At 41.5% G+C, this 121,896-nt stretch overlaps 1 protein-coding gene across 2 annotated transcripts; it reads left to right on the top strand.

The window, feature by feature from the left end:
* Positions 1-14,772: 14,772 nt before the first annotated feature.
* On the top strand, positions 14,773-91,310 carry SLC38A4 (solute carrier family 38 member 4). Of its 2 annotated transcripts, none has more exons than XM_080392311.1 (16): positions 14,773-49,591; positions 53,518-53,748; positions 54,633-54,723; positions 55,984-56,099; positions 59,145-59,218; positions 59,400-59,492; positions 61,114-61,195; positions 61,288-61,370; positions 61,472-61,530; positions 61,919-62,197; positions 62,316-62,395; positions 63,521-63,621; positions 64,592-64,716; positions 67,367-67,511; positions 68,515-68,612; positions 70,025-91,310. In XM_080392311.1, exons 2-16 carry the CDS (start codon positions 53,630-53,632, stop codon positions 70,124-70,126), a joined length of 1,647 nt encoding a protein of 548 aa, XP_080248437.1. In that variant the 5' UTR covers positions 14,773-49,591; positions 53,518-53,629; the 3' UTR covers positions 70,127-91,310. The 2 variants fall into 2 exon arrangements, with proteins under 2 accessions (XP_080248437.1, XP_080248438.1); XM_080392312.1 differs by lacking the exon at positions 14,773-49,591 and adding an exon at positions 50,489-52,022.
* The last annotated feature ends 30,586 nt before the right edge of the window (positions 91,311-121,896 follow it).

The raw sequence follows: 121,896 nt of genomic DNA, 5'->3' as shown, positions 1-121,896 counted from the left end.
ATGTGAGGCTTTGTCAGTAAAAACAGGATACAGAGAGAAGAGCTAACCAGCTGTCCAAATCAGGGTAATGGGAATCTCCCCCTGACAATTTACACAGCAGTCAGCATACTGAGACACGTGGAAACAGAGCTAAGATTAATCCTTGTTCCCATGAGAATGTTGCAACTCATGAGGTTTCCCACAAGGAAACAGTCTTTGAGCACTTCTCAGCATTGGGAGCATGGTTACAGGAGACCTTTCTGAGGCTCAGCTTTTGGGAAGGCATTTATGCAGGCCAGATACCTTACAAGCACTGGCAAGTGAACACTTTTAGGAAGATCTTTTTCAGTCAAATCCTGTTAAACTAATAGGAGGTCAAGCCAAACTAATATTTAAAATAGGTAATGAAAATTATTTTATTTATTGGTTCACAGTTTAGTACTGCAGCCACCTCAGATTACAATACAGTTGCATCAGATAATCATTGAAGCCTCTGCTCTATTTTCCTTATCCCTGGCTGCTTCTGAATAATGCAGAGGCATCAGAGCAGGTTAATGTCATTGACTGTCTCTGTTCTTATAGCACACTTCTCTAGGTTGTTCTTGTAGCACACCAAATTCTCTAATTGACCACAAATGTCAAGTCCCATTTCAAGGATCAAAGTCACACCAAAGGTACGTTTAGAGAGCACCGTGCCCCACAGCCACGTCAAAATAGTGTAGTCACATCCAAGCACCTTGTGGAGAACTAGTAATTCAGCCAAAGGTGAATTTGACCTAAAAAATGTTTAATTGGCAGAAGAGGTAAATTTTTTTAGTACTAAATGTTTGAGGATATGACAGGAGATGTTTAACCAAGATTATTTTGAAAAAAAAAAATCACAGTTTTTAATATAGCAAAGACTCTCTAGCACTGAAGACCCAAAATACCCCTGACCCCCCAGGTATGATTTGTAATCTACCCTCATGCTCTCAGTAGCTTTCTCAGTTCTCATGAAGTGAATTACACGATGTCATTAAAACTAAAACCACTCGTGCAACTTGCTGAAACTGCATGTAATTAAAGTGGAGTGGAAATGTCTTCATGCAGGAACTTACTTAATGTCATCCCTGCTTCAGGAGGGAACAGTATGTTCACGTACTGCTAGAGAGGAGTAATCACCCTCTCCACAGAGTGCTGCTGGTGGATCTGCTTCTTCCCATTGCTCACACCACCCCTGGGATCCACCGGGAAGGAACCTGAGTGCGCTGTGGTAGTGCGCGCCCAGAGAAACCTCCGTTGCATAAGCAAAACCGGTAACTCCATGCCCTGCAGCACACCAGGTACATACAAACCTCTCAAGGGGGGGCTCATGGGCATCTGGAAATCTGTCCAGTCCCCTGTGGTCCCAGGGGTGTAGAGAGCTTGGGCCTGGTCCCAGCATGGGCCTGGGAAGGAAGCATGGTGCCAGCCACAGCTCTGGGCTAATGAAAACCTCAGTGATTTCCAAGAGATTATTTGTACTCACTGGGATTGTAATTTAAAGGCCCAGATCTCTTCCAGTCCAAAGCAATTAGCATAATCTGTCACCTACTTATTTCTAATTCACAGTAGTAAAGTCACCTTAAGAAAGTTTTCTAAATTTTGCTACTACTACTTTTACATAATAATAATTCTGAGACTGACTGTACTTGTTAACCTAATTCATAGGCAAAAATGTTAAATATTTTCAGTGTCAGGCATATTATTCTCTTTTTATCACACTAAGTTAACTGATAATTTGAATACAATTCCTACTCCTACAGTGCAAAGCATGTTGGAATTTGCAGGCTTTTTGGGATTAATGTTTTGGCTTTACCTTCCATTTTTGACCTAAACTTTTTTCAATGTTTTACCCTGTTGATATCCTTTCTCCTGAGGGAACCCTACCAACTTTAGCCAGCGCCACTGGAAGTCATTATAGAATCATAGAATCGTGGAATTATTTGGCTTAGAAGGGACCTTTGAATATCATCTAGTCCACCCTCCCTGCACCAGTCAGAGACATCTTCTGCTACACCAGGTTTCTCAAAGCCCCATCCAACCTGGCCCTGAACACTTCAAGTTATGGGGCATCCACGACTTCTCTGGGCAACTTGTTCCATTCATGGGACAGGGAATGAAGCACTTTACAAGGAAAAAAAAAAAGTAATGACAAGAATAATAGTTGTGGAGAAAAGTTTGGAAAATGGAAACTATAGTGGACTGAAATACCACAGCACAGATCAAAATTATTCAAATGTTATTTTAAAGCCTCCCTAATTTTAAAACCAACCTAAAATTTTTGCATCACTCTGACTCACGATACTTAACATAGAGAACAAATCCTAAAACTGGGAATATTTGTGTGCTTAATTCCAATGCCTTGAAAAGAGCATGCAGTTGAGAGCTGCCATAGCTGTATTTGAATCAGTACACGTGACCACTTCATTTACGTGAAGGATTTACCTTTCTTTTGGGAGTGGAAACATAAAGTGTTGTCATGTGCTGTGCTAATGGGATAAATCAGGGATTTCTACAGAACCTCCCATGTTTATCTTCTCCCTGATGTCTGTTATACTGATGACCTTAACACAAAGACAATCTTGTTATCTAAAACTGCTTTCTGCCATACGCTTGTTTGGGCTGAGTTAGAAGGGAGGATGACTGGCACGAGCAGGAAGAGTCAAAGTACCCTGACAATACAAAGCACGTTACTGTTGATCCAGCCCAGCTCAGCAATGACTCCATGGCCATGACAGCTGTTTAATAACCTATATGAAAGCACCTGGTGTCTCCCAGCAGGTCTTTCTTGCAGGAACCCAGTGACACTGAGCGGTGACACCTGCCCAGGTGACACAGAGTGATACCCATGCTCAAAGCCAGGCTGGCAGCTGACACTTCTTGGACTGGCGCTGCTGGGTCCGTGACTTGCAGCAGGCAAGGAGGATGAAGACACACTGCCCTCGTACTGTTGTCATAACCCCTTCATCCTGTGGTAGCAGCCGGCTATGCCAGCTGTGGATTAGGACACCAGCATTTTAGGGGCTCCTGTAGAAATAGTAACAGAAAAGTGATCTCTGCCCTAAAGAGCTTTCAGGCTAAATACTCACCCTGTACGCAGACAGCTTCACCCCTTAGGCCAGCTATCTCAAGCCCTTTCCCCACTTAAAAGCATTGACAGTCATTTGAAAGGATAAAAATTCAGTTCGATCTTTGTTGTCAGCTGCCTATTTCATGTCTTAAACTCCCACAGGAGAACAGCTTTTGACCTATGGAGGTTTTACTGTATCTTGTGATTTCTATTAATGCTACTTTGTGTCAAATAAAACATAGAATCGAGAGAGCAAAAAGCACAGAGGCAGCAATTCCCTGCCCTGTGTTTCATGTAGGTGTTAAGAACAAACAGCAGATGTCAGCACTAATCCAGAACTTGAATGTTCACATGGACTTTAATCAGACCTCGCTTTACTGTCCTCAAAACTCATACGCTCAGACTGTGAAGAAACTCATCAAAAGCTCTGCTTGGAAACACAGATGTATTTCTATTTAAAAAACCTTAGCAAATTTGAAGTATCACTTCCACATGAGTACTCCTAGCTAGCAAGGGACCACACCTGTATGGATAGGTTTTTGCTGCATGCTGGACTACCTGACGATATGGGAATAGAACAGCATCCTCCCTGCCTGGTCAGCACCACTCTGAGGTCAATGGATGCTAGATTCCTTCCGGAGGACATGCAGCATACATTGACATGCTGCTTTCCAAGCCCTGGAAAAAAATTCAGCTCCTGAAAAAGACCAAAAAGAAAATTAAGAATATGCCACGACTGCTTGGACATTTCCTGCCAGCACAAAGCACAATGAAATTCCTTAGGGTTTTGACCGCTGTCACAGCTATTAGACATCCAAGAACACACTACTCGTGATAGAGCCCAAGATCCCTCTTTCCAGTATCTGTGGTGGGATCTTTTAAATCCTGCAGCATTCTGATGTCTGCAGCAAATCATCCTCAGTAAAACTGCTCCACACAGGAATATTTCAGCCAGGATTTCTCCCAAAATAGAAACAATTTTTATACCAATACATAGGAATATGTGGTTTTATTCTGAAGCATATCCCATCAAAACCAAAAAATGGCAAGCTTAATGGCTTTATTATCTCCAACTATAGCTTGGTCTCCAAGGTACTTTACCAACAGTTCCTTTACTGACATTGAATGGAAGAGGACAAGTATACTCAGGGTCAATTATGGAAGTAAAAATAGCTTGGCTATTTAAAATCTTATTAGTTCTGGTTACAAAACCAAACTGACATCTGTTTACATTATGAACTTAGAAGACTCAGATAGTTCCTCCTGAGCTGAGAGCCAAGTCTTAGCCTGAACAAACTGGCAAGATGCCCAGAGCCAACTTCAGTTTTTAGCAAACACCACCACCAGATTACACCCAACTGCCACCTCTGTCATTCCACGATCTTTGCTCCCTGAACTCCTTTGCTCTATGCTATTTTTGAAAAAAAAAAAAAAAAAAAAAAAAAAAAGCTGTTTTTATTAACTAGTAAAACAATTTACTTTGATTCATCTTCTCTGACCAGAAGAACATAAAAGGTCATCAGTCTTAACTTCTCTGTCAGCACAGAGATGTCAAACCAGAATTAAGTGGTGGAAAAATTGTTGAGGGAGAAAGCAGTTAAAAATCAAGACAAACAAAGGTAACAAATCCCTTTCTCAAAAGAGGGGAAAAGAAATACTGCTGAGCTGCCTTGCTGCTACTGGCTGATCCTCTGTCAGTTAGAAACTTCAATTTCTCATGCAGAATTAGAGACATTATGATACCTGAGAAGAGCTACATGCTTTTCATGAATGCAGAGAAACATTAGGAAAGAAAACAAATTCTCACGTGAATTAACAGTGCTTTGATCTCCACCTTTTATAATAACAAAGAAAATCACCCTTTACACCATACAGCTGAAATCAGTTGCATCACCTTTTCATTGCAGGATACTCCAGTGCAGGATTACAGTTCTCTCCTGCCTTTACCTGTGCACTGCTCTCCCAAGGTGTTTTCTCTCATCCTAAATAGTGGCTGGCTCTTTTCCAAGCAGAAGAAAAGAAGAAGACTGAATTTCCTACCCATTTCAACACTTTTTTCATGCATGCCAGATGCTCTTATGCATAACCCCAAGGGATACGATGAGCTCTGTATCACATTCTGAAGATGAGGAAATTCCGGTGGCTCCACAAGTAAAGTGAAATCACACGATCTGTCTACCATAAATATCCCATATCTAGACTTCAGATATAAAAAGTATTAACAAAAACACTTCAGCTGTTCTGTGTTACCACTCCAGCAATGACAGAATGAGAGCTGGATTGAAGTATATTGGCTCTGTAACTGGTGCAATTCTTTACTCTTTGAAATCCCTGCCAGCCAGAAGAAACTTTCAACAGCAGATAGGTGACCCTTTGCTTAGCTCAGAGACAGGTGGGATTAGCTCCCAACTGAGCACAGCATAACAGCCTGACAGCACATACACAGAGGTGAGCTTCATGTCAGATTGAATTTTTTGTAAAAACTAACAGGTGAGTAAAAAAAAAAAGGCTTTAAGCCACTGAAGATGTCTAGGAATCTGAAAGCCACTGAGGACAACAAAACAAATGCATAGTATGTAGAGGGTACTGTCTTGCAGCATATCCTGATATCCAAAGACATTTCTTTTCCCTATCCATCAGTACCTTTTCTACCCTATCTGGACAAGACTTCAGTCAGCCCTTTCTCATCAGACATTTACCTCATTCAGACACTGGGGAAACAAATACACTGCATCATATGTCAGCTGGAGTGGGGCGGGAGGAGCGGGGGGCAGCATTAAAATAGGGGCAGAGGTGCTTATTTTCCAAGTAGTGATGGATTGTATCCCAAGCCATTTTGACCTCTCCAGTCATTTCACATGAAGGCAAGCAGCAGCCAGAAGCTAAACCCTGCGGAGCACTTCCACCTGATGCCCCTTCCTCTGGGACCTCCCAGGGAAAAGAGGACAGATGTTCTTGGGCAACCAGTGGCCACTGGGTCCTTCAAACGAAGAGATCTCAAAGTCTACCAGGTGTTGCTGATAGTTCTTAATGAATATAAATGAATATAGATATGCCAATGAAAACATAATCCCGCTGGAATATAACAGGGGAATCACCTAATTTATTGAATGCAAACTTTGATTAAATCTCAGTTTACTGTCTGCTTCCTGAAGTTGTTTCGGGCTACTAAAAAGTACTTATCGGTATACAGATATACACAAGCGTTCTGGGTAACGTCTAAAGGGACCTTTCAAAAAACAGAGAGTTTATGAATGTAAAGCTGTATTTTGTGTGCAAACAAGTGAGACTGGTCAAAATTTTTTGAGTACTTCTATAAATAAGGCCATTCATGAAATGCTGAGCAAATTGGAAGTAGGTGGTTCTCTCAGCAATGTTGTCCTACTCTTTCTTAAAAGGAGCTTCTGACCATTCAGTAGCTCCTTTGTGTGCCTTTTATTCTTATCTGTCATCCCATCTGTCACAAGACCCTCTACATCTTTAAATATTACCTCTCATCTGACCACTCTAGTCTAAAAGTAGATAAAATAATTATGTCACATAAATATATGCCACACAGCAGTGAGGGTGCATGAGAATGCAGGCACGTGCAGTCACATGACTTCATACTGAAAAAGATGCACCCTCCATCTGCTTGCAGGGATACTGTAATTTCTTGCCTGTCACTTTACAGGAGCAGTTTATCAGAAAAACACATTGACAAGATTGTGCAAACCAACCTTCTTTGATATGAACACATATTTTGGGATTTTCAGGATTTGTCTGGTTTTAAATATCAACAGTGGAGCATTTAACAGAGGAATCCTTAAGCAGTCCTTTCAGAAAATCAGAATTTAGCTCATTCATCTGTTTGGAGGCATGAACTGCTAAAGACAATAGTGCATTCTATCTAGTAAAGACTTTCATCATATCACACTCTGTCACAGTATTATCACTTAGACTGCTTTTTAATAACAGATTGCTGCAAAGCTATGAGCAGTTCTTTAATGTTTTGTTTTATCCTTACCAGCTGCCCACTTATTCAATGCTTATCTAAAGACAGATTGATCCATTTCCTCCCAACTATCACTATGGAAAAATTCAGAATAGTACCTGCGAGCTTCAAACACATTCAAGAATTTATTTTCATGTCCTCCCTACAAAAAGACAGCTATTATTGTCCCTATCCTTGTACTTGGAGAATTAATTCATTGAAGGACTGAAATCAGATTTACTCTAAATGCCTATTTAGGTGCCTATTTTAAGAAAATGAGGGTGTGAATGTTACGGCTCTAAGCACTGCTTTTGTAATAATCCCAAGTCAAGCTCTTTGGATTTCTCTCCTCTTGGGCCTGTGAAGAGCCATCCTTTGCTGCAAGTTGTCACTGCTTCAACAGATTTTGTTCAGATCTTCTATGCCCTTCGACTCCTTTTACAATGATTTATACCCAGCCATCAGAATAAGCCTTTGGGGCAGTAAGGGATTGGGGTTTGAACTGATCACAGCTCAGTAGAGAGCCAGATAAGTAGACATCTGAACTCAAACTCCTCATTCCTTTTCAAGTTATTACAACAACAAAAAAAAAAAAACCAACCGTCACCTCCATCAATACTCGGACTTACTTAATTTTGAAGGAAGCTTGGTTTTGACAGGCAGAGTAAGTTTGAGAGTTACTTACAGGGAAGCTCACTCCATTTCTGGACCCCAAGTGCTCTCAGAAAAGGGGTAGGTGCTGAATTAGTCTGCATAGAAAATTATGGGTGCACCCAGGAAGAGGGCTATTGACATCCAAACATCCAAACCATACAGGAGGCTCCTACTGAAATTGAAAGTCCCTAAGACTGGGTGAAGAATCTGAACCATGTTCTGCATGTAGACAGTCCCACTTCCGTCTCTTACATCCTGAATTGGACTTAATCATGCATCTTGAAGCACATTCACAGTGCTTTTTATTAAAGGATTGTCTATAATTATGTTCCCTTTAAATGTGGAAAGTTTTTTTTGTTTATTTAAGATATCAGAAAACATTGAAAGGTATCTTCCTTGTCATTCCTTCATTAAGCAATACCTTGAACTTTAATAGTATCTTCAGTGCAAGTGTTATGCGAATGGAAACTGTAGAATCTGTCTTATGGGGAATTCCAAAATTTTTTTTTCCAAACAACAGGAGTTGTTGAAGTATTAAAAATGAGCATTGATTCAGTTCAGAAACAAAAAAAATGTTGTTGGATTGACTCAGAAACTAATCATAAACCACAAAACCCAGCAACTTTGGAAATTACAGTTTGAAAACCTGATGCTCCCCTTTCCGGGCCAGCCCATATGTTTTGCAGTTCTCCTTCAGCCATGTGACTCACGCAATGCCCTGTGCAGCTTGGTCAGAGTAGAACACCTCCTGCTTCTTTTGAAAAGGGCCTGAGCTTCAGATCAGGAGCTTGAGCTGCAGCTGCCATACACCATTGAAACCATCAAAGAAAACTAGCACTAGTATAACAAATAGAATTAGTCTGCCTCAGGTTTATCAGTGGAAACTCTTTCAGTAACTTTTATCTTGAGTTAGAAAAAAATCAGTGGGAAAAGAACAGGTTTTGCTAATACCCATTTTGAAAAAAAATTTGCAGATACTTCTAATTATGAGCATCAGTGAACTCCACACAAGTCAAAAGTTTTGTCATCAGAAGAGAGTATTATGCTCATCGTTTTGACCTCTGATACATGAGCAAATCATCCAGTGATTCCTGCCCTGAGATCAGAAATTTGTCGGTAGCTGGAGTGAGTGGTTTAGGAAGCCCACAGCACTGTTCTGAACACGTGATGTCCTCTATCCAACCCAGCTTGCATTAGCCACCTACCTCAAGCTCTTGCCTTTTGAGCAAAGGTGTTCTCTCTAAGGAAAGCAAACTTAGACCTGAAACACTCTGTGGAAATATCCACATATTTGACCACAGAAGAAGCCCTTGGACACCAAATTTCACACCTCAGCTGAGTAATCAGAGTTAGGAGTATCAAAACTGAGTGTAAGTGATAGTGGATTTATCCCATGCTTAGCAACCTGCTAACAATTCCTTATGGTCTTGGTAACAACTTTACAAACACCAATAAAATCTTTCATGTTTTCCATGCAAGGGAGGAGTGGGACTCTTGGTAAGAGTCACATAATAAGGCAGGGTTAGAGCAGAGTACTTTGCTCCCAAGAGTAACTGTCTTCCCTTTGTGCATTTCTAATGTACTTCCTGCCCTGTGCATTTTAATGTGCTTATTATTTACCCCATCTCCTGCTGATTTCTCTGTTCTTTAATCCCTCTGCTTCAGTCTTGCTCTGATCCTCTCAGGTGCATCTCTGCCCTACTGCTGCATATTTTATGGTGTACCTTTTTTTTTTTTTTAATAATTCTCTCCCTGTGTGCCCCGTTCTCGGTACCTCACAGAGCTTTCTTCCTCCTAGCACCTTGTTTTCCCCTCCATCCTGCTATGCCCTGTTTTGGTCCATATATTCATATGTATTCTATGACAACTTTGTGCAGACTATCTTCCAGACCATCATCTGGATCTTTCTGGCACAGCAAGGTTAGCTGACACGGTCTCAGCAGAGACAGTTGTAATGCCGGGACAAGCCCTCCATGTCTCGCAAACTGCTTGTTTTGCTCACTCAGAAACAGCAGGAGCTGGTTTATTCCCAGGAGCTGCCAGAGGATCCCTCTCGCACACAGGAGTGATGTGTCCCCTGTAAAATTCAGTCTGAAGCCACAGGTGGTGCTCTGACAGCAGTTCTTAGGCAGTCAGCAGCAACAGCTGCCAATCTTGGATGCTTGACCACTCCTGAAATATGCCAACTCCCTTTTCACCAAGCTCTCTGCAGGGAGCCTGGTTATGTCATCCCCCTCCCCTAGGTCTGATGGAACCACTGCACCTGGACTGTTATGCATCAACAGCAAAACCAGAAAATCTTGGTACACTACTTAGCTTATCAGATGGACCAACCTCATCCCAGTCATTAACATGTCCAAGTTTTCCTTTCTACTTACAAGTGCATACTTCTGATTCTTACGAAAAAATACAAAACTTTGCAGAAGATCACTAATCCATACCATGCACGGGTCTGATGCAGTGCACTTAAATTCTGCTGAAGTTAAGACACAGGACCAACACTGCTTTAGATTAGAGGGATTTAGATAAAAAAAACCAGCCTGGCTTGGCCAGAAACTGTGCTCAGCTCTGCCATCTCCTACTTCTGCACCAAAACATGCAGCAAGAGACCAACAACCTGCAAACCATTCCCCATGAACCTGAAGTCCCCATCACAACCATCCCTGTCTTTTTCACACTAGGTAGCCAGTGCCACCATTTGTCCAAAAAATGTGAAACAAACCATGAAGACCTATGAGAGCAGTATTATCTCCAGGTCTCCTCTACCTACTGACCAAGCTGGGGAGTAGCCTGTGGCTGAGAGCACTCCCCACTCCTGCCCTGCAGCCAGCTGAGGCCGTAGGGCTGATGCAGATGTTCAGTGTCACAATGTCCCTGTGTGTGTGCTGAGGCTGTCCCTCACAAGGGAAGAGATGGGTTCACAGCTCTCAACTCACTGCCACTTCCCTGCCTTGGGACCTGGGAGACAGTCTCAACACCACAACCACGCTTTTGTAATGAATAATACATTGACTTGCTGTTTTTTACTTTTTGTGCATGATGGCCACAGAATCGGTCCATAGCCTCAGAAATACTGGAAGATGTTATAACTTGGCTATCATGTTACTTCTGATATTAATTCTGATTCTTCTGTCACATTCTGCTGAAACAGGCAAAACTACCCCTCAGTTACTGATGCAGTATATCCCATACCAGTAATGTAGGTACTACTTTAGTGCTTAGTTATAGAGGAAATTAAACATAATGAAAAAAACCCAACTATTGTAAGTACTCAGACAGAGAAAACAAGAATATTTAATGTATATGCTTCCCCAGAAATAACAGCAACACATGTATTTCAAATATAGTCAGAATATAAGCAAGAACTCAAGGGGACACTGCTTCCAGCTGTGCTTATGCTTTGCATGAATGATTATTTAAATATTTTAATGCTTCTAATTTTTTGCATACCTTTCTGTTTGTTTCATGACATTCAGGAGAGAGGATTTGTACCCATTTAAAGACACTTTGAAAAGCAAGAATACTGGCCTACAAATTCTTGGAAAGAACTCCGCTGTGCCATGTAGAAAGGAACAGCTTTGATGTATTCGAGGAAGTGCTCCTGCTGAACAGGCATTTTACAGTTTGTTTCTGTCCAAACTGAGCTGCTCATGCTGATTCATTAGCAAAGGATCTGTTCTTTGCCAGATCACACTTGCCTATGCCAAGCTACTTTAGCCAGGCACTACCAGTTCCTGTACATGGCATGTGCATAACCTCTCCCACATGGTCATGTACTAAATCCAGTGGCAAAGAAATACTGGGAATAGTTTTGCCTTTAAAAAAGATAACTTGAATGTATGGAAACATTTGCTAGAGTTGTACCAAATTCCAAAGGTTTTTAGAAACCAAAACTGCAGTTGCATGGTAAACATACGCCATAAATTATGTTTGATTAAGCAACATTAAAATGTCTGTTTCTGCACCAAAAATGCAATGTGTTTTGGTCAGATGCAAAGCTCTCTTTGTGCTAAATGAAGAATATACCTAATGTGAAACTGCTGGCTCCTTTTCCATTGTTTTGTGACACCTCTGACTGCCATCCTCAATCTTCACTAGGCCCACCAGCAGCACCTGCCCACTGTTTCCAAAAGCTTCTATTCCACTTAAGAGTTTTCACCTCTCCCCCCACTTTTGGGTGAAGGAGGTGATGCCTGTGGGGCCATCTTTAACACACGTGAGATTTTCCTATTTTGTAGAAGGTTATCCTTCTACTGTAGCTGGACCCTGAAACAGAGAAACTGAATCTCCACTTAACTTCTGTGTTTCTGAACTTTAAAATATACCATCACGGTTCAGATTTCCTGCTAGCTGCCCTGCTGGCTACATATGAGATTTACTTTATCGAAAACAATAGCTTATTTTCTAATTGTCTTCCCAATTCAATGTTTTAAGTATTTCTTAAAAAATGAGATGTAAGCACATCTACAAAAGGAAGGGAACCTATTCTCTCTGAGAGTATCACTGGTGTTACAGAAGAATTATAAAATACCTTGGCCTTTAAAAGATTTATCTTGCAGGAATTGCAAGTGAGAGTTGGATCACTGATCAGAGCGATGGGGAACCTCCAGAGAGAGATGGCATCACTCCCAGCGAGCCAGAGCCCCGGAGCTGCACTGAGCAGCGTTCCCAGGGCTCTGCTGCCTGCAGCAAGGGGCTGCCTTCCAGCTGCAGCAACTGTTCCTGAATATGAATCTGTCCCCTTTCTTGCTGCCTTTGGGCTGTTTAAACTAGCATCTTTTTCCTCAGCGTCAGAGTGGGATAACAACATTTTGGAGGAAAAATATTGAGTGCTGAGTATTTCCTGATAGTTTGAACTAGGAAGTGTTAAAACCTCTTTGGTATAAAAAGATGGTAGGAACACAGGACATTCATGTTGATCTATACTATTTACACCAAACTGGCTTTTGCTTTTTTATCTGGTTTAACCAGGAGGCTCTCATTAAATCATCTCAGTTCACTACATGCCTTTTTTGCACCTCTGTAATTAACTATTCCTGCGCAGGCAAGCTGGATGAGACCACATATGAGAGGGCACAGAAGTCCATGTTCAGTTTCTTCCAAGCCAATGGAATAAACCAGACACATCTGAAATTAATTTTCTGTCTGTCTCCCAAGACTAAGAGCTTTTCTTGGTCTAGTGTTTGTTTTCAAAATTGTGTTAAATTATCCTCTTAAATGTGTGCATAAGATAGATGCATGCTTCAGTATCTTGGTGATACAGGACTGCTTGACGTAGGGGCAAGGTGATATTTAGCCAAGCATTAGAGACATGTGAGGAGCTGATGTCTGCCTCTAACCCTGTGATTTACCATGGCAAACGAGCTGAAAAGGACACATGACTCTGTAGTTTGGCACTTAGTCTGAAAGGAACAGATTTTGAATTCCTGTTCTGACTCCCAGCACCATTTCTGCATTCTGCTTTAAACTATCATTAGCTAAAATAAAGAAACAAGTTATGGGAAGGGAAATTTAAGTCAGGGTAGGTCCTCTGTCCCCCAGGACAGGGAAGGTCTCCCATGCATCCTTGCTTCTGGGAAGCCTATGAGCCTAACCGGCAATAAGGCTCAATGCAAGGAGACAAGTGAGACCATAAAAAGGAGTAGCTGTCAATGCTCAGCCCGTGGTATCTAAAGGCCAAATATGATGACACGGAGAGCCTCTACACTTGATTTCTTTTGCAAAGTTAATGATAGCTGAGTTTTCCAAAACCTGTCGTTTGCTTTAAATGTTTCTAAGTAGACTCAAGGCAAAAGCAGACACTTTTCAGGACAATCCAGGCTTGACTCCCTCCCTCTCAGCATCTACATAGAGAAACTATAGTATTTCAAGTCTATTTGTATGTGGCAACACAATACTGTACTATTTGTTCAATTAATTACTTAATGCAGATAGGCTCAAGATAATATCCTCAGCAATATTTACAAGGTCTTCTGGAGGTGGACCTCAGTTTGCTGTTCACATGTTGTGAACAAAATGAAAGCTGTGTGGGTGCATTTAATGGACATTGATCAAGCTTGATAGTTAATTATCTTGGGCCACACAGCTGCTGCTGGACTCATGGCATGAGCAAAGCAAGGGAATATCTGCCTGCAGAAGACCACTTAGACATATGCTCATATTTATTGCTTTCTGTTAAAAAATCATTGGCTTCATAACTTACATTAATAGAAATTTGAAAAAATGTATCCTTTATATGAACAAAGGAAGCTCTGTAAGCTCATCTGGCCGCAGGGCTAAACATACTTACTGAATTATTATCTTCTCCATCAGGTTATACGGATTTTCTAAAAATAGCTCCATTGCAAATTCTAAAAGTTTAAGAATTTATCTGAGCCACAAAAGAGAGTGGATTTAGCAAGCTAAAGAAAGAAGGAGCATAATGAAAGACAGCTTGACTAAAGGGCAAGTCACTTTTTGAGGAATACAAACAGAAAATTTGAAATAGCTGATATAATTTAAAAACAGATGGGGCACAAAACTTTAAAACCATATTGCACCCTTTCTACCTCATGACTCGATGTTAAGAAGTAAGCGTACCTCTCAAATGCTAACTGATTACAAAACAGGATCTAGATAAGATGTTAAGTAATTTCAAGTAGTTACAATGCAAGCAACATGCATAACCCATCAGTGGCAGTATGTATCCTATTTGCTAAAGCTCCTTCTTCCTCTTCTTGTGGGCACCCTGATGCCCACACCCGTTACAGCAAGGCACAGGAGTCCAAAAGATAAAACTAATGCTGATCCATATATATGCTAGTGAGCATGGGGGGAGAATTGAAAAGAACAACACATTTAACATTTCCTCAGCAGAACCTGTTTGGCACCTGGCACTTTGAACCTGAAAGTATGAAGCCATTGTACAGGTACTGAAAGAAGTAAATTCCTTTGTTATATCATTTTGAAATCAGTGGCTTTATAACACACCAATGTTTTGCAGCAGTTAAGTCACAGCCATGAGGTCCCTAAGGAACTAAGTTACCAGGTCTCCATATTTGCATTTTTCTGGCACTTTACAGCCTTGAAATGCTGTCTATGCTGTGAAGTTGGTAGCTTGCATTTGCTCACTCACATTTCTTTCCTTTTGGAAACGTGGCTGAAGTTTAAGGTCCTTTAAAGGTCCCTTCCAACCCAAGCCAGTCTATGATTCTATGATTTCTTCATAGCAACAGCCACATGCAGAATATTTTGGACACATTTTATGGTAAGGAATAAAGAATGAATTTTTTTTCCGATGAAACAAAATGTTTTATGTGGAAACACTTCATAAGTTTCAACTTTAATCAGCATTAGTATTCTGCTTATATCTCGTTGAAGTCTCTTTTAAGTGACAGCAATTGATATTTTCTCTGCAATTTCAGATGTCAACAACATACAGTTTTTAAAATAATCACTGATAAAATGGGATCTTAAAAAGTGATGAGAATAATTTTTAAACAAACTAGTAAATTATAAAAAAATCGCAAACTGCAAATAAACTAATTTCACTAATTACACTGCAAGCAATAAAGACTTTACATAGATCTATAAAGAAATAAATCTACTTTGGTAAAATTTTGCATGTGTTGAGTCAGGTTTCAGGTAACTTTTCTTTTTCTTATGCAACTTATAATGTAACACTTTAGTATAATGAGAAATTGGAACTTTCTTGAAATATCCTCAATTCCTTCGATGTCAGCTTCTAATTTCCTTTTCCTATAGGGTATATCCTTAATGCTATTTTACATATTTTATATTAATAATAAAATATATATTATTATGTATTATATATTAAAATAATAAAAGTATATTTTAAAAGTTGGCATTATTTGTACTATACCATGCCCCTGATGCAAGAAAGTGCTAATCAAGTATATCTTTACATACTTTCCCAAACACAGATATTTTTGAACTGCAAGCTAAAATCTGAACTCCACATATAAATTGAATGTTTAATTTCTTTTCAGACTCAATGCCTGAATCAGCTTTCTCAGCTCCAAAATCCTGAAGGTTTCTTTAACTGCAATAAGTAGGAATAATTACAAGTTAACTGTTTTAAGTATTTTAATTTCTTCCCACTCTGAACATCATTATTTCAACATTGTCAGGCAAAAGAGGTGATCTCATATTTCACAATAAAATAAAGCCTGAATAACCATGGTCAAGGTAACTGTTGCTTAGTAATTTAACAGATGTGTCTCTGGATTTTAATATTCAGTATCAGTCATAAATTGTAACAGAACTTTTATTATCCCTTTGGTCAACGGCTATGAGTTAATAACAGCCACAACGCAGGGCAGGTATTAAGTCCATGAGGTCATGTCCTTTGCTTCTGAACCTGTTTGCATTTTGTTCTTTAGCAAGCCAAGGCAGATTGATTGCAATGAAGCTTGTACCAGGCTCAACTCAGAGAAAGCAAAAGTAGAAATAGTTTTAAAATCTCACTAAATAGATTCCTTTTTTCCCTACCTGGTAGATGGAGACTCTGGCCTTCTAGTGCTTTCTGCATAGCATAGTCTGTGGCAATTCAGCTGGACTAGATATTGGCATTGTGTGGTACCATTTCATTCTCAAGTTATTTAACCCTTCCTTGACATTGCTGTAACAATGGTCAATTTTTTAAATTACTTGTTTCAAAGTAAAAAGTTGCAGTAATTTGCTTTGCCATTTTCTAATACTGCTTTTTGCTGGGTATTTTTAGGCTCAAAGTGTTTGCCAAACCGGACCTCAGCTTAAGATTAGTTTCACCTCACCTCATAAGGCATCTTCTAATTGTGCTGGATTAAATACTGATTTGTCTGTGGACTCAGAGGAGGACTACAATCTCCCTTAAGGGCTGTAGGCTGCTTCCCAGAAGTGAAAACAGCTAGAAAGCCACACCAGGGGTTACATCTAACCTTTCCTTCTCCTGTGCTTCATCCCCTGTGTTGTATTTCCAGAGCTGTCCATGACAGGGGAGAACATGGACATGCCATGCTGTTGAAAACTGAAAAAGAAACAAATGAAAAGCCTACTAAACCAATAATGAATTTGGGCTCTCTTTTTACTTACATTCCTTATGGACTGCACTTCAGGCAGAACTAGCCAGTCCCAGCCCCCACTAACATCAGGCTGTCCAATACTTCCCACTATTGATCTGTGATGTAAGTGCCTTATAACCTTGCCCGGTTTTATTTGGGCTGGATTTTTCCATGATGGATAACAAGATAAGGCAAACACTTTATATGCCTACACATAACTTCCATGTTTCAACTGCTAATTAATGTTCAATATTGAGAAAAAACACAACCTGAGCTTTGGCAGTGGCTTCTTGAGGCAGAGGAGCTACCTTCCAGAGCTGGCCAAACAAAAACTTCTGAAAAAATCTTAGTGAGCATAGCAACAGAGAAGGCAGAAAGATCATTAAAGATTACGCATACTCGTAAAAGGGACAGAACCTGAGAATTCACTGGTAATCTTGATTCTTGCATTTCTATATCCTTCGAGTACTTGAACTCACAGCCTTAAAATTCTGTTAAGGGAGGCCTCTGTGTGTAGCTTGGTATGTGTATTTCAGTATTAATTAGAATCTTTAAAGAGAGATCAAGAATATAAGGCTGCAGAACTTAAGAAATATCAGCAGTAAGTGGATTATATAAAAGTTGTATGAGCAAAACAAGCAAAATGATTCTGCTCATTTAATTGCCTTAGTTTCAGAAAGGCTTAATTGTGAAATAGGTTGTGCAAAATAAGATTCTTGCTTAATCTCACAGCCTTTTCACTAGAAATAAGTATTAAACATATACAAAATAATATTGCTTAGTTAAAATATGGTACAACAAATCTTTCCCTAGAAAAAATAGACTTGTGCTGAGTCCAGCCACTAATTAGCCCAATTATAAGCAAATAATTTCACTTTTAATCACGAAGTCCTGCAAAGACTCCATTTTACTTTGTGAAGAAATGCTTTTAACTTGAAGTGTTTACTACTGCATTTCCCCTAAATATAACTCAACTCAAATTTAGTTCTTGCTTAGACTTTGTAATACTCCATTTGTATTAGAGCTAGTTTAACAATGGTTAAAATATGAAATACAGCATTATTACTATTGGCATTTGAAATTTTAGAATAACATTTGTATATTCATATATATGTGTGTGTATTTGAAGAAAGATAATGCTCTGATAATGTTCTGAACTTTCTGGGGTTCGTTCTGATTCTTTCTATACTCACCTCCAGTTCCTGCCAGTGCCAGTACACTGGTGACACAGCGAATCTTTGTTCAACCTGGAACAGGAATGTTACATTCTTGTTTTCACTTCATGATTTTTATCTGAGCTTCTACCTGTTTTTAAATTCTAATTTATAAAACAAAAAATGTAATAAAGCATAGTAGGTGGCAAGATAAGTAGCTGAGACAGATGAGAAAAGTAGACATAACCTGTTTAGACCCTGTTTATGCTTTTGGTACTCAATTCTTGCCAGAGAATTTCCAATTTATTTGCAAAATCTACGTAACTTTTAGAGGTGTGGGGTGGGGGCTAGGTGGTTGAGTTTGGGGGTTTGTCCATTATAAAATGCTGGTCACCCAAATCTGAGAATTGTTTTTAGATAACGTTGCCTAATTTTCCTCTGATTTATTTCCCATGCTGATACAGAAGCTAGAAATACTTCATTCTCTTTAGATTGCTGTTTTCTGGAAGGTCACTATAATTGCCTTCCCTTGATTTGTAACACCAATAACGTTGTCATTTATCTTATGGCTTTCCACCTACTCACTGAAGGAAGCATTAATAATTATGGTAGAGATTTTAACAGAGGTTCAGCAGACCTGCCTCCCTACACCAGGGTCGCCCCAGCCGCATCTCACTGGCTAGCACAGCTCCCCAGAACACACCAGCGCATTGCAAAAACCACAAAAGCAGTAAAGCCCCTTCTCAGGTCTCCAGTTCAGACCAGTTTAGGTGCTTGACACAGTCTTCTGGTAATATATGAAGGGGAATGAAGGGGAGTTTGCTGGCTAGGGACCTTTGGCAAGGGTGCCTGAGACATTCAGGAGTCTGAGTATTGACACAAGTGGGGTTTTTTGCTGTCCTATTAGCATGTCTGTCCTTTAATAACATTTTATATTACTTCTCAAATGAGTCTCAAGTTTGCAACAGGTCATATCTTCAACACACTAGAATAACTAGAAACTAGAATAAATTAACAGATACTTCTTACTCTATTCTAGACTAAGATTAAAATCTCCTGGTTTTAAACCACAGTCATCAGTCTTTTGATATGACATTGTTCCAGACCATTTAATGTGTATAGTTCCTTCAGAAAGCAATATTTCTGAATGCTTAACAAAACATTCCTGGAACAAGGAGTCATTCCGCATTTCACCCTTCCAGCCTCAGAAATCAACTGTGCTTGCTGCATGTGTGTTTTATTTTATTTGGCTCATTGTTTCCCTTAGTTTAGAGATCAAAAAGTGAATCTTTACTGTAAAAATAAGGCCTGTGTAGGTCAGGAGGAAAAAAAGGGGAGAGAATAGGGAACATTTCATTGTATATGGGTTGTATCTAACAGCTTTTTTAACAGTGTTCTTCAGATGTTTTGCATTAAAACTTAATATAAAGAATGCTGAATGAGTGCCAAAATCAACGGCATTGTTGGATACATGTTATCACTGCACCCAAGTTCTGATTTATTCTGACATAGAATTGCTTGCCTGCAATTAAAGGTTCATTATTCTACCCTAAGACATAAGTAAACAATGATAATAAGGATTTAAATTATCATAATGGTTTGTATAAATTCTATGATCAATTTTTATTCTCCTAGTTTTATGCTTCTAACAGCTATTATACAGTCATATTAATATTGGTAATTGCCACAGGCATACATTAAATACTCTATTTTTGTCTCATCCCAGTAGCAGCTTGAACTACATACAGGCTGTCTTCCACGCTCTGCTCCACCATTCTCTTCCTGCAATTTTTCTCTGGTTCTGTCTACCCATGTCTTTTCCTTTGCCCACTAAGTCATGCCACCTTCTCACTTGTCCTCTAGGTAACATATTTTTGCAGAGAAAAACACAAGTGTGCTGAAAGGAAGGACTGAAGACAGAAGGAAGAAAGGGAGCCAAGAGACTCCTGAAGAAAAAATGCACTCTGATTTTCCAAGTGCAAGGGTGATGACATAGCCACTGGAACACATTTTTCCATTTGGGCTCTGACCGAGGATGAAATGCCCGGGAAGGTTTGAGCAAAAAAAAAGTGGTAGCTTTTTATGTGGAATGGGTGTAATGAAACCATGCTTTCCTGAAAATAAAGTGCCAAAAGACTTAAACTCTTCCTATTGACTTGGTTTTATGCAATTTTGTATTTTAAAGAGATAAACACAAAAGTAAACCTGGAAATACTACTTAAATTAGCAAAGTGTAATAGCTATTTACCCAATTAAGAAATCATGAGGCAGAAAATGCCAAAGGTTGCAAGCATAGCCTTTATTCAATGAATCTTTTTTTTAGCCATAGCTATTGGTTATTTGGTCAAAATAAATGATGCAGTTCCCTACCTCATGTTTACTGAGCTAGCTGCACAGCTCAAGCAGAAGCCACATGTCACACCTGTTCAGAAACGGTCCCCTCCCACTGCACTGCCTGGAGCAGTAGCCCAGCTTTGTCCACGGGACAGGTCAACATTTTCTGTACTGACATGCCAGTCTCTTACTGAAACAACAGAATATAGGACTTTATGGAGTTTAATATATATGTATAAAATTGAGAATTCAATATAGAATATAGGACTTTACCTACTCTTTGTTAGCTGTTAAACATCACAATGTGATTGTGAGTAGGGATTATCACAATGGTCACACTTACAGGTGTCATCCTTGCAAAAAATGTTCTTCAGTGTCGAGAGATCACTCCACAAATCTCAGCATTTCTTAGATGCAGTTTGCTGTTTGCAATATGTATTCATACTGATTAAAAACACTTACCCCATCTAGATTATATAACCATGGAATATGGAGCAGTAATTCAGTATGTATTGCCTGTCTCCCCAAAGTGCACTGCACCTGTGTGACAGACATAGTGTTTTAATTGCCAAATCAAGATCTGAGAAGTCAAGAAGTGCCATAAATGGTTTGTCCATGTGTCCTTTAATCTGTCATTCTGCACGTTCTCAGGTACATAATAGTATGCGTTATTTAATGAAATGAGAACACACTTATTTGTCCTTGGGAAAAGTGTACATTTACAAGTAATGAAAGCAAAATATGTAATTCTTATAAAGAATCCCATTGATTTCTGAATGCAATTTGTATTTATAGCTGTTTTCTTTTTAAAGTTGACCTAATTAATTATGGTAATCCAGTAGTATTGCTCTGTCTTCACTCTGACATTAAAAAAAAAAGCTCCTCATGTTAAAAGAAACTTCTTAATTTTATTTTTCTCCTTGGGAATACATATGGTTTGGACTAGATCATAATTGGATATTTGTGAGTCTCTGTTAATTTGCCTTGTTGGTGGCCTTGAGGGGAAAAGAGGGATTTAATCAAATGATTTAACATTATCTAAGCAAGAATTAAGTAGCCATGTTTATAGTAATTTTATAAGCACTTCGGTTAACCCCAGTGAGACCACTCATCTGAATGAAATGAATAGGGTTAAGCTTTCTGATTGCTAACTAGTTTGTGTGATGTCAAAATGGATGTCCATGCAGTCTGAATATTAAAAATTGAGCTAAAGACAGAATTTTGATTCTGAGGATCATTCTTCTCATTTAAACAACCAACAACTCATAAAATGCAAAGGTTGCTTCTGATAATGTAATCTAGCAGTCCATCCAATTTAAAAAGACATTTGTCTGCTAACTAGTATGTGCATTCTAGCACTTTGACCCAAAGGATGTCTTTTCATTACAATTATACGGTACCTAACACACAGCGTGGTGAGCTCAAGGCACTCAGCGGCAGTAGCTTTGTCATTAATCATGGAAAGAGATAAATGGCAATTGAACCAATTGGAGCAGCAAGACCTGGGACAGGGTACAGCAGAATTCACTAAACCCTGAAAATTCCAAACTAAACTCAGACTTTGTCCTTTATTCATCGGATATCACAAGTTCTTGCAACAGATTTTACATAACCTGGAGCAGATGCTGTAATACATAAACAAATTGTGTGGAGCCAGGAGGAAAAAAGAGTTGATGTCTTAACTGTGAATGTCTTTACTTCCGTGCATTTGGGTTTACTCCTAAAATAGAATTACCTTTTTGGTGGTGGCTGGTGAGAAATCAGAGCTTTACAGAAATTCACTGTCACAGATATGTTTTCTACTATGTGCAGGCAGATGTTTATCCCTTAGGCAGAAAGTGCGTACTCAAATTGCCGTGATTATTAAAATGAAGTCTCAATCACATACTTGCAGAAGTAGCCTACAAAACTGCATTTTAAAATAAAAAATAAAAAATGAAGTGCATCATACCAGCCAAAGCAAGCACAAGACTTTTTTCTGCTAGAACAAATTCTGCATGAATCTCTGGTTTGTTTGGAACCTGTTTTAATCTGCTTTTGTAATTGTCTTCCTTTTCTCTTAGTCTACATGTCAGTTCATATCCAGTGGGCTGAATTACAGATAAGATCAAAAATCAGCTTCCACTGAATTTGTTTCCTTAAACCCAAGGAGTGCAGAGAATCACATTTCACAGGGGACATGCCAGCAGAAGGAACTGTAAATGCCAGCACACATTGCCCACAGATCAGTGTTTCTTCTCCTGTTAAATCTGCCTTGTTAGAAAGTGCATATAGCTGTTCAGCTTTGCTTCTCAAGGCTTGTCAGGCTCTCCAGAAGGATTGCACAGCACTGGACAACCAGCTCAGTGCTCTCAGAGGGACTGGTAGCACATGGGCTCACAGGGGACAGCCAGCAGGAGAAGAGGGCAGTGCTGGGCAGCTGACAATCCAGGCATCAGCAGCTCGCCATGAACTTCGCACAGTCATTTTCCTGCCTTCTGCGTAACTCCTTAAGAACCAACAGAACCTTAGCCGGCCAAATACTTCCCAAAGATTGAATTTGTGATTCTGTGATCCACAGCCTGAAAGAGCTCCAGGGACAGCAGTCTGTTAGGCACCATTACCTTTTCTCTACCCTGTTTAATAAATGAGAAATAAACCACAGTAAATTACAGAATTAAGCAGCTGAACATGGGTTCTGCCAAGAGTACCGAGACTCGCTGCAGCCAGGGAAGGGGGTGTCACATGCACCATTGGATACAATTCTGCCTTTGCCTGGCCTCACATGCTACCATCTTCCTGAGAGTATCACTCACCTGTCAAGTGCCCCAGTCCTCCTGGTTGGCAATGGGAATAATTGCAGCCTCTGAAAACCACTACAGCAGTCCCTGTTTGCATCTTTTTGGAGTGTTGTCAGGCACTGCCTTCCCTGTGCTCTGCCCACGTCTCTGCCCTGTGTAAATGCCTTTCTCCTACGATGAGCTCCACAGCAGGAGCTCTAGATCCCTGTGTTTGAGTGCATGCAGGTGCCTGAGCCCCGCAGAGGCACCCGGTTCCCAAAGGAGGCTGGGCACCCCAGCGTTACGTCTTCATGCTTTGTCCCAAAGGATTGTTTATCCATCAAACTTTCACTGCAAAGATATGTTTTCCAACTATGAAAAGGAAGACTGACTTCCAAAACCATATTTTTGGAATGTTTTACAGCTAAGCGCAAATAACTGGCTAAATGTTCACCTTTGACCAGTTTAGGAAAAAAGAGTTAGTAAACTCCCTTGCCTGGATTTCATCTGATGCCCCACAAACACAGAAGCAGGAGGGTGAGCAGATATTCCTGGCAGCACAACTGTTAGCAGAGCTGTGGTAGGATCTGGGTCCAAAGAGATGAGCCTGGGGGCTCCACAAAAATCTACTCCACCCAACACACAGAGCAGCCCCAGTACCAACACAAGCGTAGGGGTGCAAACAATCAGAAGAGGGCAGAAACACCTGAGTCCAGCACTGCTGACAGGGAAAGAGGTTGTTCAACCGCAGCCACAAGCACCTCAGCTTGATTGTTCTACACACTGAGCTAGAAAGACTGAAAGGGAGAAGTGAAGGAAGGTTGCAGAGGAACATCAAGCAATGAGACATCCCACCCCAGCTCTGCTATGAGCATCTCTTTCAAATAACAGCTGTTTTCTATAAAGATGACTTGAAAATTGGTATCTTCCTACTTCTGAGAGAATTTGTTCATCTTTTTACTGGCAAAAGTACTGTTATTGCTTTTCATTCCTGCCAGCCCTGCAGAGCCACCTCAGCACTGAGGAGGTGAACCGGAGTCTATTTTGGCATAAAGTAGAAAGAACACAGCTTGATCTCAGATCCCAGGGTGAATTTTCAGTGCTGGTGGTCAAGAAAGTCATGGTTTTATTTGTAAATTAAAAGAGAGGTCAACAGGAAAATCATTGGGGAAAAAAAAGAAAAAAGCAAACGTGGAACCCTACTATGCCATTTATACTCTCTTTATAGATGAGAGTATAGTTTATATAATGTAATTTGAGTTATAAATAATATTATTGTTTGTTTCAGCCCAAAAGCTGTAGCTCATTTAATTAAGAGAATGGATGTGTTTGTGTTGTGTTACTCACTACTTTATCGTAAAATATATCTGTAATGATAATCTATGGAAAAGTTACTGCAGTGGCAGGGAAAAGAATAGTGAAAGAACTTACGCAAAGAATTTCCAGTAAGAAAAAAAAATTGAGGATTCTCTTTGTTCCCTTAAATCAAAAAGCTGAAAAAATAAATTTTAAACAAAAATAAATAAGGGAAGAAATGTAAATTGATGGAATTGACTTTGGAGTGCAATGCTAAAAAGGGGCCATTTGTACCAATAAGTCTGGGAGAGAGGCTCAGTCATCTTCTAAATCTGTTCAACACCCAGGGTGTCCCATTCCCTTGGCTGGTGTGCAGTGCATGTTCAGCAATAAGCCATATAATATTATACCAATCTTTAATATTCACTTATTTCAAACACCATTGATGAGGAATTACTATGTGATGTCAAACAGAAATGTTCACTGCAAAATAGAAAAAAACATTCTTTTTCAAATATTGTAAATGAAGGTACCGTGTAAAGACACAAATACAGAAAAATATATATCACTCTGTCCAGAAGTCTGAGTTGGCAACAATGGAAGAATTGTGGTACTTCTCTGAGCCACGTAAATGCTGACATTTAATTTTTACAAAGCTGAAGTGAACTTTTTTTTTTTCCAGAAAGAAAATAAGAAATTAGGTTTAAAGAAAAATAAAACATTAAGCACTATAAAACATTTATAATGCCGGGTTGCAATACATGGAACAGATCATTTCCTTCAGGAGTAAGGCAGGTGGAGGAAAAGTAAAGAAGAAATACATTGTGATTACAAGATCAATGAGGCAAGGGGATGTGATTTGGTTTTTAATGAATGGATCCATCCAACGAATATCTACAGCAACATGTATAGCAGGTTGCCATGAGCTATTTCCATGGCTCCCTGATGTGGCTGACGTTCTGTGTGGGGAAGAGACGTGGTGGGAGACTGACAGGGCTCTGCCCCTTGGATCCAGAGACTAGCGTCCAAGCTCTGGTCTGTACTCATGCCAAAGGCCATTTTCAATAAATCTAGTTACAAATAGAAACTTGCCTGATGAAGCCAGCGACTCAAAGGCAGCTGAATGTGATGCTGGCCACATCACACCACTGGCTGCTACTACTTACAGTTTGGAGGGACACATAGGTAGATCTTTGACTGATTTTGATGCAGATTGTGGAGGGTTTAGTGACCTGGATTTACATTAGCAAGGACAAGTGATGTTGCAGATACATCCCTGTGATAGTTAATTACAAGGGTCTCAAGCTAATATAAGAAAATTAAAGCCAAGGTGGCTAGACTACTTCCATCACTTAAAGTAAATGTATAAACCTAGGCCTCGAAAAGTAACCTAGATTTTTATTGTTTCATAGTAAGTTTTGGCCATATTATGAAGTTAGTCATCTGAAGACCACAATCAGCAATTCCTAGTTTTGGAAGCTGACAAACTGGTGGTGGATATACATTGGATCAATCAGTCAGGCAAAAACCAAGTCCAACTCGTACCAAAACGGAAAAGAAAAAAAAAAAAAAAGAAGAAAGAAAAGAACAACAACAACCACACGAACAGAACTATAGAGACATCAGTGTTTGGGAAGGAGGGCTGGAGATGTCAGGGAGCCACAGAACAGCTCATATACCCTATGGCAAACTGTGCCACCATAGGGTCACAGTTCACATTATCCCTATGCTGAGTGAAGGGGCAGCCAGAACTGAACATACCGACCAGCCAAAAGAAACTTTCAAATGATAATGAAAGTGTAAATTGTCCCACAACTTTTGAGGCAGGCAATCTTTGGTGGTGTTTCACCAGCGCTGGCTGAATCATCCCTTCTCACTGAAGCAGCAGCACATTTTGCACCAATGGCAGGCTGGCAAAAGAATTAAAAACAGATTAAATGCATCCTGGTGCAACATGCCTGGTTTGAATGCCCCCGAAGCCCCCACCAGGAAGAGGGCACCCATCCTGGGGGCCACAAAGCCAGGGTGGGGGCTTCACCCAGCAGTATGCAGACCCCAAGGCAGGGAAAAGACGTGCCCATGAGCCCCACCACAGCCAGGGGTACCTGGGACAGGGCATCTTACCAATGCACAGCAACGGTGTGGACTATCCCATCTGTCACTGTGCATCATCCCTTATCCCAAATATAAATAACCCTCCACGAAAGCAAGGAAATAGAAAACCAGTGGGGAAATGGTGCTGTAACAAAAATAGATTACATCTAATGTGGATGCACTTCGTCAGTAGGTTTCTACATCAGATTTTTAAAAATCTTCAGTGAAAAAACATGTTAGCTTGTAGGAAAAAACCCACTTCCTTCTGATGAAATGGAGACATGCTGATTGATGATGAGGTTTTTGAGCTTTCTGAAATACCTCAAGGCTTTAACTGAATCTCTGCTACTAAAATTATTCACAATATATCTAAGGTTTTTTGCACTTCTGTACCAAAGACAGACCTTCTTGAACCATCTAATTTTGGAATAGCATAAATTCTTGGGACCAATGAAGGAACATGCCAATTTAATAAATCATTCACTGCTTAGCAAAGAGGAAGAATTTGAGGAGTACAGCATGGCAGCAGAGATTTTATACAATACAGCAAGAGTTTTAACCTTTTAACTTTACTGGAGTTTGTAATTTCTGAAAGCCCATGAGAGATACCTAATAAAAACAAGGCTTTTGTCAGTAGGATCAAAATTACAAATCGACTAAGCAGAGAATCCTTATTCATTCAAAATTCATTGGAAGTCTGTAAATTTAAAATAGCTGAAAGCTGTTGGTATGATAAAGCAGTAATAAAAGTGACCAAATCAAGTAAAGCAGAAGAAATAAAACTCATTCATGTAACTTCCAGAACAAATAGTGCAGTTTAAAACAAGTAAAATCAAAATATAACATAAAGATTTAAACCATAGCAGGGTCAACACATATTTATTTTTATTCTAAAAGTTGTTGATTATTTCTGCTGAAAAAAAAAAACCCACAAAACAACTCACTTGTTCTGAATGATGACTCCAAAAATGGTACGTGTGATATTACTCAGGTCTGCACTCATTGATCTTTTGTACTCAGCATCCCATTAGCCTGGATTTCCACAGCCACTCTAAACATAAACTTCTGTATTTCTGAGAAATCTTTAGGATCTACGTACACATTTTTAAACCAGTTGGGTCAACAAAACTGCTATGAAAACCATAAGAACAACAGGACACACACCCAGATTGACCAGTTTAAGGCTGAAGACCTATAAGGTACATTATTAATTAAGCAAGTTTAGATTTTTAGTAAATTAATGTGCTTAACAAACCTGAATACATTCATGTGATCATGGAATCATGGAATCATGGAATCCTAGAATCATAGAACGGTTTGCATTGGAAAGGACTTTAGAGATCACCTAGTTCCAAACCCCCTGCCATGGGCAGGGACACCTTCCACTAGACCAGGCTGCTCAAAGCCCCATCCAGCCTGGCCTTGAACACTTCCAGGGATGGGGCATCCACAGCTTCTCTGGGCAACCTGCTCCAGTGCCTCACCACTCTCATAGTGAAGAATTTCTTCCTAATACCAAATCTAATTCTAGCCTCTTTTAGTTTAAAGCCATTCCGCTTGTCCTATCATTACATGCCCTTGTAAAAAGTCCCTGTCCAGCTTTCCTGTAGGCCCCCTTTAGGTACTGGAAGGCTGCTATAAAGTCTCCTGGAGCCTTCTCTACTGCAGGCTGAACAACCTCAACTCTCTCAGCCTGTCTTCAGAGGAGAGGTGCTCCAGCCCTCTGATCATCTTTGTGGTCCTCCTCCGGATTCATTCCAACTTGTCTTTTTTACATAGGGGGCTCCAGAGCTGAATGTAGTACTCGGGTGGTGTCTCACAGGAGCTCAGTAAAGGGGGTGAATAACCTCCCTCAACCTGTTGGCCACTCTTCTTTTGACGCAGCCCAGGGTATGGTTGACTTTCTGGCTGCAAACGCAGATTGCTGGGTCACATTGAGCTTCTTATCAACCAACACTCTCCAGTCTTTCTCCTCAGGTCCTCAGCAGATTGATCTGCTCTCAATCCATTCTCCATGCAGCCTGTATTTATGCTGGCAATTGCCCCAACCCATATGCAGGGCCTTGCACCTGGCTTTCTTGACCTTCATGTGGCTCACATGGGCCCACCTCTAAAGCCTGTCAAGGTCCCTCTCGGTGGCATTCCGTCCCTCCAGCATGTCACCAGCACCACACAGCTTGGCATCATCATCAGACTTATGGTCATGTGTTTAGGGAGGTGTATTGTGTTTATAGTGTAAGAATACCCTTTGAAAGATTTATGCCCCAAATCCTGTTGGTTGACTGGAGCCACTCCAACATCCAAAGGCAGGGAAGGCAGTAGATGAGTCATCTGTGGCGTGAAACAATGCAGCAGAATGAACATCACTTTTTGCAGGTCAAAAACCAACAAAGAACAAACTTACTACAACAGGGGAGTTTGAGCACCTGAAGAACAGCTTTTCACTAAACTGCACCTATTTTATAATGCTTTGGCATATTTCCCTCTGTCTTTTGGTATTAACTACATAACATGTACTTATCAAAAGATGATTGATAACAGTTTGGGTTCTGTTAAAGCCACAAAGTGAACGAGGTTGGTTTTGCAACAGCAGGTGGGACAGGTTTGGGGAGAGAGGAAAAGGGAAAGGAAGAGTTAGAAACTGCTTAGGGCTTTGTACATTGGCATCCCCCATTAGCAAGGTGAAAATAAATTTTAGCCATGCAGAACTTACTGAAGCTATACTTCTTGACATTATGATTTCTGTTCTCCAAATTCAGCCGTGTAGGTCTGAAAATCCACACAATTCTGTGAGTTTTCACAGTTGAAAGAACACCACTTTTTGTGTATCAAAGGATAAATTGCATTATTTGAGCATGAAAGACAACATACATTTGAAGACAGAAATTTCAGCAATTTGGTGACAATACCATTTTAATCCTGATCTTTGTCTGTTGGCATGTATTTCTCAGTAATAGTAAGGACAGTGTAGCCGGGGACATACTGCTAGTCCTGTTAATTCACTCCACCTCACCTCTGACAAATGAGAAGCCCTAGACAATAATTTGTCTAAGCCTGTTCCAAACAAATCTCTTCATGTCTTCTCTATTTAGGAAGATCCTGATTTCTTTAAAGCACATCCATATATTTTGAAGATACTACAAAAATAGGTTATACAGTTTACTAGGACTCATTCTAATAATTATTATGGAATATAGAATTTTTAATTTTAATAACTGCATTAATTTTTCTGATATTTCTTTATTTACATGTATGCCATTGGAACTGTTTCTGAGCACTACAATAGTTCTTGGCTTTCACATTCTTTTTCTGACAAAAACACAGGCATTTTCATAATTCTTAGTTGACATTTTTACATACTAATTTGTTTTCATATAGCTCAGGATTTTTCCTTCTTCATACCTGAAGAATGTAATATTTCTAACACATAAATCAGAATATTGAATGGAAGGATATCAATCTGGAATACATCTGAAACAACTGATGGATATTATAATTTCTCCTGCTTGCCTGTATCTCAGCATTTCAGAGAAATGTCACATATTGAAGACACATGAATATTTTGCAGTGACATCTTATTTTCTCTTCTTATTAATTCCATGGATTTGATTCATTTACTGTTTTGTTTTTTCTTTTCAGGTGGCTGCACTCCTTGTGCAATTTATTCTGCTGAAATTTAGAAGGCTTGAAATATGATGACAATGCAAATTAGAGTGGTAAGTAAAGCCCTACAGTTTCCCTAAGATTAAAAACAATGTTTGCCATTATTTTAGAAAAATAACAGTATTAAATTGTTTTTTTAACATAGTTGTGGACATAGGTCTATTGGGCTAGCCCAAGATGCAGTGTCTAGTCTCTCATAAAAACAGGTGTTAGAGAGCAGCAAAGTCATCTGAAGGGAAGCACCTCTCTGTTGGCTGACATTGATGTTTCAGGAGAGGCGCTGCTGAAATATAAAAGAACTAGCAAGTGTTGCTCATATTTTCTACAAAGTGCTGAGCTTTCTGCTGTGAAGTGTAGCAAGTAATTGCTATTGATGATTAAACTGGATAACACTTCAGAGGTTTTGCAGACAGCTGATTCTGTGGTGATCACATAATGATATTAAGTTTTGCTGGTTTTGTGATATCCTGTACAAGAAATCTGCAGGCATAAAGTCCCACTGTTTCCATAGACAGTGGGCATCCAGGTGCATCACAGTTCATCTTAGCAAACTGGTTCTAGACAGCCACAAAGGTATATATCAGTTTGCATCCAGGTGAGCTGCTGTTTTGAAGAACACCCAGAGTAAACTCCTCTTTTCTTCAGAAAATAGCGAACATCTTAGAATATCCAGTTCACTGGCAAATCAGGTAGTTGCTCAGTCCAAATAGGCTAAAGTAGACTTGGAGGAAAGAGCAAGAAAAGATAACCGTACTGCATACTCATAATTTAGTAGAACTAGCAGCCTTGTCTCCATCTCTTCCTCCTCCAGGTGGTCACAATGGACTAGATATGGAGAGGAGGGAAGCTTGTAGACCTGGAGCTCTGCATAGTTCCCAAGTTGCTCACATGATGCTCCTGTGCTAAAGCTACAGCACATAACCACCAGATCAAAAACTTTGGCATGTGACTCCCAAGAAAGCTGGTTAACAGTGAGGAAAGAACTTATGGAGACAACTTTATGTGGCAAAACAGAATGCTGGTTGACTTCTTTATCAGTCTTCTCAGGTAACGTGAGAAAATGGGTGTTCCCCCTCTACAAGTGAGACCTGGGAAGAGGCAATACGGTTGCTGAATATCAAGAAAAGGCCAAAGCAGATGTGATCATTTACTTCTCCTTACAGGAGTAAATTCTGCCATGAATTGTTGGGTCAAGTATAAGAAAGAGCCAGCAGCAAAAGCTTGATTGCAGGAAGCATAGCAACCCACTGGATATCATCAGAAACTTGCTTTAGGCACTGAATAAGTGATTTAAAGTTGATGCATATGAACAGGCATCCTGCCAAGGATTTTGGTCAAGTCAGAGTCAATGGTACATCAACCCAAAAGCTTTTTAGTAAGATATAAGTAATACTGGGTATATTAAGGATCAGGCCTACAAAGAAAAAATGCTAAAATTAAATTCAACACAGAAAATGCTTACATGAATCAGAGGAGGACTGAAAAGATGAAAACGCTTCAGCTAAAAGACCAAGCAGTAACTTTGTAAATACAATGTCATTTTGTCCATGCAAAAGAAGGAAAGACAACCTGAATAAAGATAATTTGAAGGAACATGTATTAAGAGCAGAAGAATAATGAAGAGGAAACAGTCATACACCTGAAAGTGGGCTACAAGACTGTTCAGAAGCAAACCAACTGCCAACCTTAGTGGTATTCTGGTGAATACCTTATGGTGAACTGTAGTATTTTTGGAAAATCTCAGGCCATCAGCAGAAGGCAGTCCAAAAAGGACAGGTGAGTCTCTTGATTAGAAGGGAGTGTAAGGATTCACAACATCATTGTGGAGGAGCTCAATGTGTTTGTCAGTATTTTTGCCATAGTGAGTTGGGGAGTTATCTAAACTTACATTTTGAGGCAATCCTCATGAAACAATGAAAATAAAGTCCAGTAATAAATTAATAATTTACAGAGCATCAAGTTGTGCTGCTTTTTGTTATATTGCAAGGCAAAGTATTTTTGAAACACAGTTTAGAACTGATAGATGTTTACCTAATATTCATGTGTATTTCTTCAGAAACGTTTGCCGTATCTTAGAAGCAGCATATCTGCAATGTGATGTAGGGGTTACTATGGTGAGTTCACATGTTTTATTTAATCCTGTACCTGAGTAAATACACATTGTAACAATCTCTGTTAGAGGTGCTATTAGTAAAGTTATGTCAGCATTTCTATCAAAACTACTTGTTTCCTGTTGCAACTTGGCCAAATGACAAAGAAAACTATTCCTAGACCAAATCCACAGAAGTCTTTACACTCTTCTAGTGTATTTTTTTTTTCAGAGTTTCAATCACTTTCTGAAGTCCTCTGTTATAAAAATGAAATAAAAATTCAGTGGATTTGTTTCTATTCTTCAGTAGCTAGTGATTTGGATGACAGTTATGGGACTTCTCATTTAGAAAAGTCTTCAGAAAAATTTGGGACTTAGCCTGCATTTCCCTGTTCCAGGCAGTGCTAGTGGGCATTCAGTGAGGCATTAATTGCATTATTTGTTTTACAGCCCTTCTGTGCTGCCAAGTGGGATAAAGACACTTTTGTGTAGAGGAGAACCAGGACCTTAGTTCCTGTATTTAATGACTCAATTTAACTAAAATGGCATCAGAAATTTAACTTGTAGACTCCGCTGCATCCTTTTTGAGCAATTATTTGAGTCACTCTCCAGGATTACACATAAGAAAGGAAATAAACACATACTTTTATCTTTTGGGCACCTATTTATTCTTCTAATAATTTATTTTGAAAAAGAGTGAGTAATTGTCTAAGAATATTTTTCTCTATGAGCCCTCTTGTGTATGCCAGGATAACTCTTGCATTATGCACTTGTATATATTTGTAGGCTGAACAGATAAAATGCTTTCCTTTTGTTATTTTTTTAAACTAAGATAACTTCTGTAGGAATTGTCTATGTTTGGCAAAATCCTTTATACAGATAATAATATTTTTGAAACACAACTGCTACAAAAGTATTTCTAAATACATATATTTTTACTCAAAATTTTGAGTTTTAAGAACCCTAGTGGAAAAGTCAAAATTTACAGTAAAAAAGCAAACAGGCTTTTCCAGTCTGCCCGTAAGGCCTGATTATTCTACTGGGACTTGCATATGTGCTTGCCTGTTGATCTTGTGAAGACTATACTTTTAAGTGGAACAGTTTCTTCTGTGCTTCATGTCAGCCACCAAGAGTGGATACTCATTACTGAATTGGCTGAACAGTGCGGCTGAACAAACACATCTTTCCTGTAAGTCAGGAAGAACACGGTTGGATGGAGAAGCTCAAACAGACCATAAATGTACATCATTAGCTAGTAATAAGAAGGGAAGGCTATTTTTTGAGAATTTACTCCCATAGTCAAAAAGAGAGAGATGCAATGTGTTTCAGATGCTGCCCTGACATAAACTATAGAAGCTGGGTTTTTTACACAGCGTGAATTAAGGCCCTTCATGTTAAATGGAGTCATAGAGATCCTTGAAATAATTTTGATGGTGTTTTGGGAGGTTACTCCAATTTTTAAGTGCTACAGAATTTGAAAGCTACTGCCTAACCTGTTGTTTGGTTTCTGCAGCACCACATGATAGGACAGATCTCAAGCTCCACAAAATCATTACAGTACTAGAAGATGAGAAATAGGTCATGCAACTTCCACCTTCTGCTGTAAGGCCTTGTCTCCAAATACAAGCCAGTATCTGACATTGCAGTATTAGGGTCAAAAGCTGCAACACTAAAAATTTTAGAACATACTGTGCAGTAATATAAACAAAGGAATAATAGAACATTATGAATTCTAAACATCTTGTGGCACCCACCTACGAGTAGAATATGACTAAAGCACCAGCCTATCCACTTTTCAAAAGAACTATCACCATGAAGTACTAGCAAATCATCTCTTTTTTTCCACTAAGGTCCTATATTCATCTTTTCCAGTTATCTTTAGTTGTATTCATCAATGTGCAAAGAAATCCTTCTAAGACAACAAGTCAGTGTATTCTTTCTTTCGATCTCTTTCCTTTACCTGCGCACAAAAAAATTGGAGCAAGGACTGGAAGGAGAAGACCAAGTTCTACATTTAAGGGGCTTCACTGGAAAAGTTTTCAGACCCCAGGGTGAATACTCATGTAATATACTCCTGTAATCAGCAGGGTAAAGCATGACAGCTCTGCCAATCTCGTCCATGATAAAACACAAATGAGTTTTTCAAGTAAGTGGATCCCAGCAAGTAGCATCTGACCTATCTTGAAAAAGCAGCAGATAACTGTGATATACCAGGGCAATGTGCTAAGAGCAACCTCCAACCATCCCTTAAGAAGTCAGTGTCTACCTGTTGAAGCAGTTGACACTCCTCTGGTTTCCTTATGGACAATACCAATCAGAATGCATTCAATAACCTTGAGATGACAAATGTACAGATTAAAAGACCTACAAAAAATCTTGGTCTATGTTTAAAAACTAGTACCAGTGTGACACCAGTGTGATTTATTGTATGTACCACTTCTTTGAGGCACAATGGATTGTTTTGAAGTTAACTATACTTTTTCATTGCTTTTGTTTTGATAAATCTAGCACTTCTTACTCTAGCACTGAAACTTACTGGTGGCTAAGACTTCTTGTTATTACCTTCTTTATTCTTACGATAGAAAATTTATCAGGTAAATCGGGAAATATGATCTTGTGTGTCACATCTTTACCAAAAGTCTTATGGACCACCATGAGCCATAGATTCCTGATCTTGAAAGTCTGCAACAGACACCCTTGATGCATACTTTGACATGGTTTTATTCTGTTGCTGTAAACTATTCACCAAAAAGCAAAGATTCAGAACCATAGTATGATAATTTTCATCACTAAAAAATCCATAGTATTATCCAAGTGTGTCAAGTTCAGAGAAGGGGAAGATTCATCATCTTGTCAATATTTTGAATTTCACTTTCAAATCATGGCACAGCCTTGTGTAAAATAGTAGATTCTAGACCATATCGTAGCTAACAAGTTCAGTGTTTGAAGGAAGTAATTAAAAAATTTAAGAATTATGTTATTGAGAAATATATTAAGAACATTTAAGAATATCATATTAAGGTCTGGTGTCCAATTAAAAGACGAGCCCTCATGCAGCATTTTAGCCGATCAAAACATTCTGCAAGCACTAACTGATTTTTGTAAAATAGGAAGGAAATAATTATCACACTTTTCCTCTCATCAGAACTGAATATTAGGACTTTGCAAACATGTCATATGTCTCTACCACTGATGAGTTTTGCAAGTAGTAGTAGTAGTAAAGATTGCCATCTAGTCTTGATGATTCATTTGATGATTTGGATTTCATAACCACTACGGACAGAATGGTAGAGTTAACCTATTTGGCTTCAAGGTAAAGTTTGCTTCAAAGTAAAAAGAAAATTTCATAACATTGCAACAAAAAGTATGACATCCTCCCATTTTTCTAGCAACTCATGACCCTAATTTACAGAACACTTGATACCTAATATAGCATATTTTTCTCATTTTTTTTCTTTAATTTATCCATCAATTAGATCTGAAAATTTAAAAGTCGTATTTTAGAAATTAATGTTAAAGAAATTGCAGAGGTGAAGAAAATACAAGTTAAGTTAACAAGAATCAGAAAATTCCACTATGAAATCAAAGGCTGAAAATAAAGGAACAAAACTTTGCTCCTCGAGACCTCCACCAGTCTTATTAGGAAGCATGGTTTTGCCCTTCTGCTTTTGATCCAGCTTAGTGAGCAATGTTTTGATTATTGAAACTGAGAGGAGCAAAACTGCTGGCTGTTTCAGGAATATGATTTTTTAGTATTTTTCCTTTTTACAGTGAAAAACATTAGGAGATGATAAGATTACTCGGATCTTCCTTGGCCAGTAATAAGAGTTTAGCCTGAATAAGTATCTCAGGATTCAATCCATGTTTCTACTTTACGGATTCCTGCCTACAGAACACCAATGCAAGTGAAGACGCAAAGCGAATGAAAGAGCCTGATGGACATTTTTAGTTTTGTTTGAAATAGATATCACAAAACTCTCACACATCTGAAAAGCATCAGTCTACTTGTTGTTTCTATTTTACTATGGAAAACATCATTCCTGCTCTGAAAATGTTTGGTTTTGTGACACTTACCATACCATTACATTAGGTCAAATCTTCCTCCATGCAAGAGTGAAGTTGATCACATGCATAAATGCTGCCCACAGGAGTAGAAGGGACATTTGATCAAGTCCTTTCTGACAATTTACATCATTGGCCAATGGTGAAGGAGAAGGAGTGATGCCACCTCAGCCATGGTCCATTGATGATGACCTGTCTTGTGTCACTCCTGAATCCTTTCTTTTTTTTTTTTTTTTTTTTTTTTTTTTTGAGCTAGAATGCTTACAGAAACAGCTCCAAGTGAGAAAGAGCACTCTGAGAAATCTCTTCAGCTAATTAAAGTTAGGCGTTGACAGTCTGAAGGGATTTCCTTCCAGACATTGGCAGAAGAAAGGCTAAAACAGAGCCCAGAAAGGAAGTGTGAAGTGTGGCTGGCTCAGGAGACACAAACTTTCCCCTCTAGGTCAAAGCATCCAACTTAGCCTGGAATGGGGGTGACTGAAAAATCTCTGTTATCACTGTTGCCATTCAGCATGCTGTGTGAAACTTAGTGATAGCTAGTCCAGCTGCACACATCGTAAAACCCTTATCATCCTCAGTTGTTTAAGTTTAACATAGATCAGAACCAGATCTGAAACAAGTTGTATATCTAGAATTGGACTGATATTCTCTATACAGTAATTCCTGTTTCCCTCTTGCCAGAGTGGTGAAGCTAGAGTAGCCAGATTTTTAATATCCAGCCAAATATGGACAAGAAGGAGCTCTATACACAAACAGTTCTAGAAATAGAAGTATATTCATTTTCAGATAGAAATGTCACTGAGCAGTACACACAGACATTGCATTTGTACAGGAATATGGAAGCTTCCCACCTTCATATTTAATAAACTATAGAAAGTAAATTTCTCACTTGCCACATAGCACTACTTGCAATAACAAAACAAATTTTATCTTCTGAGTCTCCTTGTTTTGCTGGAATGGAGGTGGGGAGAAATCCAGCTCAGTTCATCAACATGTTTAAATAGTGCCTTTGAGAAAGGATTCAGAAGCAAATATGTACCGTTGCACTGGGCAGCTGCTCTTGCGGATTTCCAGTTAAACAAACATCTATTGCAAGGTATGTCTCATAATGAGGTTGTTTTCTCTAGACTTTTTCTAGGGTCATGGCCATCACCTGGGAATTGTGGTTTTCAGACTTACGAAATTACTGATCAGTATTTGTGCAAAATTACACAATACTATAATAAACAATAGTAGTATATGAATGTGCAGCACGTAAAAGTAAAATGTTACATTCTTGTGAGATTTGTTGATTTCCAGTTTTTACTTCAAACTGTACTTAACAGAGTCAAGTAGAGTAAGTGACAAAACTTACACTGTTAAATAATTTTTAACATTTGAGGGGGGAAAAAAGGCATGGAAACTAATAGTGGCAAAATATAAACACAGCTCTGTTTTAGCAACACTTGTATATGCAATTTCTGATTACTTTCAACAGGCAAGAGCAAAGTAAGGAAGCATGAGTCTTTGCAGGAATGGTGACTGATCATTGCAGTGCGCTCACAATCTTCTCTGGCATGTTCATTCAGCCTGCTGAGCCAGGAAAAAGCTTTTACTAATAGGATTTGATTAAAAGAAATACTAATTGCCTATGGAAAGTTAAGAACCACTTTTTCTTTAATACTTAAAATAATTTTGAAAAAACTGATATACTAGCAAATTTTTCTCATTAAATATCATTTTAAGCAGCGCGATAAATGCATTTGTTTTCAGCCTCAGAAAAAACAAAACTCTCCAATTTGGACTTCTTTTCTGAGTGCTTTTACAACTGTATGGATTTACAACAGAGTCTCAGCTACTACCAAGACTCTGTACTCACTTCTGAGTTAGGTGCTCAAATTGCAGTGAAGTGTCTGGCTTCATTTGTCTGTGATTTCTAGCAGCTGTGTTTGAACTGAGTGCTTGATTGACAATTATCTTAACTTGTCAGAAACTTGATTACTTGGGCTATGAAAATATCCTTTACGCTATATTACGATAAAGTTACTTTTTTATCCCACTTTTTGACATTAACTCTTACTTGTCCCTGAACAGAAACAGATACATTTTTTTAAATTAAGCCAAAATTATTAGGTGGTTGTGGCTGGCATGATGCTTCAGTGTCTAGTAATGTTACTTCTTGGATTTTCCTATGTCAATGAAGTTTTAGCATGGATAAAATTCAAAATCAATTTTTCTCCAGGAGTTTTAGTGAACAAGGATTGTGATAAATTCTGTTAATTTAGGATTAAAGAGAGAATGAGAAGCCATCAATAAAGGCCTTTTGATAGCAGTGGGGGATGAGTAATGGAAAATGTTCTTGCTGCGGACTAATCAGAGTGTAATTGCTAAAGGAACCAATCTTTCATTAATTGGAAAGGCAGTAAACTCAATCAGTCACAGTGCCAAAATATTGCAGTTCAGCTGAAGAATTTTATTGAACTAATTGATTTAATTGTTTTAAGTAATGCTATTATAAAAGTCATTATTAAGAAACATTATTCTCAATACAATTTTCTGAAACATAAAAACTTTTTATGAGGCAAGTGATTTTCATTTCAAAAAAGATGAGACAACGGTTTTGATTTAAAGGAGCAACTTGACTAGGGTATGTTTCAATAGAAATTATCAGTACTTGATGTTGGATGTCACCATGGATAATGCGAAGCACTTTGTAGATGAAGGGTACTTTAGCTACATTTAGACAAGCTTAAACATTTCTGATGGCATTTTTTCAGAGTCAGAAAATGGATTTTATCTCATCCTAATCCAGATATAATGGACCAGGGAAGCGTGCTTCTCACTTCTTCACACCCACCCTCCACTCCTCCTTAGCCCTGAAAGAAGGAACATTGTACAAGTGCTGCAGGTTACTCGCCAGCTCCACAATCAATTTGAACTGGAATAAGCAGTCCTGGCTCACCTTCTAGTCCTCTGCTTGATTATTGCCGTTTGCATATCTCTATATCTCTCTCCCTTCTGCCAGATGTTCATGCAGCCACATGGTGAGCGGGAACAGAGCGACGGTCTGGGTGAAAACTAGCCTTTTTTTTTTTTTTTGTCCCATATGTATTTATATATTTATAACTATTTGCAGTCACTAGGGAAGCAAGGAGAGTGAAAACAGTGATTGGGTCAGTGGGAAGTTGGCACTGCCTCTTTTAGCATCAGCATTTGCTTATGTTGACTTAAGGGAGTTGTGGGACTATGGTGTTAGCATCACTCCTCCAGGGTTCAAATCCAGCCGGGGTCTGTGGAGCAAGAAGCAGGAGCCCAGATATGTTAATCACTGGTTCCCTTCCTTTCCCAACAGTGTTTGGACTGATTGAAAAATCCATCTCATTGGCACCAGTTCTGATGTAATGTCTCTTAAATTCAAAAGCAGAGGGACAGTGCTGTATGTAACCCTATATGAACTGCAAGTGCAGCATCCTGGCCATGTCTGTGTAATCTTTCTGGGTCTGTGACAGTGACAATAAATATTGACATCGCTGCAAAGCTAAGCAAACTGTTTGGGAGGTTTTCATGCCACAATGAAACTTTAGTGTGTTTCTAGCAACATGTCATTGGTTATTGGATCACAGACAATCCTGATGGAACAAGATTTGTAGGAGAAGGTAATTCATTAGATCCAGTGGCAGAATTCAGGAGGGAACATTCGCACATCAGATCCAAGAGGTAGAGCTTGTTAGTCTTTCAGATACGGCCCACAATCATGAAGATATCAATGGTGACTGCGTTCCCATAAGGTGACTTTCTTTGATTGCAATTTGTGTTCAGAAAGTCACTTGGTAGACTTTTTGCCATCGTTGTGGAGTCACTGTGGCTCAGGGGTCCAAAAGGCTCCATTAAGTGCCTGGAAAGCCTCTTGGCCAAGGCTCTGCATAAATTCATTACAGCTGCAACATGAAAATAGGGTTGTCATTACTGTTGCTTTATCATTGTTATTTTTAGCCATTACATATGTCTCCTGCAGCTTCTCCTCTTGATCAAATGCTGTTATACTAACAACCATACAGACAGGCAGTACACGACCGTTTCTAACTCACATTTTTTAGAAAAGAATAGAGCTTAAAACTGCGGAAATCTCATTAATTAGGACTGGAATTTATGAAGGCATCTTCCCCATGGAGTGCCTCTCAGGATTAGGTGTGGTACTGAGAGGTGGAGGACAATCTGCTGGATCAGATACCGGCTACCATCATGTGAGGCTGTTGAACTCAGTGGATCAATGGCTTGATCAGAGGGGGCAAAACCTTGCAGAATTTTCACAGTTCGGTCAGAGCAAAAGTATGTTTTGAACAAGGTAGCAGGAGGGATATAAAAACATGACAGTGTAATAAACATGTTTCAGCTAGTATAATAAACAGAATTTGGAGCTTCAGAGCTGAGCCAGATTTCTCTTTTAAAAGAGGAAAAATGCACAGCCAGGCATTGTCTCATATGACAAATGATAATAATGAGCAATAACAATAACATGAATCATTGTTATAAATCATCTGGTGAATTTTTTATTATTATTTTTTTTAGAAACTAATAAAGCATTACAAAAAGTCACCACATTGGGGTAAGGAAGACTATCAAGAGAAGTATGTGGAACTGACAGAGACAAAGCTTTTCTAAATATGAAGTTTCAATATAAGAAAAGTAAGAACAAGAATGTTTCGCACAGAATATGTTTTTGGTTTTTTTAACCCTTTCTGCATCTTGTCTTTTCTTATGCAGCTTTTCTATACTGTTCATTCATTAAATAGCTGATAAATGGCAGCCAGTTTTCCTTGAGGACCTGCATGCTTCTTTACTGCTTAGCCTTGAATGTACTTATCCCTGTGATGTCCAAGTGAAATAGGGGTGTACTACATTCCTGGATGGATGGGGAGTGTGGATTAGACCCACTAGGGACATTGAAACATCTTATTCTGAGCTGCTGTTTGTCTACAAGGTGCGTTTTGGGCAGACATGCACTGACACTGCCGATGCTCAATGTCAAACCTACCCATGGAACCCTTGGGATGACAGCAGAGGAGAACTGGAGCTTTGTTAGGCCTGCCATGTTTCACACCAGTAAGTGTATGCTTAATGTATTTTGAACAGACTGGGCAGACTGAACAGTGAAGAAGCTTTGACTTTTTAGAGCCTGAGTTGCCCAGGTCCCGAGCTGCTCAGCTCTGCCCAGGTGGTGGCCATGCCAGACAGGGCTCTGTGCACCTTGAGGACCTCCCCAGGGGAAAGTGTCAGTGCCCCATAAGTTGATGTGAGCTCTGACTGCCATTCTCATGCCTAAGCTCTCCATGAATGTTACCTTAGGGGTGCATTCAATACGGCAGGAAAAGTCTGCAGGAGAACCAGGGATTCATTTTTATGCCCTGGACTAACTGCAGGGCTCTAGGGAAGAGTAGGACTAGGGTACAGCATCTCCCTTTCACTGCCAGAAAAGTAACGGGCTCACACTGGACCAGGAATGTGTTGGTTTCACCTCTTTTTCGTTCATTTTTATAAATGAGAAATCCTTGGAAGCTGTCAACACCCATAGGTCTCTGAAGGCATGCTTTTCCCCTCGTGTAAATCTAAACGTTTTTAAGAGTGGTACCTCATCCTGATTCCTTCTGAAGAGCTGACTCAGCTCTCAGGGTCTAAGTAATGCTGTTAAGTGTTGCAAAGTATTATACAGTGCTCAGACAGCACAAATAACAGCATTGCTCTCCCACAGTCTGCTAACTAAAAAGGAATCTGATGGTTTTCACAGGCTGATTTTAATCACATCTAGTTTATATGAATATGTTGGTAATTTTAAAAACAGAGGTGTAGCCACGGGACCCTAAAGATTACTGGTCAAACTAAGTTATCAGTGGCTTTTTTCATGTTTTATAAAACCTTGTAGAATCCTAATACGACAATGGCCGAATCATGGTTAATGCAAACATGACCAAGGACAGACTGGACACATGCCTGTTAACAAGAGCTTGCCCACCTTTTCCAGCTAGGTCAGTGCTCTGGTAAAAGTGGTGCCCTATCCCCTCGCCCACCTCTTTTCCTCAGCTCACCACAGGAGCTACAGCTATGCTTGTGCTCTCAATCGAGAAAGATCCAAGTGTTGTTAAACCTGCTGTGGGCTGACTGTTCAGTGCCTCTCTGCCTCCAAGGAGAGCCTGGCTTTCTCTTCTCATATCCCCATTAGGTTGTTGTACACAGCAATAATACCTCTCTTTATCCTTCTTTTCTGCAGGCTGACCAAGCCCAGCTCCCTCAGCCTCTCCTTGTATGCCTTGCATTCCACCACCATCTTGCTGTACTCTTTCTTGTGGGTGGGGAAGGCAAAACGCAAAAATGCTGGATGCAGGGGAATAATCTCTTCCCTGCCTCTGACCTGCTGGCTGAGCTCCAGCTAATACAATCCAGATGGTTTCATAAGATTCTTCCAGGCCTTCTCTCTGTGACCCTGAGATGAGGAGTAATGGTAGTCAGCTCATCCACCCCAGCATGTCATGCTGGCACATATGGAGGCATTTGAAAGCTGTACACTACTAAATATAGGCTTCTCTGGCTGACTAGACGTACAAAAATGTATGTATGTGTTCCCTACTAAATGGTGCACGGTGAGTTCTCCCTAGCCTGTGTGACTGGAAGTGTATTTATCTCATGGTGGATAACTATGGATACATGCCACAGTGGACACACATCTGGTCACGCAATGGGACAGGCATCGGGCCACAGGGAAGAGAGAGCCACAAGCAGGCTAGCCTAGCAAGTAATCCTGCTGGAAACCTTTCCTTACTCACATCTGAAGGGCCCCTGCAAAAGGTGGCAGCAGAAATGGGGACCGCCTGGATGAAATGTTCCAGGTTAGATCTGAGATGGGCTGATGCAAAAATCAGCCTCCTCAAATGAGGATGGAGATCAAAACATCAGATTAGTTTTGACTCTTTTTCATTCAGCAGATCTAGACCTGTAAGTTTTACAGATCTTAAAAAAAAAAAAAGCAGAGGTCCCAAAGACATGCCTAATTTGCCACTCTGGATGCTCCCAGGGCTCTTGAGTCTCAGCACCACTCACTACTCCTGCTGAAGTCATGGGTGTCAAACCAGTGGTACATTCAAGAGCCTGAAATCACTCACTCACATTTGGGCAGAACACGGCAGCAGCTATGAGAAATTACAGGCACTCTGTTAGTCACCTGAAAGGGCAGCTCTCCACATTTAGCCAGTGGCGCAGTGTGAATAGATTGGATATATTGCAATATATAGCTCCAAAAAATCAGGGATGTTAGGACTTCTTATATATATCAGTATAGAAAGGGACTAAAGTGAACTAGCACCTCAGTGAGCTATTATATTTAAATACATATAAACCCATGATATTATACTGCATGTTATCCAGCAGTGGCTATTCACTGCCCAGTGAATTCATTCCTTTGCCCTGCAGCTTTGTTTGCTCAGTCTCATTCCATGCAGACCATGGACAATACGTTCTGTCTAGCACACGTGGCACTTTCAGAGCAAACAATAGACACAGGCTGGCAGTGAAAGTCTCCAGGTAGCCCCTGCCTTCACTCAGGCAAGATCTGAAGGCAGGAATAGTTGTCCTGACAGTGCGAGATGTTCCCAAATGTGTTCTAAAAATAATGGAGGGGGGACTGACACCATTGAAGTGATCTTTTTTATGTGTGAGTGTGGAACAACAGCAGAAGGCCTGTGGTAAAAATCTGGAGGGGAGGGGTTTGTCCATTCAAATAGAAAGAAGCCAAACCAAATTTTGCATGGTAAGTCCTTCTTCTAAAGAGTATAAATAACACATACACCCTTCTCAAAGCCCAGATTCATACCATCAACCTTTAAGCACTCACCGAAGTGCATTAAAGAAGCTGGCTGGGTACCATACATGGCTTCTAGGTGGGCTGAATCATTTTATGAGATGTTCCCATCTCCCTCCACTGAGATTACACAGACCCTAAGGCAAATTGTCTGCTTTCTTAGTCATTGCAGTGAAGTGCTTTTTGTTAGTTGTTATGAACCTGAACTTCTCTGTCTTTCCCTTCTTCTTAAAAACATTGAGCAACAATAAATACTTACACTCTGCACTGGCAGGAATCATTATGATAGGGAGTTGTGGTAATGTCACAAAGGAAATATCCTGTGCCATCTAAGCCATACTTAATGCTATAAGCACACTAAGTCAAAAAGCACAGTAGTAAAACAATTATTATATTGTAATTTACAGCCTTGATTCTGAAACTTGTGTTTATTATAAGGTTTCCTATTTCTTGAAATGAATCACGTGAGTTTTATTTAATATTCTATTTTAGCTCTTCCTCAGTTCACTGTAGCCAATTGCAAATGCAGCTTTTCATACTTGCCCTGTGAAGCTCATTATTGCCAGAAAGACTGAAATAGACTTAAAGATAAGAAGAAATTCTGGTTTTGGAAGGGAAACACAAGATGTTGCAGCCTTTTTTCAAAACATACCAGTTATTCTACTACAGAAAATTTAATACATTTACCAACTATCCTCAGTTTTGTTTTGCAACATTTGTGAATATTAATATTTCAAAAGAGCACTTTGAGCTCTGTCATGGGTAGTTACGTATTTACACTGTATATGTGAAGGCAAAAATATTTTTTAAGCCAGAACCTGCTTCTCTTTCTCTGGCAGATCTCCTCAAGAAAAAAATGAACTATTGAATTCCTCACTAAGTCCTTTTTTTAGCTTGCTTCTGACAGATGAGGCATTGTTTGCCTTATGTCTGGCCGTGTCTCACCTAATTGCATTCCTGCTATCAGTAGTTTTGAGGGCATCTTTAATATCTTTTTGTTCTTGCTTGTGGCACTAAGCAGTTTCACAGACTCATCAGAACACTGGTTGGAACAGACCTGTGGAGGACAGCTGGGCCAGCCTCCTTCACGAAGCAGGGCTGCTACGAACACGAGGTCAGCTCAGACACAGCTTTGCCTTGCAAAGTCGCAAAAACCTTCAAGGAAAGTGACTCTGCAGCCTCTGCTTCTTGAGCAACATGTTTCCGAGTTGCACTAACACTCTCCTAATGTCCAGCCTGAACCTCCCACACTGCAGTATGTGGCTCCTGCCCCATGTCAGGGCTCCCTGGCACTAACGAAAAGAGTCTGTCTCTGTCGTCTTTGTAACTACCCTTCAAGTAGCTATAGCTTTTTCTCAAGCCACCCACCCCACCTTAGCTTACCCTCTGCCAGGTTAACTAAGCCCTGCTTTCCTAACCTTTTCTATTCTGAAAAATACAAATGTAGTCATGGCTGAAGCCACTTGGCTCCTTGGATTTGCAGGATCTGGGTGAGAACTCAAGGTGTTTGAGATGCAAGAGATGACATTACCTCTCTTGGCCTTAAACTTCAAGAACTGTGAAATAAAAACTGTTTCTTTTTGACGTGTATTTCTAAGGAAAAGGCATAGTAAGGGCCAGCTAACACTGAAATGATCCTTGCAAAAAGCATCTTAACCCTTTCAAAGCGTGGATTTAGATCTGTGTGTAAACATGTGTGTAGGGTCACATGCTTTGAATGCACCTGGGTTTATCACCACCAGAATTACTTTGACTTCTAGTGTACTGGTGAAGAGCAGACAGCCACAACGAAATAGCACAATACACTTTGCTTTCCTCTACAGACTGGCTGCCTCAGTGATGACAACAAGTACAGACTGAAAACTAAACTCTGAGCCCCAACAAAGTCTCCTGCAACTACAGAAGATAGTATTTGAGCAAGAAGCAAACACAGACAGACACAAGGTTCTTGTACCAAGTGGAAGGTAGCACGAGTCAGAGAGCAGCTGTTACTTCAAAACAGGCATACTAACATAATTTCTTTTAGTTTACAGGTGAGAGTAGGATTTCCTGTTTGTAGAAAACAGGAAAAATGTTAATCAAATGTTTAACAAAACCTCCCATTCCAAAAAACAATGCCAAAATGCAGAAAAATGTGCTTAGTATTTTGGTAAAATAATCTCCTACACCTTCAATACCAACCTAATTTCACTCTATAAAGCCTTTTTGCCAACCTAGGCTCCAGGCACAGCACAGTAAGCAGCTACAGGGACAGCAGAGCAGCTCTAACCTGCTTTGCCTAAGCCCAGATCCTGGAGGCTGGCCACTGCAGCCCAGGCATGTGGGACAGCAGCTGGGGCAGAGGCAGGCTACAGAGGACACCGGACTTCCCCCATCAGCGCCGCAGTGCTCCCCATGTTTGGGGGACCTGAAGTACCAAGCTCTGGGCCAGTACCTCCAGTTCACACAGCCAGACCAGCTCTTGATTGCTCTTTGCCTCAGACAAGGGCATTAAGCAATGGCTAGTAGGTTTTGCTCTCTAAGGAGAATTATGGTTTTCAGAAAATGGGACCTGCTGATGTGGCAAATGTGGGAGGTTGTGCCTGCAGCACAGGGACCACTGAGCCCTTTCTAACGGCATCACCAGCACTGCTGGCTCCAGTCCCTGCTGAAAACCTCTGCTCTGGAAACACTCTCCCAGCTATAACAGATTGTTTAGGGGAGACCTGCTCTGTGCAGGAAATGCGCCCTCAGTCCTCAGGTTTGTCATGTCTGCAAATTTCTCCTGTAAACGGTGGCAGGTATGACTGCGTCATGTGTTGTGTCTACAAGCTGGTAACTAGCCAAAAGACACTAGAAGAGAAAAGTATAATACATCTACCAAATATCATAGTTCTAGCTGAAGTTGACCTGGCTTCCTCAAAGAAAGGGCAAACACAGGTCTAGGCACTGCAAGGGAAACACTCCTTGCTGAGCTGCAGGGTGCTCCGTAGGCACTAAGGTGACTATCAGAGCTTGTAGTAATAGCCCACAAATTAACAGAGAAAGAAGAGATTTCTTTAGCAGCTTTTGGGGCAGGGATGTTGGTCAAAAGTAGTACACTTGTCCTTTCTTCGAATGTAGGAGAAGCTACCCTGGCTGCAGAGTACCTGTGGCAGAGACATGTCTCACAGAAAGGTAGTGCCAGCTACAAACAGGCATGGGTGTGATGAATATCACAGGGTTGTGCTGTCCTGTTGTTTCTGACATTATAATGAAGAATTTAATCTTATTCTTCAACAGAAAACAAGAAAATATATTTTCTTCTTTAAAGTCTTGCATGAGCTCTAGTAATCCTAGAAAATACAAAGTTTTCTTTAGAAACAGTGACATCACATACAGTCATGCTGGAGACAGGATAGAAAGGGCTCTGCAGTGCTAGAGTTACGATGTGTCTCCCTTCAGTCTGAGGATTGGACACCACCATTTGTTCTGCTGAAAGAAGTCTTTCCTGGTGAAAATTAAGCAGCACTTTTCCAGTTAGGGATAGGCAGAAAGAACTGGCAACATCAAGAAACACCATGTTAATACAGATGGCTCCTCTTCTGCAAGCAAAATTGCCTATAAGCATATGTACAGTTTCTGCCAGCCCACCTGCCCAATGACCTTATGCTGCCCAGTGTCTTTGGGGCTTCAGGTGCTGGGGCAGGGGCACTACTGAGCACCATCGGTCCTGACAGCTCCATCCTTCCGTGCACTAGGGAAAGATCCACAGGAGTACCCTGATGGGGCTACACAGAGAATTGTGCCACGCTGCTTTGGCTTGATGGGTACCAGCCATAGACATCAATATCTCTGGTATTTGAAAAGGAAATGGACTCTAGTCTTGATTATTATTCTTTCAATCAGGTTCAAAATACGTATTAGAAGTAATTTTCACAGCTGTTGCTGATTTGTTAGTACATCTATCCCCAAATCTCCCTGCTGTTTGCTTTATGGTTTACAATCTTATTTTCATTTGTTTAAAGAAATGTTTTTCTCTCCCCTGTCGTTACATGAGACATGCACATGAACAACAGCGCAATGAGGAAATTGCCTATACCTACAGTCCTGTCAAGTGTGCAAAGTAAACAGGTGCAAACGGTGCTAGGCTGCCTTCCCCAGCCCCTCCTGCAGCTCTGCTTCTCTCGCCCTGACAGTGGCATAGAACAGTTTGGTGCCAAACCGCAGCTGAGAACTGCTTTACTTCGTTAAGGACACCTACTCTTTGCTGTACGCTTTAGGAGGGAGAGCCTGTTTCCCTCATTAGACCAGCTGATGCAATGAAAAATACAGGCAGCTTTCAAACTCAAAGACCCTTCAACCATTCTAAGCCTTCAAATTTGTTAATTTTTCCAACTATGTGATAGGTTTAAAGCAAGATAGAACCTCTAGCTCTGAATCTTGCACCTCTTAATCTTTGGCCTGTGCTACTTCTGGCAAAAATGGTATGACAGGCTTTACAATCAGTCGCATTTTCATGGGAATGCAGAACTGAGGGAGACAGAGCTTATTTTTGTTCAACTATTTGTCTGAGTCTATATTGGAACTAGGATTTTTTAGGTGGGGGTGGATGGTGAAACAGCACACCACAGCTAGTGCCAGCAGCAAGCAGGCAGAAGCCTTGCTCTTGGCAAAGCAGGGTTGGGTTCCTGCAGGTTCTCACCCAGCCTGAGCTAAAGCAGTCTGAAGTGCTCCGCAGGAAACTCTAAAAATTTAAAATTACCTCCCCTCACCTGCCTTCCTGCCTTCGCAGTCAGGCCAGTCCAAGGGCTTTAATCACAAAGCCTACACGGGAGGGAGGGCTGTTTGGTGGTGGTGGTGGTTAATTATGGTCGTTATGTAATGGGATAAAAGGTTGCAAATTCTACAGTATTAAAGGCACATCACAGGTAATTAAATACTTCTCCAAAAGTCTATGTTGCTGTTGAGTGAATAACATTTGTCATTTGATGTATACCTCCACAATTTCAATTACAGTAAATATTTCAAATGGGAAACTAAGACACAGGTCAACCAGCCCATCTGAAAGCATACACTTCGGGCCAAATCCTGCCGTGCACACCTCACTGCGGTAGCAAGATGCAGCTTTGTAGTCACAGAGATAAGAGCAGTGTGGGAGCCCTTAGCTTTTTCTCCCAGATGCTACGTTCCAGGCTTGTTACTATCGTGCTACTACCAGTTTACTGCACACGCATTATTCAAAACCCAAGACTATCAAATGAAAGCATGACCAAGCCTGGGTGAAGCGTTCTGCGGTTATGCATTTTGTAATAGTGCTATAGCTCAGAAAGCAAATAGCTCCAGTAACGGAGATGTTTGTCCTCAGTGTGCTCCAATAAACTGATTTACCTTCTTTTTTTTGCCCCTTTTTTTTACAAAGAGCTGACGCAAGTTTGTCAAAGGGAGTTGGGCTGTAGCAGCTGTTGATTGGTTCATCTCCTACACTCCCATTTGTCTTTAAATCACTGTCCAACTGCTCTAGGTTGCACATGAGCAAACTTTTCATTACAGGTGCAATTCCTAAAAGACAGAACCTGCTTAGCAAGCAAGCAACAGAACCTGCTTGACTCAGAGGTAAACCTAAAACTTTTTTTCTTTACAATGTTCAATCAATGTATTTTAGACACTAGCCATATCTTTAAAAATTGAGAATTAGAAATGTAATTAATTTGTAAATATAAGTGCAATGTGAAGGATGGGGTTCTTAAGATTTACTGACATGGTAATTTATGTTGGCAAATATATTTGGTATTTTTTCAGGAATTAAATTTAGTCTTTTTTTTTTTTTTTTAAGTACTAAATCAAAACCTAAGCAACCAGAGAAGCATCAAAAAATGTTTAAATTGACCAGGCAATTAAGAAATGAATGCTGTCTTTCCTTTGTAGCCCTTGGCTAACTTCTGAGAATTTTTTTTGAGGCTCTTGATTTGCTTGGCTCACATTTCTGTAAATAAATGAATTTTTGAAAGCAGGCTTTGCATTCTAATTGGTTATTTCACAGCAACACTACTTATTTCATTTTGAAATAGCTGTTTAGACAATAATAATATAAAATCACTCTCATGAAGATGAAGAATCTGGCAAAAATCTGCTAAATTAGATACCATGGCTCAGTTTACAAACCTTAATACTGCAAAACCCATGCAAATATTAGTCATATATGTGACCCGGCATAATTTGACCATTCATTTAATGTCCTAACTGAAGACAGGACAGAAATCAATAACATGAAATCAGATACCAAATGTTTTGTAATTTTCTGAATCATTGCTGAAAACTGTTACTTAATAAGTTATGCAGAACAGTACCCTATACTTGAAGAGAGAAATAGTTCTACAGGGATAAATAACTTCCCTCTAATAATAGGTGAATCTCTTTTGCAACCAGTTTTTCCATTTTAACACCATACTTTAGGAAAAATCTTTTCCATTCAGCCAAATACCACAGGAGGCAGCAAAACCATCTACACCGTAGAGCTAAGAGATTTTTCTTGTATGTTTAGGCACCAAATTCAGAACTTTGAAGCAGAAAGCATTAAGTCCCAGGGAAGCTAAAGCAGCTGAACTTTGGTGTTTCTCCTCCGATATGATGTGCTTAGCTTCTGGCAGGGCCCAGGCCTGCCCGACCTTGGTTGCTGCGATCTGTCACGCCATCACCGCCCTGGTGCCTGGCCATGGCCCAGGAGCAGCGATCCAGCCAGCACAAACCCCTGCACGGGCGCAGCCGAGCACGTGGCTACCAGCCCTGGCAGTGGGCTTGGGCATGACACTGCATGCAGCTGTAACCACCATTTTACTTTAAAGTGAGCCACCTAGTTCATCCCCCTTTTTCTAAATAACATCTCGCAGGTCAAGCAGTGACCCAAGAGGCACAGGGCTACCCCATTTCCCCCTGGTGAAGGGGTGGCAGCTCTGCCCCTTCAACGTTACTCATGGGGAGCATGTGCTACCAGTACCTCAGCGTCCTCCCACACCCTTCAGTACCTGCAGAGTAAGGAACCTGAAGTTAGGGATTTCCACCAACTAAGGACCAGCTCTGCCAAGTTCTGCTGAAGTTCAAAGGCACCATTGCTTGCAATTACCGTTACAGTGTTTGCAGGATTCAAATCTAATACCGAGCCTGTTTCATGAGCCTCATCCTGCCCACATTTATGCCAATGGTTTTCAGCTCATGGCTTGCAGACCCCTTGATCTCTACCAAGCACTCCCTAAAAAGTGACAACTGCAAGAATCCAGGTTCTCAGCAGATTTAATTTTGCCACCTGAGGCTTTGCAATTTCGCAGAAGACTTTTAGGAATTCACAGATTAAAAAAACAAAAAAAACCAAAGTAGAAAATCACTGCCTTACCCAGTAATTCCACAGCCTTTTGACATGACACCCATAAATCAGATTACTTGTGTAAATGTTTGACAGGACAATGTCCAGATGATTCTTATGCTGTAACATGTACTTCCAGTCAATTTTTGTTCCCCTTTCCAAACTGTGTTTGCTGTGCTGCGCAGACTTTCCTCCTCAGTCTAATCTCTGTGTAACTTAACTCCTGGCAACCTTTTTTGCTTACTTTTCCTCTGTTTCCCAACTCTTTGAAGATCTGTATTTTTTGGACTGCTACTGCTGGAAAAGATGTTCCTCCATTAGGCAGTGCTCACGGGGGAGTTTTTACCCTTTACCACGACAGGACTAAACGCAGTCAGATTTGTCAGCCTGACTTTTACGTGACAGATTAAAAATAAGCATCAGGAATTGGAAGGACTTACTTTCCAAGACAGGACAATGTCTGCATTTGAAGACAGTTTTGTGAATGAAACTGCATTTAGGAGGGCTCTGTTGGTGGGGGGTTATTATTTTTTCACGTCCCGGAGTTATTCTTATCTGAGCGGGCAGACCCCCCCGGCCACTGGAATGCAAGTGCTGGAAGCTCTGCCCTGATGGCCAAGTCACTTGTCCCCTCACACACACACCCTGCACGGCAGCAGAAAGGAGTAAACACAGCCACCCTCTCTGGTAGGAAATCTCCTAATGTACTGTGATACTGCTTTTCCTTTTCAGTTGTTTTGTCTGGGTGAATGTTTTTAGTAAAAAGCAAGGAAGCTGACTTTAATTTCTCTCCCAGGGTCAGTTTTAGCCTCCAGGATTGGTATGTAAAGTTTATATTTATGTTTTAATTACATGTACTCTAACATTTGGCCATTACAAATACATTTGTAGATGTTCTTAATTAAGAGCATCGTGTGATCGGTAGCAGAGGATAGTGAAGGTCTGATCGTCAAGCAAGGACCTATACATCCATAAATGCAAAACTATGAAAAAGGCTATCAAATAAATGCAGGGGGTTTTGACACAAAAGTTATTTGTTGTGGTGTTTTCTGACATTGTTGTTACACAGTTCTGGGCTGCCATTAGCGTTTGATATTTATGAAAAAAGTAACAGATCCAGCCAGTGTGCCTGTTTGCAAGGTTGCAGGTGGAGTGCCAGGATTCTGCAATTCTGGCCCCAGGTGTGCCAACAATCTGTTATCTGGTCTATGCTCTTTCCCTTCACCGTGGTGCTCCTTTGTCTCCATAGCTGTGGAATGGAAATGTAAAATGCATCAAGGAATATCTTTGGGAATGGAGAAGTATTGTAAAACTGCAGTATTTCTTGCACAGTTTTCCTCTTGAATTTGGATATGAGCAAATGAATGCAAATGTGTATCTGCATATGAGACTGTAACATAAAGCTGCTGAAATCCAAGAGGTGAAGTCCTCTTTGTAACTTCAGTTTGTACAGTTTCCTTTAGTCCATATAGAAATAGAGAGTTGAGTATTTATTCATATGATTTGTAAAAGGCAGGAATTTTTCTAACAAACACGTGTAAAGATAGTCAGTCATATCCATGTAAGAATCCAGTGTGAGACACAGCTTCTAGTTGTAGGACAAGTAAGAATCAAACACAGATATACTGAAAACCAGAAACTGCTATATCAGAATTGCACCTCCTAATTATCAAAGTCGTCATCACGTAGAGATGCTCACCTCTGCCGGATCCCAGTAAAAGGGACAAATCTTCAAAAAATTTAAATCTGTGACAACATTAATCTTACAAACCGTTATTCGGAACACTAGGCACTTCCCTTAAGAGTGTGCATGTTTTGACACAGTGGTAGGAAAACCCTGTTATACTCCCTTCGCTTCTAACAGCAAGCACTTCTGCATCACCATCACCTAGAAATTCAAAAGCAGCAGTTCAAGAAATTATCTTCTGCTGGCTTTGTAATTTTGCCAGATGCTGGACGTCTACTGTGCATCCGTTGGCCCCTGCACTCCGTCATTTGAAGGAAGACAGAAGGGCCAAGTGCCGGCATATAAAGGGACATAACGCTTGCCCTGAGTTTTCCCAGTTTGGAATGGCTTCCCTTCCTAACGCTATTACAAAGAACAAACACAAACCCAACAATTCACAGTGGTTCATCTAATGTGAGGAAAACTCTAATGAGTTCTATTGTGTTTTGTTTGCAGAACAGAGTGTTCTGGCAGGCCCCGCATGGTAGAGAGGACCCGCAAGCAGACGGCACGGTGCTGTTTACCCTGAAGAAGCAAGTGCGTGTGCTGGAAAGCGCTGACCGCTCTAATGGATCGCATGGAGCTGCAAAAAGTCAACATCGAACTTGATGATCAGAGCAACAGTGGGGAAAGCCTTGAAGACAACTACACAGAGCTGGTTGATTCAGAAAAGGCTGCAATTAGGAGGTAAGCGTTTAAACGGGAAGGCTGCTCTGTTAAGGCTAGAAAGCAGTAATCAAAACCAAATTTCACTAATGGCATCTGGGACTCAAAACATTTCCCAGGCAATACATTGATGTTAATGTGGTTGTCTAGCTGGAGTTTTCCCACAGCACTGACTCTCCCTGCTCTGCATCCCAGAGGATGGAGTGCCCAGCACAGCAGGAGCAGCCCAGGTACCCCCTTGCTGGCCACCACCTGGAGTGACCTCTGCAGGCTCCCAGCCCCGAGCTCCCCCTTGGCAATTTCCATCCACTCTGGTCAGATAGTACCCATGTAATTAATATGCTGGCAGGGAAGTGCAATCTGAGCAAGCTGAGAGGGGGAATGCTTTCCAGGGCAAGGTATGGAGGGCAGCAGCTCAGTGCTCCCACTGGGACAGCCTACCCTCAGGCATCTCCAGCAGGACCAGCTGTAACACCAACACCTGGGTGGCCTGAAAAAGACATCTCAAAACCAGCCATCAGCCTCCAGCTCTCAGCTTGCTAAACCCTGTGGCATGTATCTCCAACAGGGCAGCTGCAAGACGCTTTATTCCTCGAATGTGAAGTACATGCCTAGCTTTAACAAAGTGTTAGCAGTAAAGAATTGTTACTTTCCAACATCTGCAATCAGAAATAATTTGAAGATTACTGGGTTTAAAACTAAATTCCAAGGCAAAGCAAAGTTCTATTAAACATGCCATTGGATATGAGAATCTTACAGGAGAAAAAAAGAAGTTTTTTCTGAAGGATTTTAAAATACTTACTGCAATGTTGAAGGAAAGTTTCCACTAATGGCAAAAGGCGCTACTTGAACATAATGTGTGACATAAGCCTTACCTAATATTTCTTATTTTTCTTCATGTTCAGTCCATTTGCTAGTGACGATGCAGAAAGTCAGAAGTTCCTTACAAATGGATATCTGGGTAAAAAGAAATTGGAAGAATATAATGAAGAATATGTAAGTTTTGTTAATTTTTAAGAGTAATCGCAAAGTAAATCTTGTTAAGCTGAATCTTTTTCCAAAAGTTGCAGCAAACAAAGTTACTCTGGAGCTTGATCAGCATAATCTTGGCTTCAGAAGAGTAAATACATTTTCTAACTGTTAGTACAGCAAACCCTTTCTATTGCCTTGCAAGTTAAACTGGGTCTTTCCCTCACAAGTAGTCAGAAGAATTCCTCAGACCTTGGACTTCATTAGCATCTATGTCACCTCACCTGAGATGTCCAGTCAGGGTGGGTCTGCACCTATTTTTCTAACAGGAGATTTGGTTCAGGGGAACTTAGTGTTCCTGTACCAAGGTAGAACTGGGTCTTAGTGCGTGTGTGCTTCTATTGGTTGTTTCCAGCATCAGTGTAAATGAATCCACATCCAACCGCGTTGCTTTAAAGAAAGGACATTCATGTTTGGCTTTACAATGTAGAACATCACACGCTCAGCATGCTTCCAGCTCTTTAGACAAATCCATAATCAAATGGAAGCAGAGCACTGGTTCCTGGGGTGTGCATGTGGGTACCTCTGCTCAGATTTGTAACCTTATTCAAAGTTTTGATGAACTTGGTGCAAAGAAAGTAATTTTATTGGTCATGTTACAGGTTTTATTAGGATTGATCAAATAAAACCAAAAAATATTATTTGTGATTGCAAGCTAAAATTAAGAGCCATAATCACCCCCTTTCTTTTCCACTTAGTGGCAGATGTGACTCCCTCACACATTATCCCCCCTCCCACCAGCTTTTTGTCCTCTTCCACTCCCCTGCCGCCAGCCCAAGCTACACAACACTTCCTTCTTTCCTTCCCCAGACACACTTTTAGTTCCCCAAAGGTGCACAACCTACTCGGAGAAAACCTCAATAATCAGTTGGATTAATTTTAAAAAATCATCTGACTTTTTTAAATCAATAATTGGGAAATCTGTTAGATAAAAGCATGCATTTCTACAGAGGCTGACCAGCGTAACCAGTTGTGGCTGTCACCCCCGTCACCTCTCAGGGATGTAGCTCTCCTCCCCCCGGAGACAAGGGGAGAATGTGAGAGGCAAACACCTACCAGCACAGCTGGCTTTGGCAGTAGAAGAGACTGTGGGCTCAGGAACCTTGACAAACCTCCACCTCTAACAATCAAGGGGACAATACAGGGAAAACCATCAATGAGGATAATTAGGCTGTTGTGCTCAGTAAAATTTAAATTAATTGCCATTTTCTATTCTCGCTCTGACAGCACCAGGGTAGAGCTTCCTTTGGAATGTCCTCATTCAACCTCAGCAATGCCATTATGGGCAGCGGCATCTTAGGGCTTTCCTATGCCATGGCCAACACCGGAATTATCCTTTTCATGTAAGTACATAGAAAGAAAAGCAAATAGAATATAAGCAGTGAGCTGGAGCTAAAGTTTTTGTGGTTAGAGAGGTACATTAAGCTTGTTTTGTTAGCTGAAAAGTTTTGTAGGATCATTTGTAATGAAAACATTTTAGCTGCACCACAAGGAACCATCCGCTGCTGACAAACCATTATGGTTTTTTATTTCAGCCCTGTTTTGTATCAGGAACAAAACTGTGAATTGATACTGTGCAGTCAAAAACCAGAGGGGAAGAACAGTATACTGGTCCTAAAATAACAACAGCAATCTTGCTGGTTCAGTATGGGAATTCAACAAGGGAAATAAATCACCCACAAAGTATATATTTACCTTATCCCAACTATGTAATCACTATGTAGAAATGGAAGAATATCTGATTCAAGTCTGAAATAGCAGCATGCTAAGAATGTAGAGGTATTCACAGATTTATTCAGATTTAACATTGCTCCCTCAAAGCTATTTGTACTCTGTGTGCACAGATGACAGCAATGGTATGTGGCTGACATACAGTATCTATACAAAATGGATTTTGATAGACAGTAACAGATAGCCATGTGAAGTTTTTTAATCTATGGCTAACCCTGTAAAATGAGACAGACTACAACAAAAAACACAAATTTGATTTTCTTTTTAATAACTGAGTTTAATTGTAACTGAAGCCTTAATTTTAATCCCGCATGAGGGCGGGATAAAGCATGACAGTACCGTATGACAATAGGCCATTGTTTTACATTACTGGAATCTAACAAGCCTTTAAATCAAGTTGCATGGCTATCTTTATATGACTTCTTTCTTCTGGAGATTGTAACTACGACAGCAACAGCATTTGAAATGCTACGTGTAGTTTCCAGTTGCTAAGAAACACCTCCTGTTTTGCCAGTAGAATTTTTAACTGAAAATTAATTGTAGATGCAAATGTTGTCCTGGATAAGTACTTCCCAGCACCTGCACTCAAATGATTTAGATATAGGATTTGCAGATACAAGTATAAAAGCTGATTCTGAAATGAACTGCATTACTCTGAAAAATGTAGGATTTTTTCCTCCAACTTTTTCTGAGCACTTTTGCTAACTAGTATAGCCACAAATTATCACTGAAAAGAAAACTGTGATACATCAAGCCTCACTAGAGGAAAAAAAAAAATTGCCTTTGCAATATCTTTATTTTTAAGGCTGTTCATTCACACAGGTGGCTAAAAACATCTACTATGAGCCTAATGACATTAGCTTTGTTGGCAGTGCCAAAGCAGGGAGTAATGCTAAAGCAACTTTGTGGAGTCGTAAACTGCAAAAACAAAGGACATATCCACCCACAGCTCGTTTTCTTTCCTGTCTTGTTTCCATACTTTCTGCATGAGAACATTCTCCCTTCTGGTAGGAGAAGGACTTTGATTTAAAAGTATAAAACTGTTTGGGGATATTGTTACCCCCATGGCATGCATCCACTTGCTAGAGGTTCCTCTGTTTTCACAGATCATGACGTTAATGTTAGCAGGACAGAAAAATCCCATCTACTAAATGGAAACTGCTGGACATTAATTCTAATTTAGACAATGCTGCCAGCATCGTCTACATTTTTGTAATTTACTGTTCTCATGTTGCCCAGTAGCTCTCCTGCTGGAAGATATTCTACAGGGTGAAGGCAAAAGGAAAGGTCCTAAAACTCAGAAACTTTCCAAAAGTTCTCGTTACATCCTCCTCTCCCACAGGGGAGGTTTGCAATGGCACAGAGCACACACTGGGATATCAGTTCTGTAGCCTGGCATGATTTAGCAAGTTCCAGCCTGGATGGCTTTGGTTTACTACACCTCATGCGTCAGGACACAGAGACCATGCCTCTGAATAGCAGCTGCACGTGTGCCCCTGACCAAGAAGGATGCCATCTTGGCAGGCTACACTGAGACCCCAGACCCATATTGCATGAACCCACAGCATGAGAGATGACACTGCTCACATGAAGCATTGTCTGTCTTTATTGGAGAAAGAAATTTCAAAGAAAATTTTGAGAGTCTGGTGGCCATCATCTGGCCCCAGGGCCTATGTCTCCTCTTAGACTGTAACCCATTTATGAACTTGGCTGTCATTGTCTCCTATATCTGTACCAAGGCATTTGTTCAGTGGAGTGGAAGGTGTGGGCACAACCTCCTGTTCAGCCATGGAGTAAGGCACATCTGTATTTCCTAGCTCTGTCACGTTATCTTTGCATCCCCTTCTGCACCAACACTTGTGCAGGCTGATAACCAGGCAGTTATGGTGATAAGAGATGCTGCCCACAGCACTGTACCCTGATAATGTCATACAAAGCTACATTTTTCACCAGCAGTTCACAAGAGGCAGACAGCTGATATCACACAGGATACGAATGTTGCATGGAAGAAATATAGCAGTAATCAGGATTAATGAATTCAGGCCCCCAGTACCTTCAAGCATACTAGGCCACAAGAGTATGCTGCCAGTGTTGCAAGAGCAGGTTTTCCAGTGTCATGCCATGCTTTAGCATTATGCAAGATTTCTAATATACTTTGCAAAGCAGGCATCTCAAGCTAAACTCCACAAATTCTTGATGACATGGCAGAAGTCAAAATTAGTGACTAGCCAGGAGCTGGCAGTGAAGTAGTCACAGTCATGGTGCGAGTGTTGCTTTTTTATATAGCTCTGAATAAGAAGAAATTAAAATTAGAGGTCAGTGAGCAGGTAAGAGATCAAAGACCCGACTCTTGTGTGTAAATCCATTTACATTAGTAAAGTCTTGTTAACATTTGGGATTCTGTCCTTCTGGAATAACACAGAGCTGGCACTTACTTGGGCTTAAGCTTTGAAGGGGTTTTGGGGTGTGTAAAGTGCAACTGTATGAGGAAGCAAGCTACAGTTGAAATTTATTTCTGCGTTTGCACTGGGAGTCCAAAGCACAGACTTGCTGAAAACTACACGTTGAACTTCATGACTATTAGCAAGTGTACGTTCAAATCCAATGAATGTCTCTGATGTCTTGCTTGGCATTCTGATTTCTGCCTTGCCTTGCAGAGTTCTGCTGCTCAGCGTAGCAATACTGTCACTCTACTCTGTACACCTCTTACTGAAGACATCAAAAGAAGGAGGTATGAGGATCAGGCTGTGACTGGCTGAGTCCCTACTGCATGCATATGTTTCACCTTGGAATGCAATTCAAGTGTGTCTAATGCAGTGGCCCATATTTCTTTTTTGGTTTGTTTTTTGGGTTTTTTTGTTTGTTTTTTGTTGGTTGTTTTTTTTGTTTTGGTTTTTTTTTTGTTTTTGCAGGATCACTAGTATATGAAAAACTGGGAGAAAAGGCATTTGGCTGGCCTGGGAAGTGTGGTGTTTTCATGTCAGTTACAATGCAGAACTTCGGAGGTAAGGGGCAAAAATTCTAACTTCTGACACTATTCTGCAGAACAGAAGTGCTTTCTCCCCTCTGTCTGGCTAAATGGCATCAGAGATGAGCCAGGTACATTATACACTACAGTGTAGTAAGGAAGGACAGGAGGAATTAATCTTTCCTTGTTTCAGCTATCTGACACGTCAGTATCTGGTTCTGGTGAAAGCTAGTTAGTTGCATTAGTCTCCATGACCATTGAAAAGCCTTCAATAATGGCTAAAATGGCTTGGCTGACTGTCCTCAAGGAGTTGAACATTTCTTTTCATTGAGTACAGCTCAGACTAGATATCAGATGTTTCAACTCAGAAAAGATTAATCCACCCTAAAAGGAACAGCACATGGTTCTGACTTCTCCATCAAAGTAGTGCATTTTCCAGCTGAATTCTCTACTTGAAATGACAGTTGGGTTGTGATCTTTTTAAGATGCTGAGTGTTTAATAGTGACTGCTGAAAGTATTCATGCACAAAGATACTTCATGTGAAATACCTATCAAGTAACCTCCATCCTCTCAGAACAGGAGACTACTTACATCGTAAGTAGTAGGGGTAGGATTGTACATTCATGCAACAATTTTATTTCCTTTTGCTACCCTGGAAAAAGCTTTTTAGGAGACTGGGGAACACTCTGTCTGAAAGCTCAGGGGTGTTTGTAATTTTTTCCAGATTTCTTAAGCATATGTAGTTAAAATATAAATTAAATGCATCATTGGTCAATTAAATGTATGTAGACTTTTTTGTGATCTCTGTCTTGGAATTTGGTATACTTTGCAAATCTCCATCAACAGAACATTACCACCTTTCTAGACAACTTTTCTACCCAGACAGGGGTGGTTTGCGTCTCTCTACTGCAAAAGACTTTTTGATTTTGTTCATAAAAGGTCCTGTTCCATGGTCTTCCTTCCCTTCCTTAAGCCTGGATATCAAATGTGGTTGAATTCAGGAAGGAATTATGCTTCTCTGTTAGAGAGGAATAGCTGTTCTTCTAGTCCTTTTGTCTAGATTGATCCATAGGTCTCCAGAGACCTCTCTGTGGAGAACATAAAATAACGAAAAAAGCATGCCTTCTGGCAGTAACTTTAAATGAGATATATAAAAGTCCACCCTTCCATCAGGGATCTTGACAACTAGTTGGGGTTTTTTATAGATATGAAGTAGAGTATTGGAAGAAAGAAGCTGAAAATAGAAGGGATAAGACAGATGAAGAGGTTTAGAGGCAGTAACAAGTAAAGTTACTACAGAATGTGGATGGACAGTGTCCATTGGGAAAAACCACCACATTTACAACAGAAAAGCAAAAGGAAAAGTTGAGTGTAAATTAGAACAGTGCTAAAAGCATGTTGTTAAATCAGTAATAACTGTATGGTATTCTAATACTGAATGTTAGATGGCATTCTGGACATGCTTATAACAATGTCAAGGGAACATGCCATCTATCTAGTCACACTGTTATTTGAACAAAACTCATTTCTCTATTTTAGCAAAAAATGGTTTCTCAAACAATATGTTTTTCATGCAGAATTAAGGGGTTTTAACACAAATTCTTTTTGTTGGAACTACACTGTTTTCTCTGAAGGTGTTTGTTTGGTTTGTTTTCAGCGATGTCAAGCTACCTCTTTATTATTAAATATGAACTTCCTGAAGTGATCAGAGCATTTATGAAACTTGAGGAGAGTTCTGGGTAGGTACCTTTGCCCAACCTGAACCTCAGATGAAAATTTTTCACTTTGATGTCAGCAATAATGACTGTTACCTTTTATTCCTCCACTTTAGAGAATGGTACCTAAATGGAAACTATCTTGTCATACTTGTAACGGTTGGGGTTATTCTTCCCCTCTCCCTTCTAAAGAGCTTAGGTAAGCTTAATGCCCCACTTTATTTTTTATTTCTATTAGGACTGTGAATTTATATGTAGCTGAACTGTTTGTTTTGTGTTTTTTTTTTTCTTGCTGCACAGGTTATCTTGGTTATACGAGTGGTTTTTCGCTGACCTGTATGGTTTTCTTTGTTAGTGTGGTAGGTGACCGTTTGGGTATTGTCTCTAAGCAAATACAAAGCCTGTAAACTGTGCAATGCTGTTATATTTCTTACCATGACAATTTAATGTGGATGTTAGAATAGCACCTGCAAGTGAATGAAATCAACAAGACTATTGCTGAATGAAGCCAGAATGAAAAAGATCAGCCTAAAAAACAACACTTGAGAGCAAAGAATAAAGCAGGACAACAGCAGAGGCAAAGTAGCAACAAATACTTGTAGGAGAAACAGAAGTGGTAGCACCTGATTTGTTACTCCCTCTCCTTCTCTCTTCTGTGTGCCTGTTTATATTTCCGTTGACATACCCTGGATTTAAGTGTAATCTCCTATGGTGGTACTCTTCTGATGACACTCTACTCTTTTGTAGGTAATCTTCAAGAAATCCCAAATACCCTGTCCTCTCCCCATCATGGACCATGGGGTTGAAAACTGGACAGCCAGCAACAGCACAGTGCCAATGCACATGGTCATGTTACCAAACGAGTCTCTCAGTTCTGGAGTGAATTTCATGATGGACAACACAGCTGAACACTTGCCGGTCCTTGACGAGCCAAAAGATACCTCCCCCAAAAGTGGTGTAGAATATGAAGCACACAGCGACAGTAGTGACATGTGTCAGCCAAAATACTTTGTGTTCAACTCACGGGTAAGTGAGATTCTGCAGAATATGTCTTTAGCCATTCATACCACAGCTAAACTGCTGCCTGCCAAAAGTCAGAGGTACAGCAGTGACCATTCTTACTAATGGGAGCTTTATTTTACAGACTGCCTATGCAATACCCATCCTGGCATTTGCATTCGTATGCCACCCTGAGGTGCTACCAATATACAGTGAACTGAAAGAGTAAGGTTCTTAAATTTTGTCCCATCCTTCCAGTTAACTATAGCTAGAGATCACTTTCTACGTGTTCTGCCTTGATTGCTGGTGTGTGGACACCCACCTGCTAATGATTTATTGCTTTCCATATTAAGCAGATAATGGCTTTGCTTTGACATAATAGTCAGATATTGATGACAGAGAACCCCTGTTCAGATAACCACCTTGACTGATATTTAGTTGGGAAAGGCGAAATCCGGACAGTCCTTTGAACGATGTGAAATATACTGGGGAAACTGTTTGCACTGAAACAGATAATTCTGGTTTCTAATAACATCTTAATGAGTTCTGTGTCTGGGTCAGCTGCTGCTTATTCTTAAGGTTTCTTGGGATGCCATCTGCTTGGGAATCTTACATAAACTTTTCATCCAGCCTGTTTTGCTTATCAAATATAAAAAATCAAATACAATTGCTTAAATCAGCACAGAGTTGACAGTTGGGAAGGGCTAAGAAAATGCATTTGTTCAACAGCAAGAATTACATTACAGGAGGTTGTGTTGCAAAACTCAAGAAGGCCAAGACCCATTACCTCCTATTTCAGCAGGTTTAATCCCAGAAGAAATAAAAATTCTCAGATAACATGGGACCATGCTTCCAGGTCCTATAAGCTGAAGATCTTCTCACACTAAATCTTTAAGCAAAGGATTTTTAAAGTAAGGATTTGACCTGCAAGAGGTTCTTGAACCTCCAGAACACCCCTATGTAGCTATAGGGGTATGTTCACGTAGAGCTTACTGAAATCTCTTGTCTATTATTATAGCCAACTCTGTAATTTTAGCCACTCCATTTTTTATTTAAAATATACCATTTGAGATTCATTGTATATAAATAATAATGTACAAAATAACATGACACATTTATATGTTGGCACTAAGTAAGTAGTAGAAATGGAGTTTCAACATACTTTTATAAGTCTGTGCTGTTCTGCACAGAGCTGCAAAGCTTCAAGAGCTCTGTATAACCAATATAGTTGCTATGAACTTACTAGCCAGTGAGGGAATGTCAGTAGAACTATGACTCTTCAGACTACTTCTTGTACAAATAGAGACTTTCTAAGAATAGCCCTGTTACTGTCTTTCTCTCAAACTCCAGTCCTTCCCGAAAGCGGATGCAGAATGTCTCAAACATCTCCATCACTGGCATGCTTATCATGTATCTTCTGGCTGCCCTCTTTGGATACCTTACTTTCTATGGTAGGTCAAAGCCCTGTTCTCTGTAGAATTTTCCCTCTCATTTTAAAGCAGGTGAGATGGTTGTATCACATTAAACCTCAAGTATTAACGTATTTTCTGTGGGTCTGAATCCAGGTGTAAGCATTATTCAAACATAATATGCAGTATGTAATCTCCTGAATAAGCAGTGAGACTTATCCAGCTGTCAGGCCACAAGTTCCTTACCATGAGAGGCTCAGAGGCACCTTCTAGGAGGACCAGTTGCGTATCTTTTGGTTTTCTGAACTTGGACAACAAGCTGCTGCAAACTTGGCTCTTGGCAAAGGCCTAGAGTGACCGTACTAAAAATACGCTACTGCTCAACAGTTTTACATGACATTATTAAGTGCTACCCACCCTGGCTCTACCACTAATTAAGCTTCACCTATGCTGAAAAACAGGTGCAAATCATTCTAGTGTAAAAAAAATATGGATGAGCTAGACTAATCAGTAGGTAAACAGAGCAGCCCCTGTATTAGCACACTTTTATGCAGACACCACCTCTTTTTACCTCGTTAGTTCTTCCATTACAGCAGAGAAGTGAATGACACAGCACAATCTGCTCTCTACTGCTGGGGCCAGAGGGTCTGAGAGCTGGGACACCTGGGTGGAGGTAGAAGAGAGGTGTTCCTAGTTCAGTGAGCTGTCTCCTATTTCATATCAGAGAAGTTATTTTTACCTTAGGTTCTACATCCACTTAATGACTTTGAGAAAGTCGTTTGAGACACTGGAGTACAAAGCATCACCTCAGACCATTACTACCCTCATTGTCTCTGAACAATGAACTTGTACCAGTTGTACGGGGAAAATAACTATTTTGTGCCTAGCCCGTAACTTGTATCTGATGACAGCAGCTGGGCCAAAGCTAATCTTATCTAGCTGCAGTATAAAGATCTTTTTGCAGTGCAGATATTGCTTAAGTGATTTAATTACCTTCTGTTTCCTTTTGTAGGAGAAGTTGAAGATGAGCTACTTCATACATACATCAAAGTGTACACCTTTGACACCCTCTTGCTGTCAGTTCGCCTGGCAGTGCTGGTGGCTGTAACCCTGACTGTGCCCCTTGTCCTTTTCCCTGTAAGTAGCACAGCTGTTGAAGCTGAAATCAGGGCTAGCCCATATACACTCACTGTATGTACTCAGCACAGACAGACTTTAACATTGAAGAAAAGTAAGCCTGTGTTTTTATTTTGGAGGGCCTGTTTTCTCACATGCAGTTGGACCAGAGCAAGGACCTTAGGTAGCTACAATTGCAAACTCTGAAAGACTGAAATAAATTATTCTTTATAAATATAAGTAAGTCAGGAACAACTGCCCTGGCTCGCTCTGGCTCTCTCTGTGCTATATTTGTCAGAGCAGCAGTGTAAGTACCAAAGACTTGAGAGTATACTGAAATCACTTACGAGATTTCCTAATACAGGTATAGGCACCTACTATAGCATCCAAATTCAAGACAGACATGTGCAACTCAGGCCATGCGCTGTGCAGGACTGCCAGGCTTGGCTGCCAAGGTAGAGAACCAAAGGCCCTGTGCACATCTTAGGTGCTTGAGTCTATGGACAGGGGAGGAAGCTAAGTGCTAGAAAACAGAGGCAGTCAAGTCAGCCACATAATCAGATGTTTGAGCAAAGTTTGGAGCTTCCAGGTAATGTTCACAGGGAAAAACACACTATCCACAGTAGCAGGAACAGAAAGACACTTAGCTAAAAGAACTGGTCTGCAGAGGGAGTGACCCTCCTCAGGGATCAATCCCCACCTGAAGAACAGACCTCCATGCTCCTGAATGTACAGGACCGTCCCTCGTGCATTCTCCGAGCTGCTACGCAGCAGGGAAGAAAATAGTTGATCCTGGTCATTAAGTTTTGAGAGGCTGTTGTGCCATTTGTATGGCATGTTACGCTGCTGGCGGACGCCGGCAATCCACATCACACCATAGTGTTCACATGCGATAAGAGCAGTAACCTTGGGGTCCTCTGGCTGCATTGTCCTGGATGCAAACACAAGCTCTGCATAGTTTCCAGGCTTGCTGACAAACACCTAAGAGCAGCGATCACCATTCAAGGTTGTCTAAAAAAAAAAAAAAAATCTGGTATAAAGCATCCAGGGTGATCAGTCCGTCTAGCCTGGTGCACTCTGGTGCTCTGCCTTAAATGTCGTGTTTAAACCAGTGACTAAATGTTTAAATTAGTCTTAACTAACTGATCACTCTTTATGGGAAAACAAGAGCATTGCAAAAGCCTTTGTCAGATGTAGCATTTTGCATGTTTAGCTTTTGGTATAATCATTTTTATATCTGAATAGTGTCCAAAGGCATAGCCGTTACATGCCACAGCACTAATTGCTTTATTGAAAGAACTCCCATGAAAATATCATTTGCTTGTAAGCCAGCATATCAAACAGTTTTATACAGCATATCAGGACAACCAACTTAGCAGATCTAATTATTCCAAATAAACAGTATAGCTCTATCAACTAATTTTCTATGAACTACCACATTTGTATTTTCTTAAAGTAGTCAGAGTTTATTAGTTTATTCTTTAAAAGAAAAAGGAAATAAATGCATCGCTAAAAAAAAATAAGTATAGATCTATGTACCACTAGTCATAGTGTACATATGATTCCAAGATATAAAACTCCATAGTTCTATTTTAAGGACTACGTCACTGCAGGAAAAATGCACAAGATGCTGACAATAAGTGAACAGGAATGCAGGCAGCAGTTCTTTGGTGGAATAAAGCTGTTTCACACCAACTCAGGGGCTGAACAAAATTTTTGAAATCTGCCTCCCTCTCCTTAATATTGGCTCACATCAACCTGAAAAACATCAAATGCAAAATTCATGCTGTGGTTTCCAATGATGGGCTTCAAGTCTGACAGAACCCCATACATTTACAGAATTGCCAAACTCATCCAGAAACTGTTGTCTGTTATGTTAAAACAACCAAACAGAAGTGGGGTTTGAGATTTTTTCACTGTAAAAACATCTTTATTCAACTTCTAGATTTCAAATCTTTTAAGTCAATCATGGTAATTCAGAGTAACACTATCTCCAGCCATCAAAGGGATTTGCTCTTGACCTTTTCCCTACTTACCATCTTTGCTGATGAAAAAGCAAAAAAATTCTCTCTGTGTTGTGTGAGAAAGGCAGCAGAGCAAAAAGGATCCTCTGAAATAGCTTTTAGGATTATAATTTCCAAGTGGAATTGAAAAATATGCTTTTATTTTGAGATAGAGATACATATATATGTATATTTAATGAAAGTGAAACAACAGCTTGCTTTTTCTCTCACTGAAGTAAATGACAGAACTCCTGTGGGATTTTCAGAGGGATCAGGTTCAGGAATACAGCAACTCATATTTCACCCGTGCACTTTTTGCCTGCTTATTAGTATTCATAATGGGGGTTTCTTTGTGGTTTGGTTTTTTTTTTTTTTTGCTGATATTAGCATCTTTCAGTTGAACAGATTTAATGTCCCTTATTTTACACCCTATTTACCTGAATTTCTTCTACACTGCAAATATTTTAGTTTCTGCATTAAACTGTGAACACAGATCTCAAAAACGTACATCAGAGTGAGATTACATTAAGGGAATCAAAGACTGAAAACACATCTCTTCAGTCAGAATTTGTCACAGCAGAAGTAACTAGCATAGATCATTTTTGAAAGTGAAAAGCAAAGATAAATTAATTGCTCTTTTATTTTCCCTGCTGGTTTTCATCTTACAGATCCGTTCTTCTATCTATACATTGCTGTTTCCCAAAAGGCCATTCAGCTGGATAAGACATTTCCTGATTGCAGCAGTAATTCTTGCTTCTAATAACCTGCTTGTCATTTTTGTCCCAACTATTAAAGACATCTTCGGATTTATTGGTAGGTTTCATAAATACTTTTTGTTTACTCTGTTAATCCTTTCCACAACAAATTCACATTCATGGACTGAATGGCAGTCTCAGTTTGGCTCTTACAATAGAGTAATATAAACACAGATAAAAGTTAAAATGGAAATAAAAATTCCCAAACAGCTGACAGACAAAGCTAAACAGTACCCAACTTTGTTGCCACCTTGCCTGAAGCACAAGTAATCCCAGTAAAAAAAAAAAAAAAAAAAAAAATCCCATTTGACAAAAAAGGGCACTTAGTGCATGTGGAGGAGAGGAAAATCATCCTTGGTTTTCAAGCATCTGTAGACTGGACACAATGTACTGACTTCCAAACTGTGATGTTGGAAAAAGCAGAAAAGTGACACATTCTTTTGACATTCACAGTTCTCTCCCTACCTCTTTCTTTTGCTCAGTCTTGGCCTCTAACCGAAGAGGTTCATGAAAAGCCTCCATGCCCTGAGCTACTTGTGGACTCAGGGATGCAGATGCCCTTGAGAAAGACACTCAAAGGGGTTTCTGCCTTTTTTATATGTTATGGTCCATGCAGGCAGGCAGTTTGCTCCTTGCTGCCTTTTACACCGGGGCCACCATGCTGGGCTCTTCAGAGAGGAGACGAGTAGGCACTTCCAGGGCACAGGTCATCCACCCTCTGCTTTTTCCATCCACCCTTTTTGACACCAGCTTTCCAGGGCTGTCACATGCTCCGGGAATGCCTGTTTGTCCTTGCTTCACCAGCTCCCATGCAGACATCTGTATCACAGGCAGCCACGCTGGTCTGAGCAAATCCTCTCAGTAACGAGTGCTTCTTTGGGCCCCAAGCATCAAATAAGTGTTTGGACATCTACAGCTCTGCACAAATGCTGCCTCAGAGAAAGCCCTTTCTGCAGCTTCGCTTGGATGAGCAGCTGCCTCCCCACACGCCGTCTTTTGCATGTGCACCACGTTGCTTATGTGTCAGACAGCAGGGTATTCAGCTCTGCTTTCTCTTCCAGGTGCTTCTTCTGCTACCATGCTAATTTTCATCCTCCCTGCTGCCTTCTACCTGCGGCTCGTTGAGAAAGAGCCCCTGAGGTCTCCCCAGAAGATCGGGGTAAGGAAGCTGGCAGCAATTTTAAAAGGAAGGATGGGAGGGTGTGGGGTCACAAATACTCAGACCTTTGACTTGCAGTATCTGGCACTTGCTTATAAATGGTAGTGTCTCACTCAAAACAGGTCAGGTAGTGTGATTCACCCTAGCATGGAAAGCCAGGCTTCAACTAGCCAAAGCCTTTAGCCCACTGCTGCTACTGATTCGCAACAGTAAATGTCTAGGTTAAAGTGTGCCTTAAATAACTAGAAAAAGGCATTTATTTAATCCAATCTAAGCTCTAGTTGACACCTGCACTTGCATAAATACCACCAAGACTATAAGGAGGTGTTGGTTCATGCTAGAAGGCCAGCTGTGGAGTAACAGGAAGATTTGAGGTCAAGGTTAAGAAGAAAGCTGTACTGCAGAGATAATTGAGTTCCCCTCTGACATAGATCCATACACCTACAGGAGACATACACGAAGGTCTATCATTTATACACAGCATGTGTTTATGTCATGCTGGAGTGTTGCAGCAGCAGCACCTTTCATCCTGAACATCAATAGCTATCTGCACATTTAACAGTATCACCAAGGAGATGTACTTTGGAAATTTAATCAGAAAAGTTGTTAATGAAATATATATGCAGGCACATAATGTAAACAGATGTACATTTATACATTTATATGCATGTTCACAAAAAACAAGGAAGTGGAAATTCAGCTGACACATACTGCAAGTACAAAGAAAAAGGTTTGTTATAAAATGATTTCTGATTATGACTTTTGAAGCTGTTGTTATAGAGAGATTTTGCATATTTGTTCATGTCTGTCTGTTCATTCTTCATGTTGCTGTCACATCTAAAATTTCACAGCCTGCACTGAGATCATACACTATTCACCATTGTGTTGCGAGGGAGAATATTGTTAAGTGTGGATGGGTTATGGTAAACTAAAGCCCCACTAAAGCAAAGGGTGACTATAAGCATCTGAATCACTTGAATATATGCAGAAATGTCTTCAGAGAAGAGAGATGGGCTTACCAGTTTGTCTAATAAGGATGAAAAGGATTAACACTGAAGCTGTTCTTGATATCAGAGACAATGATCATTCATTGAAAATGGGTCAGTTTTTAAAGAAAAAAACTGTTTCTCTGTTACATGTTTTGCATTATTGTTCATAGTAACACAGTAGGGGGGGTGGGGTGGGTGGTCCAGACCTAGTCTTGTAAAGCCCAGCTCTCCTGGACTGAAATTTACATAGGGCTAACTTTGATTCATGTAGCCCTGTATGACATTACTTGGGCTTTAGTCACAGCCAATGACCCAAACCTGGGCCTTGGGTGTTAAATAAATGCGGTTCCAGTGGGACAGTCTGTGAACTACAGTCTGCTCAGTCACGTGCTTTATTAATAATATTTCATTTTCCAATTGCAGGCTGTACTTTTTCTTATTCTTGGCATAATCTTCATGTTTGTGAGTATGACTCTTATTGTAATGGACTGGATTTACAATCCTTCAAGTTCCGGACATCACTAACCTGTGGAGACAACCAAGTGCTTTTTATAACATAAATATTTGTATTGTGTGCTCCAAAGGACACCTAAAAGGGACTGTTATTCCTAGCTAGTAACTGCAGTATTTTGAAGACAGTTTCTGGTAAGGTCACTACAACCCAGTGGAGTCTACACCATACTTTTCACTAAGGATCATTATTTATGCATTAGCAACCTGAGCTTAGCATTTCTGGCCAGGTGAAATGAAATGTGTGGTGTGAATGCTTTCTGTTTTCAAAACCAAAATAACTGTGTACATAGTCCTCAAAAATAGCTTTGTGTCACCCTTTTCAAACTCTCCCATCATGCTAATAACCACATTTCCTAGAGCTTTGGAAAGGTAATGGCCAGAAAACCAGCTAGTGCCTTGTTTTCTATCTGAAGTTTGTGGGAGTGGCTGGCCAGGTCCCAGAGAAAGGGTATGGTTTCTGTAAGGGATCTGAAAGGTGACCACTCCCTACAACCTGTCTATCAGAAAGATGATGGCTTTGACAAGCCAGTCGACAAAGCTGAGCACCAGATTTTTTGCCCAAATTCATTGCCCTTGGCATGTGACGGCTGTCCTACAGTATAAAGCTCTCTGGCACAGACCTTGTGCTGGGGCGTATGCTTGAAGAACAGTTAAGCATTTGCATTTTGTTCTTAAAGTTGCCTGTGCTGGAAACATCAAGCATTTCTGCTGTGGGTTTTTTCGGTTTTCTTTACTTCTTTAATTCTTGTGTGAGCTTGCATCACTGAACAATTTGTATCCTCCATAGAAACTTGTCTTCCATTCTCACAGGAATATAAGGAGACCACAAGGTGTGGCCAAGCACATTGTTCAGTACTTGTGTATTTGATAAATGTTCAGTGCAGAAAACTGTAATTTGCTATATATAAAAATATATGTATTTATGTACATAATTTTTGTTTTCTTGTAGGTATAAAAAAGTTACCCTGTGGTAAATGATTTTTGAAAATTTTTTTATGTGTCACTGTTTTCATAGTCACACATTTAATATTGTTTTGAAGAAAACATACTGGATTGGTGGGTTTGTAAAAGGTTCATTTTTATTCATCAGTGTTTGAAATATACGTGTAGCAAACCCTGTTACCTGTGTAAAAATACATTCAGATGTTTACTACTTACATTACAATAAATTGCAAGATGTTTTCCTCTTAAGAATTTTTAATAGGTACCTCAAAGTTCTGTATTACTGTTGTATACCACAAACTTTGGTAAGTTGCTCTGCTGCTTGTCTATGCATATGCTAGCATACATAATTAAGGTATGCAAAGAAAAATACATTGTCAATAATCTCAAGTGTATCAGGCTATGCAGCTGTGCAAGACAGAAAAAGAAAAAAAAAAGTTAAGTTCCATGTTATATGGATGCTTAATTAACACTCAATACCCTCCAGACTGTGATTTTAGCTGTGCTATGGAGTACCCACTATATATGATCTCTGCACACCCCAGGGAAAAATAGTCAGAGAAGTCACATTAACTCCATAGCAGAGGGAATGAGTGGGAATGTGCAAGTGTTGGTTTTAACATGCTTACACAAATCCAGGCTCGTGTAATTGGAGTTTTCTTTTTTCAACTTAGAAATCAGTTGAATACCCACCTGTAAACTCAGAAAACCATAAAGCACCCAAAAGTTGTCTCTGCTCACTCCTCAGCTTTGCGCAAAATTCTGTATGTGTATATCAATGTGTGTATACTTACAGGTTAACTGGAAAAGCATATCAAATACTTATTCCATGTCAACTGCTACCTTTCTGAGCAGTATTTTATGCTCACTTGAGTACTGTAACCTTATATACAGGGGCACAATTGCCCATGAATAAGTCTGTCCTTGCATGTTTTAAAGAAAAAAGTTGTCAATAATCTTTTGACCTGTTTTAAGCAGATTAATACAAATAACGCTGAATTATTACTGAAGAGGCCTTTAACATGAACTAGAGTTAGTAGTAACACACCCACACACCTCTCTTCCTGTTACCATTACGGAGAGTTACACGCATGGAAGAACTGAAACGTAACTGCATTTTGCTTCAGAGCAAAAGCACAGACAGTGACTGCAGCTGCATGTAGAGACTCAGGAATTCATGTAGCCCACCTAAAATATAGATGACCTCAAGAAAAGTAACAGAAAACCTATGGAAAAACAGCATAAGTCACTGCCTTTTCACAACACAAAACTGTCGGTGTCCAAAATAGAGGGTAGAGAGTCTGTAAACTGTCAGTTTTTCAAGTTGAAATATGTCGGTGACAGCGATATGCAGCGGCTGCACACACTGGGAGCCAGAGTGGTATTGCACACTAACTTACTAGCACTCACTGCTGGGAATGGTGGATGCTGGAACATTTCTTGAACATTTGTAATGTCGACAATAGGACTTGTGAGGACTTTTATTACAAAACCCTCCATGGATGTATAATAAATGAATTTTTCAAAGACTAGATATTTTTTTCTTCTTTTTTAAGCTAGCAGGAGAAAGGGGGTTTTTTAATCAATCAGAGTCAAACTGGTAACCTTAACACAAGCATCACTAAAACTGCATTCCCTTTGAAGAGAGAAATTTGCATATCCATGTATCTGCAAATGAGCAAGATGGCAGCACCTTCATATAATAACCCTTTTGTGTACCCTGTTTACATGTCTCTATTCATGGAGCTGCATAGACATCACTGGGTAGAGAATGTCTGGTGTTAGAAGTGGGATCTGTGAGATACTGTATGCCTCGTTCTTTGGAGCATGGGATTAGCTGGGATACACAGTATAGTAGCTAAGTATAGTCACTATTAGGAGTGCATACCAGATGGTACTGCTCTATATAAATACTTCCTATCATTGCAGCTGTAGGTTTTCCTGATGTTACATATTTGTCCGGTGTATAATCAGCCCAAAATATACTGGTCTACGCACCACTCCAGCACCAGTGAGCTCATGTGAGAACCATGCTCACAGACCCAGCCAGCCAGCATTTGCAACCTGCCCACTAATGAGGGAGGCACTGCAGACCCAGATGCTTGCTCAACACTTGCAACATGAACATCTTCTCCAATTTTCTCCTTCCCTTGTGGTTAGGTATCCTTAATTCCCTGCAGCATCGCCTTTGTTCTGTATTGATGGTTCTTAAGCTATAAATTACTTGTGGCAGGAGGTTGTTTTAATTAAACAATTAAAATCATGGCAAGTGAATGAGGGGAGTTAAAGAAAAGAAAAAGGTATGTCTTCAAGGACAAAATAGCAAGAAATGAAAATTTATTAGAAATTGTGGTAGTCATAGAGGTGTGTCGTTAGCTGGACGTGACAAGAACGACAGAAATGATATAGAAAAAAACAGAAGTAATGAATAAATATTTTAGCTCTGGATTTGGAAAGAGGCAGAACAAGGGACACTCACTAGAGGGCAAAGTCCTCTCTAGTCCATAAAAAAATCAAAGATTATGTTAAACAACACCTATCTGAAAGAAAGGCAGCAGGCCTAGATAAGCCACAAAGCAGCTGGCTCTGGTGTTCATTTTCAATAAAGCCTGGCATGCCTGGCTAGTTCTCAATGGCTGACATAATAGTAATCAGAGCTAGTCAGCAATTACCTGCTGAGAGGTCTAGTTGATGCTGTACGTGGAAAATTTCCATTCATCTGACTTTAAATTTCAATGGAAGTTTTATTGAAAATGTGCTATTGCAATGAAATTGTGGTGAAGCCTGTTTTTCCATTAGCGTGCTTGGCAAGGTGTTGGGGGCTCCCAGGGGTTACGACTCCTGGCTTCCACCTCCCCTGGAAGTTGGGTTCCCCTGCTGTAAGGCCAGCCTGCTGACACCCAGCCCAGCTGCTTTGGCTGGAGGGTCAGGGTGAGCTCAGGGTCGCAGAGTTTCCTCCCATGGAGCTTGGCCTCAGTGCTATGGTGGCAATCCTGTCAATATTTCCATGGTATATTGTGCTGTTCAGTAGCATCCTAAAAAGAAGAACCCTGCCTGGAGAATGTTTTTAGTTAATTAAATCATCACTTACAGAAAACACTTTACAGCTTGTGCTGAACCTGGGTGATAAAGACTGTTTTCATAAGAGCATGGGAGATATCAAGCTGGAAGGGATCTCAAGCAACCTCCTATTCCACCCCTATGTTAGATAACAGTCTTAGGTTGGTGTTTGAAGGCAACAACATTGGCTCCACCTGCTCATTTCAGACATTTAGTAAAGTCCAGGAAAAAAAAAAGAAATTGCTGTGTTAACTGGTCTTACAATTGCTAAAGCCTGCAAAGAGCTGCTGTTTCCAGCTACACCGGAGACACCTCTGATAGCTCAGTACCCTCTGGATGCTGAGGTGCTGAGAGACATCTGATGCGCTGCAGAGCTGCCACCTTCACCAGCAAAGCATAACACTGAAAGGAGTTATGTCATGCGGAGCCTAAGTCCCCCTGCCTATCTGGTGAGCCAAGTTCTAAACCAAATGCATTGTATAATGATAAATAGCTTTGGAAATCAATACACTGTTGTAATTTTTCTACATAAAATGAGATGGAGACCTCATTACTAACAGTGAAACAGATGTTTATCACTCAGCAGAAGCAAAACTGAATAAAAAAGGATGCTTGCTTAGCCACAGCTCTCTGGGACACTTTGAAGCAGGTGTTTCAAGTTTCACATCCTCAAACGGGAAGTGTTCACAGCATTCATTTATCCTTACATGTACCATGCACCTCTCCACATTTATCTTAATTAAGGCTTGGGAAAGTTACCCTGCCCTCAGTAACAGATACACATAAATTACTACCTAGCTGTTTATTCCCAAAAGGGGAGTCCCTACCTCTTTTCATGGGGAAGCTTGCTGACGGCAGGAAGCAATGGCTGTATGCCATCAATGTCAGCCTCCGTTTCCCTCTCTAACTGAGGTGAAACTTCTGCCTTTTTCACCGCAGAGCATCTGACCCTTCACACCCTTTCTTTCTGAGATGGCTGGGTTTAACCTTCACAGGAACAGCTCAAGCAACTGACCCAGTTTCCAGATTGCCACAGTCAAATTAAACCAACAACCAGCTTCACGTGCATGAGTTAATACAAGTGCCCATACTAGGACTGACACTCTTCCTTCGAATCCCCACATTTAACTTGGTCCATGCTGAGCAAACTCAGATGGCTTAGCACAGAACACTTCTGAACTTCCCCAGGAAGAAACAGCTGCTGAGGCAGACATCTTTTCACATACCCCACTTTATTTACTGTTTCCTACAGGTCACTTGGTGGTCCAACAATATCTCCTCACCACTCAGAGGCACTTCAGCCTAATATATCCCCAGTGGACAGAAATAGGTGCCCTGCTTATGTCCTCAAAGGCCCATTGCAGGGGTTAGGAGCCACCTGTTTCCCTCCTTCAGCTGCAGAGTGATATAAATTACATACATGTGAAACCTGCAATGGACTGATTTAAATCTTCCAATGGGGCCTGGACTATCTTAATATATCTTTTTGCTCTTAATGCTTTAGCATGCTACGGTTAATTTTACAAACCTTCTGCAAAATGCCATTCAGACCTTTTCTTTAATCCAACCTCAAAGAAAATACACATTTGAATTACCCCTGCTTTTACATCTGTAACTGGACAGGTACAGGTTCTAAAGAAAGTTATGTTCTCCTTTATTTTTTCCAGGAAATCTTTTGTCAAACCCTAGGCTGTTGCAGGAAATGTCGTTCCTTATAGTGCTCATCAAGAATCTGCAAGACACTGAATGCTGCTACTAACCTCACCCACAGCAAGCTATGCAGCCACCCATACAACATGCAGCTAACACAACAGTACACAATTAAAGCAACTATGCTCCTAGAAGCTATTGGGAAATCAAAGACAAGATTACTCAGAAAGCAGATTTCCCTGAAATTGTCTCCAGTGCCCAAGATCTCACAGTACTATGTGAAATACATCAAATTGCATACATTCTAACAACATTCATGGTGGGGTGAGTCTGGCAACCTAGTCAGGGATAACTCATTTCTTTATATATGCTCATATACACTGCCAGAGCCATGAAGAGATATTTTAGTCAAATGGGAATATTTTGCCTGGCTTCAAGTACAAAAGAAAGACAGGGACAAGATCGATATTTCTGGAAAAAAAAGAGGGTATCACTAGCATCCTCTCCATGGGACCAAAACTGTTTCCCTCCCATAGACACTGTGCCATCAGCAGCAAAGGGATAACATCCTTAACTTCAAAAGCTGAGAGCATGCAGTTGACACCAGCTTAGTCTGTGCCCCAGCCGCTTTGAAGCACAACAGCTACCATGAAGGCCACGTTATTTATTCAGTAGAAGGGAAGGTTTGCTAGGACACCGGGGTCAACTAAGTGCCAAAGTCCTTAGCCAGCATCTTCCAGATTCAAATCAGAGGTCAAATCAGAGAAAGACCTGACAGCTTAGTACTCAGTACAACCAGATAGAACATTTTGATTGGCTATTATGGTAAACACCAGGAAGCTACTAGAAAGAGAATAAGAAAAGTCTCCTACAGTCAAACTGGATTGTTTCCATGCCAAAGGAGATATTTAATTTTTTTTCAGTTTCACTTTCAGTTTTTCTTTTAACCATGTGCCCCACAATCAGTGAATAGTATGAACTAAGCAGTGTATGGGTACTAGCAATAAAATATGAATCCCAGGAGAAGAGGGCCTGCAGGGCCTGCTGAGCATTGCCATCTGGCACCATGGAGCAGTTTCTCTTCTTTAATTAGCAAACAGTGAGACAGACAACTTTTTTGCCCTGTTGGACACAAAAAACAATGAGTCGCACAAGCAAGCATTTGAAACCAGTAGCTAGTCAGTCATCCCAAATGCCCAAGCCCACCCTGCCTGTCACAGAAGGCTGTGTCACACACTCCAGCCTCAGCAGCAACTCCCAGGAATGGCTTTATCTCTCTGGGAGCTCCAACTAGAAATTTCTCATTGTAGTACAGATTCCCTTCCCAAAAGCTAAAAATAGCTTTCCCACAAACCTGCTTGGGGAGAAAACCAGCAAAGGACAGTGAAATGGAGAGAACTTCAGAGTTTTAAAACATTATTACTGAGTGACTGGGGAGGAGAGAGGAGACAGCCACTTTTAGCCTTTGCAATACGATGTTCAGCACATAAAAAGACCTGTGGTGTTTGTGCCCCCAGTTTCCAAGTGCTGAGATTTCATCTGAGCACTAGAAACTACTCCATCATCTTCTCTGATTCTTTTATTCTATCGTCGTCCTTTGATATTTGCTAGTGTCCACATTGGAGGTCTATCTAAACATTGTATTTTACCATCTATTGTAAAAATCACCAGGGATTAAAAAATCACTGGTTATATCTGTCCCCTTAAGGAACAATGAAGAAAAACTTTTTAATTTGCTCTGGCAAATTTACCAGTACATTCACATTGGTATATAGCCACGTTGAAGGCGGTGAACAGAAGACAAGGGACAAACATTCACCAGAATGACAGGTTCCACCATCTGACCCTCACTCCAGATGGGAGACAGGAAAACCTCTCTCTCCTCAGTTGGGAGTGCAGAAGGTGGCAAACTAGGAAAACATAAACCTTTCTCCAGCATCTGCTTAAATATCACCCACGTGCTGTGCTCTCCTCATTCCTGAACACAAAAAAACATTGCTCATGAAAATTCTCATGTAAGGAGATGAAGTGCAGAGCACTGATGTGCAAATGAGTTCACCAGAATGATTGCTGCCACTTTGGGGAGACTCAAAATCTGTGATGGATAATACACAAACACATGTTGCTATGGCAACACTCACACTAATACACATTTGCACAAAGGTCCAAGCCCAAGGGACTCATTTGAGTCTTCATGCAAATTTACAGCTTGCCAGTGAGAAAGCATGAGCAGTCCTGTGAGATGGAGATGGCCAGCACATCATGTATTGCATGAATTACTGATCACCTGGAGCTGAAACAAGTGATGGGAAATAGTTTGTGAAGAAATCCAGCATCTGAGTAAAACCAATCAGAACTAACTAAATAACAATTGTATTCATAAAAATCCAGGTCTTCCTATGACAATGCACAGCAATCATTAAATATGGAGTTCACGGCTTCCCCTGAAGAGTTAAATCACCTCTGGTAAGGTATACAAACTTGATACACCATATATCTAGTACCGGCTGGCATGAAGTTACTCCAGTAAAACTAAGTAGAAAAATTCACATGCACCCAAAGAAAAGTGGCAACCAGATCACAAGAAGGAACATATTAAATATGTTCCTGAAATACTTTCCCTTCTTTTGTTTTAAGGATCCCCATATACTATATTTTAATGGAAGAAAATCATGCAAACACTAATACAGGTTAACTCTAAGTGTGCACTTCATTTCATCATGTCTCTCACCCCTGTATAAGATACCAGTTACAGCATAATCCTCTGGGCTTTTTTCCTGGGGAGTCATTGTTCTCTGATATTCATTGAAATCAGGAACACAAAACATGACATGTCAAGCACCTGACATACAGAACAAAATGTGCAATATTTCTAACTTCTGAGTTAAAACCACCTTAAATTTACATTTATCCTGCACATAGAGAATTGAGTTGAATGTCAAACAATACATTTAGATTCACATTCCACTGACCTACTGATAATATTAATGTGTCCTTTGAAAGCATTCTGCTCAGTTACATCCAAAGTTCAAATAGATTTTAACCTCAGTGACATCAAATCCCAATCAGAAACAAAAAATGTAAAGTAGCAGTAGCAGTAGTAGTAGTAGTAGTAGCAGCAGCAGTAGTAATAGTAGCAGTAGTAGCTGCTGAAATTTTGTCCCATCTTCAGAAAGCATCTCTGGCAGCTACCCTCTGTCATATCTGTGCATGGTTATACCCTTTCCTAAGGACAGGCAGAAGGAAGGCAGGGATGCAACCTGACAGCAAAAAGCTCATGAATCCAGTCCTGAGATTTCTGCAATATAAGGAATTGTATTTTGCATTTTCTTTTTCAGTGCCTCTCATTGCATTGATGAGCCTCAGCCTAGAACAATGTCATTTTTAAGACAACCAACCTATGTGGGTAGCTATTTTAAACATTGTTGGACAAAGCTACATATCATAGAGGTCACAGGGCTGGAGGAAGTTGTAGTCATGTACACAGTGTATTGTTGATACAAGGCAAGATGTCTTTGTTTATTAGGCACCAATTAGATCTTTTTTGTGTGTTAAATGCCCTTTCCTAATTGGCACTGCTCACTGGCATGCCTCCATGAACTGTTAACCCCAGCAACTGCCTTTACTCAGGAATCAGAAGCAGCCAGATACTTGTCCCGACCGGTACCTGTGGACAATTGCACTGGCACTTCTGCCTGGAGGAAGCATCCAGACCCGTATCTTTGACAAGTTTTCAGCACTACCAAAAAAATATGAACTGCTAACAGTCAGACATTAAATCTTTCTACACGAGGGGAAACCTAGCCACAGCAGGCACAGCTGCTTGCTCGCCGTCAGGATCGCCAACCCCAGCATTGCACCTAGCAGCACCCAGATATCCTTTCCAGAGCTCACTGGAATGAATGCAGCAGGCTGGTTGTGCTCTGAAACTACAGAAGGTTGCTCACACGTCCCTTCCAGCGGCTCTGCTGTGGGGACTGCATTTCCAACAAAGGGCAGCAACATCACAGGAGGCAAGTGATATTTCAAATGCTGAAACCCTTTCTCCAGTGAATGTGTGCCTGTCCATCATCGTATGCAGGGTCGCTGAAGGCAGGTGCCTGATACTCTTTAACTTCCAGGTTATAAGTAAAGCTGATGTTAAAATAAATGAACGATACCTGTTCTCTGAGCTGATCTGTCTATTGTAATTAACAAAACTACTTCCATTTGCAATTGATTCTCCGTATGAGGAAAGTAAATTTCTCTTTGATGTTTTTGGCAACATCATACAGCTCTGCACTCAGTAACACACAATGTGAACAAAAGAAATGAGCATTTCGGAATAATCTACACGTTGTTGTTTCCTGATTACTCATGCCTGTGTAAAGAGTGTAACCAGTTCTTTAGTTCCTGCAGAGCATGACATACTAATCCTCACAACTACCACAAACAAGCTGAGGAGGAATTCCTGCTTTACCCACTCCTGTCCTCTAAAACATCACCTTCCAACTGATTGAATAAGAACCTGGTATGGTGACAGATCATACACAGTCAATGCTGCTCTATGCCACCTTGCAGAGAACAGTGGGTGCTGTCTGTCCAACCCTTTGACTCAGGTTTTGAGGAAGATGCCATGAACTGCTGCATCCAGGATAATTTCACATAATTCCTGAGGCATCAGACAGTCAGCAGAGCTGGGGTGGCAGAAACAAAGCTGACTTTAAAATGAAAAATTTCCCACAATAGGTGCTAGAAGGAAAAAAACGAGGTTTCCCCAATTATAAGTGAGGAAATGCCAGGCCAGTCCCTAGGCTAATATACCGTTGAACTGGGAGGGAGCAGGCGTGGCTATCTTGACTTTTATAGAGACAAGACAGCTTTTGTCTGACTGTTTCCAAAACAACAACAACAACAACAACAACAACAACAACAAACAGAACAAAAAAACTCTAGGTGGGTTTTATAGGTAGAAAAGAACCACAGATTGATGGTCCGTAAGTTTAAAATTTCTGTCAATATAGTTTTAATTACTGCTGCCCTGAGTAGAAAGAAAGATAACAGAGCCTGAAGCAATCACATTCAAGTGCACTAAAATCCTGTCTTTGCCTTCACTGGGAAAAATGGCAGCACTGAGTTGACTGGGAAAAAAAAGCATTGCAAATGGCACTGAATTGCTAAGGAACCAAGGCTAAGCTCGTTACAGTAACCATATTACTAAAAACCAAAGCAGGATCATCATCTCATTTGTCTCTCAGGAGAGAGGATTCACTGAGACAATGCTAAGACCTTCCATGAGCTGCATCCTAGGGTAAGCTTGGAGGGGGATACTAAGAGCCACACAGATGGAGCAGCAGCAGAAGGGATCCCTGAGCAGTTCACCCCCCTGAATGCTTACCCAGGGCACCAGGCCAGTGCTGCAGCCTGTGCTGCTGGGGCTTACACCGATACCAGCACCAGAAAAGATGAAGCCTCATAAGCTGAAGTCATGCTGTAGAGTAGAGTGTCTCTGCAACCAGGTTTATACTCAGCAGCACCATCCATTCAGTCTGCAATCCACTACAAGTCAGCAGATTATTTCTTCTGTGGGTAATGCCTCCCAGAACAGAAATACCAAAGCTGGCTGTACTCAGGGCATGACTCATAGTGTGGCTATGGCTCCGCTAGCACAGAAAATGCATCTGAGTAGCACCATATAGCTCATATCCACATGGACAAATATGCTTCTGTCCCCAAGCATGTGCACGCTGTCCCCAGCCCATGCTCTCCAAACTGTCCCTGTCCACCTTGGTCTGCAGGAGAGTTAATTGGCACAGGGAAAATCATACTAAGAAGTGTGTGAACAACAAAGGCCCACTGTCCAAGTACGGCTGTGGTATCCAAATCAAGTTCATCTGTGTCAGGCACAAGCCAGCTAGAAGCAGCATGTCCACAACCCCAGAGCACAGTACCAGGAGCTGGTAAACCTGTGCTGCTCTGGACCTCCATACCTGGCTCCCTCCCACTCCCTGCTCCAGGAGCTCAGGATCAATGCCTCTGATCCCACCTAAGCTGGCTTCCAGCACCCACACAGCAGCATGCATGAGCTGGGAAGCCCTCCCTGAATGAGTGCACCTGGCAGCATGATGCAGAAATTCAAGCTGGCTTTATGCGAGGCCACCTTGGGAAGCCTTAGTACCTGTATTACTCAGGTCTTCCAGCCCTGCTTTCCCTTGGATAACAGCTGACAGGCTAAAACAGCAGTAAGGAACCAAGCAAAAGCTTAGGCTACAGACTGTCATCCAGGAAAGCACTTATAACAGCACAAACAAAACTTTATTTTGCACTTTTAGCTTCCATTGCAGGACTTCTGTTTGGTACAGTTTCTTTGTCCTTCATGTGCATATGAAATTATATAGGGCCTGATCCTGAAACTTTCTTGCATTCACTTACTTTGAGTGTCTGCTCCTGCAAGAAGGTGCGGCATACGTGTGCTTGCAGGACTAAGGCCTAAGTGACTGTTTCCATCTCCTTGTTTGTATAATATTGATCAACTCTTTGTACTTTTGCCTTATTTCCCTGGCAAAACCTTTCAAAGCCAAAGGAAATGAAACAATACTTCCCTCTACTGGAAGACTCAAGAATTCTGGAAATTGTGAAGCGTTACATTTTTCTGAGCTACTTTTGCTAGACTGAGGAGACAGACCACAAGAGCAGGGGACAAAGAAGATGACAGAGGGTGTTAGAATTTTTTTGTTTGGTTCTTAGCCCTGGATTAAAGCATTGGGGAGTCTCTATATAACTCACTCTCTTTCATCCAAGTTTTAGTCAGTGTGGCATGTTTATTATTTTAATTATCAATGGACCTCTGAAAACTCTCATGCCACTCAAGCTATATGCCAAGATTTTTTAACTCTCATGTGCATGTAATTTTCTGAATCTGTTGCATGGTTATTAGGTAGATTTTCTCAAGCTGCAATTACATGGCTTCTTCCAGAATTCCAATGAGAGTTTTGGAAAAAAATTCAACCACAACCAATGAACATCTTTGAAACTCCCACTGGGGGTGTGAATCAATGGCTAGCCAGGGGAAGGCTCCAGGGGATATGGAAAATTTCATTTGTGACTTACAGATCTTGTTGAGAAGGCTGTTCCACAGGGAAAGGTTGATTCCCACCAGAGTCATGGGAGCCCTGAGATTTTCAGCCTTCTTTATAAATCAGGATCATGTAAAGCAAGGTCAAGCACCAGCTGTCCTGTTCCTGATTTCCAGGCATCATCTACTGGCAGCTGTCCATAAGCTTTTCTATAGATAGAGAGATTTCTTCTGGTTGTGAAGGCTACAGGGAAATGTAATAATAGAGGGAATTTATACCGAGTAACTCCCAGATACTTCTGTCCTGTTTTGTCTCTGTCAGGCTGTCTCCCCGTCTCTCACAGGGTTCTGCACAATGAGTGCATTACCTTCCATACCTTCTGATCGTTCATAACTTACTTCTACAATCAAATCAGGCCCACAGAAGTAAGCCTGATCAACAGGCTTAACGTCTACAAAAATATCTTCATATGAAACCCAAAGTGTCCTGAATTGCTCTTTGACAAGGTATCACTTTCTAACACCTCTTTAACCAATGAGGTAATAGATGAGGTATTTCGGCCACTAGTAAATGTTACCATTTCTGGACTGAAACACAGAACTACACAACAACAAAACTACAGGCAGGAAAACATCCACAAAACAGATTTTTCAACTGTAAACAGAAAGAATTATAGGTAAAATTTCCATGGTCGGATCTTGAGACTGTCTATGGTACACATCCAGTTTTTACTGAAGAAAAGCTTTTACCAATTCAGTAGTAGTTGCTCAAGAACAGTGGCTCTAATCCAGGGCTCACATTTTGCATGGGCTCTGGAATTAACACCTGCTGCTTTGGAATAAGTGCCATGCCATCCCTCAGGGGCTAAAGAGGTCAGACTGCCCTCCCCTGCCTCCTAAGATCCACTTGACTCACTGTGTTAGCAAGCTGGCTAAAAAAAACCACAAAAGGTAATAATACAACTTGATTCATGGGTTTGACATGCTCAGCTGAGAACTCTTCACCCTCTTTTTGTTCAGTCAGTTCCTCTGTTTCACAAGGGACCTCACACACTGTGTTTCTTTCCTGTGTCCGGGAACATACTTGCTCAAAGTCCAAAAAGGAAGGAAAATGTGCTGTTGCTAAAAATTACCATACGGTCACTTCAGGCAGGTCATGAAGTCATACGCCAGCAGCTAAGCAGTCATGCTCAGCTAGATCCGTTCAATGAAATCAGGTTGCACATATGAGTAACGACTTATTCACCCTCATATAGAATTCAAAATCTGGTCATTTAAAGTCAGAATCAGAAATGAGAAGATCATAGCAGATCAGAAGTCCTAAGTCACATTGTAGGAAAGGACTTTGTGTTCTTAATTATTCAGAGCAGTGGGACCTCAAGATTTGGCATCTTGCATCAAGCTAAAAAAAAAAGGCCTCTTTTTGTAGGAAAACAGCACACCAACTTCCCAGACAACATAGCTGGAAAGAATAGAGCTGGAGAGACTTCCTTTTAGGGCAAATCTCTCAGCCATTCACTGATTTATTGTTAACATTTGTACTGCTGCTGTGCTAAAAGGCTCCAGCGAGCTTGGGCTCCACTAGGCTAAGTACCACACTGATGACTTTCTCTGCAGCTCAAGGCTCCAGTTCAGCCTGTAGCCCAAAGCCCAAGATCACTGGCATTTTACTTAGCTGAAAGGTGACTCACTGGTCCTTTAAGCCAGGAAACAGGGGCACAGAGGGAGATGTTCCCAGGTGAGGGCTGTTCCAACAGGTAGCATGGTCACTGACAGCTCAACACCTTTCATTCTGAAATAGGGACCAAATCTGAGAAAAATAAGTGAAAGCCTCGGTCTGTGCAGACTTCCACATCTCATTCTTCAGAGCTGTATGCCTTGCTGCTGAGCACAGAGGTCCATCACTCCCCGTGTATAAACAGGCATTTGCAGAATGGGGGGAAATTTCAGCCATCTTTACGACATATTCCTGAGTGCAACTGCTTTTAAAAAGCCTGATAACAGCCCACTGTGTCCGCACCATTGGTTTCACACTGGCTTTGCTCACTGTGGGTAATAAAGTTGTAAATTCAACCGCTGCAACACATGGGGCTTTTTTATTATTATTTGGTGATTGTTGCCCCCATATTGAACTTGTTCAGTCACGTTCCTCAGATGCTTGGACTGGCACATCCCCAATGTGACTAGAAAAAAAATTGTGCATCCTCTCCACAGTACCACCTATTACAAGCCTGCCTGGATTGGCCATGTTTTACCCACCAAAAGGCACAATCTGAGGCACTGAAGTTCTAGAGTTGACTTTGCTTGGCCACTTGGTCCCTCTGACCACAAATACCTGGCAGAGTCCTGAGGGAAAGCATGCTTCTGCTGCCTCATAACTCCTGTCGCCTCTGCTGCAACCTGCAGTTGTGCTGCACCTTGGCAGTGGTCAGCCTCACAGAAAGCCACCTGAGTGTGCACTGTTCTGCACTGCATTTGTATTTGGCTGGGTATCTAGGGATTATTCTTTCAGGCTGGAGAGCAGTGGAAACTGTGGCTTACAGCAGCTGGGAACTTCTAAAATAAGCCTTTTGCTATTTGTGTACTTGAAAACAAAGATGAAGGGTCTCAGAACTTCAAGGAGAGGCTGCAGAACCTGGGGGTTAGCGATATGTGTCACGAGTGCCGAGCTTCAGCCTTATGAGTGGTGCAGGGTAGCACAAAAAAGTCACAGAGAAACTAATCCTAGATGGCTTCACTTTGTAGTTCTGCCTCTGGATAACTAGAACTGATAAGCTTGCTGTAAGAACAGGATTTTGTAGATATATGCAAACATTTAAAAAAGAGTTGAAGAAAGATCAAGTGAATAGCATGGGGTATACTCATAATATCCATGAAATCATAAACTGAACACTTCAAGACCCATTGCCCTTTAGTGCCACCCATTTTTTTCTGTTTCCAGGCTTTCCATTCCATGGTTTCCAGACCATGAAATGTTGGTTACTCCAGAGCAGGCTATTGCTAAACAGTCTTCAAACATCATGTAATTACCAAGACAACCCCTTTAGATTTTACATGTCTTTCTTGTGAATTACTAGACTTCACTGCACAGAGGAGGCTAGGAAGAGCCTTTGAAGATAATATCCCATGGGTTAGCCATGGCCTCTGTTTACCAAGTATGTAATGACACGGCCTTGGGAGGAAACCCTTGCCAAAGAGTCTCCATTTACTGATGCAGTAATATGGCACAACACTATGAAATTCACTTTTTTATTTCCTTGTCATGAGTACTAGGTGCAATGTGCTGTCAGGGGCCACAGGACCTGCCCTGCTCATCCCCATCCAAGATCTGAAACCCAGAACCCCAGAGCAGTTCTCTGGGAGCAAACACAGGGGTCATACCATCAACAGCAGCAAAGTTGTCCTCCTTCCAATATTTTATTTCAAGGTGGTATGCCCTTCTGAAACACATGCCCTAGACAGCCACATGACATCAAACACGAAGCAGGTTTTGCAACAAGAAAATCTGAGGCACACTCTACCCAAGCTAAATATTCAGCATGGTTTATTGAAATGTCCACTGTGTTACTTGTTTTCTCTCTCAGCTGTCTTAAACAGAACATTCAGACCAAAGAATCATGTATTCTCCTCAGTCTTTTACACAGGGGCTGTTTTCTAAGCCTTCAGGAGTTTCTCTTTTGCCTGCCTCTGCTATTCACCTAATTTGTCTGCATTTTCTATTCCAAATCTTGCTCATATGCTCCAGAATCACATGTGCAATCTTTGCAATAGCAGAATAAGCTTTATACAGCAAGTCCACAGAATGGGAGAATAGGTAAGCAGTCTGTCTCAATGCTCAAGTTAGGTTACAGCAGGCAGAGAGGAAGGGCAATGCCTCCCCATGCTTCCTACTCTGTCTCTGCATGTGGCTGACTGCTATTAGTTTGTGCTCCATTATAACACCCAGATTCCTTTTTTTGCTTTGCTGCTGCCTAAATGCTTGCACATTATTAGTAATTCTGCATTTGATTTTGCCTCACTAGACACAGAACTTTTTACTTGAAATGAAATCAATCAGATTAAGTTTAATAATGACACTTCCCCAGCTGATTTAATTTGGCGTTCTCCTGCTCTCCACAGTAATCCCCAGCCCTCTTAGATTGCTTAGGCCTTGCATTTCTCCAGTACCTCGTGATAAAGTTCATCAGCCTCTGCTAAAAGAACTAATTTATCAAAATGTTTGCTGTTCTAGTCCATGCACTGAGCCCCTCATGGGTAAAACTGCATCAGAAAATGAAGTCTGGGAAAAAAAAAACGACACACGGAATATTTCAGCCTCTTATTATTTACAGACTCATCAAGGGAAAAAAAAAAAAAAAAGAAACCAGGGGTTGTTTTGGCACACAAGGAGGTATTTCTTCCTAGGACAAGGAGAAGTTTTAAGACATAATCAAAGATTTTAGATTTGAAGATTTTAAACCTGGATAATCCAGGTACACGAGTGTGGATGAACTAGGAACACAGGTATTCTTCTGGGTCTGTTACAGTTCAATGGTATTCCTCATTAAGAAATTAATCTACATGCTGCTTCCTCTACTTCAAATGTGTTTCTAGAATTTTTATGTCATCTGTAAACTGTCACTCATTTTCTCCTGAAGTTCTCTTTCCCCTCTTACTCCATCATAACTGATGTATTTAAAGGCTAAGGACCACTATCTACCTTCACCTCACAAAAGCACAGATCAGAAGGCTCCCTGAACTCTTGTGGGGACAAAAATCAAGCCCTGAGGTAAAGATTTCTCATGCTGGAGTATTTACCACTGCCACAAGCAAGCAATTCCATGGATGCCTGCATTATAGCAGATAAGTAAATGATGCCTTGATATGTGTCCCATAATCCAACAGTAGTATCAGGAGGAGAGCCCAGCTGCTTTGTTGCCCCAGCGTCCACCTCTCTTCAACACCACCACTTCTGAAAATCTAATCCTTTCCAATGTGCTTCTTTAGCTGTACTTCTATGTTTGAAACTGAACACAGCCTACCAAACACTATCGATTGAAGCATTATGTTATCATATTACTTTCAATAGCACTCTACTCCAACCCAAAATAGCATTTGCCTTTGATCCTCTGTACCAGATGTTTTCACTGAGCTATCCACAATGACATCTGATTTCCTAAGTGACTACAAATCATTTCCAGCTCAAACTTCTCTTCCCACATGCATATGCAGTATTTAATATACTATCGTTGTGTAGGGTGGCTTAGTTTGGCCCCTCTGATTAGCGAGTCACACAGTACTTTTATTAACCTAGATAAACCATTATCTGCAAGATTTATGTCTGATCTTCTTCACTCCCTCTTCCACCAGCTTGAGAATTTTTTTGAAACATCAGGCAAGACAAATTAGGTATTATCAAGTCAGTTTCTCCTGTTTTCTAACCAGTTCCACAGTCAGGCCTGACTTTTATCCACTTCTTTACTGAATAGCTAATTGTGGGGACTTTTGTCAAAACCCCTGTTCAGGGGAAGACATATGCACTATCACTACATCACCTTGTCTCTCTAAGAAGAAAGGTGACACGACGCTAGCAGAATAGTGCAGAAACTTCCTGGGTATCAAATTGTTGTTCACCTCCTTTAGCGTACAGAAAAAAGAGGTGGTTGGAAGGATAAAACAAAAAATGATAATTTAGGTTGTCTTATATAATAACTATTTAGAACATAAACACGTAAAGTTTTTAAATAGTCTGAAGCAAAAGATCACATCAAATGAAAACCATGGTCCATCAGTACTATTTGTGAAAGGGTGCCTCAACTCAGAGAATTTCTCACATAGGATCCATTGGAAAGTTTCTCAGCAACTTTTGTCTTCCAGTCCAACAACTAAAGGATTTGGGCACATAAAAGTAGGACCTAGACACTTCAGTCACATAACACATTTGTTCACATCTCTGTCGACCTTCCACTTACCCTGCCATACACAAAGTGAGTCGGAGAGAGGGATGACCAGAGAACTGCTGCTCCGCAGGCTGGTCCTCTGCGAGGCCAGCCACAGGAACCGCTTTGCTGGCACGGGGGTGAGGGTCGGGTGGGGCTGTCATAAGCAGCAGATGGTGAGGTGTGAGGGCATAAAGACATGCTGGAAGTTGTAGCCTGCAGGTCCACAAATCATATTACCTTTTATCTATTTTCACCGCTCAGAGTAGACTGATAGGATAAAGATCTTCACATTAGCTTGGGTTCCCATGGAAATGAAGATTATGCAATTTCTCTTTCACTGTATTTCTGTTAGCTCTTCCTGCTGTTGTCTGGACTGAGTTTTGGCCCATTTTGGTGCAATCTGACAGAACCTTGCAGCTCTCAAGAAATTAATGTTTTCAGGAGTTGCACGAAAATCAGCACCTAGAGAGATCCAAACCAGGGCCTTTGCCAGGGGAAAGGTTGCAAACTGAGACTTCTTCCTCTGGCCTGTTTGGCCATTTGAGCATATCTCCAGCCAGACACAAAATGTCTTGCCTCTTGCCCAGCTAGCATTTAGGGGATAGGATAGGGTGCTATAGATAGGTTTAAGGAACATGGGGGGGGAAAAGGGAAGATTGCCAAGAGCTACAAGGAATATTATTTCTGAAGACATAGAGGAGAAGCCCAACCCAATTAGCACAGAGGCAGCTGCTCCCAGCTCCCCTGGGCTGCCATGTCAAGCAGGAACTACGAGCATCTGAATCAAAATACTTCCAATTAGACAAAACTTCCAGCAGAACCCTAAACCAACCTCACTGTCTTCTCCCAGTGTGAGTCCTGCCTTTTCCGCACATTCCTTGAGCAGGAGTAACATGGTGGACACATCTGAACCAGCTCCAGGCTTTTAGTCACAAGGGCAAAGTTGGGTTTGTCCACGTTGTGTTTGAGGGCATGTTCCTGACGTGAGAAGATGAGGAAGAGATGGCATGGGGCAGAAGAGCCAGGCTGTCCACTTCTACAGCCCACTGTGATGGGGCAGTGATGGGGTGACTGCTGTCACTGGCAATGGCCAGATACAAGCTCAGCATCTATCCCAACACAACACAACAGAAAGCAGCAAACCTGTCTTTCCAAAGCTGACTGTGGCATGGTCCAGGCAGGCAATAAGACCAGAGGCGTTTTACCATCCTAGGGATCTGCTGTCCTCAGACAGTGCCTGCCTCACCTGGATGTAAAGCCAGGTCCGGGTTTCTCCCAGAAGACAGCAACAGCTGCTTCCCTTCTAGCTGCATCCAGAGAGTAGCCTTTCACTTTGATGTTCTTAAGAATGTTTTCTGAAGTAGTTCCACTTTGCAGGGAAACTTCACTGAGACCAGAGAGGGATGATCTCCTCGGTGGACTTTGTAGCTTCTCAGCACTTAGCAAGGCAGGGGGAAGGTCTGGGCTCCTGTAGCACCTCCAAGAACCAGCTTTGCATTTTATCAAAACAGTATGGATTGTTAAAGAAAAAAATCTGTTGGAGATGATCAAAAGCAATTTGTTTGATGCAAAACATTGTGCAAACAGAAGTAGAAATAAAGTAATTTTGCAGTCTTGATTTCTCCCAATACAGTGAATAAAACCCACCAACCAGTGTCATCTGAAAAACCTCAGAGATTTTGAAGGAAGAGTTTTCCTTGCCCCCTTTAGGGACAGCAAAAGTACGGAGTGGCAGGGAGAAGCTTTTCTACATCTGTTTAAGGAAAACATTAGATATTGCTTGATTTCACATTTGTGGGAGAATGATTACAGCCAAAGGTTCAATATGTGTTTTTGCAACACAGAACGATATTCTGGGAGGTTTTGCAGCCACTAAAATGATGTGTTCTGGTGCAGATAAACACTCCATTATCTGAGAAGCTGAATCATTATTCCTCAATGATAGTGTTATGACATATTTTTAATTGGGAGCTTGTGTTGATAACAACTAAAAGTGCATCATCTTTTCCAGGAAGCTAGCCTAATGCAGAGATCCATTTGCTCTTCTGATTTCTCTATCGACTTTGTGTTGCATGCCAAAATAACAAGTCATGCCTTCATGTCACCACTAGAAATAAGCTTAGCCAGAGTTCATCTCCAGACAGAAAACATACCCAGAGTCTGAAGGGATTTGAAATCACTAAACCATAGGACATGAAACAGCATCCAACAGCAAAGTCTGGAAGAATTTGGGAGGATGGGAATTAGAAGGGGGGGGGGGGGGGGGGACGGGACCAAGAGCAAGAAATTGCAACAGAGCTTAGAAAAGATCAATTACAAACTTCAAATGCAGATTTGTTATGATAGCTTAAGTAATCAAAGGCTACTGAATGTGACAAGAATAACTTGTGCCAACATGCTGAAAACACCCAGAACGGCTTCTCTATTCCCAGTGTTCATGGGAGAGGGGTTTCAGGGCCAGTCCGTTAGCCCACCTGAGCACCAATGCTGATGCTGATGCTGCGCAATGCACCTGGCTCCAGGCCAGCTGCAGGGATGGAGAGGGCTCTGCCTCGCTATTGCAGCTTAGCTTTTTGGAGATGATCAAAAGCAGAGTGTCATAACTTCACTTGAGGGCAAGTGAAACTGTAGATTTTACTCTTAAGAAAGTATCTCAGTCATTCACAGTGAACAACCCTGAAAATTTTTGGACAGTTTGCTCACCTGTAAGAATATGTTGAAGTATTGCAGTAACAGCACTCTCCAGAAGCCTCTTTGGCACGTCTAACATCAATGTCCCAAGCAGATGGCAGTGACCATCTGACTTGGCTAATACATATGAGTGCTACACATTATACCCGTGGCTTAGACAACGTGTGTAACAGCCCTCCAAGGCCACATCCTGCCGGTTCTCCTGAAGCCAGGCAGAGAGGGGTCCTTATTTCCCACTGCTGTCGTGCCTGTGCCGCAGGTTTGCCACTAGAGGACACTGAATCAACATGAGACCTTCCTGGAGGGCTGGACAGGGGGTGCTGGGCGGGGGGCTCTCTGGGCCCACACCATTGCCATCTCCCATTTATGAAAACCCTGGGAAAGCTGGAGACTGGATGAAGGGTTCTCAGCTGCTCCAGCGGCGGTTTGCCACTCGAAGCTCTGACTTTCTTAGATGTTTTCCATCCCTTTGGGATTCTTTCATTTTATATTTGGGGTGCATTTTTTGTGCCGCGGGGGAGCAAAACTGGGAAATCAATGTTGTTTTGCATTGTGCAAAGCTTGATGTGTTTGTTTATTATGGGCTTTTTACTAGGGAGCCCATTCAAAAAGAATTGTGAAAGAAACCAAACAGGAAAGGGTGGAACAATGATCTCGATAAGAAGCATCACAGGCAATGCTCAAACACAATAGTTAGATTTACAGCCTGGAAGATGTGACGGCTCTGCCCCAACCCCAGTGAAACTGTTGTTTTTCTAAGGCTGTAGATCCGGAGATCAAAGGGTAAAGATCAAGCTTGCAGAAGTAGCTGGAGAGAAAGGGCTGCAAAGGCTCTTTTAGGCTCATGAGGCTGACAGAGTCATGAAGTCTGCCCTAGGCAAGTTGTGACTTGGTCTTCAAGAGAACAAAGTCTCATCAGCTTGTACAAAATTTCATCTACTCATGGGCATGAGGGGAGTGCTGAGTACAGGATGACAGCATGTAGATGCATTTCTGCTGTTTTAAAACCAGCGTCTGAGAAGTCCAAGTACTTCAGACACATAAGTCATTCTTTGTTATGCAGAATGTCTTTAATGGTAGGCAGCAAACCATAACTGTCCATGCAGGCTCCCAGGAGGGACCAGCTACCTTTGCCACAGCTGTTGGACTGTGACAAGTATCACCATTCATGAGTGAGGAGCTGGATCCAGGGAACTTCTTGGGGGTGTCTAGTTGGAAGGGTCTGCACCAAATGCCAACACCAGCACAAGGGTGTATCAGAAGCAGGGCTGGTTCCTGATATAGGCAGAGCAGACAGAAGACTACTTGAGGTGAGCAAAATGGACCAGGCTTCCTTGTTACCTGGCCTTTCTCAAGATAGCTAGTGTAGCTGCTAATGCCAAGTGAAGGTGAGGCAGGTGAGTTAGCAGCTATCACAATGAACCATGACCCTGCTGCAGGAAAAAACCCTGCTTGCCCACAGATCCCCTTGGAATGGGGATCTGTGGCTTTCCAAGATTCTCTTCATGAACTTGCTACCTTGCTGCATCTTTCCCAACAGCTCTCCCTTCTCAATGCAGACACAGCCTAGCTCTGGTCTGCAAGGGATGTGTGCCCTCAAGGGTAGGCGGAGGCCAGCTCCAGGCAAAACCTTGGCAAGGCACGTGGTCAGGAGCCTGCTGAGACCCATCACCAAAATTAAATCACCTCATTAATGACACCAAGGCAGCACCACCATCTCTGGGAGAGGAGAATAGAAAGGTTCTCCATCAAAAAAAGCATGACACGGGCCCTGCCAGTGGAAAGGGATAAACACATGTGCATGTAGGAGGGTACAGCCACCACACCACAGTGTAGCTATGCTGGTAGTGCTACAAATGGGAGGGAGGATTGTCTGCTTGGGACCTCATTTGAAAACCCATGCTGAGTTTGTGGGAGAATTCATAGCACTGTGGTGGGCACAGAGTGCCTCAGAGCTGTTTTTGGAAATAGAAGGTCCTTTATGACACTTCTGTACCTTCTCCTTCTTTGAACAAATACATTAGGACAGAGCCAGTTCCTGTTCTTCACCATTAAGCACAGTACAGCAGTCTTTGCACTAAATATTGCTATTGGTAAACATCTCCAACTACTAAAACTTGCCATAGGGAAGGGCAGTAGGAGCATGGGAACAGAACTGTTCTCCTCAGCAGCTACCTGCAGCCTCTCTCATGATGGACAGGAGTTGAGGTACACTGAGAACAGGAGAATGGAAGAAGACATTAATTTAAAATATTTTAATTGCTGACAAACATTAATATTTACTCAGTTAATGTGTTTTCTATGCCACTAGACAACACAGTCACCGCAGAAGCTTAAGGAGACCTTCCTCCAAATTCCCTATTTCCCAGCAGGTAGGACAAGCTCACAGTGGGGGAACAAGTCCAGTTCAGAGAAGGGTTGCAAACCACCATCTCAGGAAGCATCCCAGCCAGAAGACTATAGGATGTTTGATGGGAGAGGGAATAAAAAAGGTTGACTCCACCAGCTAACCCCTAAGCTCTTGGCTTCTTTTTTGAATGCTTTCTATGTAGCAGATTTGGTTTATTTCTGAAACATCACACCAAATCATTCAGACAATTCTAAGTTCTTCCCTATTCTCTTCATCCATATTGTTGCCAAATTTGTCCCCAATCCATAGGCACCCACCGTTAAGCTGCAATCTTATTTGCAGACCACAAACTATTTGATGAGAAAAAAACCCAAAATCCAGTTTGTTTTAATATCCAAATGGATTTTAAGACAAGCAACAGTGATTTATTTTTTCAAACACAGACAAAGAGGGAGACTTTAAGAAATAAGTTTCTGGAAAACTTGCTTATGTCAAAATCCTCACAGTCACCAAGAGGAAAGAATACAGCTCTAAATCACAGCATGAGACAGGAGGGGCTGCACATCCTTGTGACGCACGGCCAAAATCAAGAGCCTGGAAGGAGTCTAGATAAATCCCATATTGACGTAACTCATACTTTATTTCACCTCTCCATCCCCATCCCTCAGGATTGTATCAAGACAGACTCCTGCTAAGTTATTCAAACTGCATTACTCCATTCTCTGTGTGTGCACCCCCCACCACACCCACCCCTCACCTCTGCTCTCTGGCCCTGAGGTCCAGGGGAGCTCAAGGTGGAGTCGCTCGCATACCTCAAGTCTCACTCCAGCGACTGTAACGACACCATCTAATGCTTGTTTAACTTCTGGGATTGCTCGAAAGAGCTATATTTAGGAGAAAAATCTAAAAAGTTGCCCCTTTGACTTGTGCTCTCAGGAAGTTCCTGGCTCCTGCAAGTCTCTCTGTACCAAAGCTAACTATTAAGCTCTTGTTATTGCAGCCCATTTCAGTAACAGCAGTTGCCCAGTAAGTATTACATTCAAACTGCACAAAACTTCTGAAAATAACATTAACATATAAAGGACATTTCATTTTATCAAAACACTTTCACTTCTTAATTTTCTTCTGTTATTCACATACCTGAAATAGGGATAATTGGCAGCCAAAAATAAGTTTCACAGCTTCTAAAAGGTAACAGTTGTATCAAATATACCAAACATCTTCCTAGAAGCACACACGTACACATTTTTTAGTATTCATTTCTGGCTTATTTTAAAAAAACAAATTGAAATTAGGACACCTGCTTGTATTCACACTCTGCCTAATTTCAATTATTGCAAGCTCATAATAGAAAAGCAAATACAACCAGTTTCAAATAGCACTAGCATTTGATATCCTATTCCAACACTTGTTTAAAAGTATGCTAACTGGAACAGGCTATTTTGATGGAAAAAAATTTATGTTCTGATTTCATTTTTGTTTTAGAAAATAGAGATGTACAAGACTTCAAAGACTCCCAAACTGAACAGTCTTACAATGCTGCAGCACAATTACAATCTCAGTTACATGCATGTTCAGAAGCCATGAGCAGCAGATTTTAAGAGAGATTCAGAAGTATACAGTTATGGGATGAGCTTTTGTAATCAAAAACACCAGCTTGAAATTAGGAGGATTATTCATTCACCGCTTGTCCCAGAATTTATGTTAATGAAATAAATTGTGAAAATCCCAGCTGATTTATAGTCAAGCTTTCAGACACGACCATCAGATATATTATTAGAGTGTATGTTAAAGATATTATAAAAGTCTCAAATAAGTTAGTTTTTTTTTAATTACTCTTTGTGGAAGTATGTTGTGGAGAATAGGCTTGAACAGTGGCTCTGGTTACAAATAAGTAATCCAACCTTTTAGTTTCAAAGTCCTTGCAGTGGGCTACCTTTCTAACTGTGTTGTACCATTTGGAAACACTGGTGGGCTAAAGCATAACAAGTTCCAACTGGTGTTGTTTGTCATAGCTCCAAAACTAAAGAACCAGAAAACAACCTGGAAGAACTGAACTATAGGTGTTTAATATGTCCTCAAACACGCCAAAAGATTGAAATGAACAAAAAATAAATATATCCTGTTTTATTTTTATTCCAAGGGGAACTTGCATGTAGAAATAAAAGTTATCTATGGCTGTGACATTGTACTATTTGGCTGCACCATGAATTCAGCCACCAGCCATGATTTCCTTCCCCCTTCTCAAATCATATTGCAAGGTTTTTTTCTATCAAGGATCATTAATTCCAAGGTTACAGCCCTTCTGATGCCCAAGGTAGCCTCATTCATCTGCAGACAGGCTCATTCCTAGCAGTATCTATTAAGAGGGTCCACAGATGTGTACCAGCTTGCAGTTGAGTTCAGTGTAGCTTTGAGAGTACAAGACTGGAACCCAACTTACTACGGAATAAGAGAGTATGCCTGGTCTGATGTATATAAACATCTCAGCAGATTATACACCTCCTAGCCTCGTGCTAACCAATGTGCTCTAGTAATATGGTACAGGTCAAGTACATTCAAGATCCTGCCTTTGCAGTCTCTACCACAACCCTTCTTCCTTCAGGAAGTAAGTTTGGGGTGGCTGCAGAAAGCAGTGTCCTGGTGCTGATCTTCTGCAGAAGTCTTCAGTGGGATGCAAGCACACACTCAAACACTGAGCTGTGAGACCAATAGCAGCTGTCCAGGGACACCTTGGAACAAAGGGAGCTGGATCTGACTGCAGGAGAGCAGCAGCAGCAAGGATATGAGCAGGGGAAGGAGAGGGCAGTGGCTCATTAGCTAATGAGCTAACAACAAATGAGCACAGAGGACAGGCTGGCAGCCCATGCTGGGACCACTCAGTCTGTGTTTTGAACTACAGGGTTCTGGTTCTGCAGGAAAAAAAAAAGCATCCAGGAGCAAATGCAGACAGCTGGGAAATGATCCTGGCCATGTCCAAACCCAATACTGTGGCTCACTAGCCTCATTTTTTTTTTTTTAATCTTTTCACATTGAATGTAAAACTTAATTGGAGGTGTTTTATATCCATACATGTATTTACTCATTTAGCAGCTAGTTTTGTCCCCATCTGTGCCATGGCTGTTTTAAGAGGGCATGTTAAATAAGTGCAGCTTTAAGTGATTCTGCCTTTAACTTTCTAACAGCACAGGTGTCTCTAGTTCTGGGACTGCTGTGAAATGTTATCTTTCACCAAGTGCTTAATAAAAACGTGCTTTATCGTGATGCCAGTGTTTGTTGTGTGAGCAAGATCTCCATCCTGACATTAGCAGGTGACAGTACAGCTACTAGACATGTCTACAGTGAATGATCTCAAGGTTTATTGCAGCCCCAGTGAAGTTCTGGGCTTGAAAGGGCTTAAATCTTCTGCAGCAGCCAGAAATCATAACTCAAAGGCAGGTAGAAACACAGCTTTCTAACTGTAGACTGCTTATATTTTCCCTAAACCAGCAAAACTAAGTTTTATAAGACATAGTGGGAGGGGTCAGCTGCAGATGCACATTGGGAGATTCCAGGGTGAAGGTATGCAGCACCTCTCCAAATAAAACTGTGCTTCAAAGTACATATGCAGTGAGACAAACAGCCTATCAAAAAAATGCCTGGGCCTTAAGCCTAAAAGGACAAGATGGTCAGTGAAATCCCCAAGGCCTTTTAAACTATTTTGAAAAAATACAGATTAAACAAAGAAAAGAATTTTAAGCAGGCTTTTAGATTTCTTATTAAAACAGTATAAACCTTCTGGATATAACCATCATCAAGACATAGAGGCTTGCATGCAACTTAAAAGGTGATGGGGGAGAGAATTACTATGGGAGTTTTACCAGAAAGAGTAGAAGGAGAAAAAAGAAAGAAAAAAAAAAAGAAAAATAACAAGAAAAAAAAAGAAATAAAACCTCCCAATGTCAAAAAAGGTAATGGCAAATATGACAAACTTTTACTGTGCTGATAAAGCTCCAACTGAGGATGGAAGGAGATTGACCTGGAGTATCTCAGCTCCTGGCTTACAGGGTCTCTGCTGACTGGAGGATGACCTAGTGAAACATCACCTTCTCAGGCTCAGCAGCTAGACAGCAGCAAGACATGACTGCCCTCTGCATCCCACCTCTGCAGCACTTTGTTAGTCCTCTTTGGTGGAGGTTGCCATCTCACAGTTCACAGGCTGGTCACAACCTGCTGCATAACTGTCCAGCGGGAAGGACTGCAGGAGACATGATGGACATCCATAAGCACTATTTTCATGAGAAGTACAGCTGTATTTGGAAAAGGACATCTGAAAACAGCCAGCTCCCCACACAAATACCACTTTATAAAGATGGGCAGGGGGACAAACCTGTACTGGGTACATGGTAGCCACCAAAGCAAAATATCTAAAGAATGACATGGGGAAAAGTGCACACAGTGTCTTCACAAGCAATGATTTTAGCAATGCTTTCAACTTTAAGCATTAATTCCCTGCCTCTGTGCAGCTGGTAAATGGGTTCTTGCAGAGACTTTACAAGCAGTCCTTGGAACCTGGTACCATTTCAGTGGCTCCTGGTGAGGGATTCAGCAACCATCAGGTTTAGACCAGGAACCTAAGAGTGACAGTATGTTTTCCAAGGGCTTTACAAGTCACTGTCAATAGTACATGGCGAAATCTGACTACATTCAAGAAAGGAGTCAGAGAAGAGACATCCTGCTTCATTATGTCCAAAATATAACCTCTAGCTTGTGCCTCACCAGCAGACACTTCTCCTGTGACACCTAATCCCATGAGAACAACTGAAACCTTTGGAGAGGCTATCCAGTTTACAAGCAGTGAGATGTTTTTTTAAAGCCTTCTGCAGTGCCTATAAATGTTGTCACAAGTTAACTTTATAGGAGACCATGCAAAGATGACCTTTAGTTCTCACCATGTTAAAGGCATCCTTCTTTTTTTTTTTTCTATTCCCATGCCAACTAGCTTGCATCCTTTAGCTTTGTTTCTCCAGCCCTGGAAAGGGCTCAGCATCCACACCAAACTCTCAGAAGCCTCATCCCTCTGTCTTGGTTAACAACCAATAACATGCTGGATTTATTCTCCCCATTTCAAACCACCTCAACAGAAACCCCTATAGCACTTGCTTGGGCCAAGTGGGTAATTTAAGGAAGGCAGCTTGTCTGGCCTTCTGAGAAAAATACCACACAAACGACACAGTTTTGGCAAACACAGGCCCCTTCTTAAAAGGCACATAGAAGTTTTCCACGGGCCAAATGTCAGTATTGAGCCTCTTCTTGCTGCCACATGCAACAGGCTGGTTGTGATTTTGAATATGCAAAGCACTGAGGAGCTGGCAGACATCCTCCTTCTCTGAAAGAAGCTCCCCCCTTCCACATGTTCACAAGCCCAAAGCACTTCCAGAAGCACCGTGATGGACCTGGGGAAGCCAGGAACACATTCAGTGGTGCTGGTTACATGTAGTTGTGGGAGGGGAAGACACTGTTCCTCTGCCTTCAGTTGCTCAGTGGGAGAGTTCTGTTGCAGTATTTGACACTCTCGCTGAGCCAGTTCTGTCCTGATGAAAGGCTGGGGATCTTCATCTTTTTTTTCATATTCATGACCGCACATTGGTCTAATTATAAAGTTCCTTTTTCTGAAAAAAATATGGTAACAGCAATGACCAGATACTTCTCAATGGGGCTCTGCATGCTTTCACGTGGAAATGGCATCCCTCATATCCAAAACCTCTGGGTTTATCAACAGCTGTATAATCATTTACAAAATAGCATCATTTTTAAAACTCCTGCCTAGAAGCCTGGATTACTGCTGGCCTCCCTTAGGTCCACATAGCTCCAGAGACAGTGCCAAGCAAGGTGACAAGTTCTGCTTAAGGCTTCGCATCTTCCTCTGACGTTCACCTCCTCACCTGTGAATTCTGCATCCTCTTCTTTCCAACACCCATTAGTGAATAATATTTGCATCACTGCTGTGTGGGCTACAAACTAAACATAGCTATTCTGGTCTCATAATCTGAAGCACTTTTTCAGCCTTAAATCTTCTATTAGACATGCCGCATTTCTTCATGTATCCAGAAGTCATCCTTTATCATTAAGGCTTTTTTTACAAAAAGTATCAACATCCATTGTACAACAGTCAAGGAATCTGTTTCTATCCTGGGTCATCAGTGCTCAGTTACCTGAACAGCACACATCACAACAGCAATCACACACTGAACACAGCCTTGGCTCAAACAAGACTGTCACTGAAAATGACATCTTTTTCAATGCTACAGTAGTTATACACAGCCAAATAAAAGGCACATAATTCAGGGTACTGTGGATATTCTTAGTCAGTGAAATAAATTATTCTAAGGTACCCACCCAAAACATCTAATTTGCTAAAGCTGCACATTCCTCCTTATCAGTGCATACTGTCCCAATAGCAGCCTCCAAGCTCATTTCACTGTGGCTATGATAATGTAGCTGGTATTTTCCTGGCCAAGAAATATCTTAATTTCTTTGAGGTATCTCCCATCCTAGCTAGGAAATCTTTGGGCACTTTTTCATTGGACCCCCACAAAAGCCAACTGATCGATCCATTCTCACCCCTACCGTTAGATCACTACATGTAAAAGCCATTTTTCTGGTTTTCATGAATGTAAATAAATAAGTCATCCTCCCCACACAGTTAATGGTTCTCAGAGATCACTATTCTATGATAGCATTTATTTTGATCATAACAACTTGAGCTTCTCATTTTAAACATTACGTAAAGCTCTGATTTTTTAATCACTACACCCTTATTCCACAATTTGTTTTTAAATTGGAGGTCTTTCCACAGAGTTGCTTTCCTGTTCTTATGCCTCTTAGAGTATGGATATTCACTTCCCTTTATGGTATTTCCTCTGAACAGCTTTGACTCTCCAATATAAGCAATGTCTCTGTAGAGTTATTGGCTTCCTGAAGACAGTTTTCCCAAGAACCATTTACGCAACTTGTATATGATGCAAACATTCCTGAAAGCCTAACCATTTTTAACAGCAGTACTAACCCATTAGGCATACCAGGCATCTACTTTTTGCTGCAAGACAGGACTCTCCTCCAACAACAGACTTCAGCTCCTGTGTTTTTCCCTATCCTAATGCTTTGGAAGTGCAAATCATTTCCTTGCAGGCTTCGTCTTCTGAGGCCATCCTGATGTGCTGGAATCTGAAGAACAGAGCCATGTTGTCTTTCAGGAAAGCAAATACATTCGGTGTTTCCAGGCTTGGTGGGTCCAAGGAAAAGTCGCGCTCCCTCACCCCTGGAAGTGCTGCCTGTGGGCTCAGCAGCAGGACCCCAGGTTTTGACAGTCCTGGTGACAGCCCTGTGAAGCTGTGTAGAAACCTTCAGCAGGACTCCTCTCCCTTAATTGAGAAAATAGAGTTGTTTTGGCTCAATATCAAACATCACCTTCTAGATTTCATGAAGAACTGAACTTGTACCAAAATGTGATGAGATTTACTTGGTTTTCTTTTTTTTTCTTTTTTTTTTTTTTTTTTACCAGAAAGAATCTGCGAGTAATGAAGCCTGGCAAGCCACTGATGAACAGTTTGAATGTACACTAGTTATTATTTACTGTAATTGCAGTAATTATTAATTACCTGCCATTCTGCTGTGCCAGAGGATTTCCTTTTTCTGACAGTCTCTTCCCCTTTGAGTTTATTAATGACTCCCGCCAATGAACCTCTCCTCTTTTGTCCCTGCTATATATGAGACTCCCATCATATCAAGTAGTCTTGAAAAATTTTATAATAAATCCTGTAATTACTTTGGAGAAAGGCTTCACACCACATAAAAAGCTTTCCAAAAACATTTTTCAATGTATAGATTCACAGTGACCAGACTCACAGTAAAATCCCCACTGATCCTAATCCAGGGGCTTCCTCCTTTCCCTGTCCCCAGAACAGAGGGGAAACTTCTGTCTTATTTTATGTACATGCATCTGTACACACTGTGGGCACTGAACTCTAGACCCAGTGGGAAAACAAGGCAAGCAGAGCAAGGAGATCTCTTAGTCCCTGTGTTATGTCCCCACAGAGTCCATACCCCTCACGCAGACAGAATCAGGTTCCCCACCACACCAGCAGGCAGGTCTGCAGAACGCTGCCTTGCTGCACCTCCCACACCAGGTCCTCTGTTCTTGGGCAGACAGATTTTGGTAGTTGGAAAGATGGAAAAATACCTAGACACCCTTGTAAAAGTGCCTTCACCCCAACAAGCTCTATCTAGAGCAGGCACACACATATTTTACTCACACTGATGTCATTCACTTCCAAGATAAAGCAAATAATGCAGGCAATAAAACCAGCCTTTTTAAAATGCACTGAAGCAGCACACACAAACAAACATGCAATTTCCAAGCATGATTTAAGAAAAAAATCCCTGCCATGGGACGAAGACATGCTAGGATGTGAGGTTTCTTCTATTTTCACCCATTCATACTCAAAAGCTTTGACTTAATAGCAGTAATAAGCATTACTTCCTAACCACTAAGTTTGCTACTAAACAAAACCAGGCATGTTTTAAAATAAGACTCCATAACTGCATTAAACAAATGTATGCTTAAAGTGAAATTTTACATTAATTTGACAAATGCCAGTGGGAAATCATCCCATCCTCTGTAGATCTATCACCCTGCAATAGAAACTGGAGTTATTGCTTGGAAAACACCCTGAAAAAAAAAAAAAAAAAAAAAAAAAAAAAAACAGAAAAAGCAGGGTATGTATGTACAAATGGGGTCATGAAAGAAGCACATGAATTTTGCAGCCCAGCAATGGTTCTGCCCAGGCAGCTTTAATGCCAGCAGCTGTCTCAGGAGGAGCCATTCTCTACCCAGCCACTGCTTCAGTCGAGCTTCACTGTGTAGTGGGCATGTTATGAACTTCTTGACTCTACCTGACACACAACTGATTGGAGGAAATTATGAGCTCAGCCCTCCCCACACACAACTTCTCATCTATGAACAAAATACCCTATTTTAAGTGAGTGGACTTTTCATTTTTAATATTTTGTTGGAAAACAGCATCAGAAGGCCTTCCTACAGAGCCACAGGATGGGTCCCCTGGCACCCCAGTCCAGTCCCACTTGCAAGGAATCAGGCCCTGGCCACACAGACCCACCTCAGTGTCTGAATTCCAGATTTGAAAATACTTCTTATTTGTTAAAGCATGCTAAAATGAAGAAATACAGCCAGTATCACCATTTCTTCCACTGTAGATATAGTAAACACCACTTTTTAAACACTTAGACACTTTACCTAACAGAGCATTACTTTTTTCCCATAGCACATTTTTATTGATTTTTTAAGACTTGATTGGCATTGATGCTCTCCAAAACTTGTCAACTCAGAGTCAGGTATTCTTTAAGCACGTCGTCATTTTCTACTGTAGTGCAAGCAAGAGCTGCATTTTTCATAATGAGTGTATTTACTAAAGTCAGGAAGGGCTCTTCAGTTCAGCCCAGTTGAGACAGATAAATTAGTGCACCCCAGGTCAGGCTCAAGGAGTCTGGAGGCAGCACCATTATTCCCAGCCACGTGGCAGGGAGAAGCTTTTATCTGTTTTTTGTTTAAAGTGCAAGAGGCTGCTTGGCTTTAACCGGCCTACTTAATTGAGCTGTGCAGTTTCTTTATGTAAAGTCTAAAGACTTTTCACTGTATTAGACACTTTGGCAGACACTTCAGCTCCTTTTCTCCATGACAGCCCTCTTTTCTTCAGGACACAATAGCAGAGCTCCCTCAAACTCAATTTATTTAATAGATACGTAAAGGGCACCTCCTTCCCTTCAACTACGCTTTTTCTTTAGGCTCATGAAACCTTGAAACAACAAGATGGCTTGACACAAGCAGCCATCCCTGTCTGAAGTTTTATTTGCTGTCAGAGGAACAGGCTGTTCCCATGGGCACTGACCCCTCCAGCTAAATCCTGCAGGGACCATGATGCAGGTTCCCATGGCCTCGCAGGGATCTCATACCAGCAGTGTTTGCAGAAAAAGTCCAGGAAAGTAAAGAGTAAAACTCACTTGATGAATGTGTTTGTTGTGTTGCTGACTCCCTTTTTAGTTCCTGTAATGAAGCAGCAGCCAACTCTCTGCCGTGGCTGGAAGCAGGTGACTTGGACACCTTTTTTCCGGCCGCACAACAAAGTACTGTGCACCACGAGGAAGAAGCAGGCCTTATGGGGAAAACCCCCAAAACTTTAACTAATTCACTCTTTGGTAAGAGTGTCATCATTCATGAAAAGTAGTAATTTTAGCTGGTTCCCAAACATTATAGTTTTCCCCAAAACACTAAGGCAGGGTGTGAGGGGGAATAAAAAAAGTTGTAGGCTGCTCTCAGTTTCCCTTTTAAGGCCTTGATCTTCATGTAAGAAAAGTGACTAAAACCAAACAAATACAAAAAGTAGTACCAGGGCCCTGGGGAGAGGCAAAGGGCAGGGTGATGTGCCCGGCAGCACCCTGTGTGGGGGCCATGCCCCCCTGGCACACCCCATGCGCTGGCAGCCCTTGTGACACCAGAGCTGCTGCAGCCAGCATGGGGAGCCAGCTTGCAGCCACACAGCATCTGTTTTCAGTTAGGTCCCTAAAATGCATAAACTGCAGTCTGGCATCTCACTGTAGGCTTTAAAAGTATCCTGGGGTAGCAGGGAGAGAGTGGAGGGATGTGATGAAAAAGCAGTATCATGGTTATTAGAACATATCTCCAAGGCTCAAATGTGATTTCAGTCACCTGGTTTGTTGTTGCTTTTCCTCCTCCCCATGTTGGGTTTTCATGTCAGTGCACAAGACAAAGGCACTGGGTCCTGGAAAGTGAGAGGCTGACTCCCAGAAACCACACTAGGATCTGGGAGGCTCCTCGCTGCCCACCCCTGCTGCTGGCTGACTGAGGCAGACCACAGACTTCTCCATCTGAGGAGCTACCTTTCTGGCTCTCTGGCTCTGCCACAGTGTGCCTCACATTTGAGGCAAAGGCCATCATCTGCAACCTACTAAGGAAAAACATGATAAGGAAAACTTAAGAGTGAATATTATTATCCCATAAAATACAGCTCAAGATATGCTACTGCCAGTTACCACTCTGCCAGCACACTTGAATGTGCCAGGGAAGGCTGGTGCCCAGAGCCAAGTGGGTAAGGACCACACTGCCTCAGTGCATCACCTGCAGCCCTGAGTAGCCCTATTGGCAGCATGGTCAGGTGTGACCAGCCACATGGAGATATTTCACATGGAGACAAGAAACTGGGGAAGTCCAGCCACCGCCAATCACTTTTTCCAGTGCTAGTAGCAGCAAAGGTGCTATCTTCAGAAGACTGAGTGACTTGTAAGGTGGAACACACATCTGGCTCTGGGAAGCAGGCCAGGAAGATCCCATGTGGGGCTGGGCATTGTCTCAGGGCTCTGGGGGTACCCAATGCAGCAGGGTGTCCAGCCCCATGGGAGAGGTGCCCCATGGGCACAGTGCAGTCATTTGGTGTACAGGAGTCACAGAAGCACTGGTCTAGGGGACATGCCTAAACCTGGAACCTTTTAAAACAGCCTTTTTCTGTTACAAAGCAAGCAGGCCTTGCTGTGAAACCTCTCCTGCAGTCAAAACTTCCTTCTTCAAAAGGAAGGGGAGTAGGGGCCCATGCTTTCCATCTTTGGCAGATTAAAGTATTCACTTGGGACTGGACAGATCGCTCCTCCTGTCACAAAGGAGAGCAGTGCTCCAGCCCCTGCAGCAGTCCCTCATGCTGCAATGCCAAAACCCCTCTAGGCCCCACAGATGCTGCTGTTGCCTCTGGGGACACATGGCAGCTACCAACATGAGCTGCCGGCCAAGCACTGCCTTCATGGCCAGGGGACATGCCAAGCACTCCCTATGCCTGCAGCCAAAATTCAGTTTTACACATTCCTCCCAGCCTGTCCTGGCCCCTGGAGGCTCAGCTGTGCCATGCTCTGCCTGCCATGGTTTGTCTCTCCCAGGTGCCTCTCCTAACACACAACAGCACCACTAACTCAAGTTTGACTCAGTTACTCAGGCACTTGCCTCTCAATTAAAATATAGGTGGAAGATGGAGCCACACTCCAACCTTTCACCTAATAGCCTAGCAGTTAGAGCACTGCACTCTTCAGATGGTGGAAAACTTCTGCCTGAAGCCACGTCTTTCAGCTACAGTCATTTTTCTTCAGAGAGAAGTGCTGGCTGAGGAGAGGCACACCACTCCTCCCATTGCTGCTCTTCAGTTTTGCATGAGTTTTATAAAGGCAGTGGTCTTCTTGTCCACTTGTTTCTTGGGCTCAAGGAAGGGTGATGCTTTCCCCCCTCACTCCTGCCCCCACAGAGTGATTTGGGACTCACGGGAAGGAGTTGGCTTGAGGATCCTCTCAGACACAGAAACTCAAATCCCTGCCTTACACCGCCCAGCAGGTCTCCAGGCATGGAGCTGCTGGATAAGAATGATGGCAACCAGCCATTTTAATATAAGATAAACCTCCTTTCGTAAACACTCAATTCCCTTTCTGGCCTAGGAAGGGAACTGGGGATGACTAGCTGAGATGTTGGCACGCACAGCCGGGGAGATAAGTCTCTGAATTTGATGCTGAATCACATGCAGTCTTGTCTGGGAGAAGCACCTTGCAGCAAGCAGCTCAGCCAGCACAGCATCAGCAGCATGCGCTGCACTGCCACCAAACTTCAAGCATCTCTGGGAAATTGCTAGTAAGAACCAGGAAGCCTCTAGACCCGCAAGTATGGTGGCAGGTTTTCAATGAAATACATTGTTTGGACAGGAACTGGGTATCTTTTGGCTCTGCGTGTCATTATTTAAAAGTGCAGAAAGGTGACAGTGGAGTTAGCATGATGCTGTTCTTGAACTCATAAGCCTTTCTGAGCAGCAGAGTATGTCTGTCCCGGCATGGCGCCACATTAAGGCAGCCCCAGCGCAAAGCTAGCTCACAGCCAGCCAGCCCTGGGAGCAGTAGCTGTCCTGGTTCCCTGGCTGCTCACACCCCGCCAGTGGCACAGCAGCCACCCCTTGCATTCTCTCCTGTGGCTCTGCAGCTCTGTGCAATGCTCAGGAGCTCTCTGTTCTCCAGTCCTCTTCACACCCCACAAAAACATGATTCACAGCCTGCTGCAGGGGAACAGACGAGAGCATATGGGCGAACACAGTACTGGCATCTTCTCCTTTTCATATCAGATCGTTCCCCAAAATCTGGCTAAATCCAGTGTTTTTAATATGGTTATGCCTCGATCAACATCAACCAGGCATAAGCTGAGGTGAAACGGTGCTTTCATCTAGGGAAGCAGAGTCTTGCTGCAATCCCAGCCACTCCATGCAGCTCCCAGCAGAGTCTCTCCCTTCCCTGTCCAAACACGGATGATTTCATTGCATGACAGCACAAGCCACAAACACAAAACTCCCACTACAATAGGTTGCTCTTTCTCACATACTCTGTCTGCATGGCCCTATCTACTCTGCCATTGCCAGAGGCAACCAGACTAGCTCAGAGGGCTCTACGGCAGTGAAAACAAGCCAAAACATCAAGGAGCAGATGAATGGCTACCGCCTACCATTGCTCAGGTTCCCATTTTCATTGGCTTGGCATGCTCTTTAATGTCATGTAAAGCTGAGTTAACTGAGGCATGAGGCTGCTTATACTATTCTGGCTGCTGCTGCAAGGGTACAGGCCAAGAAAGCAACCTTCCTGGGGAAGAGCAGCAGGGTTGTCATGCTAGGAAACAAACTGATGCTTCTGAACCACAAAACCGCTTGGTTCCTATTTCATTTCTCCAGAAGGTCAACGAGCTAAAATAGTAGGCAGTGAAATCACCCACTTGACTGCCAAAACCAGTGTGATCCAGCAACTGGGCAGCGGCACTTAAACCTGCTGTATTAGATACTCAAGGCATCTGTGGTTTGTAAGCATCAAGGTTTTTTTTCCTTTAGCCATGAATGTTTGCTGAACAGCACAGCCAGCTGATGCATAGCTGGACCACCCATCCAGCTGGCAGTTCAAATGTAGGTCTTGCCCTCAGCCTCCATCCCTCTGCACTGCTCACCTTCATTGCCCTGCATCTGATGGACCCAAATAGGGTCAGCTGTGACTGGGAACGAGCACGTGCTCCCAGCCACTAAAACCAAGGGTGAGGCAAAGTTTTGCCAGGTAGTTATTTAAAAAAACCTGCCGCACATCCCTGTGTGAAAGCTACATCATAGACAGAGCCGTACTGATATGAGCAAGCTGGAGCGCTGCTGCAACATCCAGCTGCACTGAGAGAGTTATGCTGTTCTGATTATGCTGACACAGTCAGAGCAACAAACTCCTCCATGCACCAAGAGCTTATCTAGAAAAGGTGCTTACAGGGATTAGGACTTCATTCCTGTTGTTAAAGTCAGACAAGCTCTACCCTTGATTTCAAGGGCTTGGAAGGTTACACCAGGCCAAAGACAAGCTGGGAGGGTTTGTACTGTTACCCTCAACACAAAATCAATGGTGCTCACGTGGTTAGTGCAACCGTGTAAATCAGTGGCTTGTGAAACACAGGAACAGGTCTTCCAAAATTAAAAGGCATCATAGCAAGAGATACAGACTCTGTCTTCCAGTATACTTTAAATATTTCTAAAAAAAGTTAACATGTTTTAAAAGAGGCACAGAATTTGTAGATTTGTAAATACCTGTTAAAAGTGCACTAAGAATCTTATATAAAGATATTAAATACATTGATAGAAATATAATTGAGTCAAATGTTTCAAGGGGATGCAAAGATTTCCATTCAAGCTGCTAATTCTATCCAAGGAGCTGATTCGGGAAAGTAGCTTCACTACACACTTTTGGGGGAGAACTTAGGCAAGAAGTTGACTAGAAGCGCAACCAGAAAATATAGTCAGTGACAGACACAGATGAATAGCCTGGCAGCCTTTTTCACTCTGAGTGGAAATCGGATCTGTCAGCAGCTATTTTTAATAGGTACAAGGCCATGAAGGACTCACTACAAAGTTTTCATATGCTTTCACTTACCAATACTTAATATTCCCTGTATCAAATTCTGGGGTGAGGTAAACTTCTGCAATTTGTGGAGACAAGCATCATACGTAGACAACTCCTACAAGTAGGAGTTGGCTGTTTCACCAAAGCCAGAGGTCCCAATTAATGTGTTTTGTGTAAAACTAAGAAGCAGCTGGTTTGGGTTTCATAAAGGTTACCACAACAAAGTTGCAATGGAAGAGGCAAGCAGAGACACACATCTAATCTGAGCACCTTTTATCCAGATCATGGCACACACTGTTCCCATGACAGGCCTGTCCAGAAACCAATCTTGGCAGCTGCTGTGTCAAGTGTCAAGGAAGGGATTGTGCACACCATGTAACCTAATCAGAGACTGAAATAAGCTACGGAATATAGAAGAACTCACATATGTTGCTGTTAATCTACCTGAAGTACAAAAATCAACTTGCAAAATGACCAACTAAATTTGCAATAGCTGCTCCTGCCCCTTCATTTTAATAAGGGGTTCACATGCCCCTGGAGTCATGCAGCTGTGACTGCAATAGGGAGATGGCCCTTAACTTGTGGAGGGCCATCCGCCTTAAGGAGAATTCCTTAGTGTGATGGCCAAGAAACTGTGCAGAATCAAGATGCTTGGGCCAAATTCTTCCTTTCTCCCTTTTCAGCTAGTCAGTAGTGACAGTAGTATGGAATTCCCTTTCCATACTAACTGGGAATTTCTATACTGCAGCATAAGTGGCCAGCCTGCAGAGACATGCATCAGTACCTTCTGTACCACCCTCCCTTTGAGCTTTGGCTGCAATTAGCTGGAGACAATCCAAAGAGATGGAAGAAGATGCAGTCACATCACAGCAGTTTTTAACTGGTGTCCACGTTGTCCAGACACTGCAAGTAAGGACAGTATGCAGGATGCTGTGTTATACTGAGTTATAACCAGCTCTCCAAATATCTGTCACCAAACAGACCTTGCCTACAGAGAAGAATTTGACCTACTGTGTGCATAAAAATGTGCATGGACTTGCAGAAGATGCAATTAGATTACAACTTTAACTACACAAATATTAGTCAAGGAGTCTTTAAGAGATAAAAATGCCTGTGAAGTTGCTACATCTAATTACACATGTTGTCATCCAGAACAGACTTGGGTACAAGTACCACTAAAGAACCAGTAGTGCAAACACTGGTTGATAATCATTGCAATTTGAGCAAGTTATCTTTTTCTGCTTAACTTTAAAAAGTCTCACTGTCATTGCCTAGAATTTCAAGTGGGTTTCTTGGATTACAGATGGAGGAATTGCCTTCATGGTATTAGCTCATAGGCAATCTTTTGTCTAGAAAGCTCACCCAAAGGGATGATTTACACTAATTGTGCACTGGAACCTTTGAATTGTTCTGTGTGGAAAATAAAATGAGTACCTGTATTCTGTGGACTGGAGAACAGACATGCAACTTAAATGGTAGAAGTCTTGATAACTTAGCAAATTGTAAGGTAAGATTGAGCCCCCAGTTATCGGGAGAGGTGCCTGGACCTCCACAGTCTGTTTCCAGGGAGAGTCAAGGAGCACACTGTTCGCTTCTCTGCCCATTCAGCTTACAACAGATAGAAAGTATTTCACGAGGCTGGAACACAACTCCCTGCTCTCAGGAGGGCTCCACACTCATTCCCAGCCATGTGCAAGGGCACCAATACAGCAGAGCTCTTCCTGGAAGAGCACAGCCGAGGTTCAAAGTGTCACCAAAACAAATCCTGAATGCACTGATTGTTAGCACTTCGGACCTGATTCAAATCAGCCCAGGACAAAAAAAAAAAAAAAAGAAAAAAAGAAAAAAGACAGCATTCTGCCCAAACAGAAGAGGTAGTGTCTGAGGAGATGGCCAGGTAGGCATCCATGAGCTGGCAAAGCAGGCAGTGGGGAACGGTGCCCTGTAGAGGGGCTGTGAGGAAGATCCAGGTTTCAGAGATCCTTAGGTCTGTGCTTCAATGGGCTGCCAGCGGGCAGGCTCACTCCCTGGGGTGACAGTATTGAGGATACTGACAGCCCACACTAAAGTGTTAGTGTGGTAATGGCTTTTAAAAACAGTGATTAGGCAAAATTACTTTTTTTTTTCTCCCTTTTTGACAGAAAATGGCATACTGGTGTTACAGCTTTCATAAATGCTTTTCTTCCCCACAGCAGCAGTTCATCCTTAGAAAAATCCAAAAAATAAACATTCAGTAGTTTTGACCACAAAAAAAAATTGTCCATTGACACAAAAAGGAAAAAAGTTCCAAGTTTTTCCTTAACATGGCCTTCCTCCCCCTCTTCCCCACCATCTCTCCCACCAACATTGGAAATTACTGGCTCTGATTTAAGCAGCTTATGAAAATCACACAGGCTGTGGGAGCAAACACAGCCTGAGGTTTGCATCACTGGCTGCGTGAGGCCAGCATGGCTGAATCAGTTTCCAGGGGACAGCCACAGCCAGCCCCTGCACACACCCTTGGAGGAAACACAGCCCCAGCCTGTAAGGGGAAAACAGGAGTTTTTCAGAACAGAGGAATGGAACTTGAGGGGAAAAAAAAAAAAAAAAAAAAAAAGCCCAAGAACATGCAGGCCTACCAGCCTCCAGAGTGAAATAATATTAATGACTTGCCTAAATATTCTTCATGTCATAGTTTTGTTCCTCTAACTTAGGAGTAGTACAATGAGATGGCTAACGATTAATATAAGGTTCAACTATGTGATGGCTCTCTCCAAACTTCAGGATATTGGAAGGCAGTTCAACTTTTAAAGACATATTGATATTACACTGCTATGACACATTAATTAAGGTGTCTTCCCCTCAACACAGAACAGTCAGCGAACTACTTGAGACATTGGTCCCACATGGAAAATGTAATGATGTGCCTCTATTTTTATCCTATTTTACATGTGCTAACATGCCTGTGCCAGCAGCCCCTGTCTGGGAAGGTCCTGTGCCCACTCCACCAGTGCTGGTTATTACCCCAGCATCTCCAAAGGCCTCTCAAAGTACACATGGCTGGCAGCGCACCCAAGCACTGACAGTACCAAGGAAGAGCAAAGGGCAAGGTGAAAGGACAGACAAGTCACTCCCTGTTTATGCTGCAGAGGGCCTTTCACCCCAGCCACTTCACAGCTGGGCTTTTTAATCTGTGTTTTCAAGAAAAAGAGTCCGAGTAAAAAATTTTACTCTCAAAGCAATGCACAAAGCTTTGTATCAGCTGTTAAGGGAGAAATTGGACCAGGGAGACCTAGCCTTGTCTAAGCTAGAGAAGAGGGAGGGCTATGGCAGACTGCAACCATGCTATCTGGCACAGCAGGATATATTGCACAAGTTGGCCCTCATAGGAGAGCAAATTCCCCACTAAATATGCACCTGTTCATAATATCCTTCCACACAAGCCACAGCCCAACAGGACACCCAGCCTCTGAAAGCCGCTACCCCAGGTTGGGACACAAACTGTATGAGCGGCAAGAGGCAATGCAGCTCACATTTTCTCACAGACGCTCCTGCAAAGCTTTTTCTCGGGGTTTCTCATTACAACACAAGTTGGTGTAACCACGTCTGACTTCACTGAATCTCCTCAGTCAGCTGGCTCTGCTCTTCCTTGCACAAGACACTGGATGTCAGAGGCAGCTACAGCCTCACAGACCGGTTGGGCGCGTGAATTACATTTGCAAGGTGATGGCAAAAGGGGATTTATGGGAAAAGCAAATTGGTATTAGTATAAACATACCACTGAGAGAAAGTTTCCCCAGGGTCATAGATACATATTGCAATGGCTTGGGACATGTAATTTCCTTGCAACATAATATTTAATTGTACCACATTAACATTCCTGTGCTGTAGTAAAATGCGCTATTGTAGCATGTTTTGACATGAGCTCTAGGTTTTGGCCAAGAATTGTTTTTCACTGTTAGTGCCATGGTGTGGCTCCTTACAGTAACTACATTTCATATATCCCTTGCTCAGAAACAGGAATTCAAACCCTTTTGTTCCAAAACAGAAAGTTTCCAAAACATAGACTGCAGCCTAGGACCCAGGGTACCATCCACGTTCCTGACAGTACAAGGAAGCTGAACTTTTTCCCTCCCTATCACTGCTGTATATGAGGTTAAAGTGTTAACATCTAAGCTAGCAGAGATGGTGATGGCAGGAGGAAGGAGGGAATCCAGGGTCCTTATCTGAGAAATCTTTCTGATAAACTGCACAGCTGTTGTGTTGATGCTGATTTTTCTTTTGTTGTTTTTCCTGATAGTTCAAATGTTTCTTTAAAAAGTAATTTATGTAAAAACAATAGAAATGAGAGTGTTAAGCAAAATCACCGAAACAATGCTGCCAATGACGCCACTCACACAGTCATCCAGCTTGGGGGGATTCTAGATGCTCTTGCAGAAGAGCAGCAGCAGCAAGAATGGCTCATCTCTTAAGCACATGGCAGAAGAGGGATCAACCGGGGAAGGGAGTGCAGGCACATCCTGACCTTCACTCTCCCTGGCTTTAGGGCCATCTCTCTGTTCTTTGTTTGCCATCATTATAATCTCATTTCTTTAGCTCAAACTGTGCAATGCAGAAAGCTGCCAGCCCCAGCCTGGCCAACTGTTCCAACAAAGGTCACGTCTGGAAGTGCTTTCCTTCAGCTTTGCAAGGCTTTGCTCTCACTTAGATGTTCCTTGCAAGGCACCACTCTGAAGTGCAGTAAGAACTGTGAAAGTGCAACCAGGTTCTGATTTACCTGCACATTCCTACCACACTCCCACTTGCACCCAGCCCCCAAAACCTGGCAAACCCTCAGGAGCTCAGCCCACGGCAGCTGCTGGAGGAAGGAAGTCCTGACCCACTGCAAGGAAGGGGTAACCGAGACACAGGGACAAGTTCCCCTCTGCCCATCCATGGCTCATCTATGATCAGAAATTTGCCATCACGCAGTCCACGCAGAACATGGGGTGGAAGTAGAAGAGTTCACTCCCAAAAGCTGGGCAGCATCCAAGTTGAGGCGAGGACAAATGTCACTGACCTTTACAGTATTCCAAGAACTAAAATCCCTCGGCTCCCCTCCATTCACTGGAGAAATGGCTCAAAACCTGTTCTCTTTCCAGTCTCCCCTCAGGGGAAAAAAAGCATCAATCTCTATGCAGTATATTTGTTCTGCCTGTTCCTTATTTTATATTTTACGAAACGATGCCAACTTTCAGTCATTGAATCCAGACACTCATGTTAACAAGAGATGATTACATTTTCCATCCGAATTTTTGTTCCCACAAGCACAAGCATTAACTCAAAGTAGTCTTTTTACAAGTAATAGTGTTGTAACGTATAGTAAGATGAAATATTTAACTGGTGCAGATAAAACTGCTTCACTGGAGCCAACAGAGCCATACCAGTTTACATCACCAGAGGCCTTTGTCCACAGCCGTTTCGCCACTCCTGTGCAGCCAGGATGCTGTGTTTGGGCCAGTAGGATTTATGACCATTTTAAATAGAAGCAACTTTATCATGCACATCGGTAAACTGCTGTTCTATTGGACTGCAGGCAGCTGAGTACTTTTCCACTCTTTTTAGCTATTGCTATCAGAAATCATGGGTTAGTCGATAACCACATTCCTCCGAGATGAGTTTGCCAGCGCACTGAAGGAGATCTGTTCACACTGGGAGGCATTGTTTCCCAGGCTATTCCAAACAATACAGAAAACACTGTGTTCTCATTTGAGTACTATGAAGAAAGAGCTCAGTGGATGGGCTTTTAAAGAACTCGCGTATGCAATTCTATAAACTATATGCTTTAAATACAGAAAAACCCTCTATGTCATGCAGAACTAAATCATGATTCACTCATGGACTACATCCAGCATCAGAAATATGGATGAGCTTTGGCTGGGCCTTCTAAACAGAAAGAAATAATTTATTCCCAGCAGAGGGGTGGGTGGGGGGAGATAAAAAAAAAAAAAAAATGAAAAAAGACAGACAAAAAGCAGAGATTACACTAGCATTTGAGGCCACTTCATTCTCATTAGCAAAACATATTGACAAATTCATTGAAATTAAACAGGATCAAGATATTTGGGATGAGACCTTGTCCTGAGTTAACTCTTACCTCAGAAACTGAGCAACACAAATATATATTTGTTTTGAGGTGGCCCTGCAAACCAGTAACCTCCTGGTGGAAAGTGAAGCAGGCAGACTCACCTGTTTCTCATTCCAACACAGACAGTAAGAGCTGAGTAGACTCCTCATTGCCCAAATTAGAAATGAATGGGCTACATTTTTGTGCTTTTTGCCCTCAATCATACCATTGCTCCAACAAGGCACCTCAGTCTTTGAATCTCTTTCCTATCATTCTGGGTTGCTAAGAGCATGTACTTGGTTTTGCATTGCTTGTTCTCACCTAGCCACTTACCTGCTGAATCTAACAGATTTCTTTTAGCTTTAAAGGCAGCTGGATCAGGCCAGAAAACAAAGAGCAGTAATTTTCCCAGTAAGAGGTCAGCACAGTCCAACAATGAAACAAGCTTTTAATGAGGCACAGCAGAAAGAACATGTGAAACAGAGAATAATTTTCCATAGTGGAAGCTTGAACTATTTCACCTAAATGACTTAAATGCTTCAGAAACAGGAGGATTTAAAACCACAGCTACATTTCTGTCCTCTTATCCCCTTCCCTCCTCCCACCCCTTACATGCAAGCAGCCCCAGAGAAGTCCATAGGAGATGAATGGACAGAATGTCTTCACTGGACTACAGTGGACTTCTCTGCCTGGCATAACTTGGCTTATCACGTTCCTGTTATTCTTGCAGGAATCTGTGCCTGAAACAGCAATTCCAAACTGAGAACTGCATCACAGTTGCTGCCAAGGAAAGTCTCCAGGCTGGACAACAGCCAAACGTAATGCTGAAGCTTTAAAGGGGCAATTTCAGTTCAGGCATATTTGTTTTGTTTTGTTTTTAAATCTAGTATATTATGCATTGCACAACTATATGAACCCACATTCATGCCATACTAAGAGGACAAAGAAGAGGAAAGCAGTGGAGAAGAAGAAGAAATATAGCAATAAAATAGCAGGTCAGGTCTGTTTTAACAGAGCTAAAAGTTCCTTGAACATTCCTCCTTGTATGATTTTTGCAGCAGAACCAGGTCTGAGAGCAGATTGTAGTATTCATATCAACCAGCATGATAGCTGCTGGGACCCAAATCACTGGCCAGCAGTTGCAGCACCATCACTTTTCTTTCTAGACTCACAGTGCCACTCCAGATCTTAGGTAGGCAAAATGGCCTTACATGGTATCATTCAAAAGTGACAAGAGAAGCAATGAGGGAGAGTGTAAGTCTAAAAAGGAGAAAAACTGAGATACAGCAGTTCTCCAGAGTAAGGAGCATCATAAATTTTCTAACAGAGAATATCCCTCTAAACTCACCAAAGATTTCAATGGGCCTTTGGCTAGGCCCTACGGCAGGAATAAACGGAATTACTCAATGAATTCCTACAACACGTCAGTCTAGGTTTTATGTAAAATATTGTGAGTATTCTTTAGAAAAAAAAAAAACACAGAAGAACAGAAGAACAGGAAATATTCTGCCCCCAAAAAAAAGGATTTGCATTTTTCTGTGAGGCTCATTCAAGGTGGAAAGACTAGAAACATGTTGTAAAAAGTTCAGAGATACTAAGTTGATCAAAGCGCTCGGCTAGGATAAAAAACTAAAGAATTTGAGTTATTACTGCTTGGAGAAGAAATGGCTGCTGTGGAGGAGATAGAAGGGGCAACAACAACAACAAGATAACTATTCTTGCATTGTGAGCCTGAAAGGAACCCAGTGCATTGCTTACAATCCAGTCACATTACACTACTGGGTAAAAGTATTTTCCTGATTACATACAGAAGTTAACCACCTCTCCTCAAAGCCAGTGCAGGCTCCTTCCAGCACCATTGGAGCTGCCAACAGGCAAGTGCTGGCCCCAAGGCTGGTGCTTACAGCCCGGGCCACTCACCCCAATGTGCCACACAAAGTCCCTGACCCCCGTTACACAGAATGGGTTCTGGGAGATGAGCTCTCACGAATACAGCCACAACAATGGGACATGTTTCTCCCCAGCCCTCTGTTCCACCCCACTGCCACAGGCTGTTGCCCAGGAGCAGAGCAGATCATGCACTGCAGCCATGCCAGCCCAAAACACAGCATCCTGACCCCAGCTGCCAAGGAGCTGATGTGTGCCTGAGGGAGAAACATACTTTAACCCATTTTAGCTGCTTGTCAAGCAAGTATGAGTCAGATCCCTAACATGCCAACAGATAATAAATGGCAGCCAGAGCCTGCTGGAGACTGGGACTTCTGCTTCTCATCAGAGTTGAGCCAAGTAGAGCTAAGCAGTTACCAAAAGTGAAAGAAGTGAAAGTCCCTGTCCTACCTCTTAGACTGACTCAGCTTGCAAATATGGGACAGACAAACCCTAAGAAAATTGAAATCACTTAGGTTTTGTTGTTGGGATTCTTCTAGTTTTCTGAGCATTCGCTCCCTGAAGATGTCCAAATGAGCGGGGGAAGCAATGGGAGCATGCAGCCAGAAGCAAAGCCATCCTCTCCATGCAGTTTCAGTTTTCTGTTGGTTGGTTACCTAATCCAGCAAAAAGAAGGGTTACTAATATAGCTGGCCACATAAGCACTAATACCAGTACAAGGGAGACTGGGAAAATTGCAGGTGGGAGCAGGGAACAGAACCACAGCCTTTCGGGAAAAATAGTACTTACACCAGACCATGAGGCTGGAGCCACATAGTGATCCCCAAGGTGACCTTGGTTAGCCCAAGCACCTCCAGAAAAGGAGAAAACAAAACAAAAAACATGTTTACTCCTGCTTACACTGGAGAACTATTCCTTACAATACTTCTCTTAGGAACCCAGGAGAGGCCAGCATTGCCAACAATGCAGCTTTTCACATGTCAGCGGGTACTGAAATGGCAAGGGTGAACCAAGGCAAGTAAGTGCAGGCTGAGCTGGGAGCCCTGTGGCCAAGCTCAAGGTAACAGCTGTGCCTGCGGTGTGTGCAGGGGGCCAGGGGAGCACAAACCCATCAGCCACTCACATGGTGTTGCAGGTGGTACACAAGCTTAGCAACATGCAAAAGGAGGGTAAAATCACTGCAGCTTATTTTCACACAATTTAATGATAGCCTAGGTAGAATACCACCACGGTAGATAGAAAACCTAGAAAATTTTCATATTGAAGTTCATAGCAAAAGCTAATCTGAATCAACATCTTTAGGTGATAAGGTACTCTATTCAGTGGACCAAAGTCTCTTCATTTCCTCTTTGCACCACTGACAGATTCAGCTGGTACCTTGCAGTCATAAAGGTGGCTTGACAAAAATGAAGTGTTCATCCTGAGCTGGCATACAGTTGAAATAAGAAAAACACACTGGCAATCACTGCACAATCTAGACTTACTTATAATGCAGACAAAGATCCTGTTTTCCTTCTTAATCTATACTAAAACTGTAGCTGAGACTAAGGAAGTCTAGCAACTAATGAATCTAAACCACAGGGGAGGGAAAAAGACTTTAAACAGAATTCATATTTTGAAGTCCAAGTGATATGATATCTTTAAAATACAAACCATTCTTTTTTTTGGGGGGTTACCTTCTGCTTTGATTTATGTCCAGCCAAACATATTAGGCCCAAGTTTGGGGCCTGGAGAGCTTACAGGCATCTGAACCAAGAAGCTGGAGCACTTCACCAACAGAGGAGCAGCTGAATTGCCCAGACAGGTCTTGACAGCACCAGTCAAAGAGAGGGAGGGGGCAGGACATCCTTTATTAGCAACCCTGGAGGATGTTAACCTCGTTAGCCATCAACATTGCACCAGTGAACCACAAATGTGCATTCCCTGCACACCCACACAGGCTCTCAGAATGAACACATGGCTGGGAGCTGGATTGCCATGAAACACAGGCTGGACAGGTACAGCAGTGGGAGAGAAACCTTCCACCTAAGCACCTCCAATAGACTTGGCTCCCACTCCAAATTTAAAAAGCAGTCTTGAAGTTCTCATAACTTATCAGGAAAAAGACCCCTTAAGAGCAAGGTAGGTGTTAATTTTAGCTAGAAAGCTTCCCCTTAACCTTGGCTGATGTATATGGGGCCACAGTGGTGACTGGCACCTGCAGGGAATTTCTGCCTGGGAAGAAGGGAAAAGGTTGTCTTCATGGAGTAAATCCCACATCCCAGACTGATCTTGTCAGTAACTTGTTGAATGGCTCTAGGGAGTCAGCTAGATTTTGGAACCAATTTTTTTAAAGTGTAAATGTTCATCTGCTATTAAAAAAGAAGTTAAATATTTTCAAACACCTGTAACGGTTTGGTAACTCTCCAGGAACTTCCCCCTCATTCTTGGGTTAAAAATAAAAAACAGACCCAAAAGATAGCTTTAGCTGCAGTAGAGTATATTGAGCATTTGCTTTCCTAGCCCACATGAACCCCAGCCTGGGAAGGTGTTTTCTGATGCTCCCTTATATAAGGAGTCAAAAAAGTCTCATGCATAGAGAATAGGAAAGGCACTTTGTTGTCCCCAGAATACTGATTGCACTATTTGCTATTTGAATGGTAGAAAGTACCTCTAGAGAGACAGGCCAAGGAAAAAATGTGTTCCTTACTGAGTTGAATGCAATCTTTTTGTATTAAATAGAGTCCTCTCAATCATCAGCTTTCAACTTGGCCAAAAGCACACTTTGGTTTTCAGTTTCTCCCTGCATCTTGTATCATTATACCTCCAGTTACTCATACTGAATCCATTCTTGCATGCTAGTAGATTTGGGGTGGGTTTATTTTTTAATTTAATGATAGTTTGGCACATTGCATCATATGGGGCTAGAACTGCCAAGCCAGCCCTAGTACCTCCAGAGAAAAGAGAGATGGAAAGGACTTAACAAGCCCCTGCTTTTGGTCCTTTCTGCTTTGCAACTAACAGCTCATGAACACAGACTGGGCCTTGGCAGCTCTCTGTTCATTATTAACAAATTAACAGCTTCGTAATTTCTCTTTTTCTTTTGTTCTGTGTGCATGGATACTCACACATGCATGTGCGCCTGGAAACTTGGTCTTTTTTCATCTTGACCAAATCCTTTCTTCTGCTCATCCCAGTTTTCAACAGCACAATGGGGGGTCAACCAGGAAAGCTCAAGGCCTATCAAACAGATTTGTTTAACTTGTTTCCAGTTCAGTCCAGATCTTCATGAGGAAATACAAAACAGCCATGGAAAAAAAGGTCTTTCTTCTGCAAGACCTCTAGGCCACTATTGTGAAGTGAAAATGTGCCCAAACTGTGGGCCGTTTGCAAGCATGTGTGCAGCAGCCTGGGTGCTGCGGAGAGCACAGCTGCTTTCTGGAAAGATCTCTGTGCCAGGGCAGGCTCACTCCCCAGCCCACCAAAGCTGCAGCCACTTTTTCCCCTTGCAGGAGCAGGCCTGAGCGGCTCAGTACGCAAGCGAGACCAGGCTAGGCTCACCCCGGCCACCCAGCGCCACACGCCGCTCAGGGACCCTGCCCGGCTTCTCCGGACACTTCCCGGGCTGGCGCCGCTTCAGAGGCCACCCGCGGCCATTGTGCGGTGCAGTTGAGGCCCTGGCGAGACTCCCCCCGCCGGGCCATCTGAAGGAAAGGATTGTTTTATTTATGAGATGAGAGGAAAAATAAAGCTCCCGTGCTGTTTTCCATTCAGGGTAAAGAGGAGGAAGAGTGTTTTCTTACGTTTTGTAGCTAAAGCGTGTTCACTGCGCATTGCCTTCCACAGGAGAAGAGGAAGCGTGGAGGCTGGGCGTCAGACGTGCCCGAGTTGCAGGCAGGGCCCTCTCCCAGAGGTGGGGGGTCCTCTCCCAGGGGTGGGCGACCCTCACCCAAACCAGCCCAGCAAAATGCAGTAGCTGGGGCCTCCACCCCCTGCAGAGCACCATAACCCCAGGGCCGTGGGGCAAAGGCCTCGCATCCTCCATCTTGTGGATCTGCCCTTCCTTTTTGTGGTGTCTTACGCAATTCAATGAGGCATTTTTTTTCAGGGGAAAAATGAATTGTTTGCTTGACCCAAAATGAACTTCAAGTTTTTTAATTCCCCAATAAGCCATGACAAAAAATGTTTTTTCAAGTTAATGCCTCCAATTTATTTTCACATTTATGTGTTGACAGCCAAAGAAAAAAAATAAGCATTCACACAATGAAGTTCTGTCTTCCACTTGTTTTTCACATGAATGAGATTACATATTTCTATTTACTGGTCCCAGGAAACTTTTTGTAGATTTTATTTTAAAATTAAACAAAAATGCTTGGGAGAAGAAAAGAGTTAAGATTATACTAAGCATGGATAAGTTTTACTTAGCAAGTCTGTCCCTTGGAGAAGGCTTAATACTATTTATTTTATTTATCTGCTACATTTAGCTGGACAGATTCCATATTCCATTACAGTTCAGAAGTGATATATTACAACTTGTAATAATAATTCCCAGTTAATTATTACAATGAAACATGTTTGTTTAAATCCAAGCAAATACCAAAAATCATGATGTAGAGCTCATTTTCCTAAGAATTAATGTCATTTTATTCTGAAATTCCATAAAAGAAAATACTATTTTAAAATGCAAACTTGTAGATACAATTGAAAATGAATTCCATTCAGATGATGCAATTAACCTCCAGTATAAATAATCTGTGGTGTATATTGTAATATGATAATGTGAAAGTCCAAAAGAACTCATTCCCAGACCACATCAGAAAATCTACTGAGTCAACAACTGCAGCAGACAATAACAGCATGAGTTAAAGGAGCAGAGCTTTAAAGCAGGTTAGTTCAAACTGTACAGTATTTAAAATGTCACTGACAAGATTAAATATGACCATTCACACTCAAGCACTACATGAATTCAATCAGAAAAGATTTGGTACGTAAGATCCACGTATGAAGCAACAACTAGTTCAACTTGCTATGTCAAATTACCGCACGTGGAAAACTGTTCCTGACTCTGTTTTGCGTTATCACCACCAGTTTTAAATTGTTTAAAAGACAAATTATTTGCTTAATCCATTTGCTTAAAATTTGTATAAATTACAT

This window comes from Falco punctatus (genome assembly GCF_963210335.1).
Source record: "Falco punctatus genome assembly, chromosome: 6".
Lineage (NCBI taxonomy): Eukaryota > Metazoa > Chordata > Aves > Falconiformes > Falconidae > Falco > Falco punctatus.
Note: the sequence above shows the minus strand (reverse complement) of the source record. Positions and strands in the feature narration are given on the sequence as shown.

What these genes read in the sequence shown, in the direction of transcription:
- SLC38A4 (XM_080392311.1), top strand. Translation starts at nt 53,630, where the DNA reads ATGGATCGCATGGAGCTGCAAAAAGTCAACATCGAACTTGATGATCAG. An exon ending in ACCGGAATTATCCTTTTCAT is followed by an intron (nt 56,100 to 59,144) that starts GTAAGTACATAG and finishes CTTGCCTTGCAG; the next exon opens with AGTTCTGCTGCTCAGCGTAG. An exon ending in ATATACAGTGAACTGAAAGA is followed by an intron (nt 62,396 to 63,520) that starts GTAAGGTTCTTA and finishes CTCAAACTCCAG; the next exon opens with TCCTTCCCGAAAGCGGATGC.